The sequence below is a fragment of the Podarcis vaucheri genome (assembly GCF_965113315.1).
Source record: "Podarcis vaucheri genome assembly, chromosome: 6".
NCBI classification, from domain to species: domain Eukaryota; kingdom Metazoa; phylum Chordata; class Lepidosauria; order Squamata; family Lacertidae; genus Podarcis; species Podarcis vaucheri.
Window position 1 is genome coordinate 10962003 of NC_138764.1, and position 110060 is coordinate 11072062.

A 110060-nucleotide genomic window follows, 5' to 3' on the forward strand; every position below is an offset into this window, starting at 1 on the left:
GGAAAGTAAAAAACTTTAACTGTCCATCTGGAATGTTGCCCAAGTGTGCTGCACATTGCCATGGAGTGGATTATGGGCAGCAGATACTGCGACCAGCAGAAACCAACGAGAAACAGCAGTTGCATTTAAAGCGATCTTTGAATGAGTAAACCCAGTCATGAGTCTTTTTCGTGCTTCACTCCAAAATAATAATAGTGCTTACCACTGATATAGTCCATATACAGTGGTACCTTGGGTTACATATGCTTCAGGTCACAGACTCCACTAACCCAGAAATGGTACCTCGGGTTAAGAACTTTACCTCAGGATGAGAACAGAAATTGCACGGCGGCAGCGGGAGGCCCCATTAGCTAAAGTGGTACCTCAGGTTAGGAACAGTTTCAGGCTAAGAACGGACCTCCAGAACGAATTAAGTTCTTAACCTGAGGTACCACTATATAGAGTGCTGAAAGAGCTTCGCCTTCATGATGCTACAACAGTATTGTAAAGTAGGCCAGAAGCATTATCCATGCATTGCAGATTATAGAAGTGGGGAAGGGAACATAAGGGGCTGAGGCTGACAGCGTCTTGCCCGAGGGGGGAAACGACTGAATGTTGCAAAAATAATGTTGTGGGCAGAGGTCTCCTTTCAAGTATGTACAACAGGTACCCTTTCTGAGCATGTGATCCTCAGAGCCCATGATTGACACCTACCCCACACCCAGTCTGCGGCAAGCAAAGCCCAGGAATAGGGAGGGGGGATGCACACTTTACCAGGTCCCCACCTCCAAGGGGTTTGGCTTGGACCACAAAGGGGGAAAACTACAGTAGTAGTAGTACAGTCATACCTCGGGATAAATATGCTTCAGGATAAGTATTTTTGGGTTGCGCTCCGCAGTGACCTGGAAGTAACAGAGCATGTTACTTCCAGGTTTTGCCGCTCGAGCATGCGCTCAAAATGAAGTCACGTGCATGCGTGGAAGTGGCAAAACGCGACCCGCGCATGCACAGTCGCGTCTTACGTTCTGTTCAGGATGCGAACGGGGCTCTGGAACGGATCCCGTTCGCATCCCGAGGTACCACTGTAGAAGCAGTAGTAGTAATACAGTGGAACCTCAGATTATGTACCATCCTCCTTACGAACGTTTTGGGTAATGAGCTCTGCTAACCCGGAAGTAGATGCTCCTGGTTGCGAACTATGCCCCAGGATGCAAATGGAAGTTGTGTGCTGGCGGTGTTGGTGGCAGCAGGAGGCCCCATTAGCGAAAGCAGGCCTCATGTTAAGAATGGTTTGGGGTTAAGAACGGACCTCCGGAACGAATTAAGTTCGTAACTGGAGGTACCACTGTAAGAATAACAATAAATTATTCTGGGCGGCTTCCAACAAAATACTAAAAATACAACAAAGCATCAAACATTAAAAACTTCCCTAAACAGAGCTGCCTTCAGATGTCTTCTAAAAGTCAAATAGCTGTTTATTTCCTTGACATTGGATGGGAGGCCGTTCCACAGGGCAGGCACCACCACCGAGAAGGCCCTCTTCCTTACACTGTTGCTTGTGTCTGGGGATGTTTATTCAAAGGATTTCCGTGTATCTGTGTTCTTGTGGAGAGGGTGTCTCAGCGACATTTGTAAGAGTCAATCAGAAGAGTACAAGCAACATACAGTGGTACCTTGGTTTGCAACCATTTTGGATTACAACCACGTCAAACCCTGAAGCGTGCGTCCCTTTTTTTGGATTACAACCCATTTGTTTTGGAGGCCCCATTGGCAAAAGCGTGCCTTGGGTTACAACCTGTTTTGGTTTACAACCGGACCTCTGGAATGGATTATGGTTGTAAACCAAGGTATCACAGTACTGCAAAATAAGCAGCCAGCCCTGGCCCTGGCGCTCCCCTGGAAGAAAGAGGAAGAGAGTATTTGCACAGGAAACTCGCTTGACAGGCAAGAAAGAAGCGTTGCTCACTTATGAGACTAGACAGGATGGCTCTCAGACCAGGTGTGACTTCCCAGAAAGCAGCTCCTCTCTCTCTCTCTCTCTCTAACTCCCTGCCTTCGGTATAAAAGTACCCAAGCCCAGTGGCGTAGCGTGGGGGTGCAGGGGGGCCGGCCGCACTGGCTGCAACATCTGGGGGGTAGGGTTAGGGGGTGCAAATCCACGGGTTAGGGGGCGCAAATTACTTGCCTTGCCCCGGGTGCTGACAACCCACGCTACGCCACTGTCCAAGCCTACGATACAGAATAATTCCAAGGGTGATTGTGGGGACCCAGGACAGTTGCTTCCTCCATGTGTTTCAGGCCCTCTACTGATTATTCCTCAGGACCTTGGGCCCTCCAGATGTTCACAGAATTGTACAGTTGGAAGGGACCCTGAGGGTCATCCAGTCCAACTCCCTGCAATGCGGGAATATTTCATGCAATGTGGGGCTCCAACCCACAACCCTGAGATTAAGAGTCGCATTCTCTACCAACTGAGCTAGCCTGGGCAGTTGCTGAACAACAACTCCCACCAGCCCTACAGAGAATAATCAAGGGCCAAGGTTGATGGGAGTTGTAGTTTAGTAACATATGGGGGCCTAAGTTTCCCTACATCTGTTAGATAAGGAAAGTACTGGATACATCTACTGCTGGGGCAAAAAGTACATCATGCTCTGCAGAGAGGGAAGCACTGTGATGTACTTTAAACTATGCAGTTGGATCCTGTCCTGTGTATATTCCCATGGGAGGGATAAGAGAGCAAGAAGAGCAAACAGACTGTGTTTTGTCCCTTGCAACCAAAAGACATGTACAGTGGTGCCTCGCAAGACGAAAAGAATCCGTTCTGTGATTCTCTTCGTCTAGCGGTTTTTTTGTCTTGCGAAGCAAGCCCATTGACGGATTAGCAGACTAGCGCTATTAACGCTATTAGCAGCTTTTAGCGGATCAGCTGATAAGCAGCCTAGCGGCTTAGCAAAAGGGGGGGAGGGGAAAAAACCCGCAGGAACTCGCAAGACATTTTCGTCTTGCAAAGCAAGCCCATAGGAGATTCGTTTTGCGAAGCACCTCCAAAACGGAAAACTCTTTCGTCTAGCGAGTTTTCCGTCTTGCGAGGCATTCGTCTTGCGGGGCACCACTGTACTTTATACTCGCTTGGTTTTTATTCTGGAGCTGTGGACCAGTAAGGCAAGCACAGGAGATGACTATAGTTTGGCCTGCAACAGCATCAGTTAACCACACAGGTGCAGCTCAGGTAAACTGTAGGAAAAGCTGGACAGGACTTGCAAAATAGCAAAAAGAAGAAAAGTAAAGGAAGCTGTTGGCACCTGTCTGTCTCAAGAGACAATAGAGGTCACCTTTGGGGGTGAAGCATCAAAGTGACCTCCCTGGTGCAAAAGCATATGGAGGTCCTCCTGGGTTTCCCAGACGACAAGACCCCTCGGCCTCGCTGATGTGGTCCAAAGGAAAGCAGAACACCAGCTTGGCTGCAGGAGTTGCTGGAAGGAGGCCTACAAGGCATCACTGAGCCATTTTAGGGACTCCACTCCAGACTTGTGTTGTGTTTACTCCTTAGCCTTTTCTTCTCCAGATATCCTGCAAGGCAGCAGAGGTTTACGATCAGAGTTGTTCTTCTCCTAGATGGACAGCCTTCCCAGGTGGAGGAGCCCCACCTGCCCCCCACGTCCCTCTAGCAGCCTTTCTCAACCTGTGGGTCCCCAGATGTTTTGGGACTACAACTCCCATCACCCCTAGCTAGCAAGGCCAGAGCTCAGGGATGATGGGAGTTGTAGTCCAGCAACATCTGGGGACCCACAAGTTGAGAACCACTGCACGGTCTACAGCATGTGCAGAAACTGCCCTCTTTACTGTTGAACTCAATCTGCCCGGATCTGTCTTTGCATGCTGGGCAAGTCCATATCTCATGCTGGGTTTAATACCCATCGCTACCTACACCTGCTTCATCTGGCCAGTCGAAGCTGTTTCCCAGCTCCTAGGAGCCACAGGAGCGAAGTGCAGGATGGGGACCAAAGGTGGACAAAAACGACCCCAGAAGGAGCCAAACGTGTCCTCCACTACCACAGGAGCTACCCATCCCATAAGTAATTGTTGTTGTTTAGTCGTGTCTGACTCTTCGTGACCCCCTGGACCAGAGCACTCCAGGCATTCCTGTCTTCCACTGCCTCCCGCAGTTTGGTCAAACATTCTGGTAGCTTCGAGAACACTATCCAACCATCTCGTCCTCTGTCGTCCCCTTCTCCTTGTGCCCTCCATCTTTCCCAACATCAGGGTCTTTTCCAGGGAGTCTTCTCTTCTCATGAGGTGGCCAAAGTATTGGAGCCTCAGCTTCAGGATCTGGCCTTCCAGTGAGCACTCAGGGCTGATTTCCTTAAGAATGGATACATTTGATCTTCTTGCAGTCCATGGGACTCTCAAGAGTCTCCTCCAGCACCATAATTCAAAGCCCCATAAGTAATAGGGGGCCCTGAATTCTGCGTTTTCTCTCGTTTCTTCTCCAGCTCGCTTTCATTTCCCCTCCCCTCGCCAGTCCGATCACCCGCACGCTTTACGCGGGAGCCAGCCCGCTTTAGCCTATGGGATTTCTCTCCGCGCGCTTCGCCCCGGTCTCGCCTCGCAGGCGCGGAGAGGGAGGCGGCGCCGGAGGCCGGCCGTGCGCGCTGGGCTTCCGCACGTGCGCTGCGCCGGGGCGGTTCTCCGGGCGTTTGGGCGGCGCGGAGGCGGCGCTGGCTGGCCGTGCTCCGCCCGCGGCTCCTCCTCCTGCGAGAGGCCGACGGACTTGTCGGCGGGGCGGCGGGCACAGGGCACTGGACGGGCTCCTGGCCGTGCGCCGCATCGTGCCCTTCGTCGCGTCTCGCTGCTCACCATGCCCAAGCGGCTCTCCCGGGCCCGGCCGGGGCTGCCCGCTGCCGGCGCCTTGCTCGCCTCCTCCTCCTTCCGGCTGCTGCTGCTGCTGGCGCCCGTGCCTGGGGCGCTCGGCGTCGGCCTCTACACTCCCGACGACCCGCTGGTGGTTCTCTCGGCGGACACCCTGGAGCGCAGCATCTTCAACTCCAGCAGCGCCTGGGTGGTCGAGTTTTACGCGTCCTGGTGCGGCCACTGCATCCACTTCGCCCCCACCTGGAAAGCGCTGGCCAACGACATCCAAGGTAAGGATCCAAGTCGCCGGAAGGGTGGTGGGACACCTGTCGGTGATGGCTGAGTGGGAAGGAAGGGCACTCTGCACGAGCTCAGAGGCGCGCTTTCTCTTGATGCGCGCTGGCCAACGACATCCAAGGTAAGGATCCAAGTCGCCGGAAGGGTGGTGGGACACCTGTCGGTGATGGCTGAGTGGGAAGGAAGGGCACTCTGCACGAGCTCAGAGGCGCGCTTTCTCTTGATGCGCGCTGCCCGGTGATGGTTCTTGGAGAGGACTTGGAGACGCAAAGAAGCCGCTTGCCGATGCCCCTCTCCCTGCGGACCCTGGGGGCGCCGGCCCTTCTCCCTGTGACGTGGGAACTCCGTTGCGTTTTTATTTGCATTTAAGCCTCCCCTATTTGGGCAGTTAGCCCTCGAATCGGTTTGCGCCTCTTGCAGCGCGCGCGCGCAAACCTCGCGGTGCGCAAGAGCGCCGACTTCCTGGTGCGCTTTTCCCCTTCCAGCGTTTCTGCCTCCCTGCTCACTTCTGATTCTCCCCTTCTGCGCCCACCCAGGATCGAACTGGCAACGTTCACTGGAGAGACGCGGCTCTTCCAAAATATTCAAGGCTTCTCTCTTCTCTACCCCTGACGTGTTTGATAAAACTTTTTTTAAAAAATATCATTTTTTATTAGTTTTTTTTTAAACATATCATTTTCAACAGTAATTTACCATACTTTTACATCTTATTCAAATTTTTGACTTCCATCAATTCTGTCTGAAAATTTTCCAATCTAATCTCTCAGTTATGCATTTCTTATCTTCCCTATTACATTTCAAACTCATAACCAATATCTCTATCTTTTTCTACTTTGTAACACTTCGTATATTTCTCCTTACAAAACTTCTTGTAGTCCTACTAGCGTAATTTGTTGATTACAGTTGCTCTTCAACTAATTTGTATATTTCTTGCAATCTTCTGTAAATCTCTGGTCCCGCAGGTTTCGAATCCTTCCTGTCATTTTGTCCAATTCTGCATAGTCCATTAATTTCGACTGCCATTCTTCTTTCGTTGGAATTTCTTCTTGTTTCCATTTCTGGGCTAACAATACTCTTGCCGTGCTTGATAGAACTTAAGCAAAGTAGAAACCCGTAAGCGGTGGGGAGGGAAGTCGAGATTCACTTTTGGAGAGGAGCAAGGGAGAGCGAATGCTGAGGGCAGGCAGCCTTTTAATACGAATTGAGTGCCTCCACTTCCCCCAGCAGTTGGGACAAAGCAGGAACATGACCAGAGAGAGGCCCCACATGTGGCCAGCTTTCCCCCTTTCTCTCTTTCCTGCTCCCTTGTTGTTCAGCAACTGCCCAGGCTAGCTCAGTTGGTAGAGAATGCGACTCTTAATATCAGGGTTGTGGGTTTGAGCCCCACATTGCATGAAATATTCCCACATTGCAGGGGGTTGGACTGGATGACCCTCAGGGTCCCTTCCAGCTGTAGAATCCTGTGAACATCTGGAGAGCCCAAGGTCCTGAGGAATAATCAGTAGAGGGCCTGAAACACATGGAGGAAGCAACTGTCCTGGGTACCCATAGTCAACCCTGGCCTTGCCATTATTCTGTATCGTAGGCTTGGGTGCTTTTATACCTAAGGCAGGGAGTTTGAGAGAGAGAGAGAGAAAGAGGATGTCACACGCTTCTTTCTTGCCTGTCAAGCGAGTTTCCTGTGCAAATGCTCTCTTCCTCTGTCTGCTCTTAGGAATCCTTTTTTTTTTTCTTTTTGGGCCAACAACTGTATCCCCACACCTCTCTCTGTTGTGTAGATTTCTGCCCTTGTGGGCATATGTCCCCATGAACTTTGTGTTGCACTTCCGTTTTCCTTGGGGCTGATTCCGCTCTCCTCCTGGTGGCAGATAAGCTGCTTAGGTATTTCAGTGTTTCCTCCTCCTCCCATTGTCCTGTCAGTTTCTGTGTATCTTTTTGCATCTCTACAGAAAGCACAGGGAGGATGCTGCGTTTAATTACCAGAATGTTATCAAAACTACCGCAAGGCCTCTTGCTGGCTGCTAGCCTAGCTTACATGGCTTTCAACGGGCGTGAGACTAAATGTAGGGAGGACCAGTGTGTGTCATGGGCTACATGGAGCGCCAAGGTTCCGGGTTCAAGTCCTGCTTGTGGACTTCCTGGAAGCGGCTGACTGGCTTGCTGTAGGAAACAGGACACTGAGGCAGGTAGACCTTTGATCCAGCAGAGCTATTTCTGCCCTGCCAGGGCTTGCAGTACATTTCTCCGCAACCCAGAACCGCTCTTGCTGTTCCTGTGTGCAACTAACGGCAACTGGGTCCTTCAGCAGTAGCTGATTTAATGCCGCCAGGCAGCTGTGAACATGTACCAGTGCTGGTGCTCTTACTAGAAGCAAATATAAAGTTAAAGATGTTGATGGAGTCCAACTCCTAGCATCTCTTGTGTTTGGTCAGTGCTTGGAGCCAGTGTGGTGTAGTGGTTAAGAGCGATAGACTCGTAATCTGGGGAACTGGGTTCGCTTCCCCGCTCCTCCACATGCAGCTGCTGGGTGACCTTGGGCCAGTCACACTTCTCTGAAGTCTCTCAGCCACACTCACCTCACAGAGTTTTTGTTGTGGGGGAGGAAGGGAAAGGAGAATGTTAGCCGCTTTGAGACTCCTGAAGGGGAGTGATAAAGAGGGATATCAAATCCCAACTCTTCTTCTTATTCTTGGTCATGCTGGTTGGGCCTGGTGTGAGTTGGAGTTCTTTTAATTATTATTTAAATAATAAAATTTTAATAATGTTTTTTAATAAAAACATTTTTTAATAATAAAAAAGTTTAACTGAACAACATACAATTAAAATAAAAAGTGGAAAACCCCCAAAAGGTACGTTATGACATTATAAGAGTTAACAATTCCAATTCCATATATACATATGACACATAGGTGTCATTATTTCCCAAATACATATATATTTATAATCTATTGTATTTTGTATAAATACATTCCGGATATCATTATATTTCTCCACGCAAAGTCTACGTTATCTACAAGCAATCCGTTCATAAGTTGCAAGTGTGGTCATATCCATTGATTAAATGGAGCTGTGCCCTTATCTCTCCCCCCCCCCCCCAATCTTCATTATTATTTTATTTACAATTTTCAGTTTTATACATTTCAGGGATTTTGCAATCATGTTAACATTTCAAAACTCGACTTCCTTCCTCCTTTCTGCGATTCCTTAATTTAAAGAAAAACAAAACTTTCTGCACATTCCAATTTAACTTACCATATTTTTCGCTCTATAGGACGCACCCAAACATAGGACGCACCTTGTTTTAGAGGGGGGGAACAAGAAAAACAAATTCTCCCCCTCTCTGCTCTGAGCCCCTTCAGCGAAGCGACAGGAGAAACGGAGCCCCTTCCATTTCTCCTCCCGCTTCGCTGAAGGGGCGCTGCACAGCTCTCCCTCTCTGCTGAAGCCAGGAGAGTCTTGCTCTCCCGGCTTCAGCGAAAGGAACCCAAAGCCTGCGGAGCGCAGTGGGATCTCCCGCTGTGTTCCGGAGGCTTCAGGCGGCTATCCCTGAAGCCTTCGGAGTTCAGCGCAAGTTCCCGCTGTGCTCTGGAGGCTTCAGGTTCCTTTCGCTGAAGCCAGGAATTTCCCCTTAATTTTTGGAGGGGAAAAAGTGCGTCCTATAGAGTGAATAAATATGGTCATTTACTCATTTATTCATCTACTTTAAATATATATGCTCTTATAAATATGCAGGTTATTACAATAATCCTGCCAATGTTCTTATCTGTTTATAGTTTAATCGTAAACCAACAAACCATTTCCATTCTTTTATAGAAAGTTTGTTATCTTGATTTCTAATTTTTTCGGTAAGTTTCGCCATTTCTGCATATTCCACAAGTTTTTGTATGCATTCTTCTTTCACCAGGACTTTTTCTTTTCATTTTTGGATAACGTTATTGTCGCTGTAGTTGCATACATGAATAAATTTCTATACAGTTTGGGTAGTTCTGTCCCTATAATTCCCAAAAGGAAAGCTTCAGGGTTGTTGTTTTTTACAAACGTTATTTTAAACATCTTTTTCAATTCATTATATATCATTACCCAGTAAGCTTTAAGCTTACTACAAGACCACCACACATGATAAAAAGAACCTTGTTTCTCTTTACATTGGAGCTGTACCCTTATCTTTCCAGGGCATCTTTATCCGTCTAAGAATCCCTTTACATTGTCAGCTTCCAAATAGTAGGTGTGCAATTCAAAAGAATTATTCCCTCTGAAAACACTCTTTTGAACTCTGAAAATACTCTGTAGAAAATATATCCCTCTGAAAACACTGACATGCAACATCTGGAGGTTAAATTAATGGAAGCAGCTGCAACCCTAACAAGGAGTTAATGAAAGCAATGCAGCTACCTGAATTTGCCAATTACCTTCTAGGTCAGGAGTCAGCAAACTGGGCTGGTGTCTGCAGCACCGATTGCATGGCGGGCCGGAGGGTGGGGGAGCGCGTGTCCATACACACTATTTCCAGCGCACTTCTGGGTCGGAGGAACACCGGAAATAGCTTGTGCGCATGTGTATGGGCCTCCTCTGACCCGGATGTGCACCGGAAATAACACCTGCGCATGTGCAAATAACGTGGATGCGCGAATAACGCTTGCGCATGCACACAAGCTATTTCTGGTGCTCCTCCGACCCAGAAGTGGGCAGCTGCGCCGCGCCGCGCCGGTAATAGCGGGCGGCAGCAGTACTTTATTGGAAGGAGAAAAATAATCATTTCCTTAATAACAATTTAAACAATTTATTTAACTAAAGCAAATAACATTATAGCATACGTATCCATGTTTGTTATCTGATGTGGTTAAACGTGGTGGTTTTTTTTAAAAAAACCACAACTTAGACTGAGTTTTAGCACACATGAAAAACTTAAATCCTTATCTCCTGATGAATAGCCTTTGGACTACAATGTAACTTAAATAGAAAGCTATCTTTAGAAAGATTTTTCCTCTAAAAGCATTTATTTTAAAAATCTGATTTAAAAACAAAAACATAAAATGTTTTAAATTAAAAAAAAATCCGTTGTTTTTTTAATTAAAAAAAATCATTGATTTTTATCCACCCTGCTTTCCACAAACAATTCTCCTGAGCTGCTTGTATAACATTTCTGCATCTAAAGATAATAGGTATTTGTCTCAGGAAGCTGCAGGCAACCAAGAGTTCCTTGAGGGGGGGAAAGCACATGCGTGCTTATTTATGATCAAGCACTGACCATTGGCCACGATCCCCATGGATATTCTCCAGTCTTGTGCTCCTTCCCTGCAGCTTCTTTGCCGTGCTTCTTGTGTTGTGTTGTGTTGTGATTCAGTATGGCTAGAGCAGGAGAGCTTTCAACATGTACACGTATTTATTATTAGCATTATCCATATGCGCAACTGCAATTTAAACCTAATGACGACACCTCATAACAAACGTAGCTAATTTAATTCATTCCAACATATCAGGCAACCCCCAGTTTATGTGGGGGTTACGTTTATGGGGCACTGTACATTTACATGAAATCACATATATTTGAAACACCATCGGAGAAGCCTGTGAACACTCACTAAAGCTCTGGAAACCCCATAAAAGCCGGTTTAGGAAACCAGTGGCACAACAGTTAGTGCCGGGGCTCCTGGGGTTGCACTAGCAAAGGTTCGTGGGATTGCTAAGCACAACGTCCATCTTTTCTGAGCTGTCTTAGGGCCATTTTTGCTGTTTTAAAAGTCATTTCCAGGCTCGAGACGATATGTGCACCGATTGGACGTGACCAGTTGGTCTTTGCCTCTTATATAGCCAGATATACCATAGCTATATTAAAATGGAAAGCGTATTGCTGGCGGTCAACAAAAGAGGTTTAAAGGCTGTCTCAAGGCATATTTTTAAAATTGTAGTATAAGCACTGATAACTGGGAAACACTGGCCTGCGAGGGCCCCAATTGGAGAACAGCCTTTACCAAAGGTGTCATGGGCTTTGAAGACACTCGAACTCAGGACGCAAGGGAGAAATGTGCTAAGAGGAAGGCACGCTTGGCAAATCCACACAACTCCTGCCCAGAAACCAATGTCCCCACTGTGGAAAGACGTGTGGATCCAGAATTGGCCTCCACAGTCACTTACGGACTCATTGTTAAAACCATGTTTACGGAAGGCAATCTTACTTGGCAAAGAAAGAAGCAGATATATCAATGGACTTAGAACTTTTATAGTTGTCGTGTGATTATTTCTACAGGATAGGGTTAAACTGCTTCATATATTCTCTTTGAGTTATGACTTCATTAATTTAATGTGTAACACTGGATTGTTCCTGCTATACTATTTCTGTTTTTGACTGCCATTCCTTTCCTTAAGCTAGTTGGGTGGTTCTTATTCGTGTTTTAGTAAGTGAGTACCTTTGGCTTTGCGGTTTGCAGTCTATTGTGTCTCTTGTCATATCATATCAAGGTGTCTTCGCCACAATCCTTTCCCTCTTGTACTGAAACTCCTGTCTGGATTCAGCATGTATCAGGAGACAGTTGATGCTTGCAGATTCTCTAGCGAATCGGTAGCCAAGGTGCAAGATAGTGATCTACGGAAGGGGTGTGCATTTCTGTCAATGTTAGTGTGCAAACCATTTTGTGTTTTTTTAAATAAAATTTTTATTGGTTTTTCACAGTTTTTATAAACACAAACAATACACAATACTAACAAACAAACACACAAACAAGCATGCATAATTTCATATCCTTTTTTTCTTAAACCTTCCTTCACCGACTTCCCCATACCTCCCCTTTCTACATCCCAATTTCCAAACTTATTTCAGCAAATCCTAACCCTTGGTTTTATCAAATTTTCCCCTTATTCTTGTCTTTTACTTAATCTTTTACAGCTGTAATCCCCCTTTATCCCCCTAAAACCTCAACATTTTAGCATTCATTAATTTTGCAGTATTTCTTAAGATAAGTTTTAAATTTCTTCCAATCTTCATCCGCCGTCTCTTTCCCCTGGTCACGGATTCTGCCGGTCATTTCAGCCAGTCCCATATAGTCTATCACCTTCATCTGCCATTCTTCCAGAGTGAGTAGATCTTGAGTCTTAGTGTGCAAACCATTTTGGCTTCTGTGTGTCATTTGATTGAAACCGTGGTATCTGTTCTTATCTTGAAACTTTTGGATCTAATGCCCTATATGCCCTATACATTTAAACCAGGATCCTACCGTTTTCCACGGGAACTGTAGTTTGTTCAGGATCCTAAGCGTTGTTAGAAGACCCCTATTCAACTCGCACAGCTACAACTTCCAAGGTTCCCTGTGAAGAGGGATTGATTCTTCAGCCGTGCTGTTTAAAGTGGCACGATCCTGCCTTTAATGTATATTGCAGATGGGGCCCAATTGTCTTGTACAATGCCCAGAGAAGTATTGTTATTGGGCAGCTTGTGAACCGAATGAATGTGATCAGTTCTTGAATTCAAATCTCTTCCCTGATATGATCTCACTCGCTGATCTCAGGCAAGCCGCTGTGTCTCAGCCTCAGTTTCCCCTCCGCCACCCTGATTTCTGTATGGAGAAAATATTGACATACCATGCGTTACTGAGATAAAAAAATATGGCATATGCTTTGGAGAAAAGCAGTTGACTTCTCTGGTCAGGAGTGAGTGACCAGGGGCTAAAGTTTGCTATTGTTATGTAGAAATTCTAAAAGTGAGAGGTGCAGGATTCTGTCTTGGGGCTGGGCTATTCTCTTATCTCTGCTAATCTGAGCTAGCAGAGATTCCAGACTAAAAGCAAATGGGAGATTATACCCCCCCCCAAAAGAGGGCAGTAAAAGGATGAAGGTTGAAAATAATCATGTAAGGCACTAAGCAAAATTACCCCTCCCATTTTTAAAGGGGGGCTCCTTCCTCAGACTGTTGAATGAAATAAATTGTTTGGTGTGACTTCTTGTTCAGTCCCTTCCCGTATGAAAATTAAAGGCGATATGATCGCATCTACTGTAAAGTCATATACATACAGTGGTACCTCGCAAGACGAATGCCTCGCAAGACGCGCAAGAGGAAAGAGTTTTCCGTTTTTTGAGTTGTTCCGCAAGACGAATTTCCCTATGGGCTTGCTTTGCAAGACGAAACGTCTTGCGAGTTCTTGCGAGTTTGTTTCCTTTTTCTTAAAGCCGCTAAGCCGTTAATAGCCGCTAAGCCGCTAATAGCCGTGCTTTGCAAGACAAAAAAACCACAAGACGAAGAGACTCGCAGAACGGATTAATTTCGTCTTGCGAGGCACCACTGTAGTTGCATGAAATGTATTATTGTTGCTTTAGGCTATCACAAAAAAAGACAACCACATTTTTTTTGCTCTGTCTAAAGTGATTAACTACTGTCATAAGACAGATGCGTCAACTCTTGCCAAAAAAACACCTATTTGGAAGTTTGTGAAATGTTTACAGTGACGGTAGAAGTTAGATCAGCTGTTCTAACCTTACAGGTTAGATGATAGGTCATCCACTGTTAACACGTAGTAAATAAAAAAAGGTCAGTCCTGGGCTTCTAGGAGCAACCTGTTCTTCTTGTTTGATTAAAGCAGGCAGAAGATTCACGTTGTCTGAAACACTGATTATTTAGGGCCAGTTTGCGCATTCACCCCTATCAAATGGGGATGGACTTCCTGAATTGAATTTCAGGCTGCAGATTAGGACATTTGATGTTTAACACACACACACACGCACACACACACACACACACGTGGGGGTTACCTTTGAAGGTGACCCGGAAACTACAATTAATCCAGAATGCGGCAGCTAGACTGGTGACTGGAAGCGGCCGCCGAGACCATATAACACTGGTCCTAAAAGACCTGCATTGGCTCCCAGTACGTTTCTGAGCACAATTCAAAGTGTTGGTGCTGACCTTTAAAGCCCTAAACGGCCTTGGCCCTTATACCTGAAGGAGCGTCTCCACCCCCATCGTTCTGCCCGGACACTGAGGTCCAGCACCGAGGGCCTTCTGGCGGTTCCCTCACTGCGAGAAGCTAAGCTACAGGGAACCAGGCAGAGGGCCTTCTTGGTAGTGGCACCCGCCCTGTGGAACGCCCTCCCACCAGATGTCAAAGAGATAAACCTGACATCTAAATAAGACATCTGAAGGCAGCCCTGTTCAGGGAAGTTTTAAATGTGTGACATTTTAATGTATTTTTAATCTTTGTTGGAAGCCACCCAGGGTGGCTGGGGAAAATGGGTGTGGTACAAATAATAAATTACTATTACTCTCTTCACATAGGGCTGCCTCCTTATGTGATGTTTACTATATGCAGGCTGAATAGATCATATTTTCTAAAAGGGAATGTAATGTGTATGGGTTGCTCGTGCGTAAGTTGCCGCCTCTCCAGGCTTTGTTGCCTTGCTAAACCTTTCAGTCTGGGCAGCCCTTCACTTCGTGGCTGCCTTTCACATTCTCCCCTGGCCTCCTTGCTGGCCCAAGTAGGACTAATTCAGCCAGCTAGCCCTGGAGACTATCTAATGCTTATTAGATGGATTTCCCCCAAATTGATTTCTGAACTTTATTGTTATTCATGTTTTTATACTGTATTTTATGCTGCTTTTACAATTAAGTTTTTAAACCTAGAACCCTAGAATCACAGAGTTGGAAGAGACCACAAGGGCCATTGAGTCCAACCCCCTGCCAAGCAGGAAACACCATCAGAGCACTCCTGACATATGGTTGTCAAGCCTCTGCTTAAAGACCTCCAAAGAAGGAGACTCCACCACACTCCTTGGCAGCAAATTCCACTGTCGAACAGCTCTTACTGTCAGGAAGTTCTTCCTCATGTTTAGGTGGAATCTTCTTTCTTGTAGTTTGGATCCATTGCTCCGTGTCCGCTTCTCTGGAGCAGCAGAAAACAACTTTTCTCCCTCCTCTATGTGACATCCAGCCTGCTTTTCTGAACCGGGAAGGGCGGGGTATAAATAAATAACTTGTTGTTGTTGTTGTTGTTGTTGTTGTTGTTGTTGTTATTAATGTGGCTGGCGTGCTCTGGTCCATGGGGTCACAAAGAGTCGGACACAACTAAACGACTGAACAACAACAACAAATTATGTGTTTGTTTTTTGCCACAAAGTATATAATAGAAAAGGGGGCAACAACCATTTTAAAGGTTGTTTAAAAGGTTGTCACATGGAAGATGGAGCAAGCTTGTTTTGTCCTGCTCCAGAGGGCAGGACTCGAACCAATGGCTTCAAATTACAATAAAGGAGTTTCTGGCTCAAAATCAGAAAGAACTTTCTGACAGTAAGAGCTGTTAGACGGTGGAATGTTCTCGCTTAGGAGGTTGTAGCCTCTCCTTCCTTGGAGGTTTATAAGCAGAGGTTGAATGGCCATTTATCAGGGATGCTTTAGCTGAGATTACTCCATTGCAGATTACCGTATTTTTCGCCCTATAGGACACACTTTCCCCCCTCCAAAAACGAAGGGGAAATGTGTGTGCGTCCTATGGGGTGAATGCAGACTTTCGCTGAAGCCTGGAGAGCAAGAGGGGTCAGTGCGCACCAACCCCTCTCGCTCTCCAGGCTTCAGGAAGCTACCCGCTAGCCGTGGGAGAGCTGCGCGAAGTCGCGCAGCTGTCCCACAGCTAGCGGAGAGCTTGCCTGCACCCAGAAGCTTGGGGCGTGCTGAGCTCAGCACGCCCCAGGCTTCATGCTTTGCGCAGCTCTCCCACGGCTTGCGGATAGCAGCCTGTTCTGGGGGCTGGGGTCGGAGGAAGCTTGGGCTTCCCCAGCCCCGCACCTGGGGGGGGGGAAATATATTTTTTTCTTTATTCCCCCCCAAAAAAACTAGGTGCGTCCTATGGGCCGGTGCGCCCTATGGGGCGAAAAATACATACTCCATTTCTGCTGCCCCCTTTTCTGGCCTTGCTACCCGTTTATTTCATTTATACATGCAAAATTCTTATACCACTATATCAAGAGGGCAGGATATTCTCAAGGCAGCGTACAACATTTTTAAAAAATGGAAACATAAAAAGGCAAAAGGATCAGAGCTTAAAACTGGATCCCATGGCATGGCAGGCTTGCACAAGTAAAAATGTTCCAGTGGTGAAACAAAACACTACTTGCCTAACATGTAGTGGCAATTAATTCTACAATATGGGGGCTGCCCTCTTGGGCGAATGCCATAAAGTATAAAAGGTAAAGGGACCCCTGACCATTAGGTCCAGTCGTGACCGACTCTGGGGTTGCGGCACTCATCTCGCTTTATTGGCCGAGGGAGCTGGCGTACAGCTTCCGGGTCATGTAGCCAGCATGACTAAGCCGCTTCTGGTGCACCAGAGCAGCACACGGAAACGCCGTTTACCTTCCCGCCGGAGCGGTACCTATTTATCTACTTGCACTTTGACGTGCTTTCGAACTGCTAGGTAGCAGGAGCAGGGACCGAGCAATGGGAGCTCACCCCGTCACGGGGATTCAAACCGCCGACCTTCTTATCGGCAAGTCCAAGGCTCTGTGGTTTAACCCACAGCACCACCACATCCCCTGCCATAAAGTATAGTTAGCTGTGTTTCACCCTGCATGCAATGAGACATCAGGTTCTGCTGCCCTGCTCTATTGGAATATATTGGAAGAGTATGTCCTTTCTCTTTTTCATTTCTATGTAAGTGGGTGTAGTTTTCTTGAATTTCCTCTCTTCCATCCTACAGGTTTTGTTTCCCCAAAGGAGGAATGCATCTGTCCAAAACATGACGGAGGAATTTGGGCATCTGGCTGCTGATATATGGCTACATTATCATTTACCTCTTCCATTATTCTCTAAATTAACAGATGGCCTGGTGTGGCCTCAAATCTTGAGGCTCCTTGCTTTATGGCCTAATAGCAGGGGTCAGCAAACTTTTTCAGCAGGGGGCCGGTCCACTGTCCCTCAGACCTTGTGGGAGGCCAGACTATATTTTGGAGAAAAAAATGAACAAATTCCTATGCCCCACAAATAACCCAGAGATGCATTTTAAATAAAAGGACACATTGTACTCATGTAAAAACACTGATTCCTGGACCGTCCGGGGGCTGGATTTAGAAGTCAGTTGGGCCGGATCTGGCCCCTGGGCCTTAGTTTGCCTACCCATGCCTAATAGGTCTGTGCGTCCTCCAGAAATGTGTCGCCAATCACTTTGTTATTTGATTGCCACAATTAGGACTGTCTGAACCACTTTGCAGCCATGGAAGTTTCGCCATCTCTGGGGTGGAGTGCGTCGGCTGATCAAAAAGGTCCACTTCATTGCTGCTGTGCTGGGTCAGGGCAGGAAGTGAAGAACATTTCCATCCCTTTGAGGTGGTGAGAGGAAATTGTAAGCATGGTGACTTGATTCTGCCTTCGAGTGGACTGAGTCAGCCCTCTTTCCTTTACGGGAAGCGATCCTGCAGCCTGGCAGTACAGTGGTATCTCGGGTTACATACACTTCAGGTTAAATACGCTTCAGGTCACAGACTCTGCTAACCCAGAAATAGTGCCTCGGGTTAAGAACTTTGCTTCAGGATGAGAACAGAAATCGTGCTCTGGCGGCGTGGCATCAGCAGGAGGCCCCATTAGCTAAAGTGGTGCTTTCAGGTTAAGAACGGACCTCCATAACGAATTAAGTACTTAACCTGAGGTACCACTGTATGTCTTGGCTGAGAGGTGGCAGGCATCCTTCGCTGTATTTCCGTCATTAGGGCAACTGGCGCTTCGAGGTGGTTTGAAACCCAAAGGCCTATGGCGACTCTTGTCTCGATCGGGTTTGTAATGCTGATTCTAAAGCCAGTGCTGGCCAGAATGTGGGTTTTACAGAGGCCTCCTCTGCTGTCCCTTCTGCATAAACCAGGGGTCAGCAACCTTTTTTCAGCCAAGGGCCGGTCCAGCGTCCCTCAGACCATTGTGGGGAGGGAGCGGACTATATGTTGGAGGAAAAAATATATGAACGAATTCCTATGCTCCACAAATAACCCAGAGATGCATTTTACATAAAAGGACACCTTCTACTCATGTAAAAACACGATGATTCCCGGACTGTCCACGGGCTGGATTGAGAAGTTGATCTGGCCCACAGGCCTTAGGTTGCCAAAAGGTAAAGGTAAAGGTACCCCTGCCCGTACGGGCCAGTCGTGTCCGAATCTAGGGTTGTGCGCCCATCTCACTTAAGAGGCCGGGGGCCAGCGCTGTCCGAGGACACTTCCGGGTCACGTGGCCAGCGTGACGAAGCTGCTTTGGCGATCCTGCACCAGCGCAGCACACGGAACGCCGTTTACCTTCCCGCTAGAAAGCAGTACCTATTTATCTACTTGCACTTAGGGGTGCTTTCGAACTGCTAGGTGGGCAGGAGCTGGGACCGCAAGACGGGAGCTCACCCCGCTGTGGGGATTCGAACCGCCGACCATGCGATCGGCAAGCCCTAGGCGCTGAGGTTTTACCCACAGCGCCACCCGCGTCCCTAGGTTGCCTACCCCTGGCATAAACCATGATCAGAACTCAACATAGATTAGCACCCAATGGTACGTTAGGAAAAGGTGTTAATCACCACAATTCCTGCTGCCTACTTTAAGGAAAGTGTCTGCTGTGTTGACTTCCTGCTAAAACAGGCGTGTGTGTGTGTGTGTGTGTGTGTGTGTAATATGCCAGCTTCTTTCAGTCCCAGCCAGCATGGCTCATGGTCAAGAATGGTGGAAGTTGTAGTCCAATCACATCTTGAGGGCAACAGCAAGATGCCCCCGCCCAGTGCTAAAGGACTTAGCTTACCCCATCTTTCCAAAGCCCCTGAGGGGACTGTATGAGTGAATGGGTTGCCTCAAAGAAGGGAGGCAGGTTTTGCAGAACCGAGGGAGAATTAGGCATGGCCAACCCCCAGACTTTGAGGAAGATATCTCTCTGCTCAGTATTCCTTGTTCCACGGGGAGATGGGAAATTGCTGCTTGAGTTTAGCATAGCTGTGGGTAAATGCAAATGCGTGTTGCTCTGGGCACCAGGAAGTTTGTTGTCTTTGGTAAGAGATAGTTAACCTGCGGAACTTGCTGCCAGGGGATGTTGTGATGGCTGTAATTACCGGTATACTGTATGGCTGCGTTTCTTTTCTGTTTCTTTTAAATGTTGACATACATTTGCGGATGATGGGTACGTTCATGGTTTTGAAAGCCAGGATGATCAGGAACTAGATTTCTGTTTTATGATGTTCCTGATCTGAGGGTTAGAATGTGAGGAGAATACAGTGGTACCTCGGGTTACATACTCTTCAGGTTACATATGCTTCAGGTTACACACTCCGCTAACCCAGAAATAGTGCTTCAGGTTAAGAACTTTGCTTCAGGATGAGAACAGAAATCGGGCTCTGGCGGCACGGTGGCAGCAGGAGGCCCCAATAGCTAAAGTGGTGCTTCAGGTTAAGAACAGTTTCAGGTTAAGAACGGACCTCGGGAACGAATTAAGTACTTAACCCAAGGTACCACTGTACATTCACCCTAGATCAGGCTTCCTCAACCTCAGCCCTCCAGATGTTTTTGGCCTACAACTCCCATGATCCCTAGCTAGCAGGACCAGTGGTCAGGGATGCTGGGAATTGTAGTCTCAAAACATCTGGAGGGCCGAGGTTGAGGAAGCCTGCTCTAGAGCGCTGAATCTGCAATCTATAGCTGGAGGATTGTGCCAGTGCTTGTTTTAAGATGATGACCCCAAACATTTGCTTTTAGGCTTAGACTTCCTAATCTCACCCACAGGGAGTCTACACAGTAGTTTTTGTAGCCTATACATTTCTGCTTCCAGTTGGCTTGTCAGTCAGCATAGACGGTCATGTCTCTTTCCACCCACACTCTAATGACCAGTTTTAAATGTTATCTGCCAGACATGCCATGGTTTTGGACTTTAGGAGCCCACATCATTACAGACACAGGCTGTGGGGAGCCTGCTGTGATAAGGCAGGAATGGGATTGCCTCAGCAGCTTGGAACTGCTTTGCAGTGTCTTGGAATGATGAGATAAATTAGTTATGAGTGTTGTAAGCTTAAGCCAATTTAAAAACGGGCAGCAGATTTTTAAGAATAAAAGTTAATTGCATTTAAGTATTCAATGTATGACCAGTGGCAATTGTATTCATCCAGGAGGCAGTGCTTGCTTTAAGATCATGGATGCTTTAGGACGGAATTCCGCATTGTAGGGGGTTGTGTTAGATGACCCTAATGAATAGCCTTCCAACTCTGCTATTCCTCTTATATGATTCTACGAATCGTATTGACTAATATGTGGGTTCAATCAGTCAATCAAAACTCACAGTACGAACCTACAAGTGAAAGTTGTAGTGCACAAAAATGCTGCAATAAATGTGTTAGTCTCAAGATGTGGGTGGCGCTGTGGCCTAAACCACTGAGCCCCTTGGGCTTGCCGATCGGAAGGTTGGCGGTTTGAATCCCTGTGATGGAGTGAGCTCCTGTTGCTTTGGCCGGGCTCCTGCCAACCTAGCAGTTCGAAAGCACACCAGTAAAAGTAGATAAATAGGTACCACTGTGGCGGGAAGGTAAATGGCGTTTCCGTGCGCTCTGGTTTCCTTCAAAGTGTTGTGTTGCACCAGAAGTGGCCACATGACCTGGAAAGCTGTCTGTGGACAAACGGCAGCTCTCTCGGCCTGAAAGAGAGATGAGCGGCGCAACCCCGTAGTCGCCTTTGACTGTCCAGGTGTCCTTTACCTTTACCTTTACTTTTGCAAGACTCTTCGTTGCTCCAGCTTTCCAAAGTTTCTGTGGCTTGGACTTTGAGATCACAAGGAGAGGGTGTTCTTCAACTACAGAGGAGTCTCTGGCTTGGTTCACACACCTCCCTGAGCAAAAGTTGGAAATTTAACTTTATTAAACCTTAGTTTATTAAGCTCACCATGATTAAACCACGAGATATCCCACAGACAGTTTTTCTTGTCCCCCCTCCCCACCTGATACCCCAAAAGCCCTTTGCAGCACCCCCACTTTGCCATCCCCCTTCCCGTTGGCTAAATGAAAGAGCAAGGGGATAGAAATCTTCTCACATTTTCTTTTCCCAGGGGCCATTCGCCGTCCATTCCCTTCCTCCATTAAAGAAACACTCAAAAATCTTAGCAGTGTAGACCACAAAACATGATCCAACCAAAACTGAGCAAGGGGTCCCATTGATTCCAGTGGTCTCACCCTCCCATTGAAATGAATGGGACCAGTGACTGCTTGTGCCTCTAGTTTTTAAGAGACAGATTTAAAATTCTCAGTGTTTTGGTAGCAGATTATGGTCCCCACAAGTGGCTGTCATTTCCTGACCTTTATCTCTCTCCATTGATGTCCTGGTGGTGTTCATTCTTATTCATATGGGCCATACCTTTTCAGTCTTGCATTTATTAGTAATGATTTGTGCTACATAAACCTTTTATTTGCCTCAGGGATAACTGGTGGGGAGATAATCTTTTTTCTCTGCTCTATTGATGTGTGTCTCATCTGTGTTTTGGGGAGAGCATCATCTCTTGTAAAGGAAGTCAATCAATTGGTGCACTGAAGAGAAACAGGTACAATTAACCGGTCATTACCTTCCTTGTAGGGCAGGGGTCAGTAAGCTAAGGCCCATGGGCCACAAGTAGCCCACAGGGGTCATTTAACCGGCCCACGAGCCACGCCCGAATCTAGCTGCCCGCTCGGTGGGTCCCCCCGTGCTGCGCTAAACTGGTACGGGGACTCACTTCCGCGGCGCTGGAAATTGCATCTGCACAGACGCAGACACTGAAAATTGCAGGCGTGCGAGCTATCCAGCCCTCAGAGGGGTCTCCGCTGGAGTGAACTGGCCCAGGCGAGATAAACCTTGCTGACCCCTTTTGTTGGGAGTTCCCTTTTCGGTTTCCTTTCAATGGGAAACAGAGGGATTGGGAGGCTGCTGAAACACCCTGGACTTCTCCACTGCTCATGCCTTGCCCTACAGATTCGATTTCATAGAATCATAGAGTTGGAAGAGACCACAAGGGCCATTGAGTCCAACCCCCTGCCAAGCAGGAAACACCATCAGAGCACTCCTGACATATGGTTGTCAAGCCTCTGCTTAAAGACCTCCAAAGAAGGAGACTCCACCACACTCCTTGGTAGCAAATTCCACTGTCGAACAGCTCTTACTGTCAGGAAGTTCTTCCTAATGTTTAGGTGGAATCTTCTTTCTTGTAGTTTGGATCCATTGCTCCATGTCCGCTTCTCTGGAGCAGCAGAAAACAACCTTTCTCCCTCCTCTATGTGACATCCTTTTATATATTTGAACATGGCTATCCTATCACCCCTTAACCTCCTCTTCTCCAGGCTAAACATGCCCAGCTCCCTTAGCCGTTCCTCATAATGCCCAGCTCCCTTAGCCGTTCCTTGCTTCAGAATCTATGTTTCTGTATGCGTGTTTTGAAAGAATCCATTGGTTAATTGCTTTTCCATTCAGCGATAGAAAGGTCCCATGAATCTTGCAAATGCTGACTACTATTAGTTTTCAAGTGATATTGTAGGAGAAGAGGGGAGTTGCGTCTCTCAAGTTTCTCTCTCTCATCTCTGCATTTCATGGAGAAATGACTTTTAAAGTGACTTTAAAAGTCAGAGTTTACTCAAAGTGCGCCTACTGCCAAACATCTCTGATGTGAGCGGGCTGACCTGTAGTGTTTGTTCTCCAACCCAGAATCTCCTAGCTCAGTTGGAGCTGGAGCTGGACTTGAGGTGCTAAGAGACTGGGGGCTCCATCTACACTTAAGGTTTGAAGGACGCCATACCACTTTGAACACTTGTGGCCTCCCCCAAGGAATAATGGGAACTGTAGTTTTTTCAGGGTGCTGAGAGTTATTAGGAGACCTGGTTTCACCTCCCTGAGCTACAGTTTGCAGAGTGATTTAACACCCCAGGGAACTCTGGAAATGGTAGCTCTGTGAGGGGAGTTGAGGTCTCCTCAAAACTCTCAGCACCCTTAAACAAACCACAGTTTCCAGGATCCCTTGGCGAAAGGCACGCCTGGTTAAAGGGGTATGACATTGCTTTCAGTCTGTAGTGCAGATTGTGGCTGGTGTTGCAGAATACGTATACTGCCTTGCCTAGACAAGGTTAGGAGGCTGTGCTCCTATTATTTACTCTTCATAATGTTTCCCATTTGCTAGGAGCTGATCTTTCAGTGTGGGGTCAGCTGTTGACACAAGGCAGAGGCACCCTCGCTGCCTTGTTTGCTTGCAAGAAACCTTTTCATTTCAGCAAGACTACAGAGCCATAAAATTTAGTTATTTATGTCTGCTTTTAAAGTATTATCTATGTTTTTAATGATAATTATCTTAGGTGTGTGCATTATTCAATTTTGGGGGATTAAAAATCTGCTTTATCAATAATTTTATTGTGTACTCTGCTTATAAGAAGGGACGCGGATGGCGCCTAGGACTTGCTGATCAGAAGGTTGGCGGTTCGAATCCCCACAACGGGGTGAGCTCCCCTGCTCCTGCCAACCTAGCAGTTCGAAAGCATGTCAAAGTGCAAGTAGATAAATAGGTATCACTCTGGTGGGAAGGTAAACAGCGTTTCCGTGTGCTGCTCTGGTTCGCCAGAAGTGGCTTAGTCATGCTGGCCACATGACTTGGAAGCCGTACGCCGGCTCCCTTGGCCAATAAAGCGAGATGAGCACCGCAACCCCAGAGTCGGCCACGACTGGGCCTAATGGTCAGGGGTCCCTTTACCCCTTTACTTTTACTGCTTATAAGAGCTTTGTGATTAAGTATCCTCTCAGTCTTCCTAAATTGACAAATACCCAGCCTGTCCAATCCAGGGGTTCATTTTGCCTTCCAATTGTAGGGGACAATGTTGCATGCACCTATTTCAGTTGGCTCATCTGGACTCGACTGCTTTTTTGGAATTTCCCCAGCATTAATAAAGCTTCCGATTGCCTGTGCACACCCACATCCCCCTGCCATCCACCCCCCACCCCAATTGGGCCCACCTAATTTCCACAGCTGCAGAGTATAAAATGTGCAGGTCTTGCTTCAAGGGGGAAACTGGGACAAACCTTCCGGGTTTGTTTCTTTTTAAAGAGATGTTGCCTTATTAGGTAAATTATCTTTGTGGCCCTGAAGGACTTCACAAAAGCACATTTGGCATTTTGTGCCACTTTCCTACAATTTATCTTTTCCAGTACCACGCTGATGCTTTGCCTTTCCTCTCGCTTTCCTCGTTCTTGCGTTGTCCATCAAGAACTGCCTTGGTAAGCTAACAATCTCTGGGAACCCCTCAAGTTGGGGACGATTTGGGGAAGGCTGAGTAATGTGTTGTGTTCAGAATGGCGCACGTCCGTGGTATGTTTCAAAGTCCTTTTTTACCGGCATCAGGTCATTATGATTACCCCTATTAGGTTAAATGAGGAAATGGAGATCAAGAGAGTTGCCCAACATCTTGCTGAGTCAGTGGCAGAGATGGAAACGCAAATGCTTCTCCCGTAGGAAGTGATAATTGGCATGTTCTTAGTCCCAGGCTACAGCTCTCGTCATCTGTGGGAAGGACAGCTTGTATTCTGCATGGAATCTGAGGGAACAGAAGCGAAGCAAAATGACTCACGGTGGACGCTGCAATCTCCCTTGCCTCTCTGTCGTCTTGGTGTTCTGCCACTCTTGCCTTCTTCTGCTCGATCTCGATTTTTCCAATTTTATACTCTGGGCACCTTGAGCAGTCCCATTGTCTCTCGGTGTCTATGATTCTTTGCCTGACCAAACCCCAGGCTTAGAAAGGCTTGAGAGGCGATGGGTGTGGTAACTGAGGCCAAGTTCCGATGAGTTCAGCAAAGCAATTCCGGTAAATCTGTGCCTGAGCTGGGATGTGACCTCCGGCCTTGTAGGTCCACGTGCAGCCTCTGTCTTCAAGGTAGTCTGGGCTATGTAGTTTGGCCACGGATCAAGCATGTGGATGGGCGAGCATCTTTGCCACTCCCATGAAACAAGAGTAAGGCGTGGCAAGGAATGGGAATTTTAACAAGGGCTTCCTTAATCTCCAAGACAGTTGGGACCAAAAGCCTAGGGTGGAGCAGCTGGGATTTGGGCTGCTGTTGTGACTCCCTGCTAAGGGTGGCAACTGAGAGTGTCTCCTGATGCAGAGGGTTTGCAATGTGCTGTCTGGAAATAGCTCTCTTGGTTAACGCCTTCTGCTGTTCCCTGTAGTAACATGTCCTGAGTCTGAATTTGAGTTCCTTGAATTTGCTCAACACAATGTTTTGACGGATGTCGAGGGAATACAGTGGTACCTCGGGTTACAGACGCTTCAGGTTGCAGACGCTTCAGGTTAGAGACTCCGCTAACCCAGGAATAGTACCTCGGTTAAGAACTTTGCTTCAGGATGAGAACAGAAATCGTGCTTTGGCTGCGCGGCGGCAGCGGGAGGCCCCACTAGCTAGAGTGGTGCTTCAGGTTAAGAACAGTTTCAGGTTAAGGACGGACCTCCAGAACGAATTAAGTACTTAACCCGAGGTACCACTGTAATGGAATGAGACTAAAGATGGCAGGGTCAAGACTGGAGGCCCAGAGGCAAGCAAGATGTTGAGGAAACTTGTGGGGTTGGGGGGGGGGAAGCAGTTTAGTCTGTGCCTGAGGAACCAGCTCAGAGTCGGCTCTTCTGGACCAGGGTATTCCTGGTAGATGCAATATGGCACATGTGGCTCCTATGATTTTATTCTTACAACATCCCTGCATGGCAGGCAGATTATGACTGGTCTGAGGTTGCCCATTGGACTTCATGGTCCAAGCTGCAACTTGAATCCAGGTTTCCCTGGCCTTAGTCTAACATTTTAGTAACACATGAAAGGAGCCTTGCCTGGGTCAAGCCAACTGTCTGTCTGGACCAATATTCTTCCTCTGTCAGGCCCAAATCCTGATACTTTAGGATTTTTTTGAAGTGCTAAACGCATATATAAGCACCACTGTATTTCATGCTGTCCTTCTTAAGCCTCTTGCAAGTATAAGATATGGGGACAGCGAAACCTCATGAAAATCCAGGTCAAATAATTCCTGCAGTAATGTCCAAATTAACATATTTTCTAACAGATCGAGAAAGAAGACAATTTCTTGGCAAAACAGCAGAAGGGTATTGATTATAGTAAGAGATACGGTTTTGAGCCCAATAAGATTTATGGATTTATGATGTGCTAATATTTGTGAAGGAGCGTTATGGAATATATATCATTTCTTACGAGGTAGATCAAGGACCTCATGAGAATGCTGCTTTAGAATTATTTTAACATGGGATCACTGCCGGTAGGAAGATTAAAGCATATCTTCTGGGTAAGCGTTTGGTTAGTAACCTTATTGTTAAGTGGTTATTTAGAGATCATGGTTTTGTTGCTCAGTTATGATTAAGAATCTTATTCATTTTGTGTTATAATTACATATGCTGCTATGATAAGAAATAAATAATAAATAAATAAATAAATAAGAAAATGGGAGGGACCCATTTGTTGGCAGAAGCCAACAAACTTCCAATCCCCACAGACTTTTGTTCTTTTCAAAAAGTGTATTTCCATTGCCCTTCATCAGGGATTTTCTGGGTTGTTGGTACTTCCTAAAATGTGGTCTTTGATGGGTTGAACCTTTTCTATGCATTAGAATGGGGTTCTTGACCAACTTTATGAATAAGTTGATCCCATCTTACACAACTCCTTATTAAATTGCCACACACGTCTGTTCATGGAGAGTGACAATCTCAATGTCTAGATAAATATATAGAGTTGTATAGTCTGTATGTGAACTTCAGCCTTTCCGGCCATTAAAAGCTCTCCAGTCATCTCCCAGGTCATCGTCTCCTCCTCCTCTTTGATTTCATCCTTCTCCTTGCTCCTCTTTCAACCTTCACCTTGGTTGGCCTGCAGGACCCCTCCTCCTCTTCACTTCTGTTCCTGCTTCTCTTCCTACCTTTTGTTCCCATGATCTTTCTTCCTATCCAACTCTTTGCCTCTCAAGGCTCAGCCAGTCTCTGTCATAAGCTAAAAACCACACGGAAGATAATACTAGTCAACTTTGTTCCAGCAATTTTTCTGTACTGTAGAAGAATGAGCAGGTGTATTCCTTAACACAACACACAGGTTTTCAACCTTTTTGAGTCCACGGCTCCCTTGGCCAACGGCATTCTTTCTGTGGCACCCCTGTGGGGGCTCAGGGGCCCAGTTATGTCACCCCTTGCCTGCAGAGCTGGCAGCCTCTCACCCTTTTTCGAACACCCTTCCTTGTAGAGTGTTCCCTCAGCCTCCTCTCCTCTCCCCTCTCCTTGGGACAGCGGCTGCTGGCACCCCTGGTCTCTGAGCTGCCCCCCCTCCACCCCAAAGAGAGGTGCCTCCACACACTGCCCCACAGGGGCCTGGGAAGCACCCCCTGGCCAGCCCCAGAGACACCATTCACCTGCTGAGCCTGCTGCAACAAAAAGCTGTGCAAGCCTTGGGAGGGAGAGACACAAGATGCGAGGAAGGGGGGGAAAGAGGGATGGAGGCCAGTGTTGCCCATGGCACCCCTGACCATCATTCAAGGCACCCCAGGGTGCAACAGCACACTGGCTGAAAACCACTGTCTTAATAGAGTGGAAAGGAAATAACGCCATCTGTCTGTCTCTATCATCTCTATCTATCTATCTATCTATCTATCTATCTATCTATCTATCTATCTATCATCTATCTATCTATCTATCTATCAATCATCTATCTATCTCTATCTATCCTCTCTCTCTCTCTCTCTCTCTCCCCCTCCCTCCCTCCCTCCCTCCCTCTCTCCCCCCCTCTCTCTCTCACACACACATCTATCTCTCATCTATCTCTCATCTATATCTATCTATCTATCTATCTATCTATCTATCTATCTATCTATCTATCTATCATCTATCTATCTATCATCTCTCTCTCTCTCTCTCTCTCTCTCTCTCTCTCTCTCTCTCTCTCTCTCTCTCTCTCTCTCTTTATCTATCTATCATCTATCTAATCTTAACCCGAGGTACTATTTCTGGGTTAGTCTGTAACCTGAAGCGTCTGTAACCTGAAGCGTCTGTAACCCGAGGTACCACTCTATCTATCTATCTATCTATCTATCTATCTATCTATCATCTACAGTGGTGCCCCGCAAGACGAATGCCTCGCAAGACGGAAAACCCGCTAGACGAAAGGGTTTTCCGTTTTGGAGGTGCTTCGCAAAAAGAATTTCTTATGGCCTTGCTTCGCAAGACGAAAATGTCTTGCGAGTTCCTGCGGGGTTTCCCCCCCCTTTTCCCAAGCCGCTAAGCCGCTTATCAGCTGATTCTAAGCCGCTAAGCCGCTTAACAGCTGATCCACTAAGCCGCTTAACAGCTGATCTGCTAAGCCGCTTATCAGCTGATCCGCTAAGCCCGCTAAGCCGCTAATAGCGCTAATCCGCTAAGCCGCTAATGGGCTTGCTTTGCAAGACGAAAAAACCGCAAGACGAAGAGACTCGCGGAACGGATTCTTTTTGTCTTGCGAGGCACCACTCTATCTATCTATCTATCTATCTATCTATCTATCTATCTATCTAAAATAATAATTTTTATTCTGCTGTCTGTATCTTATTCCCCCTCCAGATTGGAGACCTGCTGTGACTCTGGGGGTCCTAGACTGTGCTGAGGCGAGCAACCAGAAAATCTGCTCGGATTTCGGAATCACCGGCTACCCAACACTGAAGGTAAAGTTGCCTTTGGGGTAGGTGAGGGCAAGTTCAAGGGTGGCGGCGCTGCAGCTAGTTCAGCTGGACCCTCCTATTGTGTTAGGATTGATGCTGAATGCACTGTGCCTTTGCAGAAGGGAAGCAGGAGAGCAGGAGTCCCCAAACTGAAGGAGGGGGCTCTTTCTGTAAAACCAGGCCTTTGTTCAGAAGGCAAAGCAGGAAAATCCGGTTTGCCTGGTTAAACGGAGAGATTTGATTGATCATAGTTCTATGCTGCTTTCTCAAATTGACTTACAAACAATAAATAACAGTAGCATAACAAAACACAAAAGAACACCACAAATACAATGTAAATACAGTGGTACCTTGGGTTACATACCCTTCAGGTTACACACTCCGCTAACCCAGAAATAGTGCTTCAGGTTAAGAACTTTGCTTCAGGATGAGAACAGAAATTTTCCTCCGGTGGTGCGGCAGCAGCAGGAGGCCCCATTAGCTAAAGTGGTGCTTCAGGTTAAGAACAGTTTCAGGTTAAGTACGGACCTCCGGAACAAATTAAGTACTTAACCTGAGGTACCACTGTAATATAAAACAATAAACAAATCATCAAGAAAATAATTGCAACCTATAAACCGAAACAGCAACTAAAAAATAAGCTAAACATCACAATTACAGCAAGTCATGCTATATGATTAACAAATCATTTATAATCTATAAAACGTTAATAGCATTAACAAAATAGCAACTGGGGGGGAAAGCTAATTGCTGTTAAGTTCATACATACACTTCCCATGCCCCCATGCTTCATAATCTTTCACTCTGTTCAGTTCATTAAAATACGCATAGAATACACACAACGCCCATTGCTAAGCCTTCTCAGCCCAACGCTGCTCCTCCTGGGGTCCTCAGGCCATGGGGGAGACTGTGGGGCAGGGCTGGTGGGAGCCAGTGAGCTTGTAGGCCCTGGGCGCTGGTTGAAGGTCCTGCTGCTCACCTATCTCATCTCAGTAATGGAGATTACTGAGCAAGGATGGATGGAGCAAATAGAGTTACCTGTGTGTACCTGCAGGAACCCTTCCTAAACAAAAGATCTCCCTTGCAACAATGTCGTCAGAAGCACCTATAAACTTTTACTAGCCTACCTGCCCTCACATACCTGTGTTAGCCAATTGTGGTGATGATGAGAACCATGGCTCTTCTGGTTTACAAAAAGCTTCCCCACCTAGCTATCTGGTTTCTGACTCACCTGCTTTGCCAGGCAAGCAGAGTGGATTTATTTTTATTTTTAGCAAGCATTTTTATTAAGAGGATAGAAGCTGAAAACAGCTGTGTTTAATAGAAAGCAGCTGAACGGATTTTGAAGTTTAAGCACTTTGCTTCTATGCAAAATATTTTTTGAAATTGTTGTTGTTTCCAGCAAATTTGTATTAGTTTTCCAAATTTATAACAAACAAATAGAAAAAAGAATCAAAAAACAAACAAACGTTTATCCTAATTGTAATCGTTCCACTTTTGTTAACATTTTTGGGTGACTTCCTCGAATCCCCCTGGCTGAGTTTCCATATAGATCCTTGTAGCATTTTTCCGAAACTATTTTCACTAAAATTTACTTAGTCAATTAACATCTTTCTTTCTTTTCATTTTAACTTAACATAGTATTCTACAACATCACATATTTAAATCCTAGGCCTAGCTGATACTCGCAAGTAAGTCTATTTAATTTATTTTAACATATTTAGCTAAGTAGTCTTTGAATTTATTCCATTCCTCTTGGTATTCCTCCTCCTTCTGGTCGCAGACTCTTCTGGTCAGCTCGGCTAGCTCCCAAAAGTCCACCATCTTCATCTGCCATTCCTCCACTGTTGGCACTTCTTGTGATTAAAATTGTTGTTGTTAATATACTGCCCTTCATCTGAAAGTCACAGGGTGGTTTACAACATAAAAATGCAAAATACATAACATAATAACAAAACAAAAAAATCGCACACACCCCAAAGTTGTTGCTTATTGGTAATCCTGTGTTTGCCTTCGTTCCCATGGTCTAGGAATGCAGTAAGCATCAGGGCTGGTTCATATGGGAAAATTGGCTTGTTTTCTGTTTCTTCCTCTGACCATAGCACTGGGCTTGAGAAACTCCCCCATTCCCTTACTTCCACCTGCGTCGTCGTCATCATCATCATCATCATAACAACAACAACAATTTATTTTTTTATACCCCGCCCATCTGGCTGGGTTTCCCCAGCCACTTTGGGCGGCTTCCGGCAAAATATTAAAATACAATGGTCTGTTAAACATTAAAAGCTTCCCTGAACAGGGCTGCCTTCAGATGACTTCTAAAAGTCTGGTAGTTGTTTTTCTCTTTGTTTTTGTTTTTTTATAATATTTTATTAGGTTTTATCAATAGAAAAGTTTAGAAAAATGCAAAAAACGAAAAAGATACAAAATTACAAAATACAAAAATACAGACATTAAACACAAAGATAGAAAAAGAAAAAACACATATAAAAGAAAAACAAAAATTCCCTCTTTCTTAGTTTCTCATCTTTAGTTAACTTATTTTCCTGACTTCCTCGCGTCTCCCATTTTTGTATCCCTTTTAGAAATTGGTTCAGCAAATTCATGTCCTATTAGTTTATCTATTATTAATCCCATCTTACATTTTACCTTGTTGCTAGAACCCCTTCAATTCATTTCAATGTCATCAGCATTCAAAAATTTTACAATATTTCTGCAAATAAGTTTTAAATTTCCTCCAATCTTCTTCCACCAACTCTTCTTCCTGGTCTCGGATTCTGCCAGTCATTTCCGCCATCTCCATATAGTCTATTTCCATATAGTCTATTTGTTTTTCTCTTTGGCATCTGGTGGGAGGGCGTTCCACAGGGTGGGTGCCACTACCGAGAAGGCCCTCAGCCTGGTTCCCTGTAACCTCACTTCTCGCAGTGAGGGAACCACCAGAAGGCCCTCGGCGCTGGACCTCAGTGTCCAGGCAGAACGATGGAGGTGGAGACACTCCTTCAGGTATACTGGACCAAGGCCGTTTAGGGCTTTAAAGGTCAGCACCAACACTTTGAATTGTGCTCGGAAACGTACTGGGAGCTGGGAGGAGGATTTGTCCTACTAAATGGACATTCATTTGCTGCTCCTACTGCTTCCAGATAATGGACCCAGAAGGTGGGGATGCTGCTACCGTAGTTCCACAGGAACGATTGTGTGAGTGTTTTGCGCGTTAGAAGTTAGAACTGGGAACTGGACACGGCCGTGAAAAGCCTGACGCAATGGCTCCAACAATATCTGGTCTCCTTTTGCGCAGTACCTTGCCTCTGACCCTCTTTCTGTGTTTATTGTCAAGCCCCCATGACTGGCTTGTAGGAAGAAGCCAGGCTCATTCCTGTGGGGACCTTGACTACATTGCTGGGTAGGAATAATTAGTGTCTTTAGAAAACCTTGGGATAAGTGCCAAAACCTCACCAGAAAATGGTTAGGCTTGAAATGAATTGTTCCCAGCTCTCCTAAGGAAAGAATGTTCCTCAGAGGCACACTCATTAGCATTTATATGGTCCTTTTCCTCGGGGCATGAAGATTTTCACAGTATTTCAGCTGCTCTTGCAACATTTTTTTAAGGTAAGCCATAGCGCATTTAGAGTAAGCTTTAGGGAACAGTGGCTTGCCTAGTTAAAGCTGTTTTCAAGCATGAGGTGAGATTTGAACTGGGAACCTTCCAGTTCTGAACTCACGCTCATAACTGCTATGATGATTTGATGGAGCTGTGTGATCTATCCCAGAGGCATGTACTGGAATCCGTTGAAAGGAAAGTTAGGGCAGCCCCAAGGAATGCAGGCACAGAGAAACCATGGCTAGTCTAATGGCATACTAAGATGGATGCATTGCATCAAGAAATAGATGCAATGCATTCATCTTAGTGTGCCATTAGAATAGCCATAGTTTCTGTCCTCCCAGAAGCTCTCCTTTCTACATGGGCTGTGGGGCTTATAAATCCCTTCCCTAACCTTCCGGCAACATTATATGACACACGCCAGGGATGTGTGTCAATAGGTAGGGTTGTTCTGTATTAAACCTGGACTGCTTCGGTGCACAAAACCGCAACCGTTGGCCTTCAGAGAAGAACCCGGAAACCTTCATTTCCATCTACAGCATGTAAAGTACAGTCATACCTTGTGTTGAAGTAACTTCAGGTTAAGCATTTTTGGGTTGCGCTCCGCAGTGACCCGGAAGTAACGGAGTGCGTTACTTCCGGGTTTCGCCGCTCATGCATGCACAGACACTCAAAATGACGTCACGCGCATGCGTAGAAGTGGTGAATCGCGACTCGTGGACGCGGGTTGTGTTTGCTTCAGGATGCGAACGGGGCTCTGGAACGGATCCCGTTCGCATCCAGAGGTACCACTGCAAAACATGAGCCTTCAGCCCTCACGATTACGGAACAGAACCATAAAAATTCCTGGGAATTTCTGCTAAAGAGCTAGGTGGGTTTTCAAGGTGGAAAGAAATGCTTGCGACTCCAGTGTAAAGCTCTCCCCCTCCATTCCCACAACGTGGGGTGCAAAATTGCCTCATGTCTTGACATTATAAAGCTGTTTTCTTTTTTAGCCAGCAAGAGCCAATGTTTCTGTCTGGGGTCACAGCAGTCAGGGAGAAAAGGGATCCATCGCCCAGTGTGACCTGGGAGGCTGATGGTGGGACTTAACAGGTCTTCTATAAACCTGTCACTTTAGCACAATTTTAATCTAATGACACATTAGATTCCCTGGGAGAGGGTTAAGGCCAAACTAGATAAAGCTCAGGACATAGGCACCAATTCCTAGGGGCCAAGGCAGTCTCGCGCCCCCCGCCTGAATGTATTTTTTTAGGGAACAGAGGCAAATGGCAACTTTGGGGGGTGGGGACTGATAATAGGGGGGGAAGACACTCACCCCCCAGTGCTGGCACCTAGACCCATCAGAGGAGTGTTAAATGATTAAATTCAACATCTTATAAGTTATATACAATTTTTTTTTTAAGTGCAGGAGATCCTATTCAGAGATCTCCAGCATTAGTTTTCCAGACATGCCTGCCTCACACTTGCAAGTGCTTTTATTCTGCCGCTTGCTAGTAGCCTTCTAAGATCTCCGGAGAAACCTGCTGATGTGGCACTGACCTCCGCTTTCCCTTTCGCTCACGCACTGTCTACTCCTGCAAACAGATTTCAGGGCCAGCCCATTAAACAAACATTGACTTGGATACCTTGAGGCAGGTAGGAAGTAAACGCACAGCTGGCAGGGAAAGCTTGAGGATGGAGCGAAAGCTGAACGAACCACATAACAGACAGCAATCAGGGGAGCAGAATAAACTGTCACCCAGGGAGGGCAGTCAAGGAGACCTTACTGAGCTGACAATATTTCCCACAAAACAAACCATTTTCTAGCAAATGTAACGATTACCTTCCTTGATCGGACCAAAGCATTTTGTTTCCAAGGTAATCGCTTGGAGCATGGGCTATAGCATCTGTTTTTGATGCTACAGGTAGGGTCCAGGTAGAGCCCAGGTAGAGCCTCTGCTTGTCAGTCTAGCCCAGAGGTCGCTAGCCTGCTGCTCTCCAAATGCTGTTGAACTACTACTCCCATCAGGCCCTGCCAGCATAGCCCAATGGCCAGGGTTGCTCGTCAGCAACACCTGGGAGGGCTGCGGGTTAGACCACAGTACTGGTCCAGACCGCAGTGAGATGGATGGGTTGGGAAGCAAGCCTCTTCCTGTGTTCCTAGGCCTAATAGGGCAGGAGCAGACAACCTGTAGCCTCAGGCCTAATTGAATGAGGCAGTTGCTCGTCAGCAACACCTGGGAGGGCTGCAGGTTAGACCACAGTACTGGTCTGGGTAGCAGTGAGATGGATGGGTTGGGAAGGAAGCATCTTCCTGTGTTCCTAGGCCTAATAGGGCAGGAGCAGACAACCTGTGGCCTCAGGCCTAATTCAGTAGGGGCATGGAGGGAAGCCCAAACGCAAGCAAGCAGTTTGGGCAACTGCCAAGAGCAGTCGGCCCTTTCCCTGGAAGCCTGAGTATGAGAGAAGTGGGTTGCAGAAAAGGAGAAAGGATTGCCCAGTCTGCTCTTGGTTCTGGTCCTCTCTGCTGCTACCACGAGGCCCTTGATAGCTCACCCCTCGACAGATAAAGTGCCCCACAACAACACTTTACCCACTCCCAGCTCCCAGCAAATGTCACTAACTGCCTTCAGCAGTTTAGGCAGAAGGCTCAGGTTTGTGTGTAATCCTAGTAATCCTGGAAGGAAGAAAAGCGAAGGCAAGCAGTATTGTTAAAATTGTCTTTATGTGTGGTTTCAGTATGTAAAGGTAAAGGGACCCCTGACCATTAGGTCCAGTCGTGACCAACTCTGGGGTTGTGGCGCTCATCTCGCTTTATTGGCCGAGGAAGCCGGCATTTGTCCGCAGACAGCTTCCGGGTCATGTGGCCAGCATGACTAAGCTGCTTCTGGCGAACCAGAGCAGTGCACAGAAATGCCGTTTACCTTCCCGCCGGAGCGGTACCTATTTATCTACTTGCACTTTGACGTGCTTTCAAACTGCTAGGTTGGCAGGAGCTGGGACTGAACAACGGGAGCTCACCCCATCGCGGGGATTCGAACCGCCGACCTTTTGATTGGCAAGTCCTAGGCTCTGTGGTTTAACCCACAGCGCCACCCGCGTATGTAGGGTCTTGCAATATTCTGCCCCCTATTATTATTATTATGCTTTAACAGAGTTCTTTGGAGATGAAGGTTTCTCAAAATGTGCTTTGTTTGAAAATTTGACTGGGGAGATAAATAGGCGAAGAAGCCCCCTTTCAAACTTCTCTGTCTTCTTGGGGTCTCCACTGTGCACTCTGGGGCTCTTCTCAGCTTGTGCTGCTGCTTAAATATGTGAGGAGAAAGGAACTCAGCTTTGGAGTTCATGCGATTGTGTGCCTCTAGACGTGCTGTGCTTGTAGCTACAAGCTCTGTTTGTTCACTGGGACCTTTGCCAGGAGTTAGACCGCCAAGCGGATTTATTTCCCCCCGCCTCCCTTTTGGCTCTGGGAGTTTTTGTTCTCTCTCTTTCTCTGTATTGTTTTTTTTTTTCCCCTTTTCGGGATGCCTAATCAGCCTGTGCCTAGAACCTCCGAGGCAGGATTCCTACAGCGCTGGAGGAGTATACAAAAAAAGAAAGGAAGATCTCCCTTATCTCGGACTGCTTGTTCCTTTCTGAAGGTCTCGGAGCACTGGCTGTCCTAGATTAGCCCCACTTGACAAAATTCCCACAGCGAGGCTGAGGGCAAAGGCTGGTCACAGCCCATGCCTCTCGGATGAGGCTGCCTGTTCACAGCTCACAGCTTGCAAGATTTTACTTGTGGCCCATCAAGCCCACAGGCTACTGATTGTGGTTGCCAGCCCTTCCACATTTAGGTAAAAAGGTAACCTCTGGATGGTTATGTTATAAGAAAAATACCTCTAATTCCCTTGTGGGGTATCCAGAGCTCCTATAGAGACCCTCAGGAGATCTCTGTTGGTCGGAGAGAAAGCAAAGGCCAACCAGAGTATATTGAAAGCAAAGTGGCTTGTAAGCTTGATCTTTATTAAAGGAAATAAACTGTTGCAACAGGGTCCCCGCTCATGTGATAGGAATTTTGAGGTCTTAGATATATGTTAAATGTTCATAAGTGTACCAACCAAGCACGTACATAGATCAGCACAGGAAGAGCGAACTGTAACCATTTTGATTCCAAAAATGACCAAATGTTTTCTCTGCAAGGTCAAAGGAAAATGGAAAAGCCTTCCCATTGACTTTTCCTTTACAAATCTTGTCTTAAGGGCACATTTAAGATATGAATAGGGTGTGATCCTGTGACCTGGCTCAGGAACTAAGTATTTATCATTACAAAAGACTGGCTACAAAAGACTCCCCAGGCAATCCAATCAAGTGACCATTAAACAGATAACCTGGCAGACAGGAGGTAAACAAAGCACTCAGATTTCTGCTGTAGACCGCCCTTTTGTGATGTAGGTATGATGTATTGAGCTACACCCCTTCTGTGATGTATATATGATGTTTCTGGGGGTGGTCTTGGGCTCCAGGAAGGGAATTTAAAATGTCTGTATAAGGGCACACTTTTGTTCTGGGTTCCTCCTCCGTCCTGCGTGTGGTGAGTGAGGACCCTGTTGCAACAGATCAATAAAGATCAGGCTTACTAGCTGCTTTGCTTCTCAATATTCTCTGGTTGGCCTCTGTTATTTTCTCCTACCAATAAGGAACCTACGTAAGGACTCTATACGGGCTCTAGGATATCCCATAAGGGAAAAAGGGCAGATTTATTTGTTTACAACACTCGCCACACGCAGCAGGGAGGAGAACACCTAACAATGGTGCACAAGCCCCTATAAAGACTTTTGAAATTGCCCACCCTGTAGCCCAGGGACCCCCCCCCCCACCATATATCACAGAAGGAGAGGCCTCCAGCAGAATCTCCTGTCTGCCTGATAATGCCTTAGAATCATAGAATCATAGAATCACAGAGTTGGAAGAGACCACAAGGGCCATCGAGTCCAACCCCCTGCCAAGCAGGAAACACCATCAGAGCACTCCTGACATATGGTTGTCAAGCCTCTGCTTAAAGACCTCCAAGGAAGGAGACTCCACCACACTCCTTGGCAGCAAATTCCACTGTCGAACAGCTCTTACTGTCAGGAAGTTCTTCCTCATGTTTAGGTGGAATCTTCTTTCTTGTAGTTTGGATCCATTGCTCCGTGTCCGCTTCTCTGGAGCAGCAGAAAACAACCTTTCTCCCTCCTCTATGTGACATCCTTTTATATATTTGAACATGGCTATCATATCACCCCTTAACCTCCTCTTCTCCAGGCTAAACATGCCCAGCTCCCTTAGCCGTTCCTCATAAGGCATCGTTTCCAGGCCTTTGACCATTTTGGTTGCCCTCCTCTGGACACGTTCCAGTTTGTCAGTGTCCTTCTTGAATTGTGGTGCCCAGAACTGGACACAGTACTCCAGGTGTGGTCTGACCAGAGCAGAATACAGTGGCACTATTACTTCCCTTGATCTAGATGCTATACTCCTATTGATGCAGCCCAGAATTGCATTGGCTTTTTTAGGTGCCGCGTCACACTGTTGGCTCATGTCAAGTTTGTGGTCAACCAAGACTCCTAGATCCTATTCACATGTAATTACTTGATTGCATTTTCTGGGTAGCCTGGACATTCCTTTGAGATGGTAAATACTTTAGTTCCTGAATCTCTTACGCATATTGATAGTTTGCTCAGCTTAACAGATACAGTGGTACCTCGGGTTACATGTGCTTCAGGTTACAAACTCCGCTAACCTAGAAATAGTACCTCGGGTTAAGAACTTTGCTTCAGGATGAGAACAGAAATCGTACTCCGGCAGCGCAGCGGCAGCGGGAGGCCCCATTAGCTTAAGTGGTGCTTTAGGTTAAGAACAGTTTCAGGTTAAGAACGGACCTCTGGAACGAATTAAGTACTTAACCCGAGGTACCACTGTACTTGCCAGGCTGTCTTTGAAAAGGGAGAAAAGCTCTGTCCCAGCTCCTGCCACCCTAGCAGTTTAAAAGCACGGTCAGTGCAAGTAGATAAATAGGTACTGTTGCAGCGGTAAATGGTGTTTCCGTCATGGTGTTCCATTGTGCCAGAAGCGGTTTAGTCCTGCTGGCCACATGACCCAGTAAGCCATCTGTGGACAAACACCGGCTCCCTTGGCCTGAAAATGAGATGAGCGCCACAACCCAAAGTTGCCTTGGACTGGCCTTAACCGTCCAGGGGTCCTTTACCTTTTTACCTTTACCTTTTTGAAAAGTGAGGTGTAAGCCCCTCCAGTCCAAAGACAACCAGAAAGCTTTTCCCATTTCCTTCCTCCTTGCAGAGAAATATTTGGGTCAATTTGGGAGAGTCAAAATGGCTTCAGGATTGTTCTGTACTATTTCAGACAGGTGGTTTATATACTTATGCATGTGTTTGCCTTATACATTTATGAACATTTATTCTATATTTGAGACCTTAGACTTATGATAAAAGTTAAGTCCCATCAAAGGTGACTATGGGGTTGTGGCGCTCATCTCACATTTCGGGCCGAGGGAGCCGGCGTTTATTCGCAGACAGCTTTCCGGGTCGTGTGGCCAGCATGACTAAACCGCTTCTGGCACAACGGGACACCCTGACAAGTGTCAGAGCACACGGAAACCGCATTAGGTTTCCTGAGGCCCTGCTTGGTTTGGCGGGTTGAGCTGGTCTGCTTTAACGAATCTGCTGCAGCTGCTGAACAGAGCAGGATGGGCTCAGTTCCTCGCACACCCTTGCTCCTTCGCTTTCCCTTTGCCAGTCCTTCCCTCCCACTTGCCAAAGCAAACTGTGTGCTCTTGCTCAGTGGCAGTTGGAGCAGGGTTTTGGAGAACAGGAGTTTCGCTATCTCATTTTGCAACGCTTCGTTCTGTATTCAGTTGTTTTGCAAAACCAATCGCTAGCAGTTAGACTGCATACCACCAAATTGCAATCTAAGCTCTACCCAGCCCCAGCCACAAATCTACTGGCATGTACAAACAGCAGCACAATGTATCCACATTAAATACTGTATTTTTCGCTCTATAAGATGCACCAGACCACAAGACTAGTTTTTGGAGGAGGAAAACAAGAAAAAAAATATTCTGAATCTCAGAAGCCAGAACAGCAAGAGGGATCGCTGCGCAGTGAAAGCAGCAATCCCTCTTGCTGTTCTGGCTTCTGGGATAGCTGCGCAGCCTGCATTCGCTCCATAAGACGCACACACATTTCCCCTTACTTTTTAGCAGGGGAAAAGTGAGTCTTATAGAGCAAAAAATATGGCACTATACTCATACCGTACTCCAACATGCAGTGCTCTCGCAGAAAAAGTCAAATGGGGGCAGGAGAACTTGAGGAACGTCCCTTTTCTGGGGAAAAGGAAGAGGGACCCAACTTGCTGTTCTCAGGGGTGGAATCTGATAATCTTTCATAATACAGCTCCCTGTGCTGGGCCAAAATTTGCGCCGCCAAATGGATCTTCTCAATTACAGACCTTCTCCATTTTGCACCCCCTTGGCTTGGCACCCTGTGGGGGGCAAGGAACGCCTGCCCCACGTTGCTATTCTTCTCCAAAATGCCCAGGGATTGGCTGCACTCATCCTTTTGTATTGATATTTATTACGGCCATTGGCCCGTCACACGACAGTTTCCCATACCAACATAGTGTACTTAAACCTCCAAATTTAAAACCGCCAAAACTTACAAAGAACAGACAAGAACCAAAGCAAAACAAAAACAAAAAAACCAACATCATACATTACAATAAATTTGCAACATAAACATCACCCTCTGCTCATAAATTAATAAGAGACATCAATGGTGATATCACCTATTTACATCCTAAAACCATAGATCATGGTTTAAAAGGGTTATCCGAGCCGCACAGGAGTCCGTTTTTCTTCTTTAGGGATAGGACGCTGATCAAGAATCTGGCAACCGTGAGTGATCTTAGGGGGTCTTCATCATTTAATAGATATCTCAGTTTGGCTTCATTTGTATCGTCGGCGATTCCCTTTAGATATTGAGCAAGAAACTTGCTCCTGGCCGATGAGTGAAAAGCACAGTCAAGAATTATGGGATGCAATGATTCTGGTGCGCCACAATTACAATCACATAGGAGCGATATCTGTCCATTGGAAAATCTATTTCTCAGCACGTTCGATGGGAAGGTGTTGAATCTTGCCTTTATAAAGGCATATCTATGAGCTGAAGAAGTTAAGGAATTCAAATAATTTGGGAGCCTTAAGAGGGGTAATAAACCAAGGTTTAGAGGTGAGCAGGTACCATTGCCCGCTCCACTCATCCTCTTTTTCCAGCTCCATATCTGCTTAAGAGGTGGGTGATCTCCCCAGGTTTTAACCTTACAACTCAGCCGCTTAGGCAGTTGGAGGCACAGTAACAGGCAGGACAGAAGCGTATCTTTAAAAGCAAAACCTAACCATAGGGTCTCTTTCCTTCCAGTTTTTCAAGGCGTTCTCCACGAAGCCCGAGGATGGCGTCAGACTTCACCGTACGTATCCTGAAATCAATTCCTACCTAAGCTAGAAGCAAGAAGTTATGGCTGGAGTTTAGTTTACTAGGCTGGACCTGCCTAGAGAGGGGTACCCACTCACTATCCTCCAAGCTCATGAATCAGAGGGCTTATGGAGGAATTATAGGGCCCCGGTAATCAAAGCTGGTGGTCACCCTCCATAAAATGTCCCCTAGGTCGTTGATGGGTGTGACACAATCTCTTTGAACTTTCCCACCCTTTCCCCTCCGTGATGTCTCTTAATTTGACCAGGAAATGTCAACATGCCCCTCATCTCACAATCAGCAGCGTGAGACCAATTCCACGCTTTCATTTTCATTTTTGTCTCAGGATTTATATTCCCCTCCAAATCAAACTTGAGATGGGGCTTCTTTGTCTCCCGGTGTTTCTAGGCAGATTAATGCTTTTCCTGGAAGTCCTTCACTCTCGTACTGGGCCTGTGTGTTTGAAGGCACACACATAATCATAATCAAGAATCCCATAATCAAGGGGGGGGGGGAAAGCGCCCCATAGGCCCTGGCTCATAGCTGTCAAGTTTTTCCTTTTTTAAAGGGAAATTCCCTTATTCCGAATTGGATTCCTCGCAAGAAAAGGGGAAAGTTGACAGCTTTGCCCTGGCTGCTTCCATTTGAACCAAAGGGATGGTCGTGCGCCTGTTGTTCCTCACCTGCGGAAGGTTCATCATGGCAGAGTTTGAGAAATTCTGCATGAGGAAAATCTCCAAAATGATTCATGCTTTCTGGAAAGGGAATCCCCATTCAGGCACGAAGACCGAAGATTGCACTTTGGAGAAAAGATAGTATCTGTCTGACATGAACCACGTAGGAGTTAAGTTGGGAGTGGTTCCCTGCCTGGGTTTAGGTCTAAGCGTAGGGCTGTGCGTATGGGTGGCAGCCTGGCACAATGTTTATCTCGTATCCAGGCAGCATTTATTTTGTCTCTAGATTGCTTTCTGCCACCAAAAGGTGGAGTAAGGAGAACGCCTGACTTTGAGTAACACCATCCCATAATGATCCCAAGGAATCCGACATGAGAGAAGCTGCTGTTGTGCATTTCCTAGGATATGGCAGGTGCATGGGGCATGTAGGCTGGTGCAGCGCTCCTGGCCTGAATTGTGACCCTGATAAGTTTTCTTCCTTGTACAGATAAAGGAGACGACATTCGGAGCCTCACAGAGTCCATCATCACCTCAATAGAGACCCATAGAGACCTGTGGCCTCCCGCCTGCCCACCACTGGAGCCAATTAGGTAATTTGGGTGGAGAATGCACCATAGCATGAAAAACAATTCTAGCAATGCAAAGCCGAGCATGGGCTTTCCCAGACTTGTGAGTTCACGCACCCTTTGCAAAATTTCCATTGACTCCCTCTTAGAGGGGTAAACTGAATAAAGTCAAGAAATATCAGTATCCAATTGATGTTTATTAATCCCTATTACTAGGAATCATAAAATGTAAAAAGTAAGGGAGGCAGCTCTAATGATACCATGCTTCTTCACCTCTGTGCTGAGAGGGCTGCACCTGATGTGCTTTAACAAGTGTATAAGGATGGGGCTTGTGACTTTGAGAATACTGTTGTATTGTGGAATCTTAGGATCAAATACAGAGATTCCTCATTGACAAGGGAGGTCCAGTCTGGACACTCATGCCACTTAATTCTGAAGCTTATAGTTTCTATTTTTTTTTACATGCTATACCTTGTAAACTTATTTCCACCCCAGGTGGAAATACCCCCTTTCAGACCCCCTAGGTCTCCATTCACCCCCTGCACAGTCTCAGCAACCCCAGGGGGTCAATATCAAGCACTTTGGGAAACCTTGTCCTGGTATGTTTAACAACAAACAACAAGGCTCTATTATCTGGGATGCTTCTAGCACTTCTACGTCAAGCAGGTTTTTATAACTTAAGAAGGAAGAGAATCAATTTCAGACTCAAGACTTTGAGGCCAGGGGATTACCTCTGTTAAAAATCCCCCACAAACCTCCCAAATTTCAACCCATTTATCTTGACTCACCCATGTGGGGAAAGAAGCAGTAACAGGAGCTATGACACAGGTTTCTGTATATTCTGTATATTTAGGTTCTTGAACCATACCTTTTCCCACATGAGGACAATAACTGTCTCAGAAGCTGCTGTTTACCAGAGGCCCGTGTGCCTTTTGAATACAGCTGGAAACGGGAGGTCTAAATTGGTGCATATTCCACATGTGAGCTGAAGTAACAACTAAGAGGAGAGTTGTTGTTGTTCTTTTCCATCCATCCATCCATCCATCCAATTTCCCGCCTTTCCCCCAGACAGGGACTCAAGGCAGCTTGCAGCTATAAACATAGAAAGAAAAAAATCTTTAAAAACCATAAGTGATACACTTATGGAATCAAAACTGTATATGAATATATATGATCTATTAGAAACATACAGATAATTGCAATAAAAACAGCACCAGCCCTTTCATTAAAAGGAGTTAGTTCTCAAAAGACTTCCTGCTTGGTGTGTGGGACTGAATGTTAGACATAGGTGTTGCTACAATTTAGGGTTGGCTTCCGGGTAACATTCCACAATGGTGTTTTGAAATGTACACACACAGAGAGAGATATGTAGATATAGATAGCTTACTTACCGTATATACTCGAGTATAAGCCGACTTTTCCAGCACATTTTTTTATGCTGAAAAAGCCCCCCTTGGCTTATACTCGATTGAGGGTCCCTGGCGGCGGTGGCAGAGGAGGAATGGGCAGCCTGAATGCAGCCCTTTTGGCAGCACCCTAGGTAGGCAGGGGGCTGGGGGGGGCTGGGGGAGAGAGAGAAGCCCCCTCTGTCGTGTGCACATACGTGGACGCGCACACGCACTCCAGCCCACCAGGAGGTTTGTGGTGTGGTGAACCGGCTTGTACTCGAGTCAATAAGTTTCCCCAGTGGTAAAATTAGGTGCCTCGGCTTATATTCGAGTATATACGGTATTTCATTGATGGCTTCAGCTCCCTTCCTGCAATCGGCTCCCAATGAATCTGCCGTCATGCGTCTTATGGAATCATAGAGGGTCATCTAGTCCAACTGCCTGCAATTCAGGAATCTTTTGCCCAGTGTGGGGCTCAAACCCGGAATTAAGAGTCTCGTGACTGCTCTAGCTGTGCAAAAGGTGGGAGGTTTCTCCAGTGCTTTCCCCCCCCCCCCCTGGGGGACGCAGGGGTACGCATACCCATAAACTGGGCCTAAACCCTGATTGAAATGGATCTAGAAAACCTGTTTCCTCCGAGAGTGCCTGGATCTGGCCCGTGACCAAAAATTAAAACAATAAAACCAGATAAAGAAAAGAGCAGGAAATATTTCAAAACGAGAAGCGGAATCAAGTGTCCACATTCTGAAAGCCACACAGAACAGAAGTGTGTATCACTGGTGTGGGAAAGTAAATGGCATTTGTTCATCGATGGCTGTCAAGCCTTTGTTTTAGTGTTACCTGCTCCAGGCTGTTGAACTCCAAATAGCAGCTGAGCAGTTCAGTTCCAGAATTCAGCAGCTTCCTGTTCCTGTCCTCCTTTGTGCATCTTAAGTGATTAGTCTTCAGTCCAAGTTTATGCGTTTGGTCTGGAGATACAATTATCCACTCAGAGTACATGCGCTGATGTTCCTTTCATCTCCTGCAAGGAAATGGGTGATTAGAAGAACTGACCTGTTAACAGAGCGGAGCTATGCATGTTTTTGAAGGCTTATGGCTCACAAACTCAGAGCATGATTCTAACTTGCCCAGGATGCATAGAGCGTTTGGAGAGGCTGGCTTCTAACAATTATTTACCGTTTACCGAAGCATCTAATAACTATCCAGTTTTCAGAAAATGGTCGGTTTCTAGGGAAATTGTTCGCAAGCCATCTTGAGGCTTTCGCACTTCATGTAAGCAGACCAGAATCGCCACCGCCTGGGGCTAATTTTATTTATTTTAATAAAGTATTCATCATCTGCCAATCTCATAAAAATATCAGGGTGCCACAACACAACTCTCTCTCACACACAATAAAACATAAAGCACCATTAGCAATGGTACAAAGTAATCATTAAAAGGACTTAAATTATAAAAAGGTCCCCAAGAGATGCCCAAAAATCAGTCTCAGGGGTGTCTTTTTGTGGCTTTAGAAATCATAGCACTGACAGGCAATGGAGATGTAAGAGGGCGTATTCCTTCACTGCAGGGGGGCTGGACTAGATGATCATCAGGTTCCCTTCCAACTCTACGATTCGATGAATCTATGATATTATGGAGGAGGAGAATTCTGCACTACAGTGGTGCCTCGCAAGACAAAATTAATTCGTTCTGCGAGTTTTTTGTCTAGTGAATTTTTCGTCTTGCGAAGCACGGTGTCGGGAAAGTTTTGGAAAAGCTTCAAAAATCACCAAAAAACTCAAAAAAGGCTACCACACCGCGTTCTATGAGTTGCTCCTCAAAGTCTAGTCCCAACTGTATCAACGGTGTTAAGAAAAAGGAAACAAACTTACAAGACGTTTTCGTCTTGCGAAGCAAGCCCATAGGGAAAATCGTCTTGTGAAGCAGCTCAAAAAACGCAAAACCCTTTCGTCTAGCTGGTTTTTCGTCTTGCGAGGCATTCGTCTTGCGGGGCACCACTGTATTTGGGGCTGCAGCTCCATATCTCTTGTAATGTATAATTCCACCCTGGCAGGCACAGGCAACAGCTGTGAGGCCTTTTGCACCGCTGATCGCCATGCCAAGAAAACAACAACGAACCACCTGCTAGATTTCTCTATTGAGCTGCTCTCTTAAGAACACAAAAATAGGATCGGTAAAGAAAAGGTGTCAACCCAACCAACCCATAATAATCCCTCACAGGGCCATAGATCCAGTTAGATTAAAGGATAGGTGCTGTTCCATACTGTGCCAAAGGGGAAAATATGAGCATCCGGGAGGACCTCCTGCAACGGCGGGGAAGTTGAGATGTCTGAATCTGCATGAAATAATTGTTTGCCCTGTGCTTAAAGCAGAGTTGCTCAGCATGTGTGTTGCTCTTTGTCTTTTGCAGTGCGGCAGAACTTCACGACTTCTTCCACACAAACAACGTGACTTATTTGGCCCTGATATTTGAAAAGGAGGACTCCTTTTTGGGCAGAGAGGTGACTCTTAATTGACTGGTTGACAATCTATGTATGCATTGCAGCAGCCTAACTTTAGAGAAGTGGGCCCTTCACTCTTTTATGCTGCAAATCGCCCCCTGCAGGTCTGCATGGAAATGTGGGGTGACTTTTTCTTTTTTAAAAAGTTGTTTATTAATTATATGAAACTACACAAGATGTCCCTTTTATCGCAGAGCCTCTGGGAATGTTTGACAGTCCTTCATGCCTTTTCCTGCACAGGCATCACTGGGAAGTGGAGCCAACGTAAAACCAACTGGATCTTCTCCCCCTTTTGTAACAGAATGGAAAATTGGAGATAACTGCATTCAGTGCGCATGCTTGGCACAAAATAGTCTAGCTGTCACTGTACCCCCAAAGCCCTGAATCTAACTCTCTCCTTTTCTATTGAGCCTTCCCTTGTGGGTTTTCCACCATTCCCCCCATTATGTTTTCTGCCTCTTTGGGGTCAAGATCCCTCACCTAGTTATACAGTGGTGCCTCGCAAGACGAAAAGAATCTGTTCTGTGATTCTCTTCTTCTAGCGGTTTTTTCGTCTTGTGAAGCAAGCCCATTGAAGGATTAGCGGATTAGCGCTTTTAGCAGCTTATCTGCTGATCAGATCAGCTGATAAGCGGCTTAGCGGCTTAGAAAAAGGGGGGAAAGGAAAAAAAACCCGCAGGAACTCACAAGACATTGTCGTCTTGCGAAGCAAGTCCATAGGAAATTCGTTTTGCGAGTTTTCCGTCTTGCGAGGCATTCGTCTTGCGGGGCACCACTGTACACACAAACACACACATTCCCTCCTTTACAATCAGAGGTATACCTAGTGGTTGGTATTGCGGTAAAGTGGGCCGTGTGTGTGTGTGTAACAGTGTGTAACAAGTGCACAAGGGACACCTTTGTCTGCAATGTAGTCAACTGACAAACAGGAAAGATACACTTGAGCAGGAAGCCTGAACGATGCTTTCTTCTGGCTAGCATCTTTCAATCCATGCTAGAAGGAAGTGTTCTGCTTGCTTCACAATGCTTCTTATTTCTTCAAGAGCATTAAGAGTAATCCCCTTTGCAAACTGTACGATTAGCAAAAGCAAACGTGGATTAAGCAAAACAACAGGGTCTTGTGCTTTCACAAGGAGCTGCTTCAGCATCCTTTTACTGACAAGCTAAGCTAGAACTTCTGGCTTCAGGTCAGACCCAGGCAAGCCACGTCACACAGGCCTTTTATACCAAAATAATATAAATATAGACTACAAGGGTGGTGCTGTGGTCTAAACCACTGAGCCTTGGGCTTGCCGATCGGAAGGTCGGTGGTTTGAATCCACGCAACAGGGTGAGCTCCTGTTGCTCAGTCCCAGCTCCTGCCAACCTAGCAGTTCAAAAGCAAAGTGAAAAGTTCTAGTAGATAAATAGGTACCACTATGGCAGGAAGGTAAATGGCATTTCCGTGCACTGCTCTGGTTTCGCCAGAAGCGGCTTAGTCATGTGGGCCACATGACCTGGAAAAACTGTCTGCGGACAAACGCCGGCTCCCTCAGCCTATAGAGTGAGATGAGTGCCACAACCCCAGAGTCGTCTGCGACTGGACTTAACGGTCAGAGGTCCCTTTACCTTTATAATATAAATACATGACAAAAGAATCTACCCTTCTACAACACTCCCAAGTGTGGTGGCCAGGACCATGATGTGAGAGCTCTGCCTTTTGACGCAAGTCAGCAAGCAGAGAAAAGTACAGAAAATTCACCTGCATGTGCGCACAGCACACACAAATATCCACACACGCGCAGCCTCCACTCACCCCGGCTCACTTTCTGAGTCTGTTGATCTCTCCCTTATTTCTCTCCTTTGCAGCTAACTTCCCTGAAGATTTGGGGGAGGATGAGGAGCAGATAAAGTTAGCAGCCGAGAAAAGAGATCAGTAAGGGATGTTTAGAGAGACCCCCTTTCATTGTGCATGCACACGGTTTTCAGTGCACGCCAGATTTCTCTGCCTGCTGGCAGGAGAGCCTTCCAAATTTTGCCCAGGCAGAGTCTCGCAGGTAGGTGTAACCTGTAGCCAGGCTGTCAACAGAGCAGTTTTCCATGACTAAGGCATTGGGAGTGTTGTACATACAGTACTGGTAAAGCCGGGCAAATCCCTGGAAAAGAGGTGGGAAGCAAGCATATGGCAAGGAGAATTTCTCATTCCTTTTGTGGATGTACTTAACATTGTTGACTCGCCAGTCCTTTTAGCAATTTGAAATTCAGCAAAATTACTCACACTGGGCAACTGGTTTCGGAGGCAGCTGGAGTTCCACCCAGTTTGGTTCATGGTTCTGTTGGAGAAGGGCAGGGTAAAAGTGATTCTTCTACAGCTGGCACACCTGTGCCATTCCTGCTTCAGCTATACCAGGCACATCACCTATACCGGTAGATCACTGGGCATCTGTGGTAGATCACTGGTAGATCACTGGCTCCCCAACCCCCAAGAAGCTCAACAATTTGGCTCCCCTAAAAAAAAGTTCAGCCGCAACTGGACTTAACTGTCAGGGATCCCTTTACCTTTACTAATCTTGCAGTAATTGTATTAAGATGACTTCCTGTTAACGATGCCGTTGTAGAGCATGAGTGGAGGCCAGAATACGGTAGCAGCCCTGCCCTTTTCCAAAGCCCTATTCAAATGGCACATCTCCTGCACATGCACTTGTTGCTTGGGGGCGGGAGTGGGCCTGCAGCAGCTACTCACCTCAACACTGGCAAGTTTTGCGGGGCATTTGCAAAATCGAGCCTTTGTGCATAGTCTCTCCATGCGATAGGGAGCCTTGTACGGTGAGGTTTCCCAGCTGTTGAATGCGGACGTAAACTTCGCTTTACAGATATCCTGCCAAGTGCTCAAGATCTGGGGTGTCCCAGGTCACAAGCGCCTCCGTTTCCCATTCTGCATCTTCTGTGTGTGGAACGCCCTCCCATCAGATGTCAAGGAAATAAACAACTATCTGACTTTTAGAAGACATCTGAAGGCAGCCCTGTTTAGGGAAGTTTTTAATGTTTGATGTTTTATCGCTTTATTGTTATTATTAATATTGGGTGCCGCCCAGAGTGGCTGGGGAAATGGGCAGGCTATAAATAAATAATTAATAATAATAATAATAATTAGTAGTAGTAGTAGTATTTGTATGGGTGGGGAGAGAGAGGGTGCCGTACAGCCAGGGCTTTGGTAAAATGTCAACAGCAGTGAAGAGTCCAGCAACACTTCTGGAAGAAACAGATTTTTGAGTTCGAGTGTTTAGAGGCAGAGGAGAAAAATAGATTGTTGCGTCCCTCTATTAAAGTCCAACACTAACTAAATGTGGTATCTGGTTTTAGGTCACACTGGACATGCTCCAGTTTGAGAACATTGCAGTGAGGCGAGTCGTAAAGAGCAACGAAGAGCTGGTGAGGAGCTTCAACATTACCACCTTCCCTTCTGGCGTCCTCCTTGCCAAGAACGGCTCGTGCAGCAGCATCCCTGTGTGAGTTGCCGCTCTTACTGTACCTCCTTATCTAGCAATATTTTTTAGCATGCGTAAACTCAATTACGATCCTTATTAGTTTTCTTTAAGACTCCAAATATGACAACAACCTAGTTCACCATACAGTCGCGGATCTTGGGGGGGGGGGAGTCCAAAGAAATATGTACTTATTTGTACCAGTTGTACAACCTGGGAACACTCTTCATTAATGGTTCTTAAAAGACCAGTGCAAAAGAGTCGGCTGCTCCACAAGCCCCATAGCCATGATTTTGGTTTCTGCTTTAGTAGATTGAAAGTTTTGTGTCGGAGGGACTCCGGATTTCTGAACAGTTCTGAATTCAATCATCAGGGTAAGGCCCAGTTCTACCATTGCAATCAATGATGCGTGCGGGACAAATTTGCATAAATGTGACTAACATGTTGTGAGCTTGTCAGGGAACTGACATCGGAGCGAGAGGCGAAGGGGAGACTCCCAGATGATGCTGGCGAAGGACCCAGCAGCAGGGGGAGAAACAGCTCAGTAGAGGGGGAAGCCAATCAGCGCAACACCAGGGATAAAGGGGGGCAGACGGGGGAATTGGAGAGAGAGCTCCAGGACTCTTCACTGGACATCAGTGAGGAGAGCCCTGGTCCTCCGCTACCCACGCCTTCCCTGCGCAGAAGACTCCCGCGCAGTGAGAGGAGGAGGAGACTGGGTGTGAAACAACTTTTATGCTGGAAGAGGTTCAAGAAACGCCCACTGACGGATTCTGCCAGTGTCTGAGGCAGCCACGATGAGAAGGGGCTGTGCAGTCAGAAAGGTTTAACAAGGCAAATTAACCGAGAAAGGCACCAGTTTACGCACGAGTAACTCATACCTATTACAGAGCTGCACTGCTTGTTCGTTGGTGTGTGTTTTGAGGGCATGCAGTGATTGTGGGGGGAGGGAGTGCAAGCACTGGAGATGATAGGAAATACAGTAGGGTTACTGGGCATGTTCTTGTGGTCCAGATGGATGTGTGCTGCTTGTCCTAGCCTTATAGGGACCCCTGACCGTTAGGTCCAGTTGCGAATGACTATGGCGTTGCAGCGCTCATCTCTGGCCGAGGAAGCCAACGTTTGTCCGCAGACAGTTTTTCCAAGTCATGTGGCCAACATGACTAAGCCGCTTCTGGCGAAACCAGAGCAGCGCACGGAAATGCTGCTTACCTACCCACTGGAGTGGTACCTGCTTATCTACTTGCACTTTGACGTGTTTTCAAACTGCTAGGTTGGCAGGAGCTGGGACTGAGCAACAGGAGTTCACCCCGTCAATGGGATTCGAACCACCGACCTTCTGATCGGCAAGCCCTAGGCTCAGTGATTTAGACCACAGCGCCACCCACATCCCTTGTCCTTGCCTTACCCTTCTGCAATAAATGAAAGTACCAGCTTCTTTGGTCGTGAACTTTAGCTCTGGCTTTTATATGCTTTTATGCTTGGGACTTCACAGTCTAGGACCCTGGTACCTACAGGACCACCTCTCCCGGTATGCCCCACGGAGACCCTCAAGGTCCATAAATAGCAACACCCTAGAGGTCCCGGGCCCTAAGGAAGTTAGATTAGCCTCAACCAGAGCCAGGGCCTTCTCAACACTGGCTCTGGCCTGGTGGAACGCTCTATGTTGGTGTGGGTGGCTGTCCAGGGAATGGATGACCCAGGCTTTCAAGGCATCCCAGTTAACCCCTCTGGGGAGTTTCCACTCAGTTGCTACCTAGTTTGAATTACACTGGAGGAAAATTGTTCCCTGTCAGGGCCATAGCTGGGGGGGGGGGTGGTGGCACAAAATCGGCTAAAATATGTCCATAAATTAAAAAATTGAATATTGCCTCATAAGAAAATTTTAAATAGAGGGTGAATTGAATGGGGGGGGGGGTTGGGGTTGGAGGAGAGGCAGAAATAATTTGTCCATGACTAGGGGGCGCAATCTGGACTGTTCTGCAAGGGGCGCAAGATCACCTAGCTACAGCTCTGTTCCCTGTACTCCTAGGTTTTGCTCTGTAACAACGATGGCTAGAAATTTGCCAGAGTTCTCCCTGCCACAGGATTCTTTTTCCCGGTTTTTATAACTTTCCTTGTGGGAGGTCACACTTGGCCAACCCGCAAAACAACAAAAGCTATCCAGATTCCTAGATATCCCCTCTTCCGGTCGATCTTTGTGGTAGGACATTGGTTCTGAAGCTCCTGTGGTGATGGGCAGGTCTCTGGCAACTGCATTGCTGAAGCCTGTTCTTAGCCAGACGCCTGGGCATGTGAGCGCTTGTTGGGAAAAACATGGGCCGTCCTGCGCTCAGCATGACAGACTCCCCACTGGAGGGAGGATCCCGTTGCATCTGAAGCCAGGAACGGGAATGTCTCTTTGGGTGTTTCTCAGGCATGGATGTCTCCTAGCGATGAAACCAATGAGCAAGGAGGCCTCTCGCTTTATGGAGGGTGTGGAATGTCTCTTGGAATGTTCCTATGGGAAGCACCAGTAGAACAGCCATGACGGATCGGCAGTTGGACCAGATAATTGCATGCCTGTCCTTATCTTGCTGTTCTGTCCCACAACCTCCTACACTGAAAACCTACAGAGTCCTCTGAAGTATTTGTCTGCAAGCTTGAGATCTTAGAAAGGCTGGACTATCTGGGCAGAGGAAGCTGGCAGCACCTCACAAGGTTTTCCAGCCCTACGCTGAGATACCAGTGATGGAACCTAGGGCCTTCTGCATGCAAAATACACGCTTTTGTCACTTAGCTATAGTCCCACCTGAACTGGAAGGCTCTGTGATAAGGCAGTATATTGTAATATGCTTGTTGTCCCAGTGGGCTTGGAAGCTGATACCTGTAGCCAAGGAGCTCTCATTTTCTGTTGTGGATTTCTGTCTTTTTCTCCTTAATGAGTTGCAGATTATAAGACTCCACCTAGACTGTGAAGAGGAGTCTTTACTTGATTTATTTTTTGAAACGTTGAATATAATCAAGCACGGTGTTCCAAGCCTGGCAAGCGATCGGCTCTCGTTTCCTGACCTTCCTCTCACCCAGCTGCTCTGCTCCTCTGCCTGCTTCTCTTGTTGCGGAAAAGTTCATTAGGAGCCACACAATGGCTGGTTTGGAGATGCTGGCGGAGAACAATAGAACCTGGGCTTGGAGCCTCTGGTGGATTCTTGCTGCTGAATAGGGCATGAAAATAACAAGCAGATGGTCTCTCTCTCTCCCTCCCTCCCAGCCCCCCAACCTCCGTGCAGTTTGATTGATGTCCACCTGGCAGCGAAGGCATTAGTGCGGCAGGGAAAGGGGTACATAGGCACCGTGTCTTCCTCAGGAATGGGGCGCGGAGACAGTTCTGCTCGCCCCCTTGCCAAAGACGGGGGAGCCTCTTCCACGCTGCTTGTAGCTGGCTTCCTAGCCGGTGCACATGGGATTTGCAAGAGCGAGTCCGGGAGGCGATGAGCCATGTCGCAGGAGGCTGCCTTTGTTCTTCCATGCCAGCTTCACCCAACAGGACAGCCATTGTTTTCCTTGCTGGTAGAGGAGAAAATTGTTTGCCTGATGTTGACGTCTCCTGACCATCTGCTTGCAGGGAGGCACGCAGCGGAGAAAGCAGAGCGGCTGCTTGTTGGCTGCTGTTGCCTTCTGGGCTTTGTTGCCACTACCATCGCCTCCACCCACACGGGTGGGCAGCTTTCCTTTTTTTAGAATATTTTTTATTAAATTTTCCGAATATTTATTAAACATGACACCCATCTTATATATAATACATAAAAACCGATTGACCATCTCGGCCTGTGACTTCCCTGTTCCTCGGCTCATGGTTTTCTTCTTTATACTCTAATATTGCATTTTGTTGTTGTTATTATTATTATTACCTCTATATCCTATTCTTAAATAAATATTCCATTAAAAATCATAATAATAAGTGATAAATTTAACCTTACAAAACTTATTGTAACCCTACCAAAATAATAATAATAATAATAATAATAATAATAATAATAATAATAATAATGATGATGATAATAATTTATTTGTACCCCGCCCATCTGGCTGGGTTTCCCCAGCCACTCTGGGTGGCTTCCAACAAAGATTAAAAATACATTAAAGTGTCACACATTCAAAACTTTCCTGAACAGGGCTGCCTTCAGATGTCTTCTGAATGTCAGGTAGTTGTTTATCTCTTTGACATCTGATGGGAGGGCGTTCCACAGGGCGGGTGCCACTGCCAAGAAGGCCCTCTGCCTGGTTCCTTGTAGCTTTGCTTCTCGCAATGAGGGAACCACCAGAAGGCCCTCGGCGCTGGACCTCAGCGTCTGGGCAGAACGATGGGGGTGGAGACGCTTCTTCAGGAATACAGGACTGCGGCCATTTAGGGCTTTAAAGGTCAGCACCAACACTTTGAATTGTGCTCGGAAACGTACTGGGAGCCAATGCAGGTCTTTCAAGAGGATGTTAATTGTTTACAGTTGTCTTTCAAATAGAACGGGCAGGCAGCTTTCCTGCTCACTTCGTTCCACTTTGGGTTGCGGGCAGAGTCGGGTTTTCTCATCAGGATATTCAGAGCCGCCTCCTGCTCTGTGCCGCCTTGCCTGAAAATGGGTGGCTGGCTGATGCGGTTCCCTCTTGCATCCTATGGGGAGGGTGAGATTTATTCCATAGGGAAGTCAGTGATAGGGAGAGAGGCAGGGAGACACAGAATACCTAAGACGGTGGGAAAGAAGTCTAGGCTACAGCTCCCATCGTCTCTGACCATTGGCCAGGGCTGATGGGAGCTAGAGTCAAACAATTCAAGGCCAGGGGTGTATGCACAGCTTTCAGCACATAAGGGCACATGGGAGGCAGCATGGAAGGTGAAAGTCAGAACTATGTGCAGAACTATTAAGACTGGATCAGCCAGCACTATCACAACCATGGTTATTGTTCCAAGCTCATAGCAAGAGCACCTTCTCCTTCTCTCTCTTTTTAAAATAATAATGGTTACTAGTTTTCAGTTACAATCCAATAATAGCCTCATTGTAGCAATACCAATTTATAATACAATTATTAAGACCAAATTATATAATTTAAACAAAGTGTGCTAGAATTTATGGTTTGATGATTTTCTTTACTTCTGCGTTCCAAAATCTTATTGTTTTCAATTATATTCCAGTCCTCATAGTAATCCCTTATACAACAACTGCAATATTAATAACTTCTATTTGTGTTGACACATTAAATGATTTATAAAACTACACGTGAGGCACTCAGAACTATATCCTTGTTCTTCTTGTGTGTGGCAATTATTCTGTCCATGGTTTCTTCCTGTCCTTGTGAAATGTTATGTCTATCTTTCCCCCGGTTGTTGCTGTTACCCATCATGCCTTGGGCGGAGCTGATATCCCACTGTTGCTCCAGAAATTTCTCCCTCAGTCTGTCCCAGATTCCTTGGCCCCAAATCTGAAATTTACTTCTGGTAGTGATGTGGAAGAGTTGCAGCTGTGCATGTGTACGGATTAATGATGGAAGGGGGAGCAGCCAGATTGGTTCGCCTTTGCGTGCAAGTTAAGCTGACTTTCTGAAACCCGAATGGCTGTGTGATGCCAGGTATAAGGGTGAAAGTACCCAGGATCTCAGTTGGTATCTCAAGGTCTGCTCTGCTTCCCACGCACGACAATAAGTAACTAAACAATTAAACCCCTGTGTTGCAAACAATTACCAGTAATATCCAAGGCAACACGATGACAAAGTACAACAATGCAAGATCAATATAAACTCTTTATATAACCTATACGGAACAGAAATCTTATAAATCTCTGAAAGTCACAAAATGTGCACTCTTGGTGGATTCTCTTGAAAACATAAAACCAAATAACTAAAGGTAAAGGGACCCCTGACCATTAGGTCCAGTCGTGGCTGACTCTGGGGTTGCGGCGCTCATCTCGCTTTATTGACTGAGGGAGCCGGTGTTCAGCTTCCGGGTCATGTGGCCAGCATGACTAAGCCGCTTCTGGCGAACCAGAGCAGCACAGGAAACGCCGTTTACCTTCCCACCTATCTATCTACTTGCACATGACGTGCTTTCGAACTGCTAGGTTGGCAGGAGCAGGGACCGAGCAACAGGAGCTCACCCCGTCGCGGGGATTTGAACCGCCGACCTTCTGATCAGCAAGTCCTAGGCTCTGTGGTTTAACCCACAGTGCCACCCACATCCCTTGTGAGAACCAAATAAACATAAGTCTTATAAGTCTCTGAAAGTCTTTGTAGCCCATGCAAGTCTCTGAAAGAAGCAATAGGTCAGATACTTATCCGGTGAAAACAAGCTGTAAAGCTTTGTTTTATGATGTCCAATGCTACCGAAGTGGTCCACAAACAGAGGTAGTGAGCAGTCATTCTGGATATACCCACTGTTTCGTGGAATTGTTTTTCAGCACAGCAGAAGGATACAGAAATGCTGTGTGATGCCAGGTAGAAGGGTGAAAGTTCCCATGATCTCAGTTGGTATCTCAAGGTCTGCTTTCCTTCCCACGCAGGCATGTTGACTCGAGACCACTTTACACAGACTTCCTGAAGAAACTGCCTGGGGTTTTTAGAGGAGACACCTTCAAGCCCACTGTGCTGCCACCTGTACCACCTACTACACCTGGGCCCTGGAAGGTGATAGACAGGTGAGAGCCACCTTTGATGCTTCCAGTTCTTCTGCTCTTTCTTCTCGCTCAGCACTGCTCTGTTTTTGCAGCACCTCCATCACTTCGTGGCTTATGAAGGCCCTGTCAGGGTTCGACATCACAAGCTCATTAGCCGAGGGCCCTTCCTTTACAACACTGTAGCTCTGCTGAATACTACAAAACAGATGAAGTAGCCTTGCGGTGCCCCTAATTTTTGAAAACTCCCTCCAGAAAATGCTAATTAAGTTGGGAAAGGATGATCAAATTCATTCCTTTAAAATGAAAAGAGAAAAACCAACCCTTCAGGCCAAGAGAAGAGAGCATTTTTCTTCACTCCGGACAGGAGGGAATTCTCATGCACAGGCCAAAGTTTCTTGGTGGGATAATAATGATGATGATGATGATAATGATAATAATAATAATAATAATAATAATAATAATAATAATAATAATAATTTATTTCTACCCCGCCCATCTGGCTAAGTTTCCCCATCCACTCTGGGCGGCTCCCAATTGAGTGTTAAAAACAATACAGAATTAAATATTTAAAACTTCCCTAAAGAGGGATGTCTTTTAAAGATAATCTAGCTGCTTATTTCCTTGACATCTGATGGGAGGGCATTCCACAGGGCGGGCGCCACTACCGAGAAGGCCCTCTGCCTGGTTCCCTGTAACCTCACTTCTCGCAATGAGGGAACTGCCAGAAGGCCCTCGGCGCTGGACCTCAGTGTCCGGGCTGAACGATGGGGGTGGAGACGCTCCTTCAGGTATACTGGACCGAGGCCGTTGAGGGCTTTAAAGGCCAGCACCAACACTTTGAATTGTGCTCAGAAACATACTGGGAGCCAATGCAGATAAGCTGCACAGGCAACAAGCAAGTCTTGCGCCATTCTGAAAACCAAGAGATTCATGATGACGTCAGGTGTTTGTGTTCTAGGTCCAACCAACGCAGGAGGTTTTTGATGAGCCCTGTCCCACAAAAATGCATGCCGCAATACAGCTCCTAGTTGTTCAGGTGCATCCTTCTTCGTTTTTGCTACAGCAAATGGACAGGGGCTGCCTCCTCAGCAGAGATTGTGGATGACTCTCTGGTGTCATCCATCAGCTCTACTAAAGGCTCACTCCAAAGAGGTAATGGGAGATGTTGGGCAAAGGTCCCCGTTTCCCCTTCTCCAAAGTGGATTGTTGCAAATTCTGTGGCTACAGTCGGGCTGAAACAGGAGCTGGATATAGCCTTAAGGTTGATGCTGCCTGTGTAAGTTATGTACCTTGGTTTTCAAACAGCTTAGTTCTCAAACGTTTTGGCTCCCGAACGATCGAAGCCCGGAAGTGACTGTTCCGGTTTTTGTATGTTCTTTTGGAACACCCGACGGGGTTTCCACAGCTTCTGATTGGCTGCAGGAACTTCCTGCAGCCAATCGGAAGCTGTGCTTTGGTTTTTGAATGCTTTGGAAGTCAAACGACTTCTGGAACGGTTTACGTTCAACTTCCAAGGTACGAATGTAGCTGCCATGTTCAGCTCTCTCTCTCTTTCTTTCTTTCTTTCTTTCTCTCTCTCTCTCTCTCTCTCTCTCTCTCTCTCTCTGCCACAGGAGAAAATTGTACATGGCTGACGTGGAATCGGCAGTGCTTTACACTCTAAGGAGAGAGGCAACACGATACGATTTCCTCGAGAAAGAGCAGCTCTCCGCAATGAAGCAGTATGTGGCTGTATTGGTCAAGGTGAGCTCTGATGAATTCTTTTCCTGCCTCTCCTCCCCCTTCCTCATGAATCTTAGCTTCTGCATATATACAAACTTGCTCCCTGTTATCTCGGTAGTGACTTTGTTTTTAAATGAATGTGAGAGCTACTAATCTTGTTCTGGGTTTCTTTCATTCTTAAAAGTCACATGTCAAATGTCCTCTTTTCTCATAAGACAAAAACAATAACTTCTCAGTTATTAGTTACAGATAGGTAGCCGTGTTGGTCTGCCATAGTCAAAATAAGAAAATTCCTTCCAGTAGCACCTTACAGACCAACTAAGTTAGTTCTTGGTATGAGCTTTCGTGTGCATGCACACTTCTTCAGATATTTGAAGAAGTGTGCATGCACACGAAAGCTGATACCAAGAACTAACTTAGTTGGTCTTTAAGGTGCTACTGGAAGGAATTTTCTTATTTTTTTCTCAGTTATTATTATTTTGTAAAGTCTTTCTGAGGGGGCTGTGGTCTTTGACCTGCGAGTTTGCATAATATGTCGGTGGCGGCTGACCCTACAGAGGGGAAGCGAGGGAGAGGGGCAAAAAAGGTCTTAAGCCAGATTAGGGGAGTCTTACCAATCAAGTCTGTGGTTGAGGGAAATCAGAGTCATGGGATGTGTTGAAAACAAAACCACAACAGAAAAAGGAAAGTGGGGGTAAGATGAAGCGATTTCCTCATGCCTCTGAGAATTTGTAAGGAATATTTTGAGGGTGGGATTAAGGCAAGGGAAATTCCTTGCCTGTCCACAGAACTGCTTGCTATACAATATTTTTACAGCTATAACATCTTCAGATTTAGGGTTGGCAAATTTCTAGCACGTTACAGCACAGCAGGGAGCCAACAGTGTGACGCGGCAGCTAAAAAAGCCAATGCAATTCTGGGCTGCATCAATAGGAGCATAGCATCTAGATCAAGGGAAGTAATAGTGCCACTGTATTCTGCTCTGGTCAGACCTCACCTGGAGTACTGTGTCCAGTTCTGGGCACCACAATTCAAGAAGGACACTGACAAACTGGAACGTGTCCAGAGGAGGGCAACCAAAATGGTCAAAGGCCTGGAAACGATGCCTTATGAGGAACGGTTAAGGGAGCTGGGCATGTTTAGCCTGGAGAAGAGGAGGTTAAGGGGTGATATGATAGCCATGTTCAAATATATAAAAGGATGTCACATAGAGGAGGGAGAAAGGTTGTTTTCTGCTGCTCCAGAGAAGCGGACACGGAGCAATGGATCCAAACTACAAGAAAGAAGATTCCACCTAAACATTAGGAAGAATTTCCTGACAGTAAGAGCTGTTTGACAGTGGCATTTGCTGCCAAGGAGTGTGGTGGAGTCTCCTCCTTTGGAGGTCTTTAAGCAGAGGCTTGACAACCATATGTCAGGAGTGCTCTGATGGTGTTTCCTGCTTGGCAGGGGGTTGGACTCAGTGGCCCTTGTGGTCTCTTCCAACTCTATGATTCTATGATTCTAGGGGGAGCAACATATAGCTGTGAGTTCTTTAACCCGTCCCCTTTCCTGAAACTCCCCCTTCAGGAGGCCTGAACTGGGAACAAGATACACTGCAACATTTTGATGCAGATCCCATTTGTTTGTTTGTAGTCATGATTGTTCCATCTCCGTGGTTCCAAACATGGAGAGAATCGTAACAGCTTTGTTTTATAGCACAGAATCTGGAGTTTTGAAAACTTTAGCTCCATTCCTTTTTAAAAAGAAAAAGGCTTCTAGACCTTGTATTCCATGGGCTTCAACATTTAGAGAGTAGAGTTTCTGCTATACATTTTCTTCCCTGGCCTTCAGTCTTGTCACGTTACCCAAACTTCTCTACAGTCTCTCAGTTACCCTCTTTGCCACCGAAGCCTCTTCCATGGAGATTATCACACAGGGGGTTGCTCTGGTTGTGACAGGAGTGTCGTAATAACAAAGCCACAGAAGAGTTAACGTGGCTTCTGAAAGGCACTTTTTGGTTTTGTTTCTTTTGCTGCAATAAATCTTTTAAACCCTGGTATCGAAAGGCCCTGGTATCGAAAGCGCAAGAAGGTACAGTCTGTGACATTTATTTTCTTATTTTTCTTTTTTCTTTAATTAATTTTTATTGATTTTCCAAAAAGGAAAAGAAAAAAAGAATAAAAACGAAAAAAGCATATCAAAGAAAAAATCCAGCCACCCCGCGCGCAATATACATACATTGAAGATATTTTTCACTTAAAACTTTACATTGTCATTTCTTTGTAGACTTCCTTCAGCTTGTCCGTAAATCTTTCGTAGTAGTACCCCTAGTCCCACATTTCTTAGTTTGTATTGTCATTGGTCTTCTTTGTTAACTTCTGTTTGCTTAAAACAATAACTCTTAATCTTTTCACAGTGCTTCTCTAAATCCCTTTAACGTCGTTTTTCCCTCACTGATACATTCCAGGTACTCCACATACTTTCCCCAGTCCTTGATAAACTTTTGGTCTCTTTGGTATCTGATCTTTCCTGTCAGTCTGTCTAGCTCTGCGTAGTCTAGTAACTTTGATCTCCACTCCTCTATCGTTGGCATCTCCTGTTTTTTCCACTTCTGGGCAAGAATTATCCTTGCTGCCGTAACCGCATAGTATACAAATTTACAATCTTTCTTTTCAATATCCTTCCCTAATAACCCTAACAGAAAGATTTCAGGCCTCTTTTTAAACGTATATTTCAGGATTTTCTTTAACTCAACATATATTCTTTCCCAAAATTCTTTAACTTTCCGGCATTCCCACCACATGTGGTAGAAGAAGCCCTCCTTATCTTTACACTTCCAGCATTTGTTGGATATCTTGTACATTTTTGATAGTTTTACAGGTGTTATGTACCACCTGTAGAACATCTTCATAACATTTTCCTTTACTGTTATGCATGCTGTGAAATTTAGACCCTCTTTCCATAATTTCTCCCATTCCTCAAATTGTATACTATGGCCTACATCTATAGCCCAGCGGATCATTACTGATTTCACTTCTTCATCTCCTAGATTCCAATCCAGCAACATCCGGTACATTTTAGATATTATTTTTACATCATTATTTATAATTTCCATCTGAAATTTGGAGTCTTTATCCGCATACCCTCTTTCTTTAGTATCTTTCCTGAACATCTCGTTGACTTGACGATGATGTAGCCAATCATACACATGCTCCTTAACTTGCTCATAGGGCTTTATTTTCCACTTCCCATCTTCTTTAACTGATAATTGACTATATGTCGCCCAATTACTCCTCATATTGATTTTCTTCACACTCATCGCTTCAAGAGGTGAAAACCAATGTGGGACCTTAGGTTCTAATAAATTTCTGTATCCTTCCCATATTTCAATAATTGGACCTCTGAAGACATGGTTTCCAAACCCCTTATGTACTTTCCTTTTCTCATGTCCTAAGTAGGCATGCCAGCCGTATCTGTTGTCGAAGCCCTCTAAATCGAGCAGCTCCCTGTTCTCTAAGTTTATCCAGTCTTTTAACCAGCAGAGGCATGATGCCTCGTAATACAACTTCAGGTCTGGCAGGGCGAACCCACCCCTTTCTTTTATGTCTGTTAGAAGTTTAAATTGAATCCTGGGTTTTTTGCCCTGCCAGATGTATCTTGAGAGCACTTTCTGCCATTCTTTGAAAATACGGCTCCCCTTAATTATGGGAATAGTCTGAAACAGGAACAGTACCCTCGGTAGTATATTCATTTTGATCGTGTTTATCCTTCCCCAGAATGACATTTTTAATCTTCCCCACACTTCCAAATCTTTCCTTATTTCTCTCCATACCGACTCGTAATTGTTCTTAAACAAGTCTATATTCTTGGGTGTTATCCAGATTCCAAGGTACTTCACTTTCTTAACCACCTCTATCTGGTATTGGTGTTGGATTATGTCTATTACACTTTGGTCCACATTTTTGACTATCATTTTCGTTTTCCTCTTGTTTAGTTTGAAACCTGCCAGTTTCCCAAACTGATCAATTTCCTTTAGTACTTCTTCTATTGTAATCACTGGATCTTCAGTGATTATTACTAAATCGTCTGCAAATGCTTTGGTCTTATACACATTTTCTCCAATTGTCACTCCTTTTATCTTTTTGTTTTGCCTGATTGAGTTTAGAAGAACTTCTAAGACTGTTATAAATAGTAGCGGGGAAAGTGGACATCCCTGTCTTGTTCCCCTCTGTATCTTTATTTCCTCTGTTACTATATTGTTTACAATCAGTTTGGCTTTCTGTTCCGTATATATTGCTTTTACCCCATTAAAGAAGTCCTTGCCCACTTCCATATGCTCCAAATTTTTCAACATGAAGTCCCATATCACATTATCAAATGCTTTCTCTGCATCCACAAACATCATTATGGCTTGCTTATCAATCCTGACAGACAGATATTCTAACATATTAATTATATTTCTTGTATTGTCCCTCATATGCCTGCCAGGAAGAAAGCCAGCCTGATCTTTGTGGATAATTTCTGATAACAGCGACTTCAATCTTCTCGCAAGGATACCAGCAAAGATTTTATAATCTGTATTTAGAAGAGAAATCGGTCTATAATTTTTAACTTGGGTTAAGTCTGCGTCTTGTTTGGGGATAAATGTAATAAATGCTTCTTTCCAGGTCTCCGGAATTTCTCCTTTTTTCAAAATGTTATTCATAGTCACCTTCAGAGGATTCACCAGGATAGATTTCATCTCTTTATAATAACCCGCTGTGAAACCATCAGGACCCGGGGCCTTTCCTCTCTTTAAGTCTTTTATGACTTCCTCTATCTCCTCTATTTCAATTGGAGTGTTCAATCGTTGTTTCTTATCTGTTGGGATTTTCTGCACCTTTTTATCTCTCAAGAACCTCTCTATTTTCCTTAAATTGTTTCTCTCTTTGTCCTTGTAGAGGTTTTTATAATAATCCAGAAACTCTTTCCTAATTCCTTTTGGTTCTGTTATCTCTTCTCCCTCTACAATAATTTTGTTTATTGCACCTTGTTCTTTCCTTTTTCTAATTTGCCATGCAAGCCATTTACCTGATTTGTTTGAAAATTCAAAGTTCTTTTGCCTTAGTTTCTTTATGTTCCACTCTACCTCTCTATTTATTATAGTGGCAAATTGCGCTTGTAGGATTTTGATATTTTCCTTTATTTTCTGGCAGTTGGGTTTCTGGATTAATTTTTGTTCATTGTCCATTATTTGTTCTAAGATTTCTTTTTTCCCTTTCTCTCTATTTTTGTTTTTGATCGCATTCTGCTGAATAAAGTATCCTCTTATTACTGCCTTGCTTGCGTCCCATATCACATTGATCTTTGTCCCTTTGTCGCAATTATCTGCAAAGTAATCTTTTAGCTTTTTTTGTGCAGTTTCTACAATATTTTGGTCGTCTAGGAGGTATTCTCTTAGCCTCCATCTAAAAGTTCTTCTCTCAAAACTCTCCAATTCTAATTCTATCGGACTATGATCTGAAATTACTTTTGGTCTTATTTCTATTTGTTTAACTCTTGGACAGAGTTCACTCGAGATCCAAACCTGATCTATCCGTGACATCGATTGGTGTGGTTCGGAATAAAAGGTGAACTGCTTATCCAGTGGGTGTCTCAAACGCCAAATATCCACCAAGTTGCAATTTTTAACCATCGAAAAAAAGGATTTTGGTAGTTTCCCTTCTTTACTTACACCCTCCCTTAGTCTATCTGCCTCTAACGAGACCACACCATTCATGTCTCCCATTAAAATGATCTTTTGATCCATATGTTCTAGTATTTTCTCTTCTAAGTTTCTAAAAAAATCAGTCTTGTTGCCATTTGGTGCATATACCCCGATCACAACCACATTTTCTCCTTGCCAATTAAGTCTAACCGCTACCACCCTCCCCTCTTCATCCTTAAAAATCTGTTTGGCCTCAATTTTGTTTTTAACGTACAATACCACCCCTCTTTTCTTTTCTTTATCCGAGGATTCAAATACATTTCCCAGTCTTTTATTGATTAATATTTTTTTATGCTTCTTAGCTACATGAGTCTCTTGAAGACAGATAATGTCCAGGTTTTTCCTCTTTAAGAATTGCTCAATTTTATTCCTCTTTCTTTTCTCGTTCATTCCATTAACATTCGAATTCCAGATTTTTAACCCCATATTAACTGATATGTACCTAAACTTTCTTTACTTTTATAAATTCGCTGGTTCTTCTTCTTCCCCCTCTTCCTCTTCGCCCGAGCTGCTTCCACTCCCTTCCTCTACCTCCTCTGTCTTAGAATCTCTTGACAATCCTCCCTCTGCTCCCCTTGTTCCGCTCTCCTCCAATCTCAACTCCTTATATTTCCTCAAAAATTTTCCAGTTTCCTCTAAGTTGGATAGTCTATGTCTTTTACCTCTATACACAAATGATATCCCCTCAGGGAACTCCCATCTAAATTCTATTTTGTTTTTCTTTAACGTCTGTGCCAGTGATTTATAAGGGTCTCTTCGTTTAAGTAGCCTGATTGGAATATCTTTAAAGAAAATTATATAATTTCCTTCTATATTCAACCTCTTTTCCCTATTCTTTTGCAAAATCCTGTTTCTCATTTCCTTATTCTTAAATGTAATCAGGCAGTCCCCTGTAAATTTCTTTACTTTTGTTGTTTTAATCCGCATCCTGAATGCATTTTGCACATTTTGGGCCATTTCCTCTGTTGTTATGTCCAACCATTCTGCCAGTTCTGTTATCAGTTTTTCCTTAATATTCTCACCCTGTGTCTCCGGTACAGCTCTCAACCTAAGGTTCGCTTCTCTCTGTCGCAGCTCATTCATCGCTATCACATCCTTCATCTCCTCCTGTACTCTATTTAATTCCATCATTTCCATCTTAACCTTTTCTTTATCCCTTTTAAAATCTTTTACTTCTAATCTTGTCTTCTTTAATCCTTCCTCTACGTTTTGTGTTCTCCTGGATATTTCTTTTATTTGGCCTTTAAGTTCACTAACTGTTTCGTCCATTTTTTTATCTAATATTCCAATTTTGTTATCCACTTGCTCTAATTTATTCTCTAAGTTATTTTGACTCTGTTTGATTTCCATTAACATCTTCACAATATCTGTCTTTGAGTCCGTCTCTTGTTTAGACCCTTTCCTGTCCCCTGGAGTCCCCCCATTTGTACCTTTCTTCACCGTGTGTGACATCTTAAATTCTTAAATTTGCCCCACTCCGTAAGATTTCCTTCGTTTGTGCTTCCCAACCAGGCTTTCCTTTTTACAGATATTGGTAAACACAATTATTTTTCCCCCACATTAATATTTACAATATTGGGGATACGGTTGTTCTAGTGATCCTTACTGTCTCCACTCAGATTAGCCCAAATACTCCGTTGGTCACACTGGAAGGGATTGGTATAAAGAAAAGTGGGGTAATAAGAAGAGGAGAGGCAAATAGAGGGAGGTTTCTGAGTCAAATAGTCCTGTTGGTCTTAATCTCGACCCTGGAGGTCCCTTAGGAGTAACAGTGTTTGCAAATATGTCGCAATAACCTGTTTCTCCAGTAACTCAGTCTCTCCTGCCAGTCCAAAAATTAGTACGAAGAGAAGTCAGTTGAAGGGAAAGGTGTCGAGGGAGAAGGTTTGGTTCCAGCTGGTCTTAATCTTGTCGCTAAAAATCTCTGAGACTCTTCAAAAGAAAAGGAAAGAGGAGAAGGAGAGAATAGAGAAAACAGAATGAACAGAGAAAAGAGAGAAGGTACGCTGTATCCGGAGGTATAACAATGTCCTGTTTTTCCAATAGGTCCGTCTCTCTTGGCAGTTCGAGATTAATATGCAGTAATGTAAAGTGGAGGGAGAGAGAAAAAGGGGGGCATAGGAGAAATTGGGAGCCAGTTAGTCTTTTTCTCACCACCAGGGGGCTCCGGAGCCCTTTAAAGTAGCGTTGTTTCCCGAGGTATGGTCGTGCAAGTCCATAAACTCCGAAAGCACATAGACGGGAAGCAATATTTACAGATGACCCTTCATATATATACTTTCCCGCTACCGGAATTGTAGCAATTAATAATTAATTTTATTCCTTTTTTTCCTTTTACTTTGCTTTTTACCAGTCCTTTGTACTTTCCTCGATCTGCTACGCTCAGAGTCTTTGCAATGGCGACGGAGCCTTCTCTTCCGGTTTTACTCTCCGTTGCGTTTTAAACACAAAAATGGAGAAGCGCCCCTTCCTCTATTCAAGCCCTCCGTTTCCTCAAGGGTTTTCAGCTTGAACAATTCGCCCTGGTTTCCCTGTTCTTCCCACCGCTCAGTTGATACACAGTTTCTACACCGAAAGGTTAATTTTAGGAAGATACATAAAAGGAAAACATAGTATCCGTTAAGGCGACTCACTTTCACTTTCCCCCTGCACTGCAGTCGCGCTGTGTCAGACTTGATTTCGGCACCAGGCTGAACCTCATTTGCTTCTTCTTATTACTCCCCGACTTTTTCGCTGTTAGTTTCATAAAGATTCACGATGGTCCAAGGTCGGGGTCTCTTGTTTTAGGAATGTAGCGCTCTCACCGCAAGCTCGGGGCTTCGCTATAAGGAGGTCGGTAATGGCTTCCCTCAACCCGCTAAGCAACGCCGCCGCTCTCTTCGCCTCTACTGAGGCTACCTGACGGCGCAGTTGCTCGCTTCTGGTCAGAGCGGGAACCGGATCCTCTGGACACCCTCCAGAGGTTTTTTGGGGGGTCTCCGCGCCCTGAGACGCCCCCAGTCCCCCAAAATAGCCCGGGGTTTCCCTCTCGGTCAAACCCCCGCTTGTAACGGGAACGCGCTACACCGGAAGTCTCCTGTGACATTTATTTTCAAAGCTCTTAAGTTATAGCTCAGATACATATCGTTTCTGTTTGACCTTTGCATATGAATGTTGCAGACTGCATGCTCTTTTGCTCCGAGTGCTTTCTTGAGTTTGTCTGTCTCTCTTTGTGCCTGTGTTATATGAGTATTTTGACATTCTAGCCAGAGCCGGCCCACCAATGAGGCAGGGTGAAGCACCTGCCTCAGGCGGCAGAAGCACAAAGTCAAATCATTTATTGATTGATTTAAATAAGGCAATAATAATCTTAAGACTTGAGACAGAGAATCTACCTGCAGAGGGGGATAAGGGGTCCAAACACTACAGGGGAGATAGTGAAAAAAAAATGAGTTAAAGCCACGCCTTTTGCAATGTTTGCGTCCCTGTTTTTTGCCAACCCGAAATGTGATCTCATTCTCTCCTTCCCTCCGGAAGGGAAGGGAAATATCTTCTATCAGATATTTCTTGGATATTGCAGCGGTCTCCCTCTCTGCAATTTGGTGGCAATACATTGCCTGTGTCTGAAGTTGTGAGGTTTCAAAGCTGAAACCATAAATCACGCGAGGCCAAATAGTACACTGCATGCCTCTTTTCTGGTTACGAAGCAAAATGGGGAGAGGAGGGGAATTGCTGGCAAGGCTTTGGCTGGCTAGAGCCTTGTCCCAGAAGTTAAATGCCTGTCACCAGCCTAAGTAGTCTCTTACAGAAACTGTGGCGTACATGTTGAGAGAAGGAAGGATGCTGCCAAGGGAATAAAGATGGAAAAGGATGGGGCTGGGATGCCTTAAGAGACAGGTGGTGTTGGGAGGAAAAATAGATGCAGAAAAAGAATTTACATCCATCAAGTTATCTGTGTGTCTGTTCTTCCCCCGTGCACACCGTCGCTACGAATGACTGCCATTCTCTCTAACCCAAATAAAAGCAGGAATGGAAACAAAGGGCCTCTGTAGTGCCCTGAGCAACAGTGTGTCCCTCTCCTCCCACCATCTGCAGAGTAAGGGGACAGAGGCTGGAAGATGGAAGGGAGGGCATGGAAGCAAAGTTGCAGGTGTTTGCAATATGTGAGGCCGCAGCACAGTTTGCTGCTTATTGTTATTTACTGAAGTTCTCACCCTGGGCCAGCAGGGGGATACTGTAGATAGTTTTCACTCAGGTCCACATATGCAAATAAGGGATAGAAAGTGACGTTCAGTGATTGGATAGTTACAGAAAGTTGTTACAGTTGCGTTGTACTGGAGCTCTATATAAGCAGGCTGGCTGAACCCTTCAGTTCAGTTCTGCTCTGGCCTGTGAATAAACAAGAGTTCTTTGAAGAATCGTTGTGTTGTCTGATATGTTCACCCACAACTTAACACTTATGTTGTGTGGAAGGTGCAAGCAGGTGCCTTAGTGTATGACTTCGGCACTTTTTAGTGGATGGGGGAAGTTGTAAGACTGTTAAGTCTTACCTTAAGCAAGGGATGGCAAACCTGTGGCCCTCTCTCGCGCTCTCCGCATATTGCTAGACTTCCTTCCCCATCACTCCCAACCATTGACTGTTCTGGCTGGTGTCTGAAATCCATCGACAATTGGAAGGTAACAGATTCTGCATTCCCTGTCTTAAATTAAGGGTTTTTTTGGCCCTAGAATGAAAAATTCGCCTGTGCACCTGCCAGCTGTGGATTTATATCAACTTTGCTCTTCTGACAAGGAAAGCTGGAGTCCACCAAAGTTTATGCAGCAAACAGATCTTGTAGACAATAAAGTGCTACAAGATTATTGCATGGATTTACACACACACATGAACGCATACTACCTATAAAAGATCACGTACAGATTGTTACCATAAAAACATTATGGCACCAGCCCTTTCCTTAAAAGTAGGTGGTCCTAACAGAGAAGAAGGAAGTCCCAAAGGGCTGATTGCAGCCACATGCCAATTCTGTAGATTCCCCCTCTCCATACTTGAAAACGGACATAAATATAGGAAGAATAAAATTGCGAGAAAATAAAATAGCAACCGTAATAATCTTAGGAAGCTTTTTAAAAAAAAAGAATGGCGTAAAATAAATTCCATTGTGGAATACAAGGTTCATACCAAATAGTCACGCATGCCGCCAAGTAAACTCATATTTAGTGGGGACGTGCCAACCATGAAATTGTTGGGTCATATAAATCGCAAAATAAATAAATATTTATTAATTTAGTAACAGGCTCTTTAGCTACCCTTCCGGAAAAGCGCAACGGGGATAAAAGCAACAGTTTTATGCCCGATGCAAGATCTGGCCACAAGATGGAGCAGTCTTACTAGGATCCAACTATTAAACTAATTGTTGCTCTTGGATTTTCTCTCATCCAATAGTCGTGTTTCTCTCTCCTTTTTTTATAAAATATTTATTAATTTTTTTAAAATATAACAGTAAAAATGAAAAAGAAAAAAGAAAAATACAAAAGAAAAAGAGTTAAAACCATACATTTTTCTTTTACTTATTTTCTTTTAGCTTATTTCCCGGACCTCCTCATACCTCCCTTTTTTGTATTCCACTTCAATTTATTGGTTCAGCAAATCCTTACCATTAGATTTTAACCCATTTATAACCCTTTTTTCATATTCTCTTAAATCATTACAGCTGGAAACCACTTAGTTGCTATCCAACATCATTCTATCATTCATTAATTTTACAATATTTCTGTAGATAGTCTTTAAATTTCTTCCAGTCTTCTTCCACCGACTCTTCTCCCTGGTCTCGGACAATAGTCGTGTTTCTCTCTCCCACCCGCCCCATGCACCCAGCCACTGTACACGCTTGAAAAATCTAAAGCTCCGGAGGACCCATCGCTTTGCATCTATAAGATCCTAGTTTCAGGCCCCAACATCACTGCTTCAAAAGACATTTGGGTAGCAGGGTAGGGGAGAGCTGAGCCTGAGACCCTAAGACAGCTGCTGCTCACATCTGGCCCCACTTCAGTCTGATTCTGCATGGGGCAACTTTGCATGAATGGAGGCAGCGCTATAGCCCCACAGCAAGTGCTTGATCCTCCTTTTCTTCCTGCAGACTACTTAGGAAAGGTAGAAATCAAGGGAAAAGGAGTATTTCCCTAGGTTGGTTGGTTTTTAAACCCACTGTAAAGGTAATGCGACCCCTGATCATTAGGTCCAGTCACGGACGACTCTGCGGCGCTCATCTCGCTTTATTGGCCGAGGGAGCCGGCGTACAGCTTCCAGGTCATGTGGCCAGCATGACTAAGCCGCTTCTGGCGAACCAGAGCAGCGCACGGAAACGCCGTTTACCTTCCCGCTGGAGCGGTACCTATTTATCTACTTGCACTTTGAGGTGCTTTCAAGCTGCGAGGTTGGCAGGAGCAGGGACCGAGCAATGGGAGCTCACCCCGTCACGGGGATTCGAACTGCCGACCTTCTGATCGGCAAGTCCTAGGCTCTGTGGTTTAAACCACAGCGCCACCCGTGTCCCTAAACCTACTGTATTGGAAGTTAATGGCTGCTCTCCCGTTTAGAGCAAGTTGCACCCCATGACTGGGTAGCAGAGCAGGTATATCTGCAGAGCTTTCATGAATAGCAACAGAGGGTTCTTAATATCCTTTTATTCCTCCTTCCAATCAATTTTCCTGGTTCCTTCCCTCCCCCCCTCTCCTCCCCTGTTCAACCTGTCAATTTCCCACTTGTCTGTCTGCCTTCCTGTGACATGCCCCCCCAATCTCTCTCTCTCCCCCCCCCTCCATCGCCTCTTTGAACGTATGTAACTCTTTGGCTCCCTCTCCCTGGAGTGCTTGTGGTTTTAAAGTGCTGATGCTAATCGGATTTGAGTTGACTTATTGTCAAAGTAGCTTTGCGTGTTCCTTGGAGACTATTTTGGAGTTACGACCAAGATTTGGATCTTGGCCGTTGGCCCGCAGGGGCCGGCTTGTTTGCTTATTGCAGCATCTAAGGATACAGAATGAACAAAAGGATCTCCTGGTATTAGCAGTGGCGAAGAAGAATTCGGACAGGGAATTCCCACATCGCCCACAGGAAAACAGAGGGGGAGCTGGATGCAAACAGAGAGCAGCTCCGTGCCTTCTGCCGCACCATGTTTGAGGAATTCCAGCTTCCAGCAGTTGGACAGGGAGGAAGGACTTGGAGCAGAGCGATCAGCAGGCAGGCAGAAGGGAAAACCCAAGGATAGGTTTGTAGCTTCCACTGGTAATAGGTAAAGGTAACCGGACCCCTGACCATTAGGTCCAGTCGTGACCAACTCTGGGGCTGCGGCGCTCGTCTCGCTTTATTGGCCGAGGGAGCCGGTGTACAGCTTCCGGGTCATGTGGCCAGCATGACTAAGCTGCTTCTGGCGAGCCAGAGCAGCGCATGGAAACGCCGTTTACCTTCCCGCCAGAGCAGTACCTATTTATCTACTTGCACTTTGATGTGCTTTTGAACCACTAGGTTGGCAGGAGCAGGGACCAAGCAACGGGAGCTCACCCCGTCACAGGGATACGAACCGCCGACCTTCTAATCGGCAAGTCCTAGGCTCTGTGGTTTAACGCACAGCACCACCTGCGTCCTTGCCACTGGTAAAAAGTTGCAGCAGATATTGGGACTATTCTCATTGGAAGGGTCTCCCCTTGAGACAGAGGCATAGGAAGGTCAGCTGGTACCCGATGCGGGACATTTTTTGTCACCCCCCCCCCTCACAAACATGGATTATTATTTTTTGCCTGCAAAAATGGTTTTACGTTTTTTCCTATTTTCTTACAAAGGAATCTGGATTCTGAGCCTCTGATAACAAGTAGGCGACTATGGACAGATACTTAAATCTACAGGATGGATTGTGTTTTGGCTTGTGTTATTTTATTTATATTTATTGTCTATTTATTTAATAAAATTTATTTTAAAAAACCTGCAAAGTGGTTTACCAAAACAAAACAAAACAAAACAAAACAACACCACAGCAGTAAAATCAAGAAAAATTAACAACCCTGCTTTAAAACATACAAAAGCTAAAATGTTAAGATTAAAATTACTTCAACTTCCTAAGCATCTAGGTATGCTTGCCTAAAGAAGAATGCTTTTATAGCAGGTGCCCAAAAAGGGTCTAGCAAAGGCAGGTGCTTTGTTGAAATTTCAGCCTTCGCGACGTAGGAAAACGGCCAAGTAAACAGCTGTTTTCGTGGAGGAAGGTCAAGATATTAACTGATATGCATGAAATTTCATATAAAGCGCTATAATCCCTAGTGTAGTAAGATAGGACCTTTGGAACAGGCATTTAAAAAAAAATAAAAAAAATTATGAACCGCCCTAGTAGGGCAGTAATTGTTCCTTGATAATTTGTCACCCCCTTCCATGATGGTACCTGCCGCCATCCCCCCTTTCCTGCACCCCTGCCTGGAGAGATGGTACACTCTCCTTCCTTGGAGACTTTTAAGCAGAGGTGGGATGGCTGTCCATCATGGATGCTTTAGTTGAGATTCCTGCATTGCAGGGGGTTAGACTAGATGACCCTTGGGGGTCCTTCCAACTCTACCATTCTAGGATTCTAGGATTCCATGGGCTGTGGTGCAGGATGAGCTCTCTGGGCTCCCCAGATCCTCAAGACTGGAAGGATTTTGACTTGTGGAGTCAAATTGTCTATCACCTCTGCTGTGACCGGCAGGGCTCAGTAGCTGGACCTCTGCAATATCTGGCACTGGGAGTCAGTGGCGTAGCGTGGGTTGTCAGCACCCGGGGCAAGGCAAGTACCATATTTTTTGCACCATAACACTCACTTTTTTCCTCCTAAAAAGTAAGGGGAAATGTCTGTGCGTGTTATGGAGGGAATGCCTACGGGTGGCATGCCTATGGATTTTCCTCCTCTAAAAACTATGTGCGTGTTATGGTCAGGTGCGTGTTATAGAGCGAAAAATACGGTAATTTGCGCCCCCTAACCTGTGGATTTGCGCCCCCTAACCCTAACCCCCAGGTGTTGCGCCCGGTGCGGCCGGGGCCCCCCCCTGCACCCCCCCACGCTACACCACTGCTGGGAGTAAATAGCAGCTGCAAACAGCCTGGGGCTCCTTCACCATGAAGATGGACGTACAGAAGGATTGATAGCAGCAGCAGTGAGTGAGTGAGGGGTTGGAGTACCAGTGGAGGCACCACAGCGAGGTCGAGGGAGCTCTGGGTTGGCAAAAACTGCAGGCGCAGATGCCGCCAACCCAGTGTTCCTCCGACTTCTGTATCTCCCCCCCCCCGCTGAAAACAGCACCCCCACTTTTGGGACGATGTCACAGCAACTCTATTTCCCATCTCCCAATGCACCGCTGCTGTTTGGTCTGCATTTAATAATAATAATAATAATATTTTCAAAATTTATATCCTGCCCGTTCCCCAGCCACTCTGGGCGGCTTACAACATGTATAAAAGCACAACAAAGCATCATACAGTAAAAAACAAAATATCCTCTGCGAGCAACAAACAAACCAATTGAAACCATTAACAACAACAACAGTAATAACAGAATAGTGGTACCTCGGGTTAAGAACTTAATTTGTTCTGGAGGTCCATTCTTAACCTGAAACTGTTCTTAACCTGAGGTACCACTTTAGCTAATGGGGCCTCCCGCTGCTGCTGCGCCGCCGGAGCACGATTTCTGTTCTCATCCTGAAGCAAAGTTCTTAACCTGAGGCACTATTTCTGGGTTAGCGGAGTCTGTAACCTGAAGCGTCTGTAACCCGAGATACCACTGTAATAAACAGTTTACAGTTACAGTGATACCTCAGGTTACATACGCTTCAGGTTACAGACTCCACTAACCCAGAAATAGTGCTTCAGGTTAAGAACTTTGCTTCAGGATGAGAACAGAAATTGCAATTCGGCGGCAGGAAGCCCCATTAGCTAAAGTGGTACCTCAGGTTAAGAACAGTTTCAGGTTAAGAACGGACCTCCGGAACGAATTAAGTACTTAACCCGAGGTACCACTGTATACCCAAATTAAAATAACCATCAGGAACCAAAATTAGAACCGCTTAAAATATTTTAAAACATTTTAGCCAGTTGCCCCAACCCAAGAGTGTGTGCCTGAGAAAATAATGTGGAGGCGGATGGAGCCTGAGGACTCCTGACGACTGTTGGGGAGATTCCTTTTTAACACCTGGCAAAGGTCTGGTCAATTCCTGAATTAGGCATGACCACACCTCCCATTGATCCAAACTAGATTTGCTCTCTGGAGCATAGGCTTTTGAAAGAACAGTCAATGTCCATCCTAACGAACTTAGAAACCTCCTTCAGGTGCTTCCCCCACACACACCCCAAATGAACACAGGAGGGTGCGAAGTGAAGTCAGTGCAGGAGGGATGTTGGGGGAATGACAACAGGAAAAGCAAAGGACCACAAAGGATCTTGCCTCGCTTCATATATTCATTTCAGTCACCTTGTGCATTGACCTGACTCTCAGTGCAAAGCTATAGAGACGCAGGGGAGCTGTGGTCTAAACCAGTGTTTTTCAACCACTGTTCCGCGGCACACTAGTGTGCCGCGAGATGTTGCCTGGTGTGCCGTGGGAAAAATCAAAAAATTCGAAAGATTTTTTTTAAAAAAGTCAAATTTTCGATTGGGGCGCCGTCCCCGGAGGGAGGCGGACGAGTCGGGTGGCGAGATGCGGAGCGGCGGCAGTGAGGAGAGGCCGCCCAGCGCGGGGCTCTTGCCGTCTGCCTGCCTGGCTGCCTGTGAGCTCGGCGGGCAGCGCCTCCGTCTGCAGCGCCCGCCTCGCGGCTCTCATTCCCTGCCCCTGCCAAAGCTCACCCAGCCAAGCCGCGCTCTCCTTCCTGCCTCGCTTTACTGCCTCCTCCCCCCCACCCCCAAAGCTTGGAGGTTCCCCGGCGCCGGCCCGCAGGTTTGACCCCCTTCTCACACCTGTTCGCGCTCCTTGCACGGAAAGGGGCGGATGGGGAGGAACGGGGCTCGCCGCTGCCTCCGCTCGCCCTCCCCCCCTCCTTCGTGCATCCCTCCCGGTGTGACGCTACGCGCTGACGTCACGGGGCTGTAACGTGGTGTGCCTCGAGATTTTTTTCATGAGACAAGTGTGCCTTTGCCCAAAAAAGGTTGGAAAACACTGGTCTAAACCACTGAGCCTCTTGGGCTGGCTGATCAGAAGGTCAGCAGTTTAAATCCGCCAGTCTAGCAGTTCAAAAGCATGCCAGCGCAAGTATATAAGTAGGTATCGCTGCAGTGGGAAGGTAAACGGCGTTTCCGTGCCCTCTGGCTTCCCTCACAGTGTCCTGTTCTGCCAGAAGCAATTTAAGTCATGCTGACCACATGACCCGGAAAGCTGTCTGTGGACAAACGCCGGCTCCCTCGGCCTGAAAGCAAGATAAGTGCCGCAACCCCACAGTCGCCTTGACTGGACTTAACCATCCAGGGGTCTTTTACCTTTACCTTTTCCCTTATAGAGACTTCCTCTGAGAGGAATTGCCGTCTTGAAGCAAACAACAATTGAAGTTGCTTCAGGTTGAGCGCTTTCGGGTTGCGCTCTGCGGCGACCCAGAAGTAACGGAACGCGTTACTTCCAGGTTTTGCCGCTTGTGCATGTGCAGACGGTTAAAATGATGTCACGCGCATGCGCGGAAGCAGTGATTCGTGACCCGCGCATGCACAGAGGTGCGGACGTGGGTTGCGTTTGCTTCAGGATGCGAACAGGGCTCCGGAATGGATCCTATTCCTATCCAGAGGTACCACTGTACAGTGGTACCTCGGGTTACATACGCTTCAGGTTACAGACTCTGCTAACCCAGAAATAGTGCTTCAGGTTAAGAACTTTGCTTCAGGATGAGAACAGAAATCATGCTCTGGCAGCAGGAGGCCCCATTAGCTAAAGTGGCGCTTCAGGATAAGAACAGTTTCAGGTTAAGAATGGACCTCTGGAACGAATTAAGTATTTAACCCAAGGTACCACTGTACATGAATAATCCACTCCTCCTCTGTACCTGTGCATATAATTCTGTACCTGCGGACAGAGGAAGTTTGATCCAATTTTTTTTGTCCATGAAAAAGAAGACGTCACAAGAATTGAATTCTCTCCCCCATGCTATTTATTCTGCACTACCACATGACTGGTATTATACACTTTTCGCCCCTGGAGCGTCATGGTCTGTGGCCACCCCTTTCGTTTTCACCTGCTACAAGTAGACATTAGTTGGCTTCTGTTACTTATCCTTCCTGTTTCCTGTCTGCGTTTTTCTTCTTCTTTACGCCAGTACTTTCCTGGACGCCTGCCGATCATGAACTACCTTCGCAACCTGGACTTTTGGCTGAGGCCAAAGACAAACGTTTCCAAGAGCGAGTGGGAGGAAGCGCTGAGGAATAAAAACGAGGTATATTTCACTGGCCTTGCTTCTGCCTCAAAAGCATGGGTGGTCTCTTCCGTTTTCTGCTGAGGTGGTTTTGAAATGTTCTGTCTTCTGGGAACTTTGTCCACACTAAGCTGTGGAAAAAACACTGGGTCTGCCATGGAATAACATGGGGGCAGGCTCTGAGGTACCTTTGGTTCATGCTGGGGCGGGGAGCTCAAATCCATTGGGCCTGACCATTGCCCTGAGTAGCTTGAATGTGGATCTAGAATAGCCCCAACCCCTTTGGACCTGTGGGCACCACCACAAAATGGCTCAATTATTTTTTTAAATAATATATTATTATTTATACCCCGCCCATCTGGCTGGTTTTCCCCAGTCACTCTGGGCGGCTTACAGCAGATAAAAAATTGTAAAACATCAAAGATAAAAACTTCCCTAAACAGGGCTGCCTTTAGATGTCTTCTAAAAGTCAGAAAGTTGCTTATTTCCTTGACATCTGATGGGAGGGCATTCCACAGACTGGGCGCCACTACTGAGAAGGCCCTTTGCCTGGTTCCCTGTAGCTTTGCTTCTTGCAATGAGGGAACCGCCAGAAGGCCCTTGGCGCTGGACCTCAGTGTCTGGGCTGAACAATGTGGGTGGAGATGCTCCTTCAGGTATACTGGGCCAAGGCCATTTGGGGCTTTAAAGGCCAACACCAACACTTTGAATTGTGCTCTGAAATGTACCGGGAGCCAATATAGGTCTTTCAGGACTGGTGTTATATGGTCTTGGTGGCCACTCCCAGTCATCAGTCTAGCTGCCGCATTCTGGATTTAAGTCAACCTCTTTTTCTTATTATTTCTGGTTACAGTCAAGGAGATTTAAATGTTCTTTTTTATATCACTTTGATTTAAACTTAGCTGCTGCCAAAGGTAAAAGAGAGAGGGAAATGTTATAGACAGATTGGGTGGGCGTCAAGGGAGGTGCATTGGTGCCCATTGGCATCACTTTGGGGAACTCATATCTAGAAGCTTCCCAGAGATTTGGCTTTTTTTAAAAAAATAAATGACCTAGTGGTTCAGCAGTAAAACTGCTGACACATTTGCAAAGCTAAGCAGGGTCCGATATGGTTTCTAATTGGATGGGAGACCACAGGTTGAGATTCCTGCATCGCAGGGGTTTGGACCAGATAACCCTCAGGGCCCCTTCTAACTGCAATTCCGTGAGCACTAAGTGGTATCTCTTTGCCTCATAGATTAGGCATAGGCAAACTCGGCCCTCCAGATGTTTTGGGACTACAACTCCCATGATCCCTAGGACTAACAGGACCAGTGGTCAGGGATGATGGGAATTGTAGTCCCAAAGCATCTGGAGGGCTGAGTTTGCCTATGCCTGTCATAGATTAAAGTATACATACACTGTCAATGTAATTCATGTTTCACTTTTTGGGGCAGCAGGTCTCATGATTAAAATTCATTGGGCAACTTTTTTAAAACTCAATGAATGTATGCTATCTTAGATATTCTCTGTGGATGTTAAATTAAGTTTATTAGCCTCAAAATTAAACATAGCCTCCATTTGGACTGTGTGGGGCGGGCAAAGTTGGCTTTATTATTTTTGAAAAGTGTAGAAACTATGGAATATATCATTTATGGTGAAGACAAACATTAGTTTGTTTCCAGTTGTGTCCGTCTGCTAGTGGGGGGCTTTTTGATCCAGCAGAGGCGCCTGTGAGAGGGGAGAGATGGTTTGTGCCACTGCTGCTACCCCTCATTTGGGGTAGAGTAGAGGGAAGGGAGAATCTGCAGAAATTGTGCTTCTCCCAAAGCCTGTGGTGGGTCAAAGAGCCCTTCCATCAGAGGAGGGACAAAATTGGACGCATTATGTAAAACAGCCTCTAAATCCTGCATAGGAGATTAAACAGCTAATATTTCTTTTCCAGGAGCTAGTCAGTGGTCAATAATGGGTTAGAATTAGAAGACAGGGATTGCCTTGTTCTGTGTTAGTTTTGCATAATCTTAGTATGAGATTTTTTTTTTACTGTGTGTGTGTGTGTGTGTGTGTGTGTACATATGCGTACACACACACGCACTCTTACTCTCTTCTTCTTCTTCTTCTTCTTCTTCTTCTTCATATGATCCCCATTTGGGCGGCGTCTAGCAAACAAAAGAAATTAAGCACAGCAGAACAACATTAAAAACTTCCCTATACATATTCACACACACACAGAGAGAGAGGGATGTCTAATATCCACCTTGTTTTTGCATCCTCCCTTTCAGCTTCCAAATGCCTGGCTGCCGGAGAATCCAACCTGGGTGGGGTGTCAAGGGAGCAAGAGAGGTTTCCCATGTGGCCTCTGGACTCTCTTCCATCTGCTGACGGTGCAGGAAGCACTGCTTAGCCCTCAACCTCACAGTGAGTAATGCGGCCCCTGCTCAGTGGTCTGTAGTAAACCCACAGCCCAAGTCGTGTCCAGGTGAATTCAGGCACCGTTTTCTTCCCCCAAAAAACATACAACATGGCAGCTTATCATCTGTATTGCCCTCTAATCCCCAGCCAACGTGTAGGCTAATGGACTTGGCAGTGGAAGGCCTGGATTCACACCCCGGCTTGGCTATCTTTGGTTTCTCTTGGGCAGTCCATAGAATCATAGAAATCACAGAGTTGGAAGGGATTCGAGAATCATCTAGTCCAACTCGCTGAACTGCAGGGGTCTCAGCATCCATGACAGATGGCCATCCAACCTCTGCTTAAAAACCTCCAAGGAAGGAGAGTCTACCGCCTCTTGTGGGAATCTGTCCATCCGCTTCATTGTTGGTTGGCTGGTCTTTTGCCAAAAATTACAGCAATGAAATGAGTATTTAAAATTGAGTGTGGTTGCCCATATTCAGTTATACAGTCATACCTTGGAAGTTGAACGGAATCCGTTCCAGAAGTCCGTTCGACTTCCAAAGCGTTTGACTTCCAAATCGCGGCTTCTAATTGGCTGCAAGAAGCTCTCATCGGATGTTCAGGTTCCAAAAGAACATTCACAAACCGGAACACTCGCTTCTGGGTTTTGATTGACCAGGGGCCAAAACATCTGAGTTCCAGAGCATTCGACAACCAAGGTACGGCTGTACAGTCATACCTCGGGTTACAGACACTTCAGGTTGTGCGTTTTCAGGTTGTGCACTGCGCCAAATCCAGAATTACCGGAACAGGTTACTAAATTGCACTTTGTGCATGCGCCGTATCGTGACCTGCCTGTGCACAGATGCGGCGCTGCGGGTTGCGAACCCTGTGGGTTGTGAACGTGCCTCCCACATGGATCACGTTCGCAGCCCGAGCGTCCAGTGTATATATTTTAAGAACTTCAGAGAAAGAAATATGTACACATATGGGAAGCATTCAGAGAGGTCACACCAAAGTGAAAATAAATGTGACTAGGGATGCTGGTGCAGAACTATATTTTTGTTTAATTAAAAAAACCCACAGGATTTTTGCATTTACGCTCTGAAACCATGATAGTTGACTGAGTAAAGTGCTTCACTCCAGTGCTATCTACGCTGCCAAATTTCTTTGCTCCCTATTTAATGCCAAACATGTGCAGAGTAGAAGGGAAAGACATTGATTTAAGAATGTAAAAGGCTGGATGGATCAGAACCCGAGCAGAGTCACATTTTCCTAACAACTAGTATTCAGAGGTAGACTGCCCCAGACTCTGGAGGCAAAACATAGCCATCATTACTAGGAGCCATTTTTAGCCTTATCCTCCATTATTTTGTCTAAACTGCAATACCTCAAGGTATCGAGAGGTCCAGAGGGCGGCAACACGAGAACGGGGCCTTTTCCGCAGTGGCTCCCTGTTTGTGGAATGCTCTCCCCAGGGACGTTCGCCTGGTGCCATCATTATATATCTTGCAAACACCAGGCAAAAACATTCCTTTCCTCCCAGGCCTCTTGCTGATTAAACAATGTATGGCCTTTTAAATTTTGTGGAGGGCATTGTTTTTGTTTGATACTGTACTGTACTGTATTTTTGTGTTTTTATATTGTAAACTGCCCTGTGGTCCTTGGATGAAGGGAAAGTTAATAATAATAATTGTCAGGGAACTGCCATCAGCTCAGAGGCAAGAGATGGAAGGGCAGTTGTGTTATAGGGAGCCTGTGAAAATCTTGCAAAGCAGTTCCTCTTCCGGGGAGGAGGAAAGCCCCACCTCCAGTGGGGAAGAGGTACAGGGACCAAGGGATGCTAGGGAGAGCCTCAACACCGAGCCTGTGCTGGTCCCGGGGGGGGGGGCGGGTTACCGTGCAGCATGGTCCGTGTCCAGTCCGAGGCTGAAGCGGGGTCCAAGGCAGGGAGTCAGGCGTGGTCAGGAACTCTGGCAGAAGAGCAGGACAGGGTGCCGGCAGGAACAGGTTACCAACAATGTTGCTCCCGCAACCTGGGACTGGGCTGGCTGGCCTTTATCTCCTCTGAGGCATAGGGCGGCCCCGGTCCACAGGTGACTCGCCTCCCCTGGCCTGGAGGCGAGCTCTCCTCCTGCGGGAACTTAGTTCCCTCCACCTCTCTGCCCTGAGCCTCTGCAGCTCAGGAGAGGCTGGAGGGTTACCGGACCCAGAGGCAACCTCACCATCCCCTGACAGGGCTGGGAGAGGAGCACCTGCAGGCAATGGGTCCTCCATCACCTCCGGAGCCAGAGCGGATCCAGCTGGTGTCTGCTCCTGAGGATCCGGCACAGGTGAGGGCCCTTCAGGTTCAAGCCCCAGCCCCGGCTCAGCCGGCCCTGGAGGCAGGGACTCCTGTGCAGGCTGGGATTGCTCGTTCAGCCTCTGAATCCGATTCCCAGGCCATCATAGAGTCTGAGCAAACCGGAGAGGCGGGAAGTACGCCCCTGCCCAGTGGCATAGCGTGGGGGGTGCAGGGGGCCGGCCGCACCGGGTGCAACATCTGGGGGTTAGGGGGCGCAAATCCACCGGTTAGGGGGCGCAAATCCACGGGTTAGGGGGCGCAAATTACTTGCCTTGCCCCGGGTGCTGACAACCCATGCTACGCCCCTGCCCCTGCCAGCGCCCATTCTGCACAGTAGGCTTCGGCGCAGGGAGGGGCAGAAAAGGCTGGGGGTGACACAACTTTTATGCTGGGGGAGGTACAAAGACCGACCACTCCCGGATTCTGCTAGTGACTGAGCCAGACAAGAACTTACAACGCTCTTCACTGTAAATAGTTTGCACCAAGAATAAAGCCTGGAAAAGACAGGTCGGAGTCTTGCCTGTTTACTCTTGAGCAACCACACCACCACCTGATGACAACAACAACAACAGTCTCATATAAGAACATAATATTTGCAGTAGAGAAGAACCAGGAGAGAAAGCTGTGCCAAATCCTTACCCACACATTCTGCTTTTCTCCTATAGCACTCACCGCAAAAAGCCACTTTCCTTCTGGCAAAAGTTTGCCTAGAACCCCAGCGGCCGGGGGGAGAAGTGGTACACAAGTGAAGTATTAAGCATCTCCCTATTTCGCCTTGAAAAAAATGGCCTTTCCTCCCAACACTTTGCAATTGGGCAACAGAGGTTTGCTTGCAAACATTTAGGTTTGACTTGAGTTTACAGCGTGGACGGTATGGAAGTGACGTACTTTACTCCACACAGTAATACTTTCAGTAAACAGCACCTGAATTCATCTCGAGAGGGCTCAGGGTGCATGCGGTTGGTCTGGGTGTTTTGCCCACTCGCATTTTAACGGGTCTGCCCCTCCCCTCCCTCCTCTCCCCCAGCACCACCGGAAGTCCTCCCTACAATGAGAGGGTACATCCACTACTTCTTTGGCTGCCGGCAGTGCGCAGACCACTTCGAGGCCATGGCAGCAGAGTCCATGAACAAAGTGAGGAACAAAGATGGCAGTGTTCTCTGGCTTTGGTCAAGGCACAACAGAGTCAATGCTCGTTTGGCAGGTAAGGGCACTTCTGCTGGTTGGCTGCATGTAGATTGCTGTCTGTCTGTCTCAGGGCAACATGGAAGACTAACAGAAACCTGCTATTTCATTATTATTATTATTATTATTATTATTATTATTATTATTATTATTATTATTATTTCTTCTTTGGCGATCCCTCGTAGCTGAATAAAATTGTCTTCCATGAACACTGTCTTAACAGTGAGTCCGTAAGTGACTGTGGAGGCCAATTCTGGATCCACACGTCCTTCCACAGTGGGGACATAGGTTTCCGGGCGGAAGTTGATCATGTTGAGGGTTTGCCAAGTGTTCCTTCCTCTTAGCACATTTCTCCCTTGCGTCCTGCGTTCGAGTGTCTTCAAAGCCCATGACACCTTTGGTAAAGGCTGTTCTCCAATTGGAGCACTTGCAGGCCAGTGTTTCCCAATTGTCGGTGTTCATACTACATTTTTTAAATTTGCCTTGAGAGAGTCTTTAAACCTCTTTTGTTAACCACCAGTATTTTGCTTTCCATTTTTAATTACGGAATAGAGTAGTTGCTTTGGAAGACAATAACCAGGCATCCGAACAACATAACCAGTCAACCAGAAGTTGATGTTGAAGAATCATTGCTTCGACACTGGTGATCTTTGCTTCTTCCAGTACACTGGCGTTAGTTTGCCTGTCTTCCCAAGTGATGTGTAACATTTTTCAGAGAGAGACACCGTTGATGGAATCTTTTGAGGAGTTGGAGATGGCGTTTATAAGTGGGCCATGTTTCACAAGCATAGAAACCTGAAAATGAAATAGAAACCTGCTATTTCATTAAGTCACTCCTGAGTGGGCACTGAGAAACAGGAATAAGTGGCTGACTGAAAATGCTCAGCCTAGGAATGTTCAGAATCTCGGTATTCTGGTTGAATTCCATCTTCCACAGCTTATCTCAGAGTAAATGAACTAGTCAACAGTTTGCAGGTTTCCTGCGTTACAGAAAAGCTGCTCTTTCTCCACATTTGATGAGTACCGTATTTTTCGCTCTATAGGACGCACTGGACGACAAGACGCACCTAGTTTTTAGAGGGGGAAATCAAGGGGGGAATTATTCCCCCCCCCCAGCCCCAAAGAGCAGTGGACGGCTGCATGCAGCCTGTTCCCTTCTCCCAGAGCTTCTCGGGGCTGCGGGGGAAATCCGGGTTCCGCCCCCCCAGCCCCAAAGAGCAAAGAGCGCAGCCTCTCCTGGCTGGAGAGGCTGCGCAAGGCTAAAGAGGAAGCCAAGGCAGCGAGCGGGATGGATCGCGCTCGCTGCCTTGGCTTCTTTAGCCTTGCGCAGCCTCTCCAGCCAGGAGCCAGTGTGGTGTAGTGGTTAAGAGCGGTAGACTCGTAATCTGGGGAACCGGGTTCGCGTCTCCGCTCCTCCACATGCAGCTGCTGGGTGACCTTGGGCCAGTCACACTTCTCTGAAGTCTCTCAGCCCCACTCACCTCACAGAGTGTTTGTTGTGGGGGAGGGAGGGAAAGGAGAATATTAGCCGCTTTGAGACTCCTTTGGGTAGTGATAAAGCGGGATATCAAATCCAAACTCTTCTTCTCCCAGCTGGAGAGGCTGCACGCGGCTATGGCAATTCCCCCACCTCCCACAAAAGCCCACAGGAGCCGCGCACCCTTTAAGGAGCGTGTGGCTCCTGTGGGCTTTTCTACGAGGAGGGAGAAGGGACTGACGGGCCGCATCCTTAAAGGGTGCGCGACTCCTGTGGGCTTTTCCTGCCTGCCTCCCCCCTGCATTCGCGCCATAGGACGCACAGACTTTCCCCCTTAGTTTCTAAGAGGGAAAAAGTGCGTCCTATGGAGCGAGAAATACGGTAGCTTTCCTTTACTTCAATATTTCAAGGACTGCCTCTCTCTCTATGAACCTACCGGAAGCCTTCTTTGTGTGCCTTCTCCATGAAAGGTCCAGAGGGTGGCAACATGAGGAAGGGCCTTCTCTGTGGTGGCTCCCCACATGTGGAATGCTCTCCTCAGAGAAGTTCGGCTGGTGCCTTCATCACACACCTTTAGGCACCAGTCGAAAACATTCCTTTTCAACTAGGTCTTTGGTTGATTAACATCTAACACTTCTAAATAAGTTGGGGGGCGTTTATTGGCTTGTTTTTGTTCTTATTTTTATTATTTACCCTGTGTTTTTTATATTGTATTTTTATGTCATGAACTGCCCTGAGATCCATGGATAAAGGGTGGAATGCAAATATAATAAATAAAGTAAATAAAAATAATATACTTGGGAACCCTGAATGCAGCAGACAGGTTCAGAACTGTTGAAGGTGGAAACTTCCCATAAATAGATAGTGCATTAAGTAGTTTCTTTTTCAGAAAGAACATTTATGTTCAAAACTTGCTGATAAATTTGGACTGTCGCTTAGGTTTATAAACCTACCTTGCGCCCACAGATTTGGTTTGTTAAGGCCACTGGCCTTTTCTGGCCAGATTCTTTGCTGCAATTACTGGACCACGATTAAATAAAAAATTCCTTCCAGTAGCACCTTAAAGACCAAAAAATTCCTTCCAGTAGCACCTTAAGTATCTGAAGAAGTGTGCATGCACACGAAAGCTCATACCAAGAACTAACTTAGTTGGTCTTTAAGGTGCTACTGGAAGGATTTTTTTTATTTTGACTATGGCAGACCAACACGGCTACCTATCTGTAACTGGACCACGATTCAGAGAGTGGGGAGTGGACAGCTGGAGAAAGTAAAAAGGAGCAATTTTTTTGATACAAGATACCCTCATCTTCTCTGTTGTGTTGCAGTCAGTGACTGATTGAGGGAGAAAGTGTTCCTGAATTAAGATAAATCGCCCCTCATTGATGGAAGCAAATTAGCCTTTCTTTCTCTCAGTAGTTGGCTCTGTCGTGCTTTGGAGGAAAAGACACCCAGCAACGTGCCACATTTCTGGTTCTGGTGTCCCTATAACTCCCTGTCTGTTAACCAGCCTGGAGGCCCTTGCAGTTTAGAGAAGACAGCCTTACCACCCACCATTCTGGAGAGAGCTGCCTGCCTGCCTCCTGGAAAAGGAGGGATTGAAGCAATGTAATGCAGCCAAATGCATCACTAATACGGTAGTTAACCCCTGCCGTACGCACAAGTTCAGTTGTGAGGCAGAAATGCGGGCCAACTTCAATCCTTGAACAAGCAGCTGGTTGCGATGTAACTACTAAATCTTCTCTGCCTTTCCTGCTGCGGGGGGCTTCTAAAGGCCGACACGTGCCCTGGGAGGACCCTCCTCCTGAGACGGCTGCCCACATGTTCAGTTTTTTGCAGACAGATGCAATCCCTTGTTCCCCGGGCCTGTTTCCTTTGACATGGGGAGGAGGGGGTGATTCCTCTTGACAGATGATTGTGGCAGAGAGGAGGGGCACGTTAGCCCAGCCAAGGAATCAAAGGAATTATTCCTTCTTTGTCCTTCTTGGGCTTTTATGCCTTCTCTTCCCTCCCCCTGGGACATAATCTCCCTTTTTCTAAAGCATGTGCTCCAGCTTCACAATGCCTCTGAGGTTTGTTTATCCGATATTGTTCTCTCCTACCCCCCCTCCCAAACCTATTTATTTCTTCAAGCCCACTGTATGTAACAGCCACTTGAAACATGCTAAATCCTCTTCGGAATTTCGCCATGGCATTCGGTGGCTGCGTGTTTTGGTTAATCTTCCAAATGCTGGGACTGTCAACAAGTGCAAGGGCGCATCTGTCTGAAAATATAAAGACAACGCAGCGAACACGGGCAAATCGCCATTGTCAACATTCACTACTGCGGTAACACCGTAGTCTCAGAGGTTCCCTTTAGACTGCTGGCGTTCCTTTGTAGTTGTCAACGGATTCCACATTTAGGATACGATTTGTAACGCAGCCATGCAATGCATGTAAAACATACCAGCCTCCATACTTTCGCGGTAACCTTCCACTTGGTTCAGAAAATTGGACGCACCCAGAAGGCAGATTCCCTGCCTCTCCTAGCGTATTCTTGGCAGTATTTGTGCTAAGGATTTAAATGCTGACTTGGTATACCTGGATGCACAGTCTGCTTATGAATATCTTTTTTTATATAAAATATTTATTAAATTTTTTTGAAATATAACAGAAAAAATGAAAAAGAAAAAAGAAAAATACAAAATAAAAACAGTTAAAAACATACATTATTTATTTTACTTATTTTCTTTTAACTTATTTCCCAGACCTCCTCATACCTCCCTTTTTTGTATTCCACTTCAATTTATTGGTTCAGCAAATCCTTACCATTAGATTTTAACCCATTTATAACCCTTTTTTCATATTCTCTTAAATCATTACAGCTGGAAACCCCTTGGTTGCTATCCAACATCATTCTATCATTCATTAATTTTACAATATTTCTGTAGATAGTCTTTAAATTTCTTCCAGTCTTCTTCCACCGACCCTTCTCCCTGGTCTCGGATTCTGCCAGTCATTTCTGCCAATTCCATATAGTCCATCACCTTCATCTGCCATTCTTCCAAAGTGGGTAGATCTTGTGTCTTCCAATACTTTGCAATAAGTATTCTTGCTGCTGTTGTGGCGTACATAAAGAGAGTTCTGTCCTTCTTTGGCACCAATTGGCCGACAATGCCCAGAAGAAAGGCCTCTGGTTTCTTCAAGAAGGTATATTTAAATACCTTTTTCAATTCATTATATATCATTTCCCAGAAAGCCTTAATCCTTGGGGACGTCCACCATAAGTGAATGCTTATGAATATCAGCTGTGTGGGGACCAATGACAAGGGCTGGCCATCTCCTGCATGCCCTCTGCTTGTGAGTTTTCAGAGGCATTTGACTGATTGGAAACAAAACACTGGACTGAGTGGTCCTTGGTGATCAAGCAAACACGAGGTGCGTCATTCATAACTAAAACTGCAATCCAGTGCATAATTCCCTGGGAGTAAGACCTGATGAACTGAATAGTACCTAATTCTGAGTAGACATGGCTAGGATTGCACTATACGGTGCTGCTCACATGCACATATAGAACTGTGGTCATTGCACTATGATTTGCTGAATAATTTCTGGCATTGTTTCCTATGAACTAAACCTAAACTAAATCGCTAAACCTATTTTTTTTTCTCTTCTGCAGAGCCTAGACAACTAATGATTTGATTTTTAAAAATTGCTGCCCTCCTTTTGTCCTAAGAGCAAAATTGCTTATAGATACTGTTAGTTTCCAATATAGTTTACTGGTAATATGCACAGATGGTAATATCTAAGACTTCACTTGTTGTCTTCCTTGTTTAGGCACTGCAAGTGAGGACCCCAAATTCCCCAAGATCCAGTGGCCTCCCAAAGATTTGTGTTGGTCATGCCAGATCACCATCAACGGAAGGCTGATGTGGGACGAGAGGGCCATCCTGAGATTCTTCAAGAGCCATTTCTCGCGGGGCAACATTTACCTGGATTTCCTAAAAGTTGAGAAAGGGCTTCGGGTCAGACAGGGCCGAGATGTTGAGGAGAGAGACTACGAAGCTGACAGGAAGCTGGAAGGAGGAGGAGGAGGAGGACAAGAGACTGGCAGAGGAGATGAAGAGGCCTCGGAGGAAGAGAAGAAGAGGACAGAAAGGAAGAAATCTGGTTTCGAACGGTCAGGCTCCCTGGAGGCACACAAACCCTCTATCGTCAAGATGAACACCAAGACCAAAGAGCTGGAGGAAAACATTGTCGATCTGGATACCTTCAGCGAGCAGCACTTCAGGAGCAAGGCGCTGAAGATGGCAGGCCAGGCCGGCTTCAGGCACAGCCGCAGTAAGAGGGACGTTGGGCTGGTGCGAATGGAGGATTGGGGCCACCAGTCTCTTGATTATGATGCCGCCTGGCGGCTTCTGCAGCAGAAGGGCTTGGGAGCCCAGCAGATCGTGGGCATCATGGAGGAGTCTGAGGAGGAGGGCAGGGTCATCCAGAGGAGGAGCCAGTGGTTCCACATCCTGGGGGCGGGCTTCTCCAGGTTGGACGTCAGCTTGTGCATTGTCTTGTACTTCCTCTCCTCCATGTGCCTGTTGGGCATGTACACTTTCTTCCGCATGCGCATGAGGTACCGCAAGGGCCGCCCAGGCTTCCTCCAAGCCTGAGAGAGACAAGCAGAGCGCCAGCAGATAGCGGGTTGGAGAAGGGGTGTGAGTGTGTGTGTTTGTGCGCATGCGCTGCGTGCCCACGATGCTTGCTCCTCAGCAACAATTCCTACTCTGGTTTATGGATGCACAAATGCAAAAAACATGCAGGTATCTCAGTTGTAAAAGCACATACATGTGGTGTAGTGCTTGACCCGACTGAGTGTGCAACAGTGGCAACCGGCAGGTAAGGAATCAGCAAGCCTGTGTGTGGAGGGAAGTAGGGGGTGGTATTCAACTGACGTTTTCCTCAGACTAAACCTGTTAAAATTAATGGGCTTGACTTAGTTCTGTTCATTAATTTAAATGGGTCTGTTCTGAGTAAAACTTAGTTGAACGCCCCCCACGGCAAGTGCTCATTATGCCACCATTTCCGCAGTGTGTATGTGTGTGGGTGTTTCATTTCTGTATCTATAACGGAGTACGAATTGTTGAGCAACATGTTGACTTTGTTGTTGAAAAGGGTGTTGGTTTCCATTTCAGACCACGTATGGATAGTGTGATTGTCAGGGGAGTGAATGGGCTTAAAAAAATAAAAACGTCCTCGCCTTGTGGGATCTTTAGCTGAACACACCATGGAAATGTAGCATATTCCTTCTTCAGAATATCAGAGTGTGTAACAAGGTTCTTGCAGAGCTTTTATGTGGATGGTTTGGGAGCAGCGGCAAAATGACAATTTTCAAATATGAATCGGAGACCTGTATAATTTGTAAAAGCTGGTTTGTTCCAGGTTAAAGTGACATGATGGACTTTGCGGATACGAAGCTGAACTTTTTGTGCCTGGTGTCTTGAGGTATATCTGAGCCCTTCCCTACCTGGAAGAAAACTCAGTCCTGATTTCTTGAATTCAGGCGTAGAAACGCAGTTCCACGATAGCCCGTCGGAGATACTTTGATTTCTTTTTACTAAACTGGATTCCAAAGCTTCTGAGCCATTGTGAAACTACCTTCAATAAAGCCAATGTTTGCATCTGTTTAAAAAAAAGAGAGAGTAAGAACTCTTATCTCCACCAACAACCTCACCTGTACTTTTGGGTATATATGAGTGGCACAGGCATTTTAAAGGTTTGTCTCCTTCTTCTGCAGTCCTTCCTATGAGCCTGGTGGCAGGGCATAGTCAGGCCTCACCCACGCGCCACCATCTCCTGCTCCCTGGATTAGGAGAGCAAAGGCTAAAAACTGCCCCATACAGTCTTGGACTTGAACGATGTTGTAAAGAAATGGAAGGGTGCTGGGGATGGCAACAGGCACAGATGCTATTCCTAACAGTCATGGCTGAGCAATGGAGAGTGCAGATCCCACGCCAAAGAACCTCACAGCAAGCATTTTCCTGTTTTCCCACCAGCCAACCTGCCCACTACTTCCCTTTCACCTTCTTTCCAAGCCAGCTTGCGACGTGCGACCCTCACCATCACCCCAAAGGGACACCCCTATCTTCCATGCCATGATTGTCACTACCAACACCCTATGATTTCCTTGCCAATAAAAGAGAAAAGATTTGTATGTGCAAATCTGGTCCTGAGATGCAGATTAACTATAGGAGGGCTGTTGACTGAACAGACCATTCTTGACCAGTTCCTCAGACTCCGCCAGTTCTGGTCCACGTCATCCCTTTTGGGTAACTAGCATGCCTTTTCCAACTTAGCTGCTTAGGCTCCTGAACACAGAGGAAAACAGCTGGGTTTCAGTTTTAGAGACTGGAAGAGATCCCTAACACGTATATTATTGGTGGTTTTAACACCTAGAGTGGAAACGTAACAAGTGAATGAGCATGGCTCTTCACTAAGAATACGAAGCAAAGTTAATGATAGCAGAACTGTCATCCCTATAATGGAACCTAGTTTTCAAATTGTTGTTGTTTAGTCGTTTAGTCGTGTCCGATTCTTCGTGACCCCATGGACCAGAGCACTCCAGGCACTCCTGTCTTCCACTGCCTCCCGCAGTTTGGTCAAACTCATGCTGGTAGCTTCAAGAACACTGTCCAACCATCTCATCCTCTGTCGTCCCCTTCTCCTTGTGCCCTCCATCTTTCCCAACATCAGGGTCTTTTCCAGGGAGTCTTCTCTTCTCACGAGATTTTTCAAATAAGACATGGTAAATATGCGGTTTCTTACTGGTGAGAATAGCAGGTAGCTGTGCTCTGGAGAAGCATGGAAATAGAGCCGTGTAGAAATAAAGCACAGGCAAATAATTGAAGAAGACTTATTCCTCAAAAGAACCGCGATCCGCCAACCCCGCACCCCAGGTTGCATTACTGCCACCACTCCCTTTCATTGGTCTCCCCCCACTCTCCTTTGAAAGTTAAGCTGCTCGTTTTTTGCACAAGTGCTTTGCACCATCTCATCCTGCCTTTGAGTAGCCCCATTGGCCTGGGGCAGCATGGTGGCTTCAGTTGTGAGTGGTGAGCTTGGAAGTCCATGATTCACATCTTGCCTCTGTCCAGAACTTACAAGCTGGCCTTAAGCAAACCATATTCTCGAAACCTCAACCCCACACCTGCAGCTAGTGAATGGTAATACTGGCTTGTTTTACAAAACTAGTCAGGATTACTGAGGTGCTTAACGTATGTGAAATGCTTTGAACACTTGAAACCCACTTACATAGATGTGCATTAATATGATTGGGACTGACCTATTTTTCCAGACGCATCTAAATGCTTTTGTTCATTGCTGGGAGACTTCCTCCTGTTACCTGTTGGTGTTTGGCTTGCCCCTTCTCCTTTGTTTCTCTCTTGACTCCAGAGAGATGCTGGCAATTTTATTCAGCCACATTATGTTCAGTTATGGCATCTAAATGCTTTGGGAAAAGTTAGGAAAGGAGGGATATCCTGACAAACACCTGAAGGGGGTAAATCATCACTAGCCTTCCCTAGATGTGGGGACTGGACTGATCTAACCCCTTTCTGGATAATACGTTAGCTAAAATTATACCAAACCTTTGGAGCAGTGTGTGTGCATCTCAAGGAACTAATGTGCTTCTTTCAAGCTCCCTTGAAAAGGACTGGCCATTCCTGCAATCATTTGCCTTTCCAGAAGATGCTTGAGATAACAACATACAGTGGTGCCCCGCAAGACGAATGCCTCGCAAGACGAAAAACTCGCTAGATGAAAGGGTTTTTCGGTTTTGCGTTGCTTCGCTAGACGAATTTCCCTATGGGCTTGCTTTGCAAGACGAAAACGTCTTGCGCTTTTTTTTAAAAGCCGCTCAAAGAGGCGCAGTTGCGACAGACCGTGCTTCGCAAGGCGAAAAACATCGCAAGACGAAAAGACTCGCGGAACGAATTATTTTCGTCTTGCGAGGCACCACTGTAGCTGTCAACTTTTTCCTTTTCTTGCAAGGTATCCTATTCGGAATAAGGGAATTTCCCTTAAAAAAAGGGAAATGTTGACAGCTATGGATAACAATGCAGTAAAAAAAGAAAGAAAGGAAAAGGAGAGCTCTGTGGAACAAATAACCCTGTTGAGCGTTACCTGAATCATATTTAGTCAGTAGGCAGAATGCAAACATAGGCCTTCTGGGCTGCAGACTGTGCAGAGAAGCTTTTCTGTGTGGTTGGGAAAATAGCTACATTTGTGTGTAAAAGAACAGGATTGTCTATCCCTGCCTGTGGACTGCTCTTAGATTCTCTCACGTTTAAGTATGCTTATCGATGACCCTGAAAACCTTAAATTACCTTTTCTCTCTTCAAAAGGGCCTGGAGTTTTCTTTCAGGTGCTATGAATGTCTCTGTGTGCCCAGGCCCTATTGCTACACCCCCCCCAAAAAAAAATGTACCGGTACTTGTATGTCTTTTAACAGCAATTGCAGGGCCTTAAGTATTAAATTGCTTGTGTTTAAATGGCAGCTTTGAGAAGCTGTCAATCCTTCTCAGGTATCACTACTGAGGAGGCTATGGCATTAACAAGGAGTGTCTTTCAGCCATATTTTCTTAGTAGTAGTTTGCAAAGGAATTGCATGTGGGGTGCTCTGCTAAGAGACTAGAAGTGTGTTTCACGGCACAAACTGACATCATAGTTGCTTGGACTCTGTAATAAAGTTGGCAGAATTTAGGAGACAGCTGCATATTCCTGCATTGTGGAGGACTGAGCTCGATGACCTCATGGGTCCCTTTCCAATTTTACAATTCCGTGATTCTATGCAGTTTGGCATGATTCGATTGTTAAAATATGTACAAAATCTGATGATATAAAGTATGGGACTTGCTTCCATCTCCCACTGAACTGCTTGAAGGTGGTGGGCTAGTTATTGTCCTTACGAGTGAAACCGGAGGCATTTTCCCTCCAGATGAGTTTGAAATCTGGTTTAATGCCACTAGAGGCCTGATAAATACTATTTCTTTTTTTAATAATTTTTTTTATTAATGTTAACATATAAATTATAAAATGTACCACAAAACTTATCGCTTATACAATCTTTTTAGACTTCCATCAGCACCTCTGATGATCCACCGTTTTAACCACTTCTTATGCATTTCTTAACTTTATATTGCCTTTACATCTTTTAACAAATCATCCTCCCCTTATCCATTTTTACAATACTTCTAATAATACTCCTCACAAAACTTCTTGCAACCCTACAAACGTCATCTGTTCTTCACAATTACTTTTCAAATACAGATAGGTAGCCGTGTTGGTCTGCCATAGTCAAAATAAAAAAAAATCCTTCCAGTAGCACCTTAAAGACCAACTAAGTTAGTTCCTGGAATGAGTTAGTTCTTGGTATGTGACCAGAAACATACCAAGAACTAACTTAGTTGGTCTTTAAGGTGCTACTAGAAGGAATTTTTTTATTTTGACTTTTCAAATAGTCCATAAATTTACTCCAGTCTTCCGTGAATTTCTGGTCTCGCCGGTTTTGAATCCTTCCTGTTAGTTTATCTAATTCTGCATAGTCCATTAACTTCATCCTGCATTCTTCAATCATCGGTAACTCTTCTTGCTTCCATTTTTGGGCCAATAATATTCTTGCTGCTGTTATTGCATATAAAAAGAGCTTACATTCCTTTCTATTTATGTCACTCCCCACAATGCCCAATAAAAATGCTTCTGGTTTCTTTGTAAATGTATATTTCAACATTTCAACAATACTCTGGTTTCTCTTCAGATCGTATAAATCTTAAATAAATACTATTTCAGTGGACCTGCCAGTTGGCCATCCTTGAGGGAGGAGATTCGTGCCTTTTCGATCCCATCGCGAAGAAAAATAATTTAGTTAAGAGTAGGAACGTAGGCCCATCTCCATGCTCAATTTTCTTTTGCCCTATCTGCCCGAATGACTGGCACTGGCTAGTAACTCCACAATTCATTTGGGGCAAGTCTGACCCACTTCATTTCCATAATACAGTGGTGCCCCGCAAGACGGAAAACTCGCTAGACGAAAGAGTTTTCCATTTTGGAGGTGCTTCGTAAAACGAATTTCCTATGGGCTTGCTTCGCAAGACGACAATGTCTTGCGAGTTCCTGCTGGTTCCCCCCCCTTTTTTCTAAGCCGCTAATCCGCTTATCAGCTGATCCGATCAGCAGATAAGACGCTAATAGTGCTAATCCGCTAATCCGTCAATGGGCTTGCTTCGCAAGACGAAAAAACCGCTAGACGAAGAGAATCACAGAACGGATTCTTTTCGTCTTGCGAGGCACCACTGTACTACATAAGAGAAACAGACTTCTAACAAAAAGTGTGAGGTGGGGGGGAGGAGAAAACCCAGACCTATATTTTTTGGACCACACTCTGAACTGGGGAAAGGGAGGGTATGAACTGGTGACTTGTAGATAGAGCAGGTCGCAGGTAAGTATGTGTTTTGTGTTTCTCAAAACCCTGTTTTTACAGCAGTTTACCTGGAAGCCGTTTTGGAAACAGGCCACCGCTCCTTGTTTTACACCAGACTAATAAATGCATATGCTACTTATTCTGTACCCCGCTTCTCTCTGCACTCCCAGACGCCTGAAGCATTTTATAACGGAACAGTGAAGAACCAGCTTCTTTAAATAAATGAAAGGAAAGTTTGCTGTCACTTCTTTAGATCCAAATGAGTTTGGCACACGGCCTTTCCTCCATCTTTCTCCATTTCTGCTGCTGCACAGGAATGATCCAAGGAGCACCTGTTCTCTCCTGCTGTCATTGTGTCTAACTACATTAGTGGAATAAATTTATTTTTGCTAATAAATATTGGTGTGTGTCTGACCAAAGTTTTTGTTTCTAAGTATTTTTCATTGCAGAGGGGGCGGGGGCGGGGGGGGGAGCTCACAAAACTGTTCAAATAAATTTGGAATAGCCTTGGAATTTCTCCTAAAATGAATTTGCTCCTATGAAACCTTTGTAGGAATTTTGGGGACCACAAAGAGGATTCCAGCAAGATTAGTAAAATATATTGGAAGCGTTCTTGCCGGGGGGGGGGGCGTGTCACATCCTGTTTTGGATATTTTTGCCGTTCTCGTGGCAGGATTCAACTGCCAAGTGTTGGTTTGCTTTCCGGACCCTTTTTGGGGAAATTCCTCACCACTAAAGCCATTTTTCAGCCAATACTCTAGGCACTCCTGAAATATCTTTGCCATATTTCCAGCAGTAGGGGAACACCTCGCCCCCTTTTCTTGACATGTTAAGGGTTGGGGGTTGTTTGTTTTTATTTTTTTGGTAAAACAAGTGGCCGGGGGGACGACACCATTTCAAATCTGAGCTGCCTGCAGTGTGAACCACACAATCTGGTTTAAAACAGTTTGTGCCACATGGCGCTTCTGACCACAGGATCAGTCACTGGGGACATTACTCCCTTGTATTTGAAAAGCTTGCCTCACCCGTTTTAAAACAAAATTTATATCCCCCCACACACACACACAACACCACAGTTAGGAAAAAACAAATTCCTGAGGGCCTCGGACGTGAGATCTCCAGGCTGATAGTTGATAGACTGGTGGACATTTTTGGGGGATCGAAACCGGGAAAGGGGGGGTGAGAGTTTTGGAATCCAAAGGGTGTATAATTATATGTTGTCTCTCTGTTATTTTGTTTTGTAATTAATATAAAAATTGGGAAATTTGTGGGAGGGAATTTGGGTCGACCTTAGAAAAGGGTGTAAAGAATGAGTATTGTTGTTTAAATTGAGGTCTATAAGTTAAAATTGGTTAATTAAGATGAATTAAGTATAATAATAATAAGGTAAAGTTGGGGACAAGAACTTGCTGAGCTAACTATTGGAATTGGAATACAAGAAGGGAAGGTGTGGGGAAGTCAGGGAAAGATGTTAAGAAAAGAAGGATCCGAAACTATACTTGTTATTTGGGTTGTGTTTGTTTGTGTTTTTGTGTTTGTTTAAAAATTTGTGAAACTTTAATAAAAATGTATATATATAAAAAAGGAAAAAACAAATTCCTAGTAAGGTGAAAAATAAGGTGAAAAATAACAGGAGCAGTTGACATGCCTTGGAACATGTCTCCCTATTAGGATGGTTCTTTTGCTTGCACTGTGCATTTCACTCGGAGGATTATATTCACAAATGCTGACTCCGTTTGCTATATTTTGTGCGCCAAACTCAAGCCACAAATGCAGGTTCTTCCTTTTCTCCACCTTTTCTTGTGTTTGGTCGGGCCCTTCTCCCTTCAGGCTATTGCAAAGCCAAGCATGAGCCCTGTCCATTGCCCTCAAACGTCTGACAGGAATATGGCCGACTTCCAAGGGGTGCACCCATGTCCAGGACTTTCCACTTCAGACCGGCCCATCTGAAGTGGAAGGGCCTGGACATTGGGGTACCCCCTGGAAGTAGACCATATTCCTATCAAATGGAAGGCCCAAAAGAATTTTATCCATAGAGAGAACTAGAATATTAAGGAAGATCAGGGCCTGCCCAAGAAATTTTGGCACCTGAGGCAGACCTCAAAATGGCATGCACACACACCCCACACTCCACCAGGAAAGAAGGGGTTAAGGGCGATCTACATCAGGATCTGCTGCCCCTGTGGATCCTGCCACCTGAGGTATTTGCCTCACTTTGCCTTTCATGAATGGGTGGGCCGGCTGTGGGGAATAATAATAATAATAATAAATTTATTATTTATACCCCGCCCATCTGGCCACTCTGGGCGGCTTCCAACTGAATATTAAAAAAAGTACAGCATCAGACATTAAAACGTAGAACTGAGCTCTTTTCCCTAACACCAGTTTTGTGTGGGTGGACTTTCTCTCTCCCCAGCCCCAGCAAAGGCACTTTGGATCATAAGAACCCCCCACACTTACGAGGGGGGCAGGAGTGACATAGGTTTGACGCCAGAGTGGGAAGTAGACCAAAATCCCATTTTACAAGAACAATGCAAAGGTTAGCGCCTGCAAAGCTTCCCTTCCGAGTGCCAAGAGCAAAAGGTTGCTTTTTATTTTCTTTTTTCCGGAGGATATGGCAAAAGCTTGCCTCCTTTCATTCAATCCCCCATGCCCACCCCACCCCACCCCCAAAACAAAATCCAGAACCGCTGCTCCCATTTCTCTTGTCCTTTTATCCTTGTTACAAATCATTAAAGAAAATGGTTGTTTTCCATAGCTGGGACTGGGGCCATCTGCTCCCCTGGCACTAGCTAAATCCTCCTGTAACCAATTCATTGGGATTACATTGACCTCCCCTAATCCCAGCCCTTCCCCCGCTGCAGGGGATTTAAAGGGATTACAGACCGCTGATAATAAACTTTATTAAGGGGGGTAGTGGGTGTCAATCCGATTTGGACTCTCCCCCCCCCACCTTACATCTTCACTTTACAGGATGGAGTTGGGGAGGGGGCCATCGGGAGACCCAGATGTACCAAGACAACAAGGGAGATCTCGCTGCCCCTGTTTAGAGGGATATATTTTGATGCATTTCAGCCATCACATGCTAGAAAGAAAGAAAGAAAGAAAGAAAGAAAGAAAGAAAGAAAGAGGAAGGAAGGAAGGAAGGAAAGAAGGAAAGAGAGAGAGAGAGAGAGAGAGAGAGAGAGAGAAAGAAAGAAAGAAAGAAAGAAAGAAAGAAAGAAAGAAAGAAAGAAAGAAAGAAAGAAAGAAAGAAAGAAAGAAAACAGGTGTCAAAAACAGGTGTCAATGAAAGGTATAGATGTTTTCCACATTCCTTCCTTCTAAAAGCTGCCACCAAATTTCTCCTAAGGCAAATTTTGAGGCAAGTTGTGAAGGCAATTGGTTTCAGTAAAGTTTTGACGCATCTCAGAGGGGTGGTATTATGTAATTATGCAACTGGGGTTTTATTTCTCTTTCCCTTGTTATATTTTCCTGCATCCTCCTCATCCCCTTTATGTTCTGTCCCTGTCTCGCCCTCATTCTCTCTTTTGCCTTTCTAACTAACATCACCCGCGTTAAAAAATCCCACATAGCTCTCTGCCACAGACTTGTTTGTTTGGAGCGGGGAGGCATGCCAAATTTCAGAATATGGCCTGACATAGGATAGGATACAAAGATCTTCCCATATATTTTGACCACACCCATGTACTACATCAAATCAAACGTGTGTGTGGGTATCAGGATTTAGTCAATTCCAATTTATGCTATTCATAATCCTAAAAACAATTGCTTAACAGTGGTTCAGACTCCTATTGGTAAAACCTTTCTAGGTATTAATGTTTTTCGATGTCTTCCTTTTCTCCATTTCACAGTGGAAATAGTGACAGCAGCACTATGAAGTAGCTTACAGTAAGGAGTAACAGGAAAAAACCCCACATTTGTGGCTGAGCAGGCATTTGACCATAGGTCTCTCAAACCATGACAGAATTCAAAGCAGCACAGAAGAGAGACATTTCATCAAGCATTATAATGGCCAACTCATCTGTTTGACAGGTGGGGCATTTTCTCCCTCTTGGTGACACTGAAAAACCATGCGGCTGTTGTGGCTTCCATTTTTATCAGCAATAATAATAATAATAATAAATTTTATTTATATCCCGCCCTCCTCAGCCGAAGCCGGGCTCAGGGCGGCCAACAACAATAAAACAGTACAAAAGTACAACATAAACAAGCAAGATGGCAACAAGGGCACACAAGGGATAACATTGGGATGGGGGAGCAGTTATTGAAAGCCAACCTGTCTAAATCCAAGCCAGATGTGTGAGGAGGAAGGGGACAGCCCTGGGCCATGGAGAAGTTCATATCAAACATCTTAACTCCCACCTACCCATAGTGGTGACGCGGGTGGCGCTGTGGGTTAAACCACAGAGCCTAGGACTTGCCGATCAGAAGGTTGGCAGTTCAAATCCCCGTGATGGGATGAGCTCCCGTTGCCCTGTCCCAGCTGCTGCCAACCGAGCAGTTCAAAAGCACATCAAAGTGCAAGTAGATAAATAGGTACCGCTCCAGCGGGAAGGTAAACAGCGTTTCCATGCGCTGCTCTGGTTCACCAGAAGTGGCTTAGTCCTGCTGGCCACATGACCCGGAAGCTGTACGCCGGCTCCCTCGTTCTATAGAGCGAGATGAGCGCCGCAACCCCAGAGTCGGCCACGACTGGACCTAATGGTCAGGGGACCCTTTACCTTTTTTACCCATAGTGGTAAGTAATAAATTAGGATTTTTGTGCATTTTGTAAGAGTTCTGTGTTCTGTAAGGTGATCTTTTATTTTTTTACAGCAATGTAAAGATTTGCACCATGGCTTTCCCCCCTAAGTCTCTGCAAAAGTAATCGCATTCTGTATCTCATTAATCACCCCTGAAACACTACGAGGTAGGTGACATATTATTCGCATTTTACAGGCTCACAGAATGAGAGGTTGAGGGAGACAGCGTCAAGCCACTCCCTGAGTCTGTGGCCAATTTGGGATTTGAGTTTGCCCAACTCCAAAATAGCATGAGGTGATGAGGCGAACACTCTCTTGAAATCAAATCGTAAAGGGCCTTATGGTAGCCTAAAACTATAAAAATTCATTTAAGCATAGCTAAGCAAAAACCTTGAACTCTCTGTGGAGATGTGTGATTTTCCCCAACTTTGTCCCTTGCCTTAGATCTTGAGAGAGCTATAAGAGAGAGACGAATTCTTGTGTAGGTGGCAGAAGGAGAAGCTTTGGCCGGGCTTTTGACCTGAGTTTATCTGTGCCAAAGAAGGGACTGTGTAATGATGGAAGGTTGCTGGAAGCCAGCAGCTGAAGTTCTGCACCAGTAGGAAGACGCTGAGGTGTACATTTTCCTTGCCCAGAACTGCTGCCATTGTCTCTTTCTCTGGAATAGATCCCTTCCATAGTTTTGCCTCTTACGACCTGAAAATGTGCCCCCACCACAAACATACACCCTTTCTCACCCACTGCTTCCTCTGTAGTGTTATGACTTGGGTTACTCATCTGGGTTCATTTGATCTGATATCACCCTCTGCAATACCGAGGCCTGGCTTTTATAAACTGGACGGTTAAGTCCAGTCAAAAGCAACTACAGTGGTACCTCGGGTTAAGTACTTAATTCGTTCTGGAGGTCCGTTCTTAACCTGAAACTGTTCTTAACCTGAAGCACAACTTTAGCTAATGGGGCCTCCTGCTGCCGCCGCGCTGCTGGAGCATGATTTCTGTTCTTATCTTGAAGCAGAGTTCTTAACCTTAAGCATTATTTCTGGGTTAGCGGAGTCTGTAACCTGAAGCGTATGTAACTTGAAGTGTATGCAACCTGAGGTACCACTGTACCTGGTGGTTCTCTTCTCGCTTTTCAGACCAAGGAAGCTAGTGTTTGTCCACAGACGGCTTTCCTGGTCATGTGGCCATAATGACTAAACAACGGAACCAGAGTGCACGGAAACGCCGTTTACTTTCCCGCCACAGCAGTACCTATTTATCTACTCACACTGGTGTACTTTAAAACTGCTAGGTTGGCAGAAGCTGGAGCTCACCAACAGTCAAGCAGATCCGAACCGCTGATCTTCCAATCGGCAAGCCCAAGAGGCTCAGTGGTTTAGACCACAGTGCCACCTGCATCTCCATAAAATAAACTGAATAAGGTATAAATTGATTCTGTATGGCCTGGGCATTTTGACAGTTGGGTTGGACGGTCCCTTTTTGTACTTTCCAGCCCTATGATTCTATGAATTATTTCTAGCATCCCTTTTGATGTATTTTTCTAAAATGGGATGCATTGTGCTGCAGACTTACCAGGAAGCCTCATCTGTTTTTTTCCAGCTAGGGAGCAATTTGCCAAGTCTGGTACTAAATGCCACAGCAGCTTTTGTTGTAGCTTGAGAATCCTCGAATCATAGAGATGGAAGGGACCCCCAAAGGTCATCCAGTCTAACTTGCTGCAGTGCAGGAATCCTGCCCATGGCCTGAGCGGCCTCAAACCACCAACCTTCCAGTTAACAGTCAGAGGCACTGTCCCGTTGCACCACAGTCTAGCCAGCTCTGCATATTTTCTCTCCAAGGTTGCCTATACAGACAGAGACTCTGACTCACAAACAATTAGCAGATGAAGGTGTTTGCTTTTTTCCTGGCACAAAGGGTAAGTAGTGGGGAAAGCTTCACTTGCTTAATACCTTGTGTTGACCCGACTAGTGGAAAGAAGGTACAATGGTACCTCTAGTTACAAACTTAATTCATTCCGGAGGTCCATTTTTAACCTGAAACTGTTCTTAACTTGTTGTTGTTGTTTAGTCGTTTAGTCCTGTCCGACTCTTCATGACCCCATGGACCAGAGCATGCCAGGCACTCCTGTCTTCCACTGCCTCCCGCAGTTTGGTCAAACTCATGTTCGTAGCTTCGAGAACACTGTCCCACCATCTCATCCTCTGTCCTCCCCTTCTCCTTGTGCTCTCCATCTTTCCCAACATCAGGGTCTTTTCCAGAGAGTCTTCTCTTCTCATGAGGTGGCCAAAGTATTGGAGCCTCAGATTCAGGATCTGTCCTTCCAGTGAGCATTCAGGGCTGATTTTCTTCAGAATGGAGAGGTTTGATCTTCTTGCAGTCCATGGGACTCTCAAGAGTCTCCTCCAGCACCATAATTCAAAAGCATCAATTCTTCGGCGATCAGCCTTCTTTATGGTCCAGCTCTCACTTCCCTACATCACTACTGGGAAAACCATAGCTTTAACTATACGGACCTTTGTTGGCAAGGTTCTTAACTGGAGAGGTGCTTTCGCTAACGGGGCCTCTTGCTGCTACTGCGCCGCCAGCACACAATTTCCGTTCTCATCCTGGGGCAAAGTTCTCAATTTGAGGTAACTCTTACAGGTTAGCGGAGTTTGTAACCTGAAGCGTTTGTAACCTGAGGCGTTTGTAACTCGAGGCATTCTTTTTCAAAAAGAAAGCTGCGTTTGTGGCTGGCAGGTCCTAGTGATTTTGGCACTCAGAACTGCCCTCCCTTTAGACAAGTCCCTCCCCTGCCTGAGGGTATGTGGCGGGCGCCCAATATCTTTGTGACAATTCCTATTGTACAACCAGTTGTTTTGCGGACTCTGAAGTGCCCTGTCCCCTCCTCAACCCTTAGATTGATAAATGGTGTGTGTGTGTTTGTTCCTCCTTCTCATTAGCAAAGCTTCGCTGCTGCCTTTCACCTTGATTTCCCCTGGGCACATGTTAGAAATTGTAATAATGAGCCCAAGGTTTTACATGCCCACCCAACTGTCCGCCTTTCAGCAAACTGGTCTCCTCCCCTACCCGAGCCAGCTCTTCATAAAAAAAATGGAACGGGGGGGGGAGAATTCTCTCAATTATAATACCCCCACTTTAGCTGTATGTGGTTTTAGTTTCCTTTTCTCCTAGAAACTCACATTGTCTGCCACCAGCAGCAAAGTTTACAACAACAACAACAAACCCCACCAACCCCTGGCAATGCAAAGGTGGAGAATATTTGCTAGAAAGTCTTTTTTTGCAGAATCCACATCATAAAAGGGATTACACTGGCCTTTTTGACAACTGAGAGGCGTATGTATTGTGATACATATTCCTTGTATGTTTGAAATTCTTTCTAATGCTGCATTTTAAATTGCTGTAACCTGCTCTGGGACTGAAGAGTGGGTAATAAAACAAAAACATTTTTTTTTGAAACAAACAAACCTAAATATAATAAATAGTAATCAATTTTTATTTTTACCCCATCCTTCCTGGTTTAAAAACCGGGCTAACAGCAAATATAAAACATTGATTAAAATGCGACTTGGAAACAGCATAAAATACAACATAAAATGCAGCATCAATAGCGATAAAGTTCAAAAATTCAGGGGTCGGGGGGGGCAGAGAAAGAAAGGAAAAGGAGAAAAGGAAAAACCCAGTCAGTAGACATCAAATGATCACCAGGGCTAACTGGCCAAGTTGGTTCTACTGGGGCCAGCAAGGAGACCAGGGAAGAATTTAAATAAAGAACGCTTGACTGCTATGGATTGAGATCCCAGAATTCCCTGGTAAGAGTAATTGGCTGTTAAAGCACTCTGACCATTGCAGCCCTGTGAGGGGAACAGGGAGTCTCCTAAAAACTCCCGGCACACTTAGGTCATGAGTTGGCAGGACATCAGGGAAGGGGAGGATGATCGCAGCAAGGGGGTAGCCGTGATTGGTACACATCGGGACAAGTTCAAGACGTGGGACTTGGGAGTTACTCAGAGGATGTTGAGGGGGCAGGGGGCAGTTCATCGGAGCCAGGGGAAGGAGACATAGGTACCTCTGTCTCCGTGGTCTCGGCGGGCTCTGAGGCATCAGGAAGTGAACTCCAGGAGACTGAGGCAGGCAAGGGAACACAGCCCAGCTCAGTAGTGCACCAGATGAAGGTAATGAGGCTCATTAGGTCTTGGTGGAGGTAATGAGGCTCAGGGCAGGTGAGGACCCCAGGCTTCATCAAGTAGAGAGGCACAGCTGGAGCAAACTCAGGTGCATCATTCCAGACTGGGAAGGGAAAAGGGAAGCAAGGCAGAGAGACACTATATCTGCTCCAGGAACTGCCCTGGACGGTGACTTTAAGACTGGCCCCCAGGTGTTCCAACCCTGAATCCTCTGACCTTACAGATTGACTTTGGAACTTGCTCTGTGGATTAGACCTGGGCCGGTATTTGACCATTTGGACCGTCTGACTACAGGTAAAAACCGCTTTCCGTGGGGGTTGCTTTCCTGAGCCCCACACCTGTCGTCAGAGGCCATGTAAGCCTGCCCCACTTTCTTTTCCAGCCACTTATAGGGTTGGCCAAATGCACACATCTATGGTCACATGCAGCGGCGTAGCGTGAGTTTTCAGCACCCGGGGCAACGCAAGTAATTTGCGCCCCCTAACCCGGGGCAAGGCAAGTAATTTGCGCCCCCCCTAACCCCTAACCTGCGAGTTGCCGCTGGCGCTGCCGCCCAAACGACGCCGCTTGCCCGGAGGAGGAGGGGGGCAGAGAGGCGAGGAAAATGCAACGGCCCAGCAGCTGCAGCAGCACCGGCGGAGGCGGGGCTGTGAGGAGGGGCTGCCTGGCGCGTCCTCCGCGGCGAGCGCTGAGAGCCGCTGCCTGCCGGGCGCCTTCAGCCTGGACGCGCGCACAGCTCGTCGGTTCCGCGAGACATGCGGCTCCGCTACAGCCTGCGCCCGAGGCTCTTTGGCGACTCCGGAGGCAGCGAGCGCGCCCCCCCAGATGTTGCGCCCGGTGCGGCCGGCACCCCTGGCACCCCCCACGCTATGCCACTGGTCACATGTCAACTGGACACGCCTAAAACAGTCGTTGCCTGTACCCTCTAGCGGTGCTCTTGGGACTGTGTATACCAGGCATCCCCGAACTCAGCCCTCCAGATGTTTTTTCCAGAATGCGGCAGCTAGACTGGTGACTGAGAGTGGCTGCCGGGACCACATAACACCGGTCCTGAGAGATCTGCATTGGCTCCCAGTACATTTTCGAGCATAATTCAAAGTGTTGGTGCTGACCTTTAAAGCCCTAAACGGCCTCGGTCCTGTATACCTGAAGGAGCGTCTCCACCCCCATCATCCAGCACAGACACTGAGGTCCAGCGCCGAGGGCCTTCTGGCGGTTCCCTCATTGCGAGAAGTGAGGTTACAGGGAACCAGACAGAGGGCCTTTTTAGTAGTGGTGCCCGCCCTGTGAAACACCCTCCCTTCAGATGTGAAGGAAATAAGCAGCTATCCTATCTTTAAAAGAAATCTGAAGGCAGCCCTGTTTAGGGAAGTTTTTAATATTTAATGCTGTATTGTTTTTAACACTCGATTGGGAGCCGCCCAGAGTGGCTGGGGAAACTCAGCCAGATGGGCGGGGTATAAATAATAAATTATTTGGCTTACAACTCTCATCATCCCTAGCTAACAGGACCAGTGGTCAGGGATGATGGGAATTGTAGTCCCAAAACATTTGGAGGGCTGAGTTCGGGGATGCCTGGTGTATACTAACAGGACTTACCTCTGGGTATGCTGGGATTCAGGACCCCTTCGCAGATTCCAGTTCTCAGCATTCTGTGGGGAAGCAGGATACTGCTTTAAATGTGCAGTATAAATGGGGCCTTAAGAATATTGGTGGGGAACTTTTGGCCCTCCAGATATTGCTAGTCTGCAATTGCCATCAGCCCTGACAATTGGCTATACTGGGTGGGTCTGATGCAAGTTGGAACTCCAGCCACATCTAGAGGGCCACCCTTGGATTAGAGATTAAACGAGAAGGAGAATATACCGTATTTTTCGCTCTATAGGACGCAACCGACCATAGGACGCACCTTGTTTTAGAGGGGCAGAACAAGAAAAAAGAAATCTCCCCCTCTCTGCTCAGCACCCCTTCAGTGAAGCGGCAGGAGAAACGGAGCCCCTTCCATTTCTCCTCCCGCTTCGCTGAAGGGGCGCAGCACAGCTCCCCCTCTCTGCTGAAGCCAGGAGAGTCTTGCTCTCCCGGCTTCAGCAAAAGGAACCCGGAGCCTGCAGCTATCCCTGAAGCCTGGAGAGCGAGAGGGGTTGGTGCACACCGACCCCTTTCACTCTCCAGGCTTCAATGAAAGCAAAGCGAAGCCTCCGGAGCGTGGAGGGAGCGCTCCCTCCGCGCTTCGGAGGCTTCGCGTTGCTATCGCTGAAGCCAAGGAGCCTGCATTCGCTCCATAGGACGCACACACATTTCCCCTTAATTTCTGGAGGGGAAAAAGTGCGTCCTATAGAGCGAAAAATACGGTAGATGTTGTCAGGTGCTTTCTGTTTATAAGCATCTAGGGGGGGAAAGGTGTGTGTGTGTATGTGTTTCAGCTGGTAATGACTTCAGATAAAGGGGACAGTAAAAGAGAAAGGGTCACATCGTGAAACTGGAGTAGCAATTTTAGTTTTAGATAGGAAAAGAGTATCTATCAAGAAAGCAGAGACCATACAAACAACTTTGCAAATAAGAGGCTTGTCATAAACGCACAATAAATAAGAAAGATGTCTGACAATGGTCAGAATTATTGCAAAAAGGCTTTAGCCAAAGGAAGTAATGAGCAACAGTTTTTAGTGCAGATATTTGGAGACCTTTGTAAAATAATTACAAAATATCCCTGCACATCTTTCCCCCCTCAGTTATTGTTTAAGGCATGTTTCATTCTTATATCCCGAAAGGATTATCTACCCGCAATGGGTAATAAATCTGGGTGCATCACGTGAGCAGATGGAGACAAGCCTAGAGCAGAGATTCACAAAGAGGCACAATGACAGCCCCTTTTGAGGGTGAGTAATTCTGCTGCAACTCTGCATTGAGAGTGATTGAATGATCTGATCATTCCCAGTGGCTGATGCAGAGACTCAGCACAATTTCCCCGTTGTGGCGAATCTGATTGGAAAGAGTCAAGGCTAGACTAATAAATCTTACAGAGACACAGTGGGCAATCTCCTCTGTGGGTGGGGAATTGGGCTGACAGAAGCCTTTAATTATTTCATTCATGGACATCTTACAGCATGCAGTTCTTCTACAAGCACACTAACCCTGCATCATGTGATAATTCCGGAAATGTATTGCATATTACATTTATATCTTGCCATTCCTCCAAGGAACTCCAAACAGTGTTCATACCTCTCTCCACCTTTCCATTTTAGCCTCGTAACAACCCTATATTGCTTCCATCGAGATACAGCAACTGGTCTAAAGTCAGCTTGTGAGCTTCATGGCTGAGTTCTCTCCAGTAGTGGCCCAGTATGCCACACCGGCCCATAATCGCTTCGCTGCCCTCTTTCCTCTGAGGCTCTGCCCATCTTAACAGTGCTGCTTCATTCTTTCTGCTCAGTTATGCACTTTTCCACTTTGGAAAACATGCCGTTTTTCCTCACCCTTGAAGAGCCCAACGTCACACTGGTTCATTCAAAAACGAAAGAAAAGAAATTGAAAACCAGCTGCTACTTTTTTCTAGAAATGGAATAGTAAAGTACAGTGGTACCTCGGGTTACAGATGCTTCAGGTTACATACGCTTCAGGTTACAGACTCCGCTATCCCAGAAATAGTGCTTCAAGTTAAGAACTTTGCTTCAGGATGAGAATAGAAATCGTGTGGCAGCAGTGAGAGGCCCCCATTAGCTAAAGTGGTGCTTCAGGTTAAGAACAGTTTCAGGTTAAGTACGGACCTCCGGAACAAATTAAGTACTTAACCCGAGGTACCACTGTACTCATTTGCATGGTTGTAGGTTCACAGAATGTGGGTTTTTCTTCAGCCCACTCCCCTCTCTCTCTCTCTCTCTCTCTCTCTCTCTCTCTCTCTCTCTCACACACACACACACACACACAGACCCTCTTCTGCTGCCTTCACAAATAATTTTCTGAGGCCACAGTCCATGCCTGTCCCTGAAAAGTCTTACTGCCCTTTCGATGGTGTTCTTAATTGTCTTTTATTTTTTCTCTCCTTGTCACATTCACAGCACAGGCCCATACACAATACAGTACCCCATCACCCCTGTCTTGATCTCTTTACCCTAACATCCAGGTCCTCCTCAAAATCTGACTACCCCCCCTCTCTTACACACACACACACACACACACACACCTTTTGTGGGCCAAATGCAACACATTCCCCCTGACTGAGTCCTGTGTTTTCCCCACAGCTGTCCTGCTATTTAACCCCCATCAATCTTTGTCCAGCTCTGCTACCCTACCCAACCGACTGCTGCTCTTACTTTGGCCTGTCCCTTTTGGACCCTTTCACAATCGCCTGCCCTGCTCTATATTTGCATCCTGCCCCTTGCCCTGCCCTGCCCCACCCCCACACTGAACGGCTCTCACTTGCAGAAACCCAGAGAAGCATCTGCCCCTTTTGACCAAATCTTAAAATGGATGTGCAAAGCAGAGAGGAAGGACCGGAAGGAACGCAGAAGGAAATGATGAGAGTGACTGAGTTGGCAATACGCAGCTGTCTCCTGTACCTTTAACAATTATTTAGAAGAGAGCGTTTTGGCAGGTACAGCTTGTCATGCAGGGATGAGAACAGCCATAGTTGCAGGAATGGCCTCTTTTGCCAAACTACTGAGAGTACAGGGTCCCTGCTCCCTTTTGCATCCTATTTCTGGTTTTTTAGGAAGGAGGGAGGGAAGGAAGGGGGGGGGGAGAGAACACACAGCACAGAGAATCCTGGGATTCTCACATTTTGCCGATGGTGATCACCTTGTTGGATAAAACATGCAATGTATTTTCAGGTAGTAAGTAGAATTGTTGATTGGCAGGGTGTTGGCGGCTGACCTGACCTGCTCATATGCCTTCAACAGCATATTGAAGGCAAAAAGCAACAGATGACGATTGTCTTGGCAAGGAGATAAAAACCACTGTCTGTTAAATGAGAGAGTGACCTATTCAAATGTTGGCAGCTCTGTTGACGGAAGTAGTAGATGAGGATCTTGTCTTTTTCATAGCTGGGTAGGAAATATGGCAACTGCTGCTTGCCATGTCACACAGCTTAGGGAGAGAGAGGTTGGAAAAAACAAAACCTACAGCTGCCAATATTATCTCTTCTGCACAACGATGAATTATCAATAGGGGGGTGCTATTGGTCCAAGTCAGTAAGTGTTATGTACTGAGTTGAATAGAATCCAAAATGCAGCAGTCTGATTGGTCCTAGAACAATAGGATCCAGAATGCAGCAGTCTGATTGGTCCTAGAACAATAGGATCCAGAATGCAGCAGTCTGATTGGTCCTAGAACAATAGGATCCAGAATGCAGCAGTCCGATTGGTCCTAGAACAATAGGATCCAGAATGCAGCAGTCCGATTGGTCCTAGAACAATAGGATCCAGAATGCAGCAGTCCGATTGGTCCTAGAACAATAGGATCCAGAATGCAGCAGTCCGATTGGTCCTAGAACAATAGGATCCAGAATGCAGCAGTCCGATTGGTCCTAGAACAATAGGATCCAGAATGCAGCAGTCCGATTGGTCCTAGAACAATAGGATCCAGAATGCAGCAGTCCGATTGGTCCTAGAACAATAGGATCCAGAATGCAGCAGTCTGATTGGTCCTAGAACAATAGGATCCAGAATGCAGCAGTCCGATTGGTCCTAGAACAATAGGATCCAGAATGCAGCAGTCTGATTGCTCCACAGGAGCCACCCAATACAACTCCAGGTGGAAGTGAATCCGCAACCTGATTGGCCTACAGGAGAATCCCAGAATTAGCCAATCACGTGGGGCCCATTGTGTAAATAATGTATATAAAGCAGACATTTTGGGGGAACTTCCATTCCTCACTACTAAGAGCTGAATAAAGAGCATGAAATCCACACTTGACTCCAAGTATATTTCAGTAAGATAACCCAACTCCTCACCCCCCCTCTACCCCCAGACTCTTAAGCCTTTGCCAAGAGCTTGCCACACAAACATTTCTTTAGGAGATGGTTAAAAGCATGGAAACATGTAACCTGCTAAATTCTTGTATGTTGGGTGGTTGGAAGCACATAGGGGAGCTGGTGAAAAAAAAAGTTTCATACCGGTGACATGATTGTCATGTCAAAGTATTGTTTCTAAATTTTTGTGGTGGTGTATAGGGTGGCTTGCCGGGGGGGGGGGAGAGGAGTGGGCAAGAGAGACATAATGAATGGGCAACTACCCCTTTTTGCCCCACCCCCACCCGGCTACTTTTCTTAGGAGGTGCTGTGTGTGTGTGTGTGTGTGTGTGTGTGTGTGTGTGTGTGATGTGAAAAAATGGGGTTGGGGATTGTGTATGTGTGTGGATATAATTAAGAGCTACAAAATGGTATGTAGAGCCATTTGCTCCCTGGGGCCCTCTCCAGCAGTCTCTTCCCTAGAGATAGAGAGGCTTATGGTACACAATTAGCACAGTGTAACCTGACCGCGGGTGGCGTTGTGGGTTAAACCACAGAGCCTAGGACTTGACGATCTAAAGGTTGGCGGTTTGAATCCCCGCGACGGGGTGAGCTCCCGTTGCTCGGTCCCTGCTCCTGCCAACCTAGCAGTTCGAAAGCACGTCAAAGTGCAAGTAGATAAATAGGTACCGCTCCGGCGGGAAGGTAAACGGCGTTTCCGTGCGCTGCTCTGGTTCGCCAGAAGCGGCTTAGTCATGCTGGCCACATGACCCGGAAGCTGTCTGCGGACAAACGCCGCCTCCCTCAGCCACTAAAGCGAGATGAACGCCGCAACCCCAGAGTCGGTCACGACTGGACCTATTGGTCAGGGGTCCCTATACCTTTACCTTTAACCTGACCCAAGTCCTCAGGATGAGACATGCTATGTAAAAAAATTAATAAAAATGAATTGTTGAAATGCTTCTCAGAGTAAGTTTTGACTTGCATTTACTTCCAGGAAGTTTAAATGTGTACTTTCTGTTCTAACTTGCAGTGAGCAATTTCCCCTCCTCTTCCTTGCATTTTTTAAAAAAACTATTTTAATTATGTCAACATATTTTCCCCATAACCTTCCTTCCTCTAGCAAAGCATATTCCCTTCATTTCTTTTCTTTGTGCTACATCTTTTTAAACCCCCTTTTTCTTGCAGCTCACATCTGAGCCTTTTTTCCAGTGTGTCTGCATCCCCCTCGAAGTATGTGGTGCCCAGAACCAGACGTCGTAACTTCAGAATGAGGGTTTTCCAATTACTGTTCTGTTACAACTAGGCTGCGCTTCTAATTACATGTATCGGGGAGTAAGCCCCATTAAATTAAATTGCCTTACTTCTGAGTAGATCTGTACTGCGTTAGAAATGATGATAGGAGGCTGCTGCCTATTTGGGGGGTGGGG

At 46.0% G+C, this 110060-nt stretch overlaps 1 protein-coding gene and 1 long non-coding RNA gene across 2 annotated transcripts; one reads left to right on the forward strand and one right to left on the reverse strand.

The window, feature by feature from the left end:
- Positions 1 to 216: 216 nt before the first annotated feature.
- LOC309535752 lies at positions 217 to 1060 on the reverse strand. The gene is made up of 2 exons (XR_014221384.1): positions 806 to 1060; positions 217 to 445 (listed from the first exon to the last, which is right to left on the reverse strand). It is a non-coding gene; the product is annotated as an uncharacterized lncRNA (long non-coding RNA).
- A 3712-nt stretch (positions 1061 to 4772) lies between these two features.
- QSOX1 (quiescin sulfhydryl oxidase 1) lies at positions 4773 to 88972 on the forward strand. Its single transcript, XM_082229068.1, has 12 exons — positions 4773 to 5120; positions 28677 to 28777; positions 40811 to 40859; positions 42026 to 42128; positions 45904 to 45994; positions 49337 to 49482; positions 55986 to 56120; positions 57713 to 57842; positions 75835 to 75951; positions 78192 to 78327; positions 81675 to 81851; positions 87123 to 88972. The coding sequence occupies exons 1-12, from the start codon at positions 4838 to 4840 to the stop codon at positions 87947 to 87949; spliced, it is 2295 nt and encodes a 764-aa protein (XP_082085194.1). The 5' UTR covers positions 4773 to 4837; the 3' UTR covers positions 87950 to 88972.
- The last annotated feature ends 21088 nt before the right edge of the window (positions 88973 to 110060 follow it).

Coding starts and splice junctions, on each gene's coding strand:
- QSOX1 (XM_082229068.1), top strand. CDS start 4,838: ATGCCCAAGCGGCTCTCCCGGGCCCGGCCGGGGCTGCCCGCTGCCGGC. Junction 5,121..28,676: donor GCTGGCCAACGACATCCAAG/GTAAGGATCCAA, acceptor TTCCCCCTCCAG/ATTGGAGACCTGCTGTGACT. Junction 75,952..78,191: donor CGCTGAGGAATAAAAACGAG/GTATATTTCACT, acceptor CCTCCCTTTCAG/CTTCCAAATGCCTGGCTGCC.